The sequence below is a fragment of the Xenopus laevis genome, chromosome 5L (assembly GCF_017654675.1).
Source record: "Xenopus laevis strain J_2021 chromosome 5L, Xenopus_laevis_v10.1, whole genome shotgun sequence".
Taxonomy (NCBI): Eukaryota; Metazoa; Chordata; class Amphibia; order Anura; family Pipidae; genus Xenopus; species Xenopus laevis.
In genome coordinates this window covers 34,484,583-34,628,761 of record NC_054379.1, presented here as the reverse complement: position 1 = coordinate 34,628,761, position 144,179 = coordinate 34,484,583, and the positions used below count along the sequence as shown (strand labels likewise).

At 38.6% G+C, this 144,179-nt stretch overlaps 1 protein-coding gene across 1 annotated transcript; it reads right to left on the bottom strand.

Moving 5' to 3' along the window:
* Window positions 1–53,674: 53,674 nt before the first annotated feature.
* Window positions 53,675–108,375, bottom strand: efemp1.L (EGF containing fibulin extracellular matrix protein 1 L homeolog). Its single transcript, XM_018262850.2, has 13 exons — window positions 108,246–108,375; window positions 107,503–107,714; window positions 104,777–104,940; window positions 98,093–98,171; window positions 93,775–93,823; window positions 93,363–93,647; window positions 75,193–75,315; window positions 72,484–72,603; window positions 69,767–69,883; window positions 63,062–63,181; window positions 59,416–59,542; window positions 57,146–57,341; window positions 53,675–54,559 (listed from the first exon to the last, which is right to left on the bottom strand). The coding sequence occupies exons 4-13, from the start codon at window positions 98,168–98,170 to the stop codon at window positions 54,398–54,400; spliced, it is 1,377 nt and encodes a 458-aa protein (XP_018118339.1). The 5' UTR covers window position 98,171; window positions 104,777–104,940; window positions 107,503–107,714; window positions 108,246–108,375; the 3' UTR covers window positions 53,675–54,397.
* Between the last annotated feature and the right edge of the window lie 35,804 nt (window positions 108,376–144,179).

Here is a 144,179-nt window from a genome sequence, read left to right as displayed (position 1 = left end):
AGAAGTTTACATTCTCACAGCTGCTTTACACAACAGAAACACATATGAACCACTCATGAAGTTACAGGAGCCGGCGCTGAAAATAGAATGGCTATAACATATAGCATATAATGATCAAGCAATAGAACACAGGGCAAGTAAGTAGTAGAACATTAGCTGCAGGGTTGATGGTTAGTCCTCCTGCTACTGTTGTATTAAGACCCCCTGACATCTGACGCAAGCCTGCTGTATCTACCTGTACCTCAATCTCTTTAGAATATAATTATCAACTGGCAAATGCATGCGTGTGTGCTTTTGACTATATAAAGATATTTATATAAATCAGTCTTTTGCTTGCAGCCAGTGTAAGGGAAAGCCACAACTTCTACTTGTGGCAATTGTGACTCTGCACAAGGGGGTTAAAAAGTACTGCTACTCTGTACACCAAATAGAGATCACTAGACCCTGTCCTCTTTTTCTCTAACACATAAAATAGATTTTTTTTTTGGATTTAACATTAAGGGGAAACACCAGTTCAAGAAAAATTGAATCTGAAATTTTCCGGAAACCCACAGCGGGTAATACCATACTCAGGGCAAACAGTTGCACAGTATACCCTACAGCCAATTCATTCGATACCGCAGGAATTGTGGCTCTGACAGGTCTTTCTCTGACAGTCTGGAGATTTGTCTAATAGGCTTTACAGAAGGGGCTATTCGATGAACCTAATTAGGAGTTCATCTGATAGGGCGAGACTTGCTAGGACATGCACTGTTGATCATCAAGCCCAAAAGTAAGTCGACTAATCCAGTTAATGACAATGGAAAGATTTTCTTTGTGACAGAATATAGTGAAGAATTCACTTCAGTTTGTAAAACAATAAGAAAGTATCTTCCCATCCTATAAAATGACAGCTAGCTAAAGGGGATTGTTTCCCCCAAGGATGTCAAATTTGTATCAAAGAAAGCACCTACTTTGGGTAGAATTTTAGCTCCAAGTGTGGTCTCTTCCTCAACACCAGCCACTGCGGGCGAACTGGCACTCTGTTAAGGGCACCTATAGACAGGGCCGCCATTAGAAATCACAGGGCCCCATACAACAAAATCTTCGGGCCCCCTGTGTAAGGATTCGCCTTCGCGTTCCTTCCGGCACAGGCGCAGGCGCGCTCATCGGGGAACCGATGCGCGTCGGCGCGCGGTGTTGGACGCCGGCGACGGTCGCCGACGCGATAGCGCCGGCGACGGTCGCGGACGCATGGGCGCCGGCGACGGACGCCAATGACGGACGCACTGACGTCAGCTGTGCGACGCCAGCGTAATGACGCTAGTTTGGCGCCAAATAGCTCTATTTAGTCTCAATCTGAACTCTGACTCCTTGCCTGGTTATTAGGTTATTTGACTGAACCCCTAGCATTGTATACTATTGATTCTCTGTGTTTGACCTCAGCCTGTTTCCGGATTGTCTTATTGCCGCCTGCCCTGACCTTCTTGCCTGACTACGATTACGACTCTTCGCTGCCTGCCCACGACTTCGGCCTGTTGACTTCGCTTCTGCCTGAACCCTCTGTACTTCGCTTGGTCAGTCTCATTGGCTACTCGCCACTTCACTTCTCCCTGTTCCACTCCAGGTGGGTTAGTGTTGTGCGAGGCGCTTGTGGGTTCGCATTCTGCTAATCCTGCTCCTTCTTCGCTGGATCAGACGGTAAGCCTGACAGTATAACCAGGCCATGGATCCAACTGAAGGGGCTTCCCCATTTTCTGTCCTGACGCAACAGCTGTCGTCCTTGACCCAAGCCGTCCGAGAGCTTCAGAGCGGTTACGCTCAGATACAGGAGCACATCAGAGTACATCCCCCGGCTGTTAATCCTTCCTCCGCTACAGCATCTTCTTCCTCCGCTCCAGCCGAAGTACAAGTAATTACTTCTGAGATTTCGGAGCCGAAAGTTGCTTTCCCTGAGAAGTTTGCTGGTGACCGGAAATTATTTCGCAACTTTAGAAGCAGCTGCAAACTACTATTTTCTCTTAAGCCTCACACCTATCCGAATGAACAGACACGAGTGGGGGTTGTTATCTCCTTCCTGACCGGTGAGCCTCAGACTTGGGCCTTTCGTCTGTTGGATCGGCAAAGTCCTGTTTTGGCCACTGTGGACTCGTTCTTTGATGCCATGGCCGTAGTCTATGATGATCCACACAGAACCTCCACTGCCGAAGCCGCCCTGCATGCCTTGAGACAAGGTTCTCGTCCTGTCGAGGACTATACTCTGGAGTTTCGTCAGTGGGCAGAGGATACTGAGTGGAATCCCGCAGCTCTGAAGAACCGCTACCGCCTGGGTCTTTCGGCTGAGCTGAAAAATGAGTTGGCCCGTACAGGCATCCCTGACACCTTGGAGGAACTTATCCATACCTCCATTCAGCTGGATCAAAGACTCAGAGAACGTAGGGAGGAGGAAAAGGCTGAAAAGGCTGGTTTTGTATCTCCTACTTGGCTCTTACCTTCTGCTCCACCTCCTATCCGTATGCCTCCTATGATGACATCTACAGTTCCTACTGCTACTATCAGTACTGCCCCAGAGCCGATGCAGATTGGGGCCATTAAGTCGGCATTAACCCCTGAAGAGCGCCTCAGACGTCGCAGGCTTAATCTTTGCTTGTACTGTGGGCAAGCGGGTCATCTTCTTCGGAATTGTCCAACCCGTCCTTTGGGTAAGGAGACTTTTGGAAGAGACTTTAATGGTTGCAACTTTTCTGTGTCCTTACTGACAATCTCTCTATCCTTGCAGTGGGGAGACAAGGTGGTGGAACTACAAGCAATACTTGACTCCGGGGCAAGTGGGTGCTTCTTGGACCGCGAAGTTGCCCTTCAGTTCCAAATCCCTCTTCAATCAAAGAAGAACCCCATAGCACTTCGTGTGGCGGATGGTTCCCTAATCACTTCGGGTCCTGTGGTTCAAGAGACTGTTGCACTGTTTGTGGTGATTAATAAAATTCATTCAGAAGTAATGAATTTTGATGTTGTTTCGTCTCCTTTATTCCCTATCATTTTGGGGTTACCCTGGTTACAGAGACATAATCCTTCTATCAATTGGGCCACTGGTGGTGTAACATTTTCTTCGAAATTTTGCCTTTCTAAATGTTTACTTGAGAATTCGTCTTCTTCAATTAAAGTATGTTCCCTTTCTCCTTCTCCTGAAAGTCTTGATCTTCTCCCTCTGGCGTATTGGGAATTTGCTGATGTTTTCAACAAGAAAGGAGCCGATAGGCTACCTCCCCATCGAATCTATGATTGTCCCATTAATCTTCTCCCAGGAGCTCAAATTCCTTTCGGACGCATTTATCCTTTAACAGAGCCTGAACTCCTGGAGTTACGCACTTATTTGGATGAAAACCTTGCCAAGGGATTTATCCGACAATCTTCTTCTCCTGCCGGAGCCGGGATTTTCTTCGTTGAAAAAAAAGACCATTCCTTGAGACCTTGTATTGATTATAGAGACTTAAATAAGATCACGGTCAAAAATCGTTACCCTCTTCCTCTCATTCCGGAGCTGTTCCAACGATTTAAGGAGGCCAAGATTTTCTCTAAACTTGATCTACGAGGGGCTTATAACTTGGTTCGAATTCGGGAAGGGGATGAATGGAAGACGGCATTCCGTACCCGTTATGGTCATTTTGAATATCTCGTCATGCCATTCGGACTTTGTAATGCTCCCGCTACGTTTCAGCATTTTGTCAACGATGTTTTTCGAGACTTTCTTGATATTTTCGTCATCATTTATTTGGACGATATTTTAATTTTCTCTAGTTCTTTGGAAGAGCATAGAATGCATGTTAAGAAGGTTCTTGCCCGGCTCCGTACTCATCAGCTCTATGCCAAGGTGGAGAAGTGCGTATTTGAACAGACATCTGTAGACTTTTTGGGGTTTTTCATTTCTCCTGTAGGAATTCAAATGGATTCCAAGAAGATCTCCGCAATTATTGATTGGCCTGTTCCCTCTTCTAAGAAAGCGGTTCAACGTTTCATTGGATTCGCAAATTTCTATAGGAAATTTATAAAGAATTTCTCTCAAATTATTTTACCGATTACTGAACTCACACGCTGTAATCAAAAATTTTCTTGGTCATCACAGGCTCAGATAGCTTTTGAGAAGTTGAAGAAACTCTTTACGTCGGCTCCAATTCTTCGCCATCCAGACTTGGCTCTCCCTTTTACGTTAGAGGTCGACGCATCAGAAAATGCTGTGGGCGCTGTTTTATCACAAAGGTCTGGAATTCAAGAAGAACTCCATCCAGTCGCCTTCTTTTCACGTAAATTGGCCAAGTGCGAATGCAACTACGACGTGGCGGATCGCGAACTACTTGCTATTAAATTAGCATTAGAAGAGTGGAGGTATCTCCTCGAAGGTTCCAAACACCCAATTCTCATTTTCACTGATCATAGGAATTTGGAATACCTACGTTCCGCCAAGAGATTAAGACCTAGACAAGCAAGATGGGCCCTTTTCTTCATGCGATTTAATTTTCACCTGACTTACCGGCCCGGGTCCAAGAATGTCAAGGCGGATGCCCTATCCCGCATGTTTTCTTCTGAGGATGAGACTCTCTCTTCTCCCGAGACAATTCTTAATTCAAATAACTTTCTTTTGTTGCAGTCTGTTCTGGTGAATCAAATTAAGGATGCATCTAAAACCGTTTGTGAACCTTCTTTAGTGCCCAAAGAAGGGTTTCTTCTGCATGAGGGGAAAATCTTTGTTCCTGAACAAATGCGTTTGGAAGTTCTCAAAAACATTCATGACGCTAAACTGGCGGGTCATCCAGGTATTAAGAAAACTATTGTTTCTGCTAAAAGGCTATTTTGGTGGCCTGGGATGACTAAGGACTGTTTAAAATTTGTCTCTTCGTGTGAAGTTTGTACCAGATTCAAGGATTCTCATGTTCGTCCTATTGGCCTTCTCCAACCCCTTCCAGTTCCTTCTCGTCCTTGGGGTTCGGTGTCTATGGACTTCATTTCGGACTTACCACTCTCCTGTGATTGCTCCACTATTGTTGTCTTCATTGACCGCTTGACCAAGATGGCTCATTTTAAATCTTTGCCTGGACTTCCTTCTGCTTCTGAGACAGCGGACTGTTTCATCAAGGAAGTAGTAAGACTTCACGGTCTTCCCGATGAGGTTGTATCCGATCGTGGTCCACAGTTTACATCTCAGTTCTGGAAAGCCTTATGTGGTGCTCTTAAGATTTCTGTGTCGCTCTCATCAGCTTTTCATCCTCAAACCAATGGCCAGACGGAGCGAATTAATCAGACCCTTGAGCAGTATTTGAGATGTTACTCCTCTTATCTCCAGGATGATTGGGTTAATCTCCTTCCTCTAGCGGAGTTCGCTTATAATAACGCCCAACATTCTTCTATTAACCAGTCTCCCTTCTTTGCAAATTATGGCCTACATCCTGTAACCTTCCCTTCCTCCATTGTTTCTGATATTCTTGTTCCTGCAGTCAAGGACCGGTTAACCTTTTTGGCTGATAATTTTCTGAAACTCCAGAAGAACATGAGAAAAGCACAACAGAACTTTAAAATATATGCTGACAAGAAACGAAGAAGCGATCCAGAGTTTAAGGTGGGGGACCGCGTTTGGTTATCCACTGCTAACCTCAAATTGTCCTGTCCCAGTAAGAAGTTGGGTCAACGGTTCCTGGGTCCTTTTCTTATTACTCGGCAGATTAATCCTGTGGCTTTCCAACTTAAGCTTCCGGATTCCTGGCGTATTCATCCTGTGTTTCATGCTGCTCTACTGAAACCAGCCTCCGCATTTCATTTTCCTGGCCGTACAGCTTCTCCTCCACCTCCTGTTGTAGTAAGACGGGCAAGAAGAGTTCGAGGTTGAGAAGATCCTGGATTCCCGTGTTAGAGGCAGCATCTCCAATATCTGGTCAGCTGGAAAGGCTTTGGTCCGGAAGAGGATTCTTGGGAGCCTGTTTCTAATATCCATGCCGCGGAGCTGTTGAAGGATTTTCACAAGAGCTACCCTGATAAACCTTCTGCCAGTTGCGTCCTGAGGCCGCTCCTTGATGGGGGGCAATGTAAGGATTCGCCTTCGCGTTCCTTCCGGCACAGGCGCAGGCGCGCTCATCGGGGAACCGATGCGCGTCGGCGCGCGGTGTTGGACGCCGGCGACGGTCGCCGACGCGATAGCGCCGGCGACGGTCGCGGACGCATGGGCGCCGGCGACGGACGCCAATGACGGACGCACTGACGTCAGCTGTGCGACGCCAGCGTAATGACGCTAGTTTGGCGCCAAATAGCTCTATTTAGTCTCAATCTGAACTCTGACTCCTTGCCTGGTTATTAGGTTATTTGACTGAACCCCTAGCATTGTATACTATTGATTCTCTGTGTTTGACCTCAGCCTGTTTCCGGATTGTCTTATTGCCGCCTGCCCTGACCTTCTTGCCTGACTACGATTACGACTCTTCGCTGCCTGCCCACGACTTCGGCCTGTTGACTTCGCTTCTGCCTGAACCCTCTGTACTTCGCTTGGTCAGTCTCATTGGCTACTCGCCACTTCACTTCTCCCTGTTCCACTCCAGGTGGGTTAGTGTTGTGCGAGGCGCTTGTGGGTTCGCATTCTGCTAATCCTGCTCCTTCTTCGCTGGATCAGACGGTAAGCCTGACACCCTGGGCCCCGCCCACACTGGCGCCCAAGCCCCACCCCAGATTCCGACCACTCCACATCACAGTTCAAAGACCACACAGACATCAGCGCTAAAAAAGTAACCCCCCACACAAAAGTTTTGAACAAAAAACATTGGTGGCAGGGGCCTATAGAACATTAAAATAATACATTCAGTAGAATTGAACTCACGGCTTCAGGACTTCAACTTCGCTTCCTTTCGTGACTTTGGGTATTTTCTCCGCTTCAGGACTTAAATTTTGACTGTTTTCGTGACTTTGGGTCTTTTCACCGCTTCAGGACTTCGGCTATCTTCGTGGCTTCAGGTCCTTCGGCTGTTTGGCACTTCTGCATTTTGGCTAGGGTTGCCACCTTTTAAAAAAACAATTACCGGTCAGTTGTGTGAGTTGGGAATTAAGGGGCGGGGCGTGATGCAAAAAGGGGCAGAGTTGGCGGGCGTGATGCAAAAAAAGGGGCAGAGCCACAAGGTAGTGCCACAAAAGGGGTGGGCCACATCGCCCGAAGCTGAAGAAAATGTAAGTTTTCACCGGCGGGCAAAGGCTTTTGTTAATGGTATTATAAATTACCGGCAGCTACATTGCCGGTAAATTTGTAATACCGGCCACGGCCCTGGCAGTTGTTTTACCAGCTAGGCCGGTAAAATACCGGCTGGGTGGCAACACTAATTGTGGCTGTTCAGGACTTCAAAAATGGCGGCACGTCTTTGGCGCTCTCAAGGAGGACTTGGCTCTTTCAAAAGTGCAGCACTGCTGGGCCCCCCTTCATGCCCGGGACACTTGTTCCCCCCTGATGGCGGCCCTGCGTATAGATGTGGAGCCACTACATGCAAAACAATTACTGTCAGTCAGGACTTCAAATCAAATGTAACAGGCCAGATCTGTTGCTTGAAGGATAGAATACGGGAACATATAAGGGCCATAGAGAAGAAGGCCGATAAATCCCCTACCCACAGGGGTATCTATGATTTGGGAGTAAAGGTAATTGAGCAAGTGAAGATTCCTCTTAGGCTAAGGGCACACTAGGCGATAGCGCCGCGATTTGACTCGCGTCGACTTTTCGCCGCGACTTTTAATCCGCAATCGCTGGGGAAACTTTGGCGCTGGCGTCTATGGGGAATCGCGACAAATCGCCAGCGTAAAAACACACGCGGCGATCTTTTTTCTATTGTCTGTTTCGAGCGACAATAGAAAAAAGATCGCCGCGTGTGTTTTTACGCTCGCGATTCCCCATAGACGCCAGCGCAAAAGTTTCCACAGCGATTGCGGATTAAAAGTCAAAAGAGTCAAATCGCGGCGCTATCGCCTAGTGTGCCCTTAGCCTTAGAGGTGGAGATATTTTACGTCCCCTTAATTTAAGAGAGGCCTACTGGATTTTTAACCTGGATACCAGACATGATCTTACATGTTTATACTAATTTCAGGCATGTATGTATGTACACATATACCTCACTCTTCATGTTAAGTTTGGATCTTTGGCTATTTATACTGTTTTATGGGCCCATATATTATTATATGTTTTTTGCCATTTACTTATGGTTTGAGTTGGTGGGGGCTCTTTGTATAGTACAGAGATTTAACATGAGCCTCCTTTCCTAAATCCAAAGGGAAATTTACAATTGGTTTCTTTCTTTTAATCAGGAATAATGGAACCTATATGGCCCGGCTTCATACATTTTTCTTCCTCAGCTTTTTGCATACTGACCAATCCCCATATGGGTAACAAATCGATAAATGCAAATTATAAGCCCTTTCTCAATTTTATGTATACTTTCATTTAGGTTTTAACATATCAATAAAGGATGTTTTTAATACATCTTATCAATGTTACAATAATTGTATCACTGTGGGCCCAGTAGAGGTCACTGTGAGTTCAACTATTTAAGGAAGTGATGAATATCCCATTGTGTGTCTATGATTAAGGGAATGCTTTCCCAAAATGTGTAAGGCGAGATTGTTACCCTAATGTTGCAATAAACCTCCTCAAATTCATCTGGAGTGCCATCTATTGCCTATTTGGACCTGTCCTCACACAGTTTACAATCTAAGGTCCCTATCAAATTCTCACACACAAGGGGCAATTTTATCAGGATCCATTAACCTGTCTGTACATTTATGGAGAATGAGTGGAAAGTCTGGGGTTATACACCTGTATATGTACCTGTACAACGCACAAGAATCATGAATATCCTGTAAATGATATCCTTATAAACGGTGTTTAGTGATGTCATCAGTTATAATCTGAGCTTAGTGATGTCATTTCTGTCACATGACTCACTGAAACTTGTGTATAATAATGAATAAAGTACTCCATGTTGTAAAATATGAGGATCTTAGACGTCATATCGGAGTTCCATGACCTGTATTTTTACATGGTCATGGAACTCCTCAGTAACTTATCCTGATATCATACCTCCCAACTGTCCCATTTTGAGCAGAACAGTCCCTCGTTTGACAGCTCAACATGAAGTCCCGGCTTCTTACTGATGTGTCCAGAGTTTCTCTTTCATCTCCTGCACCGAACAGCCAGAAAAAGATACAATGTTTCTAACTTAATTGGTTCTTGGCAGAGAGCCCAGAATAGATACTTAAAGGGATACTGTCATGGGAAAAAACATTTTTTTAAAAATTAATCAGTTAATAGTGCTGCTCCAGCAGAATTCTGCACTGAAATCCATTTCTCAAAAGAGCAAACAGATTTTTTTATATTCAATTTTAAAATCTGACATGGGGCTAGACATATTGACAATTTCCCAGCTGCCCCAAGTCATGTGACTTGTGTTCTGAATAAACTTCAATCACTCTTTACTGCTGTACTGCAAGTTGGAGTGATATCACCCCCTCCCTTTTCCCCCAGCAGCCAAACAAAAGAACAATGGGAAGGTAACCAGATAACAGCTCCCTAATACAAGATAACAGCTGCCTGGTAGATCTAAGAACAACACTCTAGTAAAAACCCATGTCTCAATAAGACACATTCAATTCCATTGAGAATGAAAAACAGCAGCCTGCCAGAAAGCATTTCTCTCCTAAAGTGCAGACACAAGTCACATGACCAGGGGCATCTGGGAAATTGACAAAATGTGTAGCCCCATGTCAGATTTCAAAATTGGATATAAAAAAATCTGTTTGCTCTTTTGAAAAATGGATTTCAGTGCAGAATTCTGCTGGAGTAGCACTATTAACTGATGTATTTTAAAAAAAACATGTTTTCCGATGACAGGATCCCTTTAAGATAGTTTTGTAACAGTTTTAGATAAGAACTAAGACTCACAGCTTAAAGGGCAATTCACCTTCATTAGCTAAACTGTAATAATACATAAAAACCACAGAAATTTTCATACACTTGCCAAATTTTGTAAAATGGACACGGTAATTAGGGGGTGTGGTCACAAAACGGGCGTGATCAAAAAAATCTTTTTGTCCCTCTTTCTGTTTCCAAAATGTTGGGAGGTATGTTATATTTTACATGATGGGATACTTTATTCACTATATACACAGCGCATAGGGTTGCCACCTGTCCGGTATTTGCCCTGTATTTTGAAGGGCTGCCCGGGTCAAAACTTCCTGCCTGGTTTTCCAAATAAGGAAAACAGGGCAGGATTCCCTTAACTGACACGGCGATCGGCCAATCGCCGACTCATAGCCCCGCCCCTGACACGCCCACCTACTTCACGGTCCCCCTGCCCGGTCTCAGCTGCTTCAAAAGGTGGCAACCCTAACAGCGTACCCAGCAGTGTCTTTTTGCAAATGGTGGAAAACTACCTTTCATATATCAAACAATAACATTTGAAATGATAACTTGGGGAATACTGGGATATCCTTTTCCACTCATGGATAAAATGGCCAACTTTCCCAGCAGGCCCCTTGGTTGTTAGTTCCCTGGATCACTATTAGATAGTTACACCCCCTCGGCCCGTCCATCTACCCTTGTGTGACACGTGACACTTTCAGTCACCTAGCTCCCAAATCCACTGTCACAGCTCCATTCGCTCTCCTGCTGCTCGCTGTTAGTGGGAGCTGACAAGACAGCAGCCCATGGCGCGTCACTCCTGGCCTACGGAACACATTTTAGGACATCCTCTGGAAAATTCCTGTCCTCCATGCGATGTCCTACGACTTAGGAATGCCACATTGGGTGCTTTTACCGTCACTCATCCTCCAAATCTGCAGTCATACCTCCGTCCTCTTTCCTCCCTTCTCAGCCGTCAGCCATACGAACTCTGCCCTCAGCTCTCCGTCTTCCTCCCTCAGTCCTTCGCCCTCTTCCCTCTGCCCTCAGCCTTCCGTCCTCTTTCTCAGCACTCAGCCTTCCCCTTTACCTGTTCATCCTTCCGCACTTCGCCCTCCCCCCTCATCTGTCAGTCTTCTCTCTAAGCTTTCAGTCCGAGAAAGCGGAAATGTGTTTAAAACATCTCTATAATAATACTGGCGAAGTATGGAGGGATGAAGAGGTAAAGCGGAAGGCTGAGTGCTGAGCAGGGAGGGAAGAGGGCGGAGGACTGAGGGCGGAAGGCGGAGGACTAAGGGCGGAGTTCTTATGGCTGACAGCTGAGAAGGGAGGGTAGAGGACGGAGGCATGACTGCAGATTTGGAGGATGAGTGATGGTAAAAACACCCTATGCAGCATTCCTAAGCCGTAGGACATCGCATGGAGGACAGGTATTTCGCCGGAAGCTGTTGCCTCCAGCTCTGTACAGAAATCGCTTCATCGCGTCACACCGGGGGGCTGCTATGACTTTTCCTTTAGCCCTTTCGCCATACTGAAGCAACACGGCTGCTCATTTATTACCGTGCCATAAAGCCATGCCTTCCAGTTACTGTCTCTCTAGTTTCTATTCCTCTGGTCGAGCGTGCGTGCCATTCTTGCATTTGGCCGCTAGATGGGGAACTTGTGGCACTGTTCAGTTGGAAGAATGGGACGTGTGGTATTCTAAGCAGTTACAGAAATATATTGCTGCTTAGCTACAGAGTATAAACCAGTTACCAGAAACTAGTGATTTGATTGCAAATGTACGAGCATTTTGCGATTTAATTAAATAAAAAAGCCTGGAAACTCTGGAATTGGGCTAATGGCATATTAAAGTGAGAGTTATGACGTATGAGAGACATCTGACATTTCCCCTGTCTCCTATCAGGCCCGGACTGGCAATCTGTGGGTTCTGGCAAATGCCAGAGGGGCTGCTATAAGGTTTCATAGAAAGTCAGTATTTAGTGGGCTGGTGGGGACTGTTTGGGCCTCTGTGTCGGCTGATTGGGCCTCTGTATACCTGAAATGCCAGGGCCTATTTTAATTCTCAGTCCGGACCTGTCTCCTATAACTTACTGTTTGGATCTCTTTATCATCTCATGTGCTCCTATGTGTAGGGTGGGGGTCGAGGGTTAAACCTGTACTAATATAAAATGTATTACTGACCGTTATGTCGTTAATAGGGCTGCGACTTCTAGCTAATTTTTACAGGCCAGTGGTGGGGGAGGGAACAAAAGGGGGTGGACTGTGATGTAATGGGGCTGGTGTGATGCAAAAGAGGTGGAGCCGCAGGGGTTCATGATGCAAAAGGAGGCGGGGCCACATCGTGCAATGGCCAGAAGACGGAGAAAAGGTACGTTTCCAGCAGAGGGCCAAGGGCTTTTATTAAGGGTATTACAAATTTACCGGCAACCCTTGTTGTTGAATGCTGGAAAATGTAAGAATAGTATTCTAAAGATATGTGGTCATTTAAAGGGTGCTTCACCTTTTAGTATGTTATAGAAGGGCTAATGCTAAGCAACTTTTCAATTGTCCTTCATAACAACAAACACCCTGTAAGGCTACAAAACGTATTGTTATTGATAATTTGTATTATTCATTTTCTATTCAAGGTCTCTCCTATTCATATTCCAGTCTTTTATTCAAATGAGTGAGTGCATGGTTGCTAGGGGAATTTGGACTCTAGCAATCAGATTGCTGAAATCACAAACTAAAAAACCTCGAATAATAAAAAGAAAACCAATTGCAAATTGTCTCAGAATATCACTCTCTACATTATAAACAACCCCTTTAACCCTTTCGCTGCCAGAGGATTTACAGGGGTGCTGTGTCAATGACGCAAGTTGAGAAACTCGCCTCAGGCGTCAGAGCCCCACTAGATACCAGGGATGGCAAAAATGCCGTTCCTGGTACTTTAAGGGCCGAATTTCAATCTTTCAAACTGGAAATTCGGCTCCTCAAGCGCAGAGAGCGTAATTATGCTCTCTGCGCTAGCGTTCTAGCTCTCTCCACCGCCTTCGTGGACCCCCCGAACCCCCTCCAGCGTGAAAAAGGTGAGTGCACGGGGGAGGGGCGGCAGCAACAGCAAGCTGCCTCAGGTGCTGGAAGGGCCAGGATCGCCCCTGCTGATTTGGTGCTTTTATTGCCAGACCATTTTTGAACATTTTTAACTCTTTTAATTTAAGGGCCTTTCCTGGGGGGGTCTTTTAGTTTACCCAGGAAAACAATACATTTTTTTTTTCCAGGACAGGGCTTTCAAAATATGCTAGAAGTTTGGTGTAATTCCACTTCTGTCAAAAAGATATAGGCTTCTAAATGTCTAATAAAATGAAAAAAAAAAATCATGTTTCACATAGTACAATCACATATATCAGAAACCTAATTTATTTTATTCGAGAACACAGCAGATTTGGAAAGTTTTATGTCTCCTGAACACGCCAATATCAAATGTATATAGTTTTATGGAGCACTTGTATAGATCAAAATCTCCAAGCAGTACACTACCAAATTTCCAAAGCATCGCTCCACAAAACGGCACACTTCAGATTTCAAGGCCAAACATTCCACTAATAGTAGGTTTACCCTAGAAAACGACATGTTATTAAATTAATTTGTTATTAAACATATTCTCTTCTTTTTTGTTTCCTATAATTTGCTTAAATATAAAACTAACATCATAAAACTTCCTTTAGGAGCATGGCGTTAAACAGCAGTACAAAATATTTTTCCTACAACGTCTGTATAAGAAGAATTTGTTAAAATTAAGAACTAACAAGCTGCACAAAGATTATTTGTAGGCGAGATTGGCCAATTGCCACTTCAATCATAGGAAATCCTGCCTGTTTTTTTTTACCTGGACAGTCGTTCAAACTGCCATGCGGGAGGTTTAAAGGGGAACTAAAGTCTAAAATAGAATAATGATAGAAATGCTGTATTTTGAATACTAAACATAAACCACAACCATAAGCCTAACAAAACAAATGATTTATGCTTTCAAAATTGGCCAGAGGGGGTCACTATGTTAAACATCTTTGCAAGGCCAAGACCATGCACATGCTCAGTGTGGTCTGGGATGCTGTTGGAAGGCTAAGCGTAGGGATCGTCATAAATTATCAAAACAGGGGATTAAAGAAAAACCCGTTGTGATGCGACTGGTTGGCATGATACCCCTAAAATTCTACCACCATAGGCCTGGTCCTTCGTGACCTTTCCACAAATCTGTTGTTAAAGGAGAATTCTACCCCCCCAACTAATAAAACCCCCTACTCTACATAGTCCCCCCCTACATAGTCTTCAGGAGTGCCGTATTGGCGCATGCGCAGTTGTAACAGTCCTTCGGTTCTTGACTGCACGTGCTCTGAAAGTGACGGAAATTGCAGAGGGGAAGAAGACCCGAAGAATACAGAAGAGACAGGAGATGGCACCCGTGAGCTCTGCTGCGCTGACTCTGCAACAAGAGGTAATTAAAGGAGTAGAGGCACTTACAGGTGTTATCACTTGTTTGGGGGAGAGCAGGGAGGGTAGGGGGTTTTATTAGTGGAGGTGGGGGTTGAATTCTCCTTTAAAGTCAGTGTTAACTTAATAACTTTACTTTTGCTCATCCTGATATTTGCCATATTCACCATATTCAGTTGAAGGTATTGTAACTGAACAGGCAAACAAATGTGTTTCAGTTGTGTGTGTGTGTAGGTATATTTTTATATAGTATAGTGCTAATTGCTTGCATGCACATTGTACAGTAAAACAATACATTAATCAAACCTTTAATAAAGTAATAATAAAATACAATTACATTCAAATTTTAGTGCTAAATGTTAAAGAGACAAAAGGGAAGCAAGCCCCTGTCCCATAGAGCTTACAATCTAAGCTTGAATCAGATATGTTTCTACTCAGATGGACTAAGTAAGTTTTACTTGCTTTTGGGAAAAGCTTCTCCTATAGAATTTTATTTCTTCAAGCATATTGCATTGGCAGTGGAAATCTATATTGACTCATCTTTGAGGTGCGAGAGGAGCATATTTTGGCCCATTCTTTGTTCTATCATATTTTAGTTTGTAATTGTTTAATTGCACATCTTAAACAGAAATGAATATTTTGCACCTCCTTTTTTGAAAGTTATGTTTGTATGCATAACTACGTGAGCTTTAACCTGTGCTGCCTGTAGTTTATGTCCTCTATTAAATAATTTCATTCTTCCCCATGGCAAAAATATATTAGTTCTAGTGATGGGCGAATTTATTCGCCAGGCGCGAATTCGCGGCGAATTTGCGCGATTCGCCGCCAGCGAATAAATTCACGAAACGCCCGCAAAAATTTGCGAAAAAAACAGGCGCCGGCGTCAAAAACGGGCGCCGTTTCGTGAATTTTTCACCGTTTCGCGAATTTCGCGCGAAATTCATGAATTTTTCGGCGAAGTGAAGCAGCACAAATTCGCCCATCACTAATTAGTTCTTGGTAAAATGGTTTTGTCCTGGAACACCGACTTCCACATTCTAATAATACCTGAGAGAGTGCTAATGTCAGTCTGCCACCATTTTTCCAATTCAACTGCATTGAAAGGTTGTTAGCAGACAGGTTCACATGTATGAAAATGTGTTTAAACATGCATTTGGCTTCTACAGGCATGGGATCTGTTATCCGGAAACCAGTTATCCAGAAATAATGGGTTTCCAGTGCTCCGAATGACAGAAACTGTATAATTAAATGTAGTATTTTTGTAGGCAAGTTCTATGTCAAAATCCATATTTGTTTTATTCTTATAAAAAGTAAAGCAATGAGGCAGCAAACCATTTCTGTGTATATTCATCTTCATGTATCATACTACAGTTATATGTTAATGTGTCTTTATAGGAAGGAACTTTTTGAGAACAAATGGGGTTATGAAATAAAAGGCACTAAGTTTGCCTGTGGACAGTAAACTATAGCAACCAATCAGCAGGTAGAATTCACTAGTCATCGGTTTAAATGCAAGCATCTAATTGGTTGCCATGGGCTACTGCTCTGGAGCAAACTCAGTGCCTTATATCACATATAGGGGTAAATCTTATAATTATGCAAAATCTATGGGAATGGGAAAGTGGAATGTTATTAATGTTTCAATCCGTGATCTACAATGATCAAATACATTTGTCAACATGCATGACTGTAAGGGGGGATTTACTAAAACTCAAAACATGTTCTCATTTTTATTTTTTAATCGTGAATAAACTTATTTTCACGGTTGTTTGCCAGTCATTTATCAAAAGATCCCAATTAAAAAAGCAGGAAGTCGTTGTGAGTTTGTGTTTGTATGGGCGTTGGGTTTCCTTTGGTGGGGTTGAACTTGAAGGACTTTGGCCTTTTGTCAGCCCGATTTAATTATGTAACTATGTCCATTTAAGTAATTTAGCCAATTTTATTGAGCCGTAGACTGTCTTGTGATAATGCTGAAAGTTGTAGTGGGATACGTCTACCTTAATCCTTTGACTATAAGCCAGCTCTAAAACCTGCAGACTGTGTATTTCAGCAGTCATACAGCACCAGGGTTGGACCGGTCAGCTGGGGTGCCAGGTGAAAACTCGGTGGGCCCCAGCTTTGGTGGGTCCTAGGACCTCTGGTTACATTGGTGGGAGATGCAGGAAGAATGAAGGAGGTCAGAGAGAGGAGCTGTAGCAGCCAGCCACCAGGTCCACCCACCCACTGCCAGACTGTACTTACTAAGGATCTGAGGCAGTGGAGCAGAGCGATGTGGACATGAAATGCGTCACCTCTATTTGACTCTAATTGCTGGCTGGTGTGCTGAGCAGGTCCATCTAACCCGTCCCCTCCAGTGTGGTGTGCATGGTACGACTGGGCTTTGGCCCTCGGGGGCCCTACAGGTGCAGACTAGAGCCACACAGTGCCCGAGGTACTCAGTGACCTCCCTAAGGTCTCCCTCCCTAAGGTACGTGCTGGCAGGGGAGGTAAAGAGCTGGAGTGGGGTTGCAGGGGGGCGGGGGTAAAGGGCTGGAGGAAGTTGTGGGGGTGGGGGGCCCCTGACATTGCAGCTCCCTCCCCCCCAGTCTGACACTGTGCTCTGGCCTTTTCAAAACTTTTTAGGGACTATTAGATATCATGACATAGTTTCCAGCAAATGGAGATGTCATGAAACAATGACTTATTTTAAAGATATCAGTGGGTTTTATACAATCTCAAAACAAAGGCTCTATCCAGTCATCTTACAATGTGTTGACTTGAATACCTCTATTCCCTAGGCAGTTTAGTATAATATTCTCACATTGCTATATTCATCTTAATTATTTTACTTCGAGGCACACAAAGCACAGAGCATGCGACTTACAGTTTTCAAACTAATAGCCTGTATGACATTTTTGTTTTCAAGTACGTCTGACTAAAGAGATACAGAAGAACGGCTTGTCAAAGAGCCTCTCTTATAGAACAGTGCTTTTTAGTGCTTTTTATCTTGTCTGGGAAGTAATGAAAATTGATGAATAAAGATTAGATAAACATTTTCTTTAAAACATGTGAGTAGAAATAATTTACTCACATGCATCATCGCGAACGAGACCAGTTCTCCAAATCTTCTTTTTCTTCTTCCTCTTTCTTCCGTTCCCTTTCTTCTTCTTCAAATTGCTGTAAATTCAAAAACTGTTAATAAAAAAAAAAAAAAAAAAAACATGTGAGTAGAAGAAAACAGTTTCCTTGATATACTTAAAATGTTTTTGCGAAGTAAAAAAAATATATAGCGAATGAAATGCAATGAAAAGCTTCAGATGTGCTTACTGTTGGGGATTGCTCACTATGATTTGTGTAGCCCTTTTGTTAGGTTTTGAATAATGCTTATTCCTTTGTATAAAGTCTACTAGTAAGGGCAGAGACACACGTGAAGATTTGGAGAGATTTAGTCACCCGATGGCAAATCACCTCTTCTTCAGGCGACTCTGGCTTTTCGGGGAGATTAGTCGCCCAAAGAAGAGGCGGTTTGTTGTCAGCGACTAAATCTCCCCTTATCTTTGCGTGTGTCTCTGCCTTTAGTGGTGTCATGATGAGGAGGAGGAGACCCTGTGGAGAGAGGTAATAATAAACTCTCATTCCCTTGCTGTAAGGAGCCAAGAAGGTGGCATCCATACTAGTGAGGCCATGTAGTGATTTGGTGCAAAGTTTTGAAACAAAGAGGTGCCAAAAACCTGGGTTCAATTCCCAAATATAGATTCTTCCTGAGTGAGTTTCTGGGTGCACTATTATTGTTGTTTTGCATGATCCTTGGTTCTTGACTCTTTTGCTTCAATCTTGACCACGCTGATTGCTGTCTGCCTCTGATTATTTGCCTGGATTGCAACTTTGAGCCTCTTAAACACTTGTGTACCGCAACCTGGATTTTTTCTGCCTCTCTGTATTGCAGCTTCCTCCTTGGTCCTAACATTGTAACTGCCATTAAGCCTTGACACTTTGCCTGCACTACAACTGCTAGATATATAGGGGGCCTGCACTGCAGTTGAGTGACCAAGTGAGGGCCTCCATAAGGAAATTTAAACCCTTATATTTAAACTGATTTGCAACTGGTAAGATAGTACATCTTCATAACACAAGACAATTTCATAATTTGTATAATGCCACAAGAAACGATATCAAGGGTTGTCCTCCACTACGGTAGGGATTTGTATATTCCTGGGCACCCTAAGCAATTTCATTTCAGACTCATACCCTCTATACATTTATACATAGTAGAAAAAGTCAAAAAAGATACAAGTTCGTCAAGTTCAACTTTATATTCTGCCTATCTTCTACCTATCTTCTAGCTGATCCAGAAGGCTAAAAGCAAACTATTTTCAGCAAGCTAAAGAGTGGGGAAAATTTCATCCTGAGTGTATCTTTAGCTATCACTAGCTATCCACCATATTACACACCTCAATTACTGAGTTGCTTCCACTTCAGCTCCCAGGAGCCTGCCATGATGTTTAGCTAAAGCCATTTTAATCAAAGTACTATTATAGATTTGGAGGTGATACCGTTGCAGTCTGAAATGTTCTGGAAAATAATTTCATGTTCTGAACCTTTATGACAGACACAATAGATTTTTAACAAGGCTCTCAGATATCTGAAGGATAGTCAGGTAAAATAAGTGACCATAACAATGTACTCTGATAATACTGAAGACCATACTATTGCCCATGATTCTTCAAAGATCATGATAATGCAACATCCACCTCTACTTAATACCATCATATGAATCCTGAGTTTGAGCTCAAGATGCATACAATAAAATTAATGTCTCCATTGCTCATGTCACACGCTGCCAATTAGCATTTTTACATAATCCTCATCTTTTGAGAAGTTTATTTATACTATGGTGGTAACTAGTGATGGGTGAATCTGTCCCATTTTGCGTTGCACGTCAATTTTGGCACGAGTGTCAATCTTTATGCGTGGGACTATTTTGTCCAAATGCATTAAAGTCAAGGTCGTACAAATAATTTTGACATGCAACAATTTTTATGCACGCACCACTTTTGAGGCGCAACAAAAATTTATGGAGTGCGGCAGATTTTTCACCGGCGAATTTTCACTGCAGTTTTGTGAAATGTTGAAATTTGCCGCAAATCCATGCCTGGCTAATTTATTTGCCCATACTAGTAATAACCCTTACTGCTTAATTGGTGACTATGACAACCAGTCTGGGAACCCAATGACCCAGTACAATGCACAGGTAAGCAGGGTATGACAGGGGTTAGGAGGGCAGCCTGGTTCCCCCCTCTATTTGCTGTTTTTTGAAGGTTGGTTTGAGTGGCTGGTTTAAGGGTCTGGGAGGAGGAAAAGGGAGGCTTAGGTAGATGGACACATCCTTACCTTGCCAGTTGATTCCAGGACAGTGGGAGGAGCAGCAACTTGCAACATCCCAACCTTCCTCCCTATAAGGTGGGGCTCTAGTTGTAGTCCCAGTTAGTGGATGGTACCTTTACTCTGACATGAAAATGCAGCATTTGACATGGAGCAGGAGCAGCTCAGTAGGTCTGGGGTCCTGACGGAAACAAATTCAGCCTCTGTGTAGTGTTCAAAGTGCAATTTTGCTATGTTTTTCTTTCTCACTATGCAGTGCTTTTTCCAAGAATCCCAGCATAATTGTGGTTGCAAGGTGGCATTGCATCTGATGCAGTTGTGGCTGATGTGTAAATGTATGCAATTGTGCTTGCTCTTTAAAAACAAATCAGATGCAGTTGCGCTGAAAATGTCATCGTTGGGATTTTATCACTTCAGATGCTCTGGTGTCAAAATGATACCTGCATCAGATTCTTGTTTCTTAAATCTATTGACTTGGGCTGCTTGGGAACCCCATTGTGAAGGTAGCTGCAGGGTTCTACTGTATTATGAAGCACACTGTGTGTGACTCACATGAGGGATGGAGCAGATTGTGAGCAAATGAGTACCTTTAGTAAAGAATTTTTTTTTACAATTTTTAAACGTGGCAAACGTGTGCGCAACTGAGCCCTGTTATAGTCTTCAGTTCTGTCTAAAAAGTGCAATAAAAACAGGCAAACTTCAATTTCTTTGCATATTTGAAACACGAGAGAGACTAGCGAAACATTTCTACGTGTACAGATTCTAAAACCTCCAACAAAACCGTGCCACGTGGCTCGTTTTGCTTTGTGCGAAAAAAAAAAAGATCTATGGACATACTGTATATATATATATATATATATATATATATATATATATATATATATATATATATATATATATATATATATATATATATATATATATATATATATATATTCATTTTAATGAAGGATACAAAGCACCCAAATATTATTTGTTGGTGGTCAGGATTATTATTAGTTATGCCTGTTTTTGTAAGCTAGTAGTAATTTATATATATACTATAGATTGTACTTTTTTCTTAAACAGCAACATAGTGTAGCAGTAGATACTATTACTAGTAGACCAGAGGTAATGTCAAACATCACTGACCTGTTTTTAAGAAATTTGCAACATGGAAGCCTTTTTTTTTAATTGAAAAAGCAGTTTTAGCATAGTGGATAGGTGGTCCTCTAACAATGTAGAGCATGTGTGTAATAATATACTGAGCGAAAAATGCAAGTGATTTTGCCTTCCCATTGACTCCAATGAAATTCAGCAAATTTAAATGTCACTTTGTGAATTTTGACACAAAGCAAAAAATGGCAGATTGCTCAAAACAATCAGCAAGACTTGAAAGTAAGTTAAAAAAAATGTTTTATTGGTAGCCCAAAAGCAGAAACAAGGTGCCATAAAAAAAGTCTATACAGTCTTGCAACGAAAAAGTTTCAAAATTGTTTCGCTAAGTGAAACGGGACAGATTCGCTCATCACTACATATCTATAACTATGGCGCTAAATTGTTTATTGTTAGTATTATCCTTTATAAACACTGTAGCCTCTAAGTGTCACTATTTAGCTATCTCAGAAATGTTGCAGTACTGTGCAGCACATTGTTGTCACCTTGAAGGATTTTCTCATGAGTGAGAAGCACGGGAGGAGAATATTTAAGCATTGGGCAGATTAAAAAGATATTTTAAAAAAACAACAGCAAGGCCAGTTAGCCTCTAGAAGATTTTCCTTCGGAGTCTGTTAGCAGCACAATTTGTACTCTGGAAAGGTGGCCGTGCCTGTAATATTATAACTATGCTGCAGGGTGCAAAAGAGACTACATTTTTTTCTTTAATTCACTGTTAGGTACCTCATCTTGTCCTGTAACATGGCATGTGCCTTCCTGCTTCTCTTCATGTTCAAGCATATTGTGTTCTCTTGTAATTGGCAGCAGCCTGGTCTTGGTTTTCTTTCTTTTCTTGGCCTCTAACCACCGGCTTCTTGGCCTTGATTCATAGCCAACAGCCTTGAGCTTAGACTGCTTCATTATTTGGTTTATTAGCCTTCCCACTGCTCTCACTGTACTTTAGCTGCCTTCCTTCATCTCAGCAATAATGCAAGGAAGCTCTGTGTTGTATATCCAGCACACAGCACTTTATAAATGTTCTAAGAAATAGTTAATTTTATATTCTCATAGTGACCAGATATAGATATGTAATATGTGTGCAGGTGTCCTATAGGACTCATAGTTTTAGCAATACTTCTATTGCATGAAAGCAAAGATCTGATTGGTTGCTTTGGCCAACTGCACGTCGCAATTTAGCATGTAAATATACCTCCCGACTGTCATGTTTTCTGCAGGACAGTCCCGATTTTGACAGCTCACTGAAAAGTTTCTCTTTGGTCTGCTGCATCAAAGCTAGTAACAGATATAAAGTTTCTGAAACTTAATTAAATAAGAGACTTTTGGCACAAACATTGACGGAAAACTCATCACCTGCACCTTGATACATTTGTAACTACTAAGATAAGCAGAGAACTGAGACTTGCAGCTTAAAAGGCAATTTTACCTTCATTTATGAAACTGTAATGTAACACACATGGCCCTTAAACCTGCAGAAATGTGTTCAAACTTTCCATAACCTGCCAAATTTTGTAAAATGGAAATGGTGTTTAGGGGTTGTGGCCATAAAATGAGCATGGCCAAACATTAGCTTTTTCACTCATTCCATCTTTCAAATAGTAGGAGTAAATAATATATATATATATATATATATATATTTTTATATATATATATATATATATATATATATATATATATATATATATATATATATATATGATTCAGTGGGGCTCATTTAAAAAATTCGGGCAACATAGAATGATTCACACAGTGAAAATATTTGCCCTGTGCATGGTTATATTTATAAACCTGGATAAGAGTGGTGTGTTTAACACGCAAACAAAATTATGAATTTTTATTCGCACTGCAAATGTCTATAGGGGCTTTTTAAATATGGTATAATCGCAAAATGCGGATATTTATGCTCACGCCCTGCGTTTTAGTTATGTCAGAACTTTGGTTGCGAGAATATATTCGCAAAATAGGTTTCGCAAATTGCGACTTTAAATTACGGTCAACGCTATTTTCGCACACAACGACCTCGCACAGACGCAAACACCCATCTCATTTGCGGAAAATTTGTGAGCAATGTGAATTTTCAAGAAACAGAAAGACGGGCACAGCAGTGCAATATTTCTGTTTTCAGGAAAAAACATGGAGAATTCCACCATTTGCAAATAATTATGCACTGCGCAAACTTTATAAATGACCTCCAGTGTTTATTAGAAAAACAAAGGGAAAGGTCCACAAAACTACTTGTCTGAACAAATTGCAAAATCTTTTATTAAACAAGCAAAGGGTGTGAGAGAAGTAGTAGAAAGAAAAGGGCAGAAGAGAAGGGGATATAGAGGTAGCACATCATAGAGTGGGTAGATAAAAAAATAGAAGATCACGGGGGAAAGAAGGAGAGAGCATAAGGGATGTGAGAAGAGAAGAAGAAGAAGAAGAAAGCAGAAAAGAAAGGTGAGGGTGGTAGACATATTTTATAAAGTGGAGTTGTTGTGATAGTAAAATAGAAATAGGATGGGTAGCGAACCGTAAAAGGGGGAGGGAAGAGTGGAGCATAGTGGCAGGGAGAGAAGGGGAGACAAGAGCAGAAAAGGACATTAGTAATGTACATAACCCCTGAGTGTTATCAGGGCTGGAACTAGGGGTAGGCAGAAGCAGCATGTACCTCTTATGTCTGCTTAACCCTAGTCTGGGCCCTGTCCACCACCCACTCGTCAATTAAACTAATTTAATTTAACTGTGCACATGCGGGGTGGGGGGTGCTGAGGAGGCAAGACGAGCTGTTTAGGGCATCCAGCCTCGTAGGCTTGGCACTGAGTGTTATAAACCATGATATGCGCCATTTCTTATGTAAACATAAATCTTTACGGTGTCCAGTATGCCTTGCTGATTCTGACTGTTATCCAAATGCTAGGGATAATAATAGGAATCTGTAATAGTTAATATTGTCAAAGAGGAAGTAGCTATTTTTTCAGTTACTACTAAAAAGCAAAAATATTTCAGTTTTATGAATGCCCCCCCCCCCCATGTCAGGAAGGGCCCAGTATAACAATTATGAGTGTAATTGCAGAACAGGGAGAAAACTTGATTGCAAACCTTTTTTCGATTCAATTTCAATTTTTCAAGTATAAAGATCTGACTGTTTTAAAAATCTTGAAAGTGGAAAATACACAAACCACTGACTTCTACGGAATCTCAACATGAGAGTCATTTTTTATTAACAACCCTGAAAATAACATATGCTTGAATTTCAATAAATTTGTCCCATAGGGTGAGAAAGAGAAGACATTTAAAAAAAAAAAAACAGCAATGCCCTTTAAATGAAAATATCAGGGAAATGAGCAGCCCTGGAAATGTTTTAATATAAATGATTTTTCTAACAGTACGTATTACCATGTACAGTGGAACCTCAATTTTACATGCCCTGATTTTAAGTTTTCCCTCATTTTACCTTGTTGTTTTGTGGTCCCATCTATATATTGTGCATAATACATTTCCCTGATTTTACATTTTCCTGGATTTTTCAAAATTTTTTTCTGGTCCCCTGAAAAACGTAAAATGGGGGTTCTACCTTACTGCGATTTTCAACACGAGGACATTTGTATGGGCATTGTGTATTGGCTCTAGTGATGGACGAATTTCTCCCAAAAGATTAGCAAAACGTGAATTTTGACGCCGGTATCAAAATAGTTTTGACGTCAGATTCAATTCTGGCGCCGGCGAAAATTCCGGCTCCACGACAATTCTGACGTCCATTATAGTCAATGGGCGTGTAGAATTGTCGCCAGCGGCAAAATTATTTTGACGCCGGCAAAAATTTTACTGCAAATTTTCACTGCAATTTAGCAAATGTATTCGCCGGTGGCGAAACGTGGAATTTCGCAGCGAGTTTGCGCCTGGTGAATAAATCTGCCCATCATTTATCAGCTCATTGATCTTACAATACAGCTTGTGAATTCTCTTCCATTTTGTTTTCTTTAACATTACAGGAACTGGAGTTCCATGAAGCTGATTTGCAACTGGCCTATTAAACTTATTCTCTGTAGGTGTGACCTATTTATGCGTGGGGTTGTTCTTGCTATGTAATTTACTGATTATTAGCAATTGAAAGGGAATACAATTGGACTACATGTAACAGGACTATTGTTTGATGGTAGACAAGAACAAACCTATAAGCCCTGAAAAAGATGTTCAAGGAAAACATTCAGGTGAAATAAGGGCTCTTTACATAAATTATATGATGTTTCTAAGGCCTCAAAGTTATTCACTGCAAGTTTTACTCAAATCACTCTAAGGGGCTCATAAACTAAAGGTCCATCATTGTCAAAAAACAGAAAAAGTTCAAGTTTTAGAAACCTTTTCTCCTCTTCCTACTCAGACCTAGAATAATTCCATTATAGACAAGAGAATAAATATTTTGAATTGTTTTTATTTTTGTATCAAGTTGTCACGTTCGGAGAACTTGCTATTTTCACATTTTCCATTACTTTTTTTCCAAATTTCTTTGATAAGGAATACTTCTTCAGGCCACAGTAAAGAGAAATAAAATGAAACAATCCAAATCAAGCAAATCCAAATGGAGGACCAATTGGAGGACCTTGTTTTTGTTTTACAGAATCCAAATGCAAGACTTGGACAGTATGAAGCAACCAAGACACATTGTTTTGGCAACCTATCCATTGACACCACAGCCTTATTGCCTGACATCATCGTGTTAATAGAGTCTGACCTTCAGGCTGAGCTTTCAGATGCACCTGTGAGAGCAGATATATATTCTGTAAAGGAACAAAAAGTAAATGGACACTTAGGGGCAAATTGATCAAAAATACAGTTGGCATTTTTTTTTTAAAAAAAACAGCCAATATATACAGAAGACCTGAATAGATATGAAAAGTCACCAGACTCAGCAGGGAAAAGCTGGCAATTTTCTAGAGAAGTAGAAATGGAATTGCCTATGAAAACATTCAAGATTTTTAGCCTCATTAAAATAAATGGAACAACGTGAGTTTTGCCTGAGACCGACCTCCAAAATTAGTAAATTGGCCTCTTAGGAATCCACAAAGGCCACATTTATGTTGTCGAGTTCATCATCCCCGAGGCCGTGTGTGTTTTGCACCCATTAGGGGCTGAATCATAGGCTGATAGATATTCTACCTAGATCTCATCCTATTTAGCCTTCAGTCTAGGCTCCAAGGTGCTTCTCCAGCCTCCATTTAGTATGATATAGGAGGTGGGGCATAACAGTGGCAGGGCAACGTAGATTAAATATCTCCAAGTGGAGATAACTTGCTCCTTTGGTGCCAGAAGTGAGGCTGCACTTAAAAATAGACTACTTAAAGTAACACTGACACATATTCTGATCTCTGCTGGCAGAAATAGAACGATAGGACAGATGTATTGACAGAATTATGATCATAATGCCTATCTATCTAAGGACAATAATCAATTTTCATTTTACTAGAAATGGTATCAAAAGCTGATCCTCTCTCATCTTATATGGTATGTTATATAGTCAGTTACTATTTCCAAAAATGCTACTTTCTTCTTCTTTAATACAGGTACAGGACCTGTTATCCAGAATACCTGGGTTTTCCCTATAAGGGATCTTTCCAAAATTTGGATCACTATACCTTAAATCGACTAAAAGATAATTTGAACATTAATTAAACCCAGTTAGATTGTTTTGCCTCCTATAAGTTTATTTTTATCTTAGTTTGGATGAAGTACAAGGTACTGTTTTATTATTACAGAGAAAAAGGAAACCATTTTTAAAAATTTAGATTTTTTTTTGGATACAATGGAATCAATGGGAGATGACCTTGCCTTAATTTGGAGCTTTCAGGTTAATGGGTTTCCGGATAATGGATCCCATACCATTATTATTAATAATAATAAAGCTGTACAACAAGAGTTTGAAAACATCAAACATACAGATAACATACAAATACAGAAATGCACAGAAGGTAACGAGAGACCTGCTCATTAGAGCCTAAAATAAAATATGAGAAGGGTTATGGGCCTCAAGGTGTGGCACTGGGCAATGCCAACAAAGTTAGACATGGCGTTGAGGAATTCAGTTAGCGGGTGGCAGTAGCATATAGGGGGTTATTTTTCAAAGTTTGAATTTTAGAACTATGTAAGCTTTTTAAAACTTTGAATGAACTCACAACTCGAATGGTTTAATATTTAAGAAAAAACTTGAATTTAAAATACTTGAATCAGCGAGTTAACAACACGAAAACTCAATTTAATTGTGCTTTTCCAGGGTCAGACTGGACCTCCGACTCCCCCACCCCCCTACCTTCGTGAGGGCGCCGCTCGGCGATCCTGCGTGAATGGCGCTGCGCGGCGCCTAAAGATAACATTTTTGTTTGAACAATCTGATCGGGAGAGGGGTCTGGCCCGGCGGGGGCCCATTAAAGGTCAGGGCCCACCGGGTTTTTCCCGATATCCTGCCGGGCCAGTCCAACGCTTTGCTTTCCGCAGGAAAAAAATAGAATTGCTTGAATTGATCGAGTTTTTCAGTGAAACGCTCTGATAAAACTCAAACATCATGAAGGCTATTAACATCTTCAAATGGTTCAAGGGACCTCTGCCATTGACTTCTACATGACCTCGACAGGTTTTTGATTGTATTTTTTTGGATTTGAGCTATTTGCATGGTCATCGGTATAATACATCTCAAAACATTCACGTTTTTGAAAGAAAAACTAAAATTTTTCACGTTTTTATTAACCCGAAAAATCGATTTTTAACTGAAAAATTACCTCGAAAACTCAAACACAACTTGACAACTTAATAAATCTGTCCCATAGTGTATCATGATTCTGCTAGCACAGTGTTAGTCATAACAAGACAATACTTAATTGTTATAAATTTCCACTAACATAAGGCAATGTTATGTAAGAATGCTAAATGCATAGTAAAGCTGAGGTGAAACTGTTGTCCCTGAAGTTATATCGAAGAACTGCCATGGAAATCAGCCATCAGCTAATACAAAGAAATAATTTATAGCTTTCCCAAAATAAACTCATGCTACAGTGTGCAATCCTATCATATTTGCCTAGTATAAAATATGAAGTACAATGTGTTGATTTAACTATTGGTCCTGGGAAAATCAAGTTGGTTATAGTTGGTGATAACCTCTAATGGGCCGATTTATTACACATTTATTTTTAAATTGGATCACAGCATATCTTGGCAGACATTACCATAGCGAGTGTTATTTGAAGTTTCCCAGGGCTCTGCAAGCAGCAGAGGGGATAAAATTAAGACTCTCGTTATAGAAAATGTGGATTTAAAAAAATATATTTTCTCGAAGAAATGAAGAGCTGGGTAAAATGCCAGAGATGCACAATCTGTAAGTAATATTTAGCGCATTCCTAGATGTAAAAGTGTTTCAGATAAAATTGTTATGAGATCCACTAGGGAACTCAACCACAATCTTATCTTGTCCATGACAGCAATTCAAAGTGAAAGACAACTCTATTCAGGTATAATAATTCATGTTTATAGTCTTGTATGGAATCAATATAAAGCACCACACTCTGTAATAAGGCAAACAATGAGGATTGTATAAATAAGCCTCCTTCTTTTGAAGGTGTAACAAGTTACACTTATGTATATTTATAGTTATTTATACTATTCAATCTAATTAACCTTTAATTCGCCCACAGAGTAAATTCCCTTCTGGCCCAATCTGCATTCCTTTACAGATGGATGAGTTTCATTTCTGTAAAAAATGCTCTGCCTAGAGATGTTATAATTGTACAGATGCAGACAGTGCGTGTGTTTGTATTTTACACAAGGATGTTTTGTAGATTATGGTTGCACCCCAGCTGTCAGCCTGGAAGCATTGTGGGCCCAACTGCCTATAATGAAGAAATAACACACAAAACAGCAAGTCAGACTTGCTGGTCTATGGTTACCAGATTATTTGACATGGCTAATAAATGCAAAATATTGGGCTAAAATCATTTAATTTAAATCCAAGCAGCACAGTCCTGCTTGCTGGTTTTTCATATAATTTGTAGCCTAAGGCAAGTCACACCCCTACCTGCAAATATATTCTTTGATGATCCCTTGCATAATAAATCACAAACCCCAATTATTCTATGTAAATGATTTCTATGTGAATAAGGGGTACATTGACTATGGGTCGAATATCGAGGGTTAATTAACCCTCGATATTCGACCATCGTAGTTAAATTTACCGCAATTTGTTCGATCGATTCAAAGGATTTTAATCCATTGATCGAACGATTTTCCTTCGATCAGAAATTGCTAGGAAAGCCTACGGGGACCCTCCCCATAGGCTAACATTGGTGCTCGGTAGGTTTTAGGTGGCGAAGTAGGTGGTCGAAGTTTTTTTTAAAGAGACAGTACTTCGACTGGTCGAACGATTTTTAGTTCGAATCGTTCGATTCGAAGTCGAAAGTCGTAGTCGAAAGTCGAAGTAGCCAATTTGATGGTCAAAGTAGCCAAAAAAATACTTCGAAGTATTTTTCATTCTAATCCTTCACTCGAGCTAAGTAAATGTGCCCCTAAATCTTGTAATACACTGAGATGTGTTTCTTTCTTTGAGCCATGAACCTGACCATCCTCCATAATGTGATTTAAGCTGGCTATATGTGTACAAATACAAATATTTGCTCTTTGCTAGTAAGCAGAAAATAAACATTAGTATGTTTTATTTCTGATGATATTGACATAGTCAAGAGGCCATAGGGCACTGGTTCATGCCATTAAGATGTAATTGGCTCTTCTAAAAAGCACCTGAGCAATGAATGTCTATCTTTTTTTTGGACTATTTCAACACCTCTACCAGTTTATAGTGACCCCGGCTGTATGCTATGGTTTGCCTTGAAGGGTACTTCATGATTATGAGCTGCAGTATTTCTGGTCAAGTGATCTATCAGGGAGCACACAGACCTCCAAAAATGGTGGCTCAAGGTAAAATATGTAAAAGGGCAATATTAACTGATATCTACATTATAGTTTGATTCTTTAATAGACCGCTTATGATAAAACTATCTTTTAGTTAAGTTCATCCTGGGGGTATAGTTTACCTTTAATATGTGATTGACAACATTAGCACACGCTAGGGATTGCTGCATGTTGCTTCCTACTGACAGCAATGGGGCAAGAATACTAAAGTTCTAGAGCAATAATTATATTAGTGATGTGCAGGTATATTCAATACCTATGGGACTCCTGTGTGATGGGTGGGTTTAGGTTACAAAGTAGGGTTGTTGGCTTCCACTAAGCCCCCCCTGTTATTGGTTACAGGCCCCACCCGTTCTGTCACATCAATGGCTGTTTCAAGCTCACTTGAAAATAAGGGTCCGTGGGCTCAGATGGGTTTGGGCCCCCTAAGGGAGAGTTAGGGTCCAGTGATTTAAAATAAAAATAATGTTTTTGAAAACATGGCATCCAGTGATTTAAAATAAAAATAATGTTTTTGAAAACATGGCAGAATTTTTTAAAAAAATTAGCTGACTTTGTTTAAATGACAATGCTGCACAACATACTCAATTTACTTTTATTGGCATTTGCAGTATTTTTAGAGACTTTTGTGCAGATAGGCTCTTTTACAGTTATGGCCTTATAATAAAATGATAAAATGCAAAAGAAGTCATTTAAAGTTAGTTTGGTTACCCCACATACTGTATCTGAAATAGGATTGCCACATTTTCCCATCCCGCTTTCTGGACGGGCTGGGGAGCTTATGTCACAGGGGGAGTGGTTGTGACATCACAGGATGATAGCTTTGAGGGGCAGGGCAATGTCGCAGGGCGGGGTGATGAAGTGGTGATTGGCGATTGGCCTATCTCTGTGTCAATATAGAGGAATCCTGCCCAGTTTTCTGAATTTGGCCCAGTCAGCCCTATTGAAAACCGTCCGGGTCAAAATCGGACAGGTGGCAGCCCTAATCTGAATCTGCATGGCCATTTAAGGCTTTAATGGTGCCATAAGTTCTGCATTGTGCATTGTTGCCCACTATTAAACAACAATTGTTGTCAGTGCTCTATGGTACTCATGATACCCAAATGCACACCTGATATATTATTATAGTTATTATTATAATAGTTACTGCACCCCAAATGTACAAAATGAAATGAGACCTCTGGACCCATAACACCAAAAACGTTCTTGCTTGAAGCAAAAGCCTGAGTTGTTATTGCCATGAATTAAAGCTCTGCTTGTGTTCCACCATGTACAAAGAAGCCCGTGTGAATGTGAAGGTTCCCATAGCTACATGCACAATTGTCCTTTAGTTTAGAATTCTTCCTCCATTTCTTTCTAAAACAGTCAGATGCGGGTTCAGTGCAATGGCATTTCAACAGCTACAATATATTTATAATGTGAAGCATGATATCATATCCAAACTAGTCACTGTATGACTAACCACCAACTATCAAGTGTCACAGCTTATTATTTTGGGCTAGAATCAGCAGTTGCACTTTATTGGATCTCATTGTAAAGAATTTTTTTGTGTTCCAAACCTCTAACAAAAGGGTATTATGTAGTAGGTATCCCGTCGGGGTGAAACGTTGATTACAAATCCTGGAAGCTGGCAAGCATTTAAGAGTGTTTTCTAACTGCTAAGTATTTTATGAACACTCGTAGAATAATGATTATGTTATAAGCTATTTCGTCTACTCTGGCTGGACCGGTACTTTTGCTAAAACTGAAATACCTCTTGACAAAAATATGCAAAGGACTACGTTCATTTTAGTAGTAAAATAACAGAATGAACAACTAAGAAAAATACACAATTAAAGGAACAGTAAAATTGCCTGAAGAAGAAAAGATTATTAGCATAATAGTTATTTGCAATATGAATACTATGCTACTTTGCAAATAAGTTTGGGCATTGGTTAAAGGGGTGGTTCACTTTTAAGTGAACTTTTAGTATGTTATAGAATGGCCCGTTCTAAGCAACTTTTCAATTAGTCTTCGTTGTTTGTTTTTTTACAGATTTTTAATGATTTGCCTTTCCAGCGTTGAAATTGGGGTCTCTGAAAAAAACACAGGCTCCGTACAGCTACAAATGTATCGTTTTTGTGACTTTTTATTACTCATCTTTCTATTCAGGCCCTTTCCTATTCATATTTCAGTCTCTTATTTAAATAATTTTGAACCCTAGCAACCAGATTGCTGAAACTGCTAACTGGAGAGACGCTGAATAAAAAGCTAAGTAACTCAAAAACCACAAATATTAAAAAATCGAAACCAATTACAAATTGTCTCAGAATATCACTCTCTACATCATACTATAAGTCATCTCAACCTATTTAAGTTTGTTCTGCATTGTGGGAACACCAGCACAAGTCACTTCTGGGTGTCATGTAAAATAATAAACACAAGTAGTTTCACTTTCACTGTAGGTGCACTCCCAAGATGTTTGTTGGCGTCTTTCCAGTCTTTAACACCTGTCATTATGTGTGAAATCAGCAATTCAAGCCCTGAGACTGAATGGATAATTGTTTAAAGGAAAACTATACCCCTCAAACAATATAGGAATATAAACATATATTTCATAAAACAGCTCATGTGTAAAACCCTGCTTCATGTAAATAAACCATTTTCATAATAATATACTTTTTAAGTAGTATGTGCTTAAAAATAAGGGCTGCAACCCTGGGATTGTATGATTTATGGTGCACAAAAACAAAATATACTTGTTAGGTCACATGAGCCAATTAACAGACAGATTTGTGTCTTTTGCTTCCACTCTTCTTCCTGGTACAGTTAGAGCTGTAGTATTTCTGGTCAGGTGATCTCTGAGGCAGCACACAGACCATCACGAAATGGTGGTTCAAGGCAAGAGATGTAAAAGGGCAAGATTTACTTAAATATGTATTCCAGATTGATAAGATTCTTTAATATGCGACTAAATATGTTACTCAAGTATTCATTTTGGGGGTATTAATGAACCAGAGTGCAGATATGCACAAGTGTGCACCTATGTATACAACTTTACTTTGCCTTTATTATAATCTCTTCATTATCACATTTTTTTTTAAAAAAATGGGCGTTGGTTTGGCAGTCTCCCTTTTAAAAGCCGCATATGCAGGTGGCGGGGGAGGATCTAATCCACAGATTGAAACCAAGCTTCAGGAGATTTTTACTCCAAGTAATGCTGTTAAGCAGAGAGGTATATGACCTTTTATATTTTGATCACAGGTAAACAAGTTAGGGGCCGCGTACGGGGTTTACCTTGACGTGGTATGGTGTCTTATCAATTTTATGATCATAACTTTGTAAAACCCTGTTTTTCTTTTTTTTTTTAAATACATGCACTTGCATATTCATTGAATCATTTAGACAAGGGATTATTGGTCCCCACCCAGTATCCGGGCTTGGAGGCAAGTTTTGGTTAGTTTAGTAAAACTAGCTATACTGCCAAAAAGAGCCTCAATGTAGGTTGACAATACACATAGGGGCTACCAAATGGCCAATCGCAGCCCCTATTTGGCACCCCAAGAACATTTTTCATGCTAGTGTTGCTCCCCAACTCCTTTTACTTCTGAATGTTGCTCACGGGTTCAAAAGGTTGGGATCCCTGATGTAGAGAGTGATATTCTGAGACAAGTTGCAATTGGTTTTTAATGATAGTTTTTGAGTTATTTTTCTTTTTATTTAGCAGCTCTCCAGTTTGAAATTTTGGCAGTCTGGTTGCTAGGGTCCAAATTACCCTAGCAACCATTTGAATAAGAACCTGGAATATGAATAGGAGAGGGCCTGTATAGGAAGATGAGTAATAATAAAATAAAAAGTATCAATTATAATACATTTGTATTATCTTACAGAGCATTTGTTTTAAAATGACCCCCATATGAAAGCTGGAAAGAGTCAAGAGCAGAAGGCAAATAATTCAAAAACTATGAAAAATAAGTAATGAAGACCAATTGAAAAGTTGCCTAGAATTGGCCATTTTATAATATACTCAGGGGCACATTTACTTCGACCGTCGACTATGACTTTGACTAAAAATCGTTCGACTATTCGACCATTCGATAGTCGAAGTACTGTCTCTTTAAAAAAAACTTTGACCACCTACTTCGCCACCTAAAACCTACCGAGCATCAATGTTAGCCTTTGGGGAAGGTCCCATAGGCTTTCTAGCCAATTTGGGATCGAAGGAAAATCGTTCGATCGATGGATTAAAATCCTTCGATCGTTCAATCGTATTAAATGCGGTAAATCCTTCGACTTCGGATTTTACTTCGACGGTTGAATATCGAGGGTTAATTAACCCTCGATATTCGACCCTAAGTAAATGTGCCCCTAAAAGTGGACATTTATGGTAAACCACGCCTTTATGGAGTGAAAACTGCAAAATGCAAAAATATTACACAATTTAGCATGTTTTTTTTTTTAACCCAAAACACAAAATTCCTTCCCAGAATTCATCACAATAACAAACAATTATAAGTCCAATACCATAGAGCCATGATTTGTGCTGGTTAGTGCACATTTTCAACCTTGCAATCGTAAATGACCCCTTAGGTTTTCTGATATTTCTGGGTCCTAGCATTTCATTCTTACTTGTGGTCGAAGGCAATAGCTATTTGCAGATGTTGGGATTTAACAGATAATGTTTATTTATGGACCCAATGGGAACATTCTAGTGTTAACCTCTCATAATAGGTTCTCTGCTTCACTACTTGGCGTCAAAACTATAAACTCTAATGTCACAAGCAATGAACAAATTCAAGTTATATTGTTTGGATTCAGCTATCAGTGCTAGTCTTACCAGCGGGTTAACTCACAGGTGTGCAGTTATTACATGACTTAGCATGTGTATATAATTATAAAAATACTACCAAGCTGAAAGTTCTCTGTGATTAAACAGCCTGTGGAATCCAATGGAATGGAATCCTGCAAGACGGCTGTTCTAACATGTTTGTGAATTTGCTGAACGGTTTCCCGTTGTATCTTTGACCTTTCTTTTTTGCATTTATAAAACCTGATCTCAAATTATTTCATTCAGTTCAGTAATAAGATTTGTATAAACATTTCTGATTCCTCTCAAGAAGTTTTTTGTTTTTTTTTAAATTCCCAGCTGGACAAAAATATTTTCCAAGTAGTGATCAATTGGCAATGCTAGTGGAAATTATTAATCAGATACTTATGATTTAGTGTTGTGAACTGATTAATAGTAGAAGTATTCCTCTTTCTAAATGTCAAGTAAAATATTGGGGGAGTTTTCCTGTTCTAGTGAAAAAAAAAAAAACTGTAAATGAAATGACTGTCATCTGTACTTTGTTCTGAAAGGATACAGATCACCCCAAAACATGCAACAGCTGCATTGTTCTATTTTTACCAACAAGTCCTGGAAATGAAGCACACAGTATTTGTGTTTTTCATCTTTGATAAGAAACAGGAGACATAGAAATTGAACTATAAATAAAAACATAATACACAGATTAAGTTGTTTGTGTGTTTTCTGTTATAATGATGGAGATGCTCAGTGTTGTTCTTAAGGCTATATACACCTTTGGAATGCACCACATTTTTGAGTGTAGGGGGCTTAACCATTCACATAACATCTACCCTGATGCAATGCCCTGCTGTAGTACAACATGGCAACATGCTAGGTACATGAGCTTGGAGACCATTTAATTTTAAAGAATATATATTGTTCATAAGAGTTTTCAGATGCCAGGAATGATAAGATAGTTAATAAGGATGAAAATCTAAAGTATGAAGATAGAGTTGTATTTGGCCTTAAAAAGCTGGATGTCAAGACAATACCCTGTAGGTGCCTAGGTACAGATGAAGCTTATTTGGGTTTTGTTTTTGACACAGAATAATTAAACCCAGATATCCCACTTATCCCATTTAACACAGAAAATTGCATCACGGCATCCCATCAAATTAATGCGTTCGCACAATGGTGCTTTGGAATGCTAATGAAAAGGTTAAATACATTAAATGAGTTAAGATGATTTTAGATAACACAGTTTCTTCAGTTAATCCCGGTCATGACCCATTTAACACACAAATCCAAGTGTCTTCATCTATGGAATCCGTTATCTGGAAATGCGTTATGCAGAAAGCTACTACATTTTATCCAAATAATTCAAGTTTTTAAATATTATTTCCTTTTTCTCTGTAATAATAAAACAGTACTTTGTTCTTGATCCAAACGAAGATGTAATTAATCCATATGGGAAGGAAAATCAGCCCATTGGGTTTATTTAATGTTTACATGATTTTGTAGTAGACTTAAGGTATGAAGATCCACATTTTGGAAAAACTCAGTTATCTGAAAAATCCCAGGTCTGGAGCATTCTGGATAACAGGTGAAAATGAGCATTCATTATTGATTTGAAACAGAGCATTTACTTGAATACTTCATTGAATACTTGAATGATTTCGGTATAGACATGATATACAAAGGCTATAGTTGTATAGGGCTAGTGCTTAACCAAATGGTAGTTTTCATGAAATGTCTAACTTAAGCACAATGAGTAAATCAACAATTCTGTACCATCAAAGCTGAAACTGGAAGTTGTTTTATGTTCTTTTGTGCAAAACAGACTAAAAAAAGGGCAAAACTGCACAGGGATATTTTAATCAGAATTTGTGGGTCAAATTTTACCTGACCCACAAAATCTTGTCACGCAACAGCACACAATAGCACAAGATTTTGTAGGATCCTAAAAATATGATCCCCATAGCTGTAATGTTAAGTCAGATCAGATGAAGTTGGATGGTGTGTTTTGTTCATGCATCTACGTCTGAAATGCAGTATCAATCAGAAGAAATGGTCTGTCAGACACCATCAGATTTTATCCATGTCCATGTACTTTACAAATCTCTCTTTTGTATCAGTTCCATTATATTGTGACCCATGCAATGACATCTGACTTGTAGGATGTGATCTGTTGATCCGACATCATCCTACAAAATCTCCAGCGTAGTTTCACCCTAAATTGGAGAAATGGCAATTAATTTGACAAATGAGGTTAAATACTGATAAATGCACTTGGATAGAACTAACTAAATTCTAGTTATACACAAATGGTAGTATTTTGAGAGCCTCTTTAATTGAGGAGTTTTTGTGTCCAACAGACTGTGAAACTCTAGGCAGTGTCAGTCGGTGGCTACTAAAGCAAATCAAGAACTCTCTTGCTTAAAGGAGAAGGAAACCCTGTAGAAAAAAACCCTGTACCCCCAACCCCACGTAGACCCTCCTCCCTCCCCCCAGGCTAACTGCCTCCCCTCATAAATGCCCCATACTTTATACTTACCCCTTGTCGTGAATTCTGGCAGCGGACTTCACGGCATCCATCTTCCGGGTCCTCAATAAGCTAACTGGGAGATCGGTATGTCGAGGCATGTGCAGTTGGAGCAATTTACCGGTTTTCCACAAAATTGATGGAGATTGCTGATCTCCCAGTCAGCTTACCGAGGACCCGGAAGATGGATGCCGTGAAGTCAGCTGCCAGAATCTGCAACAAGGGGCAAGTATAAAGTATGGGGCATTCCCCCGGGGGGGAAGTTAGTCTGGGGGGAGGCGGGTCTACATGGAGAGGGGGGTACAGGGTTTTTTCTACAGGGTTTAAAAATGCATTGACTTAAAAGATGAAAACAAAATCTTGCCTCTGTGCTGATCCCTAGTATGACCATACCTTGAGTATGGTGTGAAGTTTTGGGTATGCAGATATCAAGAAGAAGACACCTTTAAACTGAATCTAGTTTTGTAAAATATATAGTGCAGGTATATTCTTAAAATGAGCTAGGAACCTCGTTCTCCTTCATTTCACTCCCTTCTTTTCTTAAAAATTGGGCTAGATAAACATGATTATGTTTGGAAACCCAGAACTATGTAGATTAGTAAAGTAAACACATTACAGCAATAGAGCACAAACATTTCAAGCACATGCTCCTTACTGGCTGTTCCTTGGGGACCTTAAGACAACGATGGCTTTAGCAAATTATAAATTCAATAGCATGACATGTTAGTGTTATGCAATTTGCTTTGGCTTTGATTCAAATCAAACAAATTACAAAATTGCCATTTAAAACAAATTTTAAAGGCACACCAAATGGTTAAGCACCTAAAATATTATTATTTTGAAAATTATCTTCATTATAAAGCACCAAGACCTTCTGATTCAATATGATAGGTCTGGATGTATCATTGTCTTTCAGTACTTCTGGTTCAACAAGATCTGGAGGCACATTAGGGTTAGTTGACTGCGTTTCATGTAATGAAAGGCTTTCACTGTTCAATAACTGAATCTACCTCATGTGAGACCTGGATGGACACAGATCCATTACTAACGGGATACTGTCATGATTTGTATGGTGTATGGTGTTTTTACTTTAATATACACTGCAAACTCTACATATAAAATGTTATTCCTGAACCAATGTGCATCTCATTTAGTTGTAATATTGGTGCGTAGGCAGCCATCTAAGGTAATTTTTTCTGCTTTCAGAAAGAGCCAGCACTTCATGATGGTACGGCTTTCAAATAAGCTATTGTTTCTCCTACTCAATGTAGCTGAAAGTCTGCAACTGATATATATGCCAACTGGGCACTGAACCTGTGTCTCTGGCATCCTTTTATCTTGAATTTGGTGGTGAAAATGCGTCATGATGATCTGTGTCATGAGTCATGATTGATGTCATTGCTCTTGAAATGCCAAAACCTGTACAGGTATGGAGTCTTATCATCCAGAAATATCCAAATTACATGTAGGCCATCTCCCATAGACTCCATTTTAATCAAGTAATTCAGATTTTTAAAAATAATTTTCTTTTTCACTGTAATAAAACAGTACATTGTACTTGATCCCAACTAAGATATAATTAATCCTTATTGGAGACAATCCTATTGGGTTTAATTAATTAATTAATTAAATGATTTTTTAGTAGACTTAAGAGATGAAGATCCAAATTATAAAAAAGATCCCTTATCCGGAAAATCCCAGGTCCTGGGCATTCTGGATAACAGGTCTCATACCTGTACTATAGCAATAATGCATCTGTAGGCTGTGTGAAGCAAACAACATGATAAAATGAAAATCTTACTTCTAAATATATCTAGATTCAATATGAAATTTCTTCAAACATCACAATGTAACATGTTACAACTACAGGCTTTCATTTGGCCCAGTCAGACCACTGGGCATTAAATTCGGGTCACTGGAATGTCATTATTATTCTTACGTTATCAAAACTAACTACACTAAGGAGGTTATTTATTAAACCTTGATTTTTTCTGGTCGAGGTATTTTTGGGCAAAAACTTGAATTTTTAGAGAAAAAATTTATTAGAGATTTATTATACCCTGAAGCTGAATTTGAAAATTCACCAGCTCAAACCTGCCGAGGTCATGTAGAAGTCAATGGCAGATGTCCCTTTTACAACCAGAAGATATCGTGATCCGTGCTGGGTTTTAGTCAGATAATCCAAAAAAACTGGGGGTTTCAGGTGATAACCCAAACAAATAGAATGATTTGGGAGTCAAATCCGAAAAATTTGTATGATTCGAATTTTCGCTTGATTGAGTCTTTTCCCAATCCGACTTTTTCGAGTTATTTTATTGATAAATAAGATAAAATCATAGATGAGAGTTTGGTCGAGCTTGGTTTAATAATAATATGAGATAAATTCAAGTTTTAATAAATAATCCCCCATATGTATCTAGATTTATTTATATACTGTAATTGCTTCAAAGTGCAAGAACACAATAGGACGGTATTTCCAGTTACAACCCATGGCTAAGTACCATCATAAAACAAACACAAATCCTGAGACAGCATGGAATAAACTTTATTTCTGGATTTTGGTTAAATTACTAAAATGGGATAAAATCCTCTATTAATGATTGAAGAGCACTAGCATACTTGACATATAACCAGTAGTGTGCTCATAGACTTTAGCTCCGCAGAATGATAACACCACCTTGATCCATGATGTGAAGGCTCTAAATAAAAAAACAAATACACTTGCAATTAAAATAAAATGTGTTAGTAATAAGATTCCATTTCAAAGGACATATATGCAAATAAACCACAAAAAATGAGGCATAAGATAAAACCCCAGGTACCAAGCATTCTGCATAACAGGTCAGTCGGTATCCCAATAGCATACCTTCTAAATGCCCCTATTTAGTCCGGAATCAAAGACCCCAAAGAATCAGGGATTACGATGTGGGTGTGGGGGCATGTATTTGTACAAATATGCCTGAATTTTTCTGAATTGTTCTGATGTTTAATTATAAAATATTTTTAGGAATGCAATATTTTTAGTTTATTTACTGTATGCTGTGCCTGTATTATACTGCATACCCAGTAATGATCAGGGGTATAATATATAGGGCCATCACTACGGTATTTACAAAAGAAAAAATGGAGAATGATTTACATGCCTAGTAACAAAACCTCAACATACCAAGTGGTATCCTGTATTTATACTACACCAAATACCGTGCACTATTGATAATTTGAATATTACAAGGGAAAGTTGTGCTCACCACTAATTTTTAAAACCATTAGGCGGGGGTGCAATGAGTCTGTGACCACAAAATACATATAGACGAATACAAGAGTCCTCTGCACTCAACCCATTATCTATATATTTAAGACAGAGACATTTTGTGCATACTGCTACTGAAAAATGCCTTACCCTTTAAGCAATACAGGGATTGTTTGTCTATATATTGCAATTTATTTAAGATGGCCAACTACGTCAAAGTCATCCCTTGTATTTGTCTATATATATATATATATATATATATATATATATATATATCCAAAATTCCTCCTGAAGACGGCTTAAGTTGGGAGCCGAAACGTTGAAAATAAAATAATTTTTGCTTTTTCATACCTTATGGAAGTCCTGGAAGTGCGGTTTATTCACCATTTTGATTATATATATATATATATATATATATATATATATATATATATACCTTTTTAATATGTAATTTATCTGGACTGTGCTTCTAGTGAAGCGTAAACAGGGCTAATTCTGTAACCATGATAGTCATCTGAGGAAATATTATGTTTTGTTAAGTGCTATGAATAAGTCCCCGGGCTTTGTGTGTGGCTTCAATAAACCAGATCATCTTCTTGTGCAATGACTCACACTTTCCTTTGGTTCTGCTGTAGCCATAGAGCTTTGTATCTGATTCTGCATAGAAAGCAATTCTAGTGGCAGATCAAGCAGATAATACAAAATGCCCACCTATTGGTAACTTTTTTAACAAACAAATGAACTGTTTTCACCTACATAAACTATGCCTATTGTCACATAGGAATATTTGTCCATATTTTGTTGCAACTAATTTCTAGATAATTTCACAGTAAAAAATGTGTGCAATTGTCACCTCTAAGCGATTACAGTTTTTATTCCCTTAACACTTAAAGGGGACCAGTCACCCTAAGAAATAATTCCAAATGCTATTTTATGATGTTATTCAAGCAAAGTGCTGAATGAAAAGTGAAAGTAATTGCCTATGCTATGGCATAGAGGAGGGGCAGGCAATATATGATTGACAGCTGAGAATTTCTGACAAGTTTAAAACCAATATGGATGGTTTCATAAAAAAAAGAAGTTCTATTTTAAAAGGACTTTTATTATACAGCCTTTTATGTCTGGGTGATAAAGGTTTCCTTTAAGCATTTTATAGCTGTTCCTTTTCCATGAAATGATAACTGCATCATGACAATAGACTGTCTTGCTGTAAAATAATTTCTGAGACTTGGAAATAAGGTGGATGTCCACCCAAAAGAAAATTATTTGCATAACGAAAGAAAATATAATTCTAATATATATCATTTAATTCTAAGCAACTTCTCAATATACGTAAATATATACATATATATAATTTCATAGTAAAATAATTGCAATTTATGCATTTCTGTCTCTATTACTATTCCCTCTTTCTCTTCTTTCCCTGACTACTGGGGCCAATGAAACGTTGTATTGGTAGTCATCTCTCCTGCTCCCATAATGCATGGCATGTTCATTAACACACCTGAAACAGAGAGTTTTTGCTATGAGGAAAGGTTAGAACCCGTTATGTAAAAATATGCAAGCCACTTATACCCTTAATGGGACTGCACCAGGCAAATCCATAATGGAAGAAGGACCTTGAGTCCTTGTAGATAATAAACTTGGCTGTAGCACGCAATGCCAGTCTGTAGCTTCAAGGGCAAACAAGTTCTTCACTTGTATTAAAATGCGCATAAATTAGTCAGATAAGGGGGTTATCCCTCCTCTGTACAGAGCTCTCAAATGAGACATTATTGAATTAAAGAGGGTTCAGAGAAGGACAACTAAGCTTATAAAGGTATGGAAAGGTTTGTTGTGGAAGAGTTGTGAATAAAGGCTGGCCCAATTGGGGATATGTTCGCACTGGAGAAGAGATGCTGAAGGGGGGATATGATAACTATGTATAGATATATAAGGGGATCATATATTAATCTCTTTAAGGCTGTATGTACCAGTAGGTCCGTCCAAGGGCACACATTCCGATCGGAAGAAAGGAGGTTCTGTTGAATATTCAGAAACTTCTTTTTAAAGTGAGAACTGTGGAATTCATTCTCTGAATCAGTTGTACTGGCTGATACATTAGATAGCTTTAAGAAGGGGTTGGATGGCCTTTTAGCAAGTGAAGGAACATAGGGTTATGGAAGATATCTGATAATACAAATTGATCCAGGGACTGGTCCGATTGCCGTCTTGGAATCAGGAATGATTTTTTACCCCCTTTGAAGTAAATTGAAGAGGCTTTTTCTTCTTCCTTTGTATCAACTAGCACTTTAGGCAGGCTACCCTGTATATATAGACTTGAAGTAACCGTGTCACCAAAAAATTAAAGTGTTTTAAGGGAATGATAAAATAATGCACTATTGCCCTGTACTGGTAAAACTGGTGTGTTTGCTTCAGAAACACAACTATAGTTTATATAAACAAGCTGCTGTGTAGCCATGGGGGCAGTCATTCAAGCACAGGATACTAAGTAGATAACAGATAAGCTCTGAAGAATCCTGTTGTAAATTACGGAGCTTATCTGTTATCTGCAGTGTATCTTGTGCCTTTTCTCCTTTTTCAGCTTTGAATGACTGCCCCCATGGCTATACAGCAGCTTCTTTACATAAACTATAGTAAAGTTTATGAAGCAAACACACCAGTTTTACCAGTGCAGAGCAACAGTACATTATATTGTCGTTTCTTTAAAACACTTTCATTTTTTGGTGTTATTGTTCCTTTAAAAGGCTGAACTTGATGGACTTAAAACCTACTTACTATGTTTGTATGTTACTTACCACCAATAGCACTTTACCAGCAGTGGCGAATTGGTACGATTACATAAGTACTAAATGTTAACTAATAACTTGCCACTTTTAGTGCTGAGGAAAGTGACAACTGGAGTTGGCATTAGACCTGTTGCCCCAGCAGACAGGACTAGCAAAGAACGGAAAAAGACAGGTTTTAATTTAAATTTTATTTAGAAACAAATTTAAAATCATTAAAATTGTTCAATGTAGGTTAGATAATTGCATACAAATAACTGTGTCCTTATTGTGCAAAAACACCCCTATTATTTGGGTAAACATTCCTGTTAAGACCTAGATGGGTAAAAAACTATTGTCATTTTTTTTCCCATACTACAACCCTGGTGGGGACTGATAACAAAATCCTTCTGGCTGGAGCATTAGCAGTGAAATTAAATCTTATCTGAAATCTGATTTTTCTGCATATTAGGTACGTAACTAATCCTTACCATCTCCACAGAACTTTAAAGTGTGCTTTAAGCAGGTGTTACTCCAGCTGGTAACTGTGGAAAGTCACCGTGGAGCAGGAATGATGCTGGAGGTTAGCAATGTGAGGGCGTAAATATGATTTCAAGTGTTAATAGTGGATTTAGTCCCCGGTGGGCTGTGTAGAAAAATCATGTCATCAGTTCAACAGCTGTTCTGTATTTTTACGATAGTTTGAGAGCAATAAACATCCATAACTAGCGAAAAGTGAGCTCTGTTTGTTGTTAGAGTGAACGTTATTCTCTTATGAACTTCTATTTTTAAACCTCTTCTTGTTAAATTATCCCTCTATGACACGCTGAATCCTTGCACTTTATCAAACTCTGGCTGAGCAAGGCTACATGCTGCTATTTTGTTTACTTCTTGTAAATCCCATTTTCCAGAGTAGAAAGGAATCCATATGCAGTCTTAAGGGACGCTCAGCTTTATCACGAAAATGACCTCCAAGCAGATCTGCATCATTTCTCTGTCATTTAAAAAAGGAATTTATAACATCAGTAAATGATTCCGTTTGCCTTGTTGGAGGATTCTCCCTAAAGAACAGATTAAACTTGTTTACATCAAAGAAATGTGTCACTTAGAAATGATCGTGGCAGAGATTACATAGTCACATTTTTATAGAAGATCATTCTTTCACATACAACCGCCAAACGCCTAATAAATCAAATGGTTCTCGAACTTTGGAAGTAATTCCAAATGTTGGGTAACCTCGGATCTGTATCAGAGCTGAATGAAATTTATCATTTACTATGTACAAAATCATGATTGCTGACACCTAGATTTAAAAGTTCTATGGTATGTACTATGATACTACAGCTGGTATAGCAAAGGTTGCTTTTCCCTTCATGAGAAAGTAGGGTAATGCCGTCAGCTATGCCTTTTGTATATATGTTTTGGAGAAAAGAGATGCTGCTGGCTTTAACTTCAAAATGGACAATTATAGCTTCACTGATGATAAAAACATAATGACAGAAAGGAATAAAGGCTTCCATGGTCACATTTTGTTTATTGCTGGGAAAATAAACCTTCATTTTACCCCTGCCCTATTATAACCTTTGATGTACCTCTACTTCATCTTTTACACCTTTAACTCTATAGTTAAAGCGATACTGTCATGGGAAAAAAACATTTTTTTCAAAATGAATCGGTTAATAGTGCTGCTCCAGCAGAATTCTGTGCTGAAATCCATTTCTCAAAAGAACAGATTTTTTTTATAGTCAATTTTAAAATCTGACATGGGGCTAGACATATTGTCAATTTCCCAGCTGCCCCAAGTCATGTGACTTGTGCTCTGATAAACTTCAATCGCTCTTTACTGCTGTGCTGCAAGTTGGAGTGATATCACCCCTCCCTTTTCCCCCCCCAGCAGCCAAACAAAAGAACAATGGGAAGGTAGATCTAAGAACAGCACTCAATAGTAAAAACCCATGTCTCACTGAGACACATTCAGTTACATTGAGAAGGAAAAACAGCAGCCTGCCTGACAGCATTTCTCTCCTAAAGTGCAGGCACAAGTCACAATTTCCCAGGGGCAGCTGGGAAACTGACAAAATGTTTAGCCCCATGTCAGATTTCAAAATTGAATATAAAAAAATCTGTTTGCTCTTTTGAGAAATGGATTTCAATGCAGAATTCTGTGGAGAAGCACTATTAACTGATGAGTTTTGAAAAAATGATGACAGTATCCCTTTAAGCAGATAGAGCATCGGTTACATTAGAGTCTAAAACACAGGAATGGGCCTTCACTATGTGGAAGGTATGAAGGGGAGGTGAAGTTAAATTACAACTCATTTAAGCTACTGTGTTTAAGAATAAAATAAGGATGCCAGGAGGTTCTTGCAACAAACATGCAGAACTGGTTTGTTGTCCAAGACAATAATAAATCCACAAAGGCACTGCATCACAAGATGTACATGTTAGGAAAGTTGCAGAACTGCGTCAGCGTGATGTGGCACCAAGTGGCACCATGTGAAGACAGCTAAGGAAGTTTAAGGTATATCCCTAGGGTTTCAATACCCCATGTGGTCCGGATTGTATACAGCAGAAATAGATCAGGGAGAATTATATGCCTGAATCCCTCTCCAACACTGTGGTCCCTTCACTTAAGCTCCCCATAGACGCAAAGTTGAAAATGGTCTTTTTAGTTGATTGACACATTGTACATTTAAACGATTGTTTAGAAATATTCGTGGTCTCACGATAATGATTGGATCTTTTAAAAATCTTTACATCTATTGCCAGCTTTAGGCAAAGTAGAACCTATGGGAGACCTATTCCCGGCTATCAATTCTTGCTGGAGCACAGGCTGCTATATCTATATATCTAATCTCTCTCTCACTTTCCTAGAAAGTGCTATGACAATAATTAACCTGTCACTGATTAAGACTTGTTCACAGGGCCCCTTTCACTATAGGGGTTGTCTCTTTAGGGCAGAACAGCTTTACTAGGGCTTCGTGGATTCCAGGCTCCCTGAAACAAATCCAGCTGGGTCAGCAACTGAAGACCCATAACCAAACACTATATTAAAGTATGGCCTAAGGGTCAAAGATAGAGATATTTAAATGAATAATAAGTGTAGGGATTTAGGACCGGGCCTTTGTGGCCTCGCCACAAATCCGGGCCTGCCCCCAGCCCAGCGTCACTGAATCAGCACAAAAGATTATTTAGCAGCGTTGGAGGTTCGGGTTAACGTAGGTTTGGGGGCTGGGGGCAGCACTATTCCTAGTGCAGCACTTACTTGATACTGACACGATCATCTTTTGAAGTTTGAGATATAGGTGGCTGATAGGTGGGTGATATAGGTGACTGTACATGGTATTCCTGGGGCATAAGCAAATTTTCATTGTTATGCTGGAATATTCGCACTCTGGTGGTGTGTGTGGCTCTATGTAGTGATGAGCGAATTTATTTGGCAGGCGCAAATTCGTGGCGAATTTGCCCATTTTGCCGCCAGCAAATAATTATTACGCCGGCGACGGTTTCGACACCGGCGGCAGAGTTTTTTCAACGACAGCAACGGTTCCGGCACTAGTGCTCATTTAGATGTTGAGATGTTTAGAATTGTCACCAGCATCAAAATCGCACTTCGTGAATTTTTCACCAGTTTCAATTTCATGGCGAAGCAAAACGGGACAAATTCGCCATTACTAGCTCTATGCTGTACTTCTGGGATTTATGGCACTCTGTGTCATAACACTGGATTATATGGGGCTCTGCATTATTATGAAATAAGAGCCACTTTAATAGTGCAACAAGAGTTAATTTACCGTACTAACACAAGGCTTATAGTGCAGTTGCGAGTCAACAAAAATCTCGGAATAGTCTACTATAAATTAGGAAGTGCACGCTGTGATTGGTTGCTATAGGTAACTGCCACTGGTGCAATTTTCACCTGTGTTTATTAATCAGCCCTCATGTATTTATAGGGATTTTTACTTCAATAAATGCTTATAAAATCTAATTCAGTTCTGTATCTAAAATAACAAAGACCGTTCCAATTTGGTACAGAAAATGCTGAATCATCTGATGTCCATCAGAGAGTGAGGAATTGAAACAGAGAAATAAAAAGCACACACTGAAGATGAAAAGAAAGAAAGAATGTTAAACACTTGCATGGAACATGTCCAGAATATTGGATTTAAAAAACCTGTGGATTGAAATAGAGGGGAAATGAAAAGCAGCAACACATTTTTAATTTTTTTTTTGTCTTATTTGTTGCCATAGTTGTTGAAGTTAATCAATCTTCAAATGGTTTCTTTTAAATATAATATAAAACTTGGATGATACTGAGTGGCTATTCATGTGAACTGTCTCTGGCCAGTTTATATCATTGTGTACATTTCTTAGGGGGTTTGCAGAAACAGATTAATAACAAGGTGGTTCTTATTAATATTTTAAATTGAATTATTTTTCTTTTACAGGTATTGGGACATGTCATCCAGTAATATACAGGTAAGGAATCCGTTATCTGGAAACTCGTCCAGGAAGCTCTGAATTATGGAAAGACCGTCTCCCATAGATTCCATTTTATCCAAATAATCCAGATTTTTAAATATGATTTCCTTTTTCTCTGTAATAACAAAACAGTTACTTGTACTTGATCCAAACAAAGATTAATTCTTATTGGAGGCAAAAGCAGCCTATTGGGTTTATTTTATTTGATATTTACATGACTTTCTAGTAGACAAAGTATGAAGATCCCAATCATGGAAAGATTTGTTATCCGGAAAACCCCAGGTCCAGATGACAATGCTTCCCTAAAGCCTTAGGAGAAGGAAAGGCCTATTTAATTGGGGTGCCAAAAGTTAGGCACCCCCTGGTGATTATATATACTCACCTCACAAAATTGCACCGGTCCGGGGGTCCTTCCAGTGAGCACCATGGAGCGATCGGCTTCCTTCTTCTTTCTTCAAATTTCCTGCAGACGCATGCACAGTAGAACAAAATAGCCAACTTCTTTGTTAAAGTTCAGCTTTTAACAATACTGTGCGTGGGCACTTGCACGAAGAAAGAAGAAGAAGGAAGCCTCTCATTCAATGGTGCTCACTGGAAGAACCTTGGGCCGGTGCAGTTTTCTGCTGATAGGAGCACCTGCCCGGGGTATGAAGTAAGTAAATACAATCTCTTGGGGGTGCCTAACTTTTGGCACCCCCAAGTAAAAAGAGGTTGAATTTCAGAGTGTCAGTGACCCTAACTTTTTGTGCACTTCTCTGGGTTGAGCTAAATACCTGATATTATTCCTGGGTAGAGGTACAACTAGTTTACCGAGAGCTAACATTCCATTCTCTAAGCAAATTTCACCAGTGTGATTTTGGACTTTGTATGTTTAGGGCTGCATATGAAACTCTTTTTTTTCTTATTGCATTTAATGTGATCAAAAATGTTGGGAATGTGTTTCTCTGTGATCAGCAATGTTTTAATAATTATACTCTAACGCAATTGGCATCAGTGGGATTATCTGCTCCAGAGTTTCCTTTCAAACTCTATTATTGCTTTGTTGCTTGTTTGGATATTCCTGTTGGTCATTATCTCCTTTGGCTTCTATCTCTCTTTACTGATAACTGCACCCACGCAATACCATCATTTCTGTTAAAAGTCACTGATTTCTTTTCAACAGTTTGTAGTGAAAATAAATTCAAGATGAGGATTTAAAGGGATACTGTCATGGGAAAATTTTTTTTTTCAAAATGAATCAGTTAATAGTGCTGCTCCAGCAGAATTCTGCACTGAAATCCATTTCTCAAAAGAGCAAACAGATTTTTTTATATTCAATTTTGAAATCTGACATGGGGCTAGACATTTTGTCAATTTCCCAGCTGCCCCAAGTCATGTGACTTGTGCTCTGATAAACTTCAACACTCTTTACTGCTGTACTGCAAGTTGCAGTGATATAACCCCCTCCCTCCCCCCCCCCCAGCAGCCAAACAAAAGAACAATGGGAAGGTAACCAGATAGCAGCTCCCTAACACAAGATAACAGCTGCCTGGTAGGTCTAAGAACAACACTCAATAGTAAAAGCCCATGTCCCACTGAGACACATTCAGTTACATTGAGAAGGAAAAACAGCAGCCTGCCAGAAAGCATTTCTCTCCTAAAGTGCAGGCACAAGTCACATGACTGGAGGCAGCTGGGAAATTGACAAAATGTCTAGCCCCATGTCAGATTTCAAAATTGAATATAAAAAAAACTGTTTGCTCTTTTGAGAAATGGATTTCAGTGCAGAATTTTGCTGCAGTAGCACTATTAACTGATGCTTTTTGAAAAAAACATGTTTTCCCATGACAGGATCCCTTTAACATCCCCTCCTAAGGACATGCATTCAAATGCTTTGTTCATGAAACATATGCATACAGTACAATATACAACCTGTATGCATGTGTATAAAACCTATGCACTCATCAGAAATTGCTTAAACACATATAGGGATGTACACATATTATCTCAGCCATGGTCAGAAAGATGAATAAATTACAATTTAACATTTAGGGGCTTATTTACTAAACTTCGATTTTTTCTGTTTGAGGTTTTTTTGGACAAAAACTTTTTAGGGAAAAATAAAACCTTTCAGATTTATTATACCCGAATATGCAAAAAGTTTGAATCTGAAAATCCTCCATCTCAAACCTGCTGAGATCATGTAGAAGTTAATGGAGGATGTCCCTTTTACAATTGATTGTGATCTGCACTGGGTTTTGTCTGATAATCAGAAAAATTCAGGGGGGTTTCAGGTGATAACCCAAAATAAAATCTAGTGATTCTGGCGTCAAATCCGAAAAATTTGTACGATTCAGCGTTTCATTTGATTTTATCAAGTTTTTTCCTGACCTGACTTGAGTTATTTTATTTATAAAATCATGGATGGGAGTTTGGTCGGGCTTGGTTTAATAAAAATATAAGAGAAATTTGAGTTTTAGTAAATAACCCCCTTAATCTTGCATTGGGGGGGGTGGAGGAATGTGCCCAAAAAACTGAATTAGGTGAATGCACACAGCCCCCACACAATGGGGATTTTTTGAAAGAAGAGGAGTGCCAATATGGTGTACTTTACTTGTGACCTCTGTGCAGCCATTTTCTTTCATATACTAGGCATCCCATGCACCGATCAAATTTCGACGCATGCACAGTAAAGATGGTGATGCCTAGGACATATAAGTAAATGGTGTTTCTCGAGAGTTAAGTACTCTGGAACCAGTGCATTTTTTAAAGAAGAGGAGCGCTGACCTAGGGAAGGAGGTAAGAGGCTAGAATGGGGGTGACTCGACTTATTTAATGTTTTCAATATGGAGGGCTTCTCAATTTAAATGGATTTAGGGATTTGTTTGGATAACAAACTGTGCACTTCGGGATCCTTTCGGAAGAATCGTTCATTCTCAAATCGTATGTAAAAACCCCTTTTTTTTACATACAATTTGAGAATTTGCCGTCACAACGAATTAATTCCTCTTAGTGACGGACTCAGGGCGGCAGCACCTGGGTCACAATGCCGACCGGGTAAGATCTTTATGGTACTTGTGTGGGGAGATTTAACCGCTCCAAAGCAGAAGCGTTAGGTCCGGGACGGGATGCAAAATATCCATCAGTGGCTACTAAAACAAAAAAAAGTTTTGTCTTACATAAAAAGGGGATTAACTCAAGGAAAGGAAGCATAATTCACCTCTTTATGGATCCATGGTAAGTCCTCACCTTGAGTATGCAGAGCAGTTTTGGGTCCAGGTCCTTATAAAGGATATTATTGAGCTGGAAAGACTGCATAGATGTGCAGCTAAACTAGAGAAAGGTGCTTGTGAAGGGACATGATGGCTCATTAGAGGAGATGGTAGACAGATAGTGGAGAACTTTTATACATAGAAAATAACAAGAGGCCACCCCTCTAGACTTGAGGATCTGAACTTATTTAAAACAGAGAAAATAGTTCTTTATGTGAGGGTAGTGAGGTTGTGGAATGCCCTGTTGGGTGATGTTGTTAATGCTTTCAAAAAGTGGCTTGGATGACTTCTTTGATACTGTAAGGCTACAGTGATCTCAGGACATACAGCATGTGTAAGAAAAAACATTCTCTAGCCTGTAATTGTAAAGTATAATTGCCTGAAGCTAAATGCAATATTTACATTACCAGGCTGGCTTCCTTTTTATGCAGGGGAGATATTTTGGGTACCAAAGTTTAGATCTGCTTTCTCTTGCAGTGACATAAACTTGGAACATAAGTTACACATAAGGGCTGGTTAACAAACATATGTTGTAAATTGCACAAGTCCAGTTGGCAACAGTAGTGATGGGCAAATCAGTCCCATTTCGCCGAAGAATTGGCGAATTTCCTGCGAAATTCACGAAAATTCCCGAAACGCATTGAAGTCAATGGGCGTCATAATTGTTTTGACGCGTGTCAATGTCAACGCCCGTGACAACTTTTATACGCGTGACTATTTTGTTCAAATACATTAAAGTCAATGAGCGTCCAAATAATTTTGACATGTGACAATTTTTATGCGCGCGACTATTTCGACGCGGTGGATTTTATTCACCTTTCACTAGCCAACAGCAATTAGTTGAAAATAGAAAAATAGACAATAACACATAGGTTTCTGTTGTAAGCTGCACTTAGCACTGTGTTCCTAAATAAACCATACACAGTAGCCATTGCTCACAGCCTTCTCAAAAATTCATAAAGCTCATATATGACACTTTAACAAATTCACCTGCATGCAATAGCTAAAGTAAATAATTCCACATTTTACTTGAAATAAAAATGTTTTAATTAAACAGTATCGAACCATGTAAGAACTTTATAGTTTTACATTTATTTTGCTAAAAAAAAAACTTTGTACAATAAAGTAAAAACAGGAATGGATTTTACAATGCCCCACCAGTGCAAGAAAAAATGTACTTGCTTTTTATTCGCAAAATCAGTAACACTGTAAATAATACAAAGTAATGAAACAGAATCTATTTAGTTATAAAAAGAATAGTTTAGTGCTTAAGGTATTTTGCTTAATAATATGGTACTTGAATACTGAACATACTAAAATAAAAAATATTTTTTACATATAATATATATATTTTGACATTAACATCAAGAAAATATATTTTCTTCAGTAAGCATATTAAAACAAGGATACTAAGACCATGGTTAAATTATTATCCAATGGATATAACCTTTACAATAGTAATCAGATTGTATTATTTGATTTTTTTTTGTTCTTTTAGTCTTTATTTTTAAGAAAACTACTGATTTTATTAAAAAAAAAAACCACAAGTTAAAGAATTCTGTAATGATTTGTATGATGTATTTTTTATTTCTAAATTACGCTGTTCACATTGCAAATAATTCATTCTGCAATATAAAATTTAATTTCTGAACCAGCAAGTGTATTTTTTTCAAGTTGTAATATTGGTGTGTAGGCTCCATCTCAGGTCATTTTGCCTGGTCATGTGCTTTCAGAAAGAGCCAGCACTTTATGATTGAACTGCTTTCTGGCAGGCTGTTGTTTCTCTGTGTTAGGGAGCTGCTATTGTTACTTTCCCATTGTTCTGTTGTTAGGCTGCTGGGGGGGGAGGGTGATTTCACTCCAACTTGCAGTAAAGAGTGATTGAAGTTTATCAGAGCACAAGTCTCATGACTTGGGGCAACTGGGAAACTGACAGTATGTATGGCCCCATATCAGATTTCAAAATTCAAATATAAAAAAAATCTGTTTGCTCTTTTGAAAAGCACTGTTAACTGATGCAATTTGAAAAAAAAATTCTCATGACAATATCCCTTTAGAACAAGTAAAGGGAAGCTTAATAGAATATAAATTGGACAAAAAATGTGCGGTTTCCAAACGGATGACAGTCAATACATTGAAATCAATGTATGTAATAGAACAATATTAATAGCAATCAGAAGAGATAAACACAGCAAACGTGAAAAAAAGAAAGAAAACAAAGAAAGATGACTATGAAGAAATGTTTGATAACTAGTGTTAAGGAAATACCAAAAAGCTTTGCACATAAATAATAACTTAAACAGGTTAGCTAGGCAAAACAGAAAATAGCCTTAAAGAAAATGCTCATAGTATTTATACAAAACCCATTATCTTTGAAAAAAAAATGTAGTCAGAAAACTAGTGTTACAAAGCTGATATGATATAAGAATGATATCAAGAATACTTGGAACCTGGGGGTTTCCAGATAAAGGATCTTTCTGTAATTTGGAAATAAACCCAATAGGATTGTTTTGCCAATATGAATTTATGCAGCATAATTGACATCACCTAGAAAGTATTGTTTTATTATTACAGAGAAAAAAAAAATATTATAATAGAATTTTGAAGAAGAGTTATTTACTTAAAATGGATTCTACAGGTGATGGCTACAGGTATGGGATATCCCGTTATCCAGAAAGCTCCGAATAATGGGTAGGCCTTCTCCCGTAGACTTCATTTTATCCAAATAATCCGCATTTAAAAAATGATTTCTTTTTTCTCTGTAATAATAAAACAGTAGCTTGTACTTGATCCAAACTAAGATGTAATTAATCCATTTTGAAAGCCAAACCAGCCTATTGGGTTTATTTAATGTTTAATGATTTTCTAGTAGACTTAAGGTATGAAGATCCCAATTACAGAGACATACCTGTTATTCAAAGATTTTTTGGATAATGGGTTTTTGCACAAGCCTGTGACTAGATTCAGTTTGATGAAAGTTCCAGAATTTCTCATAGAGCCAGATGCAATTTAGTGAAATAAAAACGTATCTTACTGGTTATTCACTCTATTGAAGTCTATGGGAAAACTGGAACTGAATTAGAACAGATCTTTCTTCTCAAATTGAATCTCGCCCATAAGTTTTTCACATGACAAACCATAAAACAATGTTTTATCATTGAACTGAATCTGGCCCAATATGTGGAAAAAAAAGTAATCTGAAATCCTCATACGCAATAAAAAGAAATCAAATCAATGTAGTCCTACTGGCAAACTATTTACATAATAAAAATGTTTATAGTTATATTGTTTTCATGAATTTTATATTTTGGTAATAGGAACTCAATCATTATAATACTAAATGCAATCAAGTAGCCAAAAGCCAAAACAAGTATATTTTATATATTTTTGTACATTATAGCTATTATTGTTTTAATATCTTTTTAATCTGAACTTCGATTAATGAATTTCAATGAAATGTTTAAATAAAATAGTAGTGATGTACCATAGATGATCGTATTTGGCAATTCCCAGTGCTTAATCTCACATATTTAAAATGAATATGGTCCCACTACTATTGTTAACCTCAATATGGAGCTTGTCCGATAGTTCATTAAGCTGTTTACTGTCACCATTTCCAGATCAACAATATATTCTCTTGGTCCAGTCAACGACTTCATCATAACGAGCATTGCACTGATTCCACTTGTATGCTGCAAAACATGTACAAATGTATAGATTCATACATTCAGTAGGAATATTCTGGACTCTAAGGGGCCGATTCATCAATAGTCGAATATCGAGGGTTAATTAACCCTCGATATTCGACTGGGAACTAAAATCGTTCGACTTCGAATATCGAAGTCGAACGATTTTGCGCAAATCCTGCGATCGATCGAAGGATTTTTCGTTCGATCGAACGATTAAATCCTTCGAATCGAACGATTCGAAGGATTTGAATCCAACGATCGAAGGAAAATCCTTCGAACAAAAAATCACAGGCAAGCCTATGGGGACCTTCCCCATAGGCTAACATTGACTTCGGTAGGTTTTATCTACCGAAGTAGGTGGTCGAAGTATTTTTTAAAGAGACAGTACTATCGAGACAGTCGAATAGTCGAACGATTTTTACTTCGAATCATTCGAATCGTTCGAATTCGAACGAATTTAACCAATTCGATGGTCGAAGTACCGAAAAAATACTTCGAAATCCGAAGTTTTTTACATTCGAATTCTTCACTCGAATTTTGTAAATCTGCCCCTAAGGGTCGTACAGAATTTCTATATTGCCAGAGTTCAATACAAAATAAAATCTCTTATGCCCTACCAAAGCCTGGATGTGATGCTCAACTTGCAGTGCCTCCACTATCTCATGCGGTGGGTTGGATTTTATTACGTTTCATTGACGGCTACTAGAAGTAAATTTACACCCAATGGTAATCCGGTGAAGATTTCATATATGATTTAACTTGTGATGTGAACTCCCAATTTGTATTGTGTTGAGGATTAAGGGGCAGATTTATCAAGGTTCGAATTTCGCGTCTTTTTAAACTCCCATCAAATTGAAATTTGAATAAAAAAAACTAACCGAAATTCATAAAAAAAACCAAATTTTTTAACTTCAGGTGAATAGGCTGTATTCAATCTGGGTCGTATTCAATCGAATTCCAATCAAAGTATTTTCAAAAAAACCTTACATTTTTCAAACTGCACCAAATGATTCCATATAGGTTCTAGGAGGTCCCCCATAGGCTTAAACAGCAAGAGACAGTACATGATAAATTTCGATATTCTAATTTTTTTCAAATTTGATTTGAAATTGGACTATTCCCTAGTCGAAGTACATTAAAATTACCTCAAAATTCGAAAAAATTTGAATTTTCACTTCGACCCTTGATAAATCTGCCCCGAAGGGCAGCCTATTCATCTGAAGTTAAACATTTGATTTTTTAAATAAATATTGGTTGGTCTTTTTGTATTGGAATTTGGAGTTGATGGGATGCCCTGAGGGGCAGATTTATCAAGGGTCGAATTTCGAAGTAAAAAATACTTTGAAATTCGACCATCGAATTGAAATACTTCAAATTCAAATATCAAAGTCAAAGTATTTTTCACCGAATTTGACCATCGAACGATCAAAGTAAAATCGTTCGATCGAACGATTAAATTGTTCAATTCGAACAATTCTATCATACGATCGAATGATTTTACTTCGATGTGTGAAGACTTAGAAAAATGCATTAGAAGGTCCCATAGGCTAACATAGCACTTCGGCAGGTTTAATTTTGCGAACTATTGAAGTCGAAGTTTCTTTACAGAGACAGTACTTTGATTATCAAATATTCGAACTATTTTACTTTGAATCGAATTCGAAGTCGTAGTATCCTATTTGATGGTCGAAAAATCCAAAAAATTACTTTGAATATTGCATTTTTTTACTTTGAAAATTCCCTCTAATTCACTTCGACCCTTGTTAAATCTGCCCCTGAGTGTTTACCTATTGTGAACATTTTGTTGTCTGCTGCTGTCTATGCCTATAAACTAACATCACATTGTCATGAAATAGAGTATAATGGTCATTGAGGTCACTCTCATGAAGTAGACCCTGATAGAGGGAAAAGATGTGGGCAAACATAGTCCATGTTTTAATGTAGAGGTCCCCAACCTTTTCTACCAGTCAGGGGAGTAACACATGCATTAAAAAAGTTCCTGGGGTGTCAATTAAGTGCTGTGATTGGCTATTTGGTAGCACCTTTGTGCACTGGCAGACTAAAGAAGGCTCTGGTTGGCAATACATCTTGGTTTATGCAACCAAAACTTGCCTCCATATCAAGAATTCAAAAATAAGCACCTGCTTTGAGGTCACTGGGAGCAAATCCATGGGGTTTGTGAGCAACATGCTGTTCATGAGCCACTGGTGCGGGATCACTGTTTTAATGTGTGCTATAGAATATGTTGGCACTTTATAAACCATATTGTCACCATAATATTATAAATCATGTTGTTAAATATAAGTAGCTTGTTATTTTTGTGAGCATGGTAGCTGTTCACTTGGGGGTGGGGAGATTGATCAAATTTCAGGTTTGTGGAAAAGAAACAAAAAGCCTCAATTTTGAATTTTGAATTTTGAATTTGTGCCTCTAGGTAGTTATATTTATGTCATAAGTAACCTATTACTGTGTATTATTCTGTTTGAAAACTGGCACCAATCTTTTTGCTAATCTCATATTTCTAGGAAACTGTATCATCATCACTGTATTTCAGATCCATTTCTTAATAAGCAGGAACACTGGTCTTACCCGCAAGTAAAAATCTTGATTTTCATTTCCAGATTTGATCCTGAATGTGTTGATTGTATTAGAGTAAATCATGGTAGCCTGAATTTGAAAGATATCAGAAGGAACTGGCCTGCTTGAATGAATGCTCATGTATTTGTAGAGAATGCTGTATGGCTGGTCTCGGCAGAGGGGATTTGCAACAGGGCAGACACACCGACTGAAAAAGAAGAATATTCATTAATACTTGTTGCATACATCTTAAAATGATAAATTGCAGGTCCCAAGCATTCTGGATATCATACATGTATCATATCAGCTTTCATATCAGGCACCAATCCTGACAAAATAACATAATAACACAGCTTACATTATTCTAAAAGTTAATTTTAAGGTGAAGTACCATTTTAAAGGTCTCACTTAAAAGCCATGCTCTTCAAAAAAGAATGTTGCAAAAATGGTTTGCATAAGAACCCCCCCACGAAAAAAAATATTCCAAATGCTTCACAGACAATTATGTAATATAAGCACAGATACCATAACGTATACTTCTGTAAATATGGTTTTATTCATACATACTATATATAATGCAGACTGTGAAGTAAACCATGAATCTTCTAGACCAGTGCTGTCCAACTGGCAGTACGTAGGCTGCATCTGAAAGTCTGCCTGCAGTCATTTATCTTGTGTAAGATTTTAAAGGTATCAGTACTGAGATTAACTGGCCCTTGCACTGTTTACACCTTAATTTCATACTGTAATCCACTATAATGTTCATACCCCTAAAGTCCTGTACTGTTCACACCTCAGACCCAGACGAGAAGTGCCCACATTGTTCATCTGTTCACACCTCATACAAACTGCTGAATAGGCACCAGCATTGTGACACTGTATGTAGCACAGTACGAACTGTTTTAGAGTGGTCCTGATAGGTTTCCTTTTCTCCTGCTCTATTTTGCCCTCCCTATGCTCCCTGTGTGTGCCATACTATGTCTGCCCTATGCTCCCTGTGTGTGCCATACTCTGCCTGTCCTATGCTCCCTGTGTGTACCATACTATGCCTGCCCCATGCTCATTGTGTGTGCCATACTCTGCCTTCCCTATGCTCCATGTGTGTGCCATACTGTGCCTTCACTATGCTCCCTTTGTGTGCCATACTCTGCTTGCCCTATGCTCCCTGTGTGTGTCATACTCTGCTGTCACTATGCTCCCTGTGTGTGCCATACTCTGTCTGCCCTATGCTCCCCGTGTGCCAAACTCTGCCTTTCCTATGCTCCCTGTGTGTGCCATACTCTGCCTGCCCATGCTCCCTGTGTGTTCCATATTTTGCCTGCCCGGTGCTCCGTGTGTGCCAAAATCTGCCTTCCCTATGCTCCCTGTGTGTGCCATACTATGCCTGCCCTATGCTCCCTGTATGTGCCATATTCTGTCTGCCCTATGCTCCCTGTGTGTGCCATACTCTGCCTGTCCTACGCTCCCTGTGTGTGCCATACTCTGTCTGCCCTATGCTCCCCATTTGCAAAACTCTGCCTTTCCTATGCTCCCTGTGTGTTCCATACTATGTCTGCCCTGTGCTCCCTGTGTGTGCCAAAATCTGCCTTCCCTTTGCTCCCTGTGTGTTCCATACTCTGCTTGCCCTATGCTTGTTTTATGTTCCATGTGCTGGGGGTGGGGTACTGTGCTATTCACAAGGTAGGAGGAGGAATATGGAACAAAGGTTATGTTTTTTAATATGACTTAGATTTTTCACATATGAGTGATAAGTGATATCACTGCAGTAAGCACCAAATATATTTTTTTGGTGTGCTGACACTATTAATGGTCTTTAAAGTTATTGTGGTAACATGGGTATGGTTTAAAGTGGGTGTGGTTTACAAGACAGGGAGTGGTCAGCACTAGCTTCCATTTTCGGCCCTCTCCCATGTTGGCAAGAAAAAATCCGGCCCTCGGTATCACAGTTGGGCAGCACTGTTCTAGAGATTCAACCTTCTAACTGTATTTGGAACTAATTGTTTTTTTACTAAAAACTATGCAGTTGAAAAGAAAAGACCACCGAATCTGGTGTATTCCTGCTTAAACTCCCATATTCTAATGCAGGTTTACTTTGCTGGGGAATAGAATAGGCTCCAACTTATTCAGCAATTTATTTGTACACTGCATTTGAAAGTCTTCTTCTTAAAAATCATTATTTTGCTTTCATAATATGTAAATTGTCTTTCTGGGGGATATGGTAAAAAGTTTACCAATATATAACCATGAACTTGTATATGAACCTGTTTTAATAAAATGCTTACTTCTCAGACATGCGAACATATGGTTCTTGACAAGGGTTTCTTGGGTAACATCGGTATGCACCATAATAATTCCAACATGTGGTATCTTCTCCGCATTCATGAGCCTCAGTATCACATTCATTTATATCTGTTAATATTATGAATAAAACATATTTTAAAATAATGCTCATAGGAAATCATGAATTCACTAACAAGGCTACAAGCTCTTCTGTTCTTTAGGTCTTAAAAAACAGTCTGTGGCTTTATAACTGTTATTTAACTCTAACCATCCCCAACTTTTTCCCAACAATATCTGTGTGTTTACCAGTTTGTTTCTTCCATTTGTTTTACCATTTGTTTTTCCCCTGTTGCTTCATCATGATCAATCCTTACTTTGTACAGGTAGTAGATAAATGAAACTCTTTATAGAGTTGAAGCATGCTTCATTCTGTGCTTACAGCTTCATGCTCTGTTCCTCCTTCGCCATATTATCATAATCATCATTTATTCATGTAACAAAAAACACTTATGCAGACTGTAGGAATCTTACAACAAAGTCTGGATAACTGAAATAAGCATTGGAATTCCTCCAGATGTCAAACTGCAAATCTGATGTAGCGTTACTACCAAACAAGAAATAACAAGAGAGAAAAAGAAAACCTTGTGCTATGATTTACTAGGAACAGGATCCTTTAATGGTTAAGCATGCCAACTCTTAAAAAGCCTTTTAAAATGTAATCTTGTTAATTTTGCCAGTTTGTCTCAACAAGATGTTATACAAGCGAGGTGAAATGACGATTGAATCTAGTCCTTTGTGGAATCATAAAAGTGGTCAGGCCTTCTAAAGACATGTGTTTGGGAAAAATGAAGGTGATGCCGGATGAAGATGGGGATGGGCCAGATGAGGTCGGGGGTGGGCCGATCAGCCATGTCATTTACTTCCATGTCCTATCAGGATTTCTTAATTTGGAAATCCGGGCAGGCAATTTTTTTACCCAGGCAGACCTTCCAAAAACCGGGCTGTCTGGGTGAAATTCGGACAGGTGGCAACCCTGTGCTTCAAATAAGGATGAAGCACATGTATGTTATTATTTGTTTATTAGGGCAACACATTTATACAGCACTTTACAGAGATTATATATTACCAACATCACTTACTGCTCCCGTGAAGTTTACAGCTAGCGATGGGCGAATTTATTCGCCAGGCGTGAATTTGAGGCGAATTTGCGCGATTCGCCGCCAACGAATAAATTCGCGAAACGCCCGTGAAAATTCACGGCAAAAATTTGACGGCGTAGAAAAACGGGCGCCGGCATAAAAAACGGGCGCCGGCGTCAAAAACGAGACGCTGGCGCCGTTTTGTGAATTTTTCGCCGTTTCGCGAATTTCGCGCGAAATTCGCCCATCACTACTTACAGCCTAAGGTCCTCAAAGCTAACTAACCTGCCTGTAAGTTTTTGAAGTGTCAGAGAAAATCCATGCAGACATGGGGAGAGAAGTTAGAGGTCCATTTATCAACATTCACATTTTATTGGTTTTAGAGGTTTTTGAAACCACAAATAAACGAATTTTCTCTAAAACCATGAATGCCAAATAATTTATTAGAAGTTCTTAAAATAAAAAGCGCAAATGAAAAAAAATTGCTTAATTATAACTAGTGATGGGCGAATTTGCGCAAAATTTGCGAAATGGCGAATGGCGAAATGGCTGTTTTTGACGCCGGATAAATTCGCCCATCACTAATGATAACGATCCAAATAAAAATATGAAAAAAACTTCAAAACCTATAAATCTTGAAGTTTTAGAGAAATAAAAAAAAACATTTTTAGAGAGAACATTTTTTTCGAGATTTGTGAAAAAGAGTAGAAATTGGAATGTTAGTAAATAGGCCCCTTAGTGTCCAGGCCAGAAACAAATATAGGACTCCAGCTTTGCAAAGCAGAAGTGCTGCCAACTGAGCCACAGCAATTGTGTGTGTGTTTGGCATTGTGCGTGTTTGGTCCGGTAGTTTGATATTGAAGAAAACCACAAAAGACTACAAATGCAGGGTTTAAGGTTGCAATGTTTAACAAATGTATTGCAAGGATGAAATAAAAGAGACAATGCACCAATAGAAACCAATATAGCATTTATAGTTTTTCACTGGCCTCCTAACCTTATGATCCATAAACTGCACTCAGTAATGTAACAGCTCTCTCTAGTTGATGACCACATTAAAAAAAAAATCCCATTTTACTCTGAAATTAGTTTTGGTGTCTTAGCCACAGGAAGTCACTGGTGAACTTCTGATTCTATGGACAGGTATATTTTGCGAGCACAGCATTTTCTTTATTTTCGCTATTTGTTAAAACTCTCTTTTTTTGGGATTGTAAATCCTTGATTTATATCCTAATCCATCAATTTTTATTAGCTGGTTGCCACACTCCCCTAATTGATTTTCCCCACTAAATTGTATACATTTGGTGCAATAAATAACTGTTATAATGCAACATTATATGAAATAATTAGCTTGGTTTGAATAAATGCAAATTAAAATGAATTCCTTTTAAGAAATGCAAAGGAATCCTCACATAATTGCCTCAACAGAATAATTCTGTCTTAATGTTCTTTACTGGAGTGGGATGCTTAACACACAACAATATTTTCTTTCTGCATTTTCCCCTATTCCTTTTCTAATGCTGTTTGCTGCATTGATGGTGTTCAAGTGAATGGTAGGGATGTAGCGAACCGCCGATAATGTGTTCGCGAACGGCGTTCGCGAACACCGGCAAAAAATGCGAACAGTCCGCGAACAGTTCGCGAACTTCGAACATCCGAAAATCGTTCGATTCGAACGATCGAAGGATTTTAATCGTTCGATCAAAGGATTTTCGTTCGAATCGAACGAAAATCGTTCGATTTTAGCGACCGAATGGTCGAACGATTTCGACGCGAACGCCTATTGGCGAACGTCGCGCGACGTTCGCGAACTTGCGGCGGACGCGAACAGCCGATGTTCGCGCGAACAAGTTCGCCGCAGAACAGTCCGCGACATCCCTAGTGAATGGGAAACAGAAGGCCTGGACCAATTTGCATATTTAGAAGCATTGGTTTATTATACCTATTGGTCATTTTGTGTAGAGGATCCCTACACTACTAAAATATGACTCTCAATCTTAACAGCATACAACCTTTGGTTTCTACTATGCCCCAGATACATTATCTTCACATATTTCCTTATTCAACTTATTTATCTCTGGTTATCACATGAAAACTCGATTGACGTCTATGGGCTAAACGGGAACTGGATAAGGAAAAAAATTTTTTTCTCCTCAAATTGAATCTCGCCCATAAGTTTTCATGTGAAAAACCATAAAATAATGTTTTCTAATTGATTTGCATCTGGCCCAGTGTATGATATCTTTAGACAGAAGCAAGTACCAGTCTGAGCAGATGTATTATTAGGCATGTTTGCAGCCACTTCTTTGATGGGACCTGAAAATAAAGTCAAGTTATTTAAGGCTTCTCAGTCTTAGCATGGGCAAAATGTGTAACATGTCAGGAGTTTAAATTTATGGTCAATTAATTATTTACTCTTGAGTCAGGTAATGAATCAGTGCTGTAGTCAAATTTTAAATATTTCATCATCTGACCCAATGCTGCACCTCTATTGGGTAATCATACAAACCTTGACATGTTCTGCTTCCAACAAGTTGATAGCCTTCAGGACATACACAGGAAAACCTTCCTGGTTCATTGACACATTGGTATTGACACAAATAGCTGGATGTTCTGCATTCATCAATATCTGTAAAATAAGTCACAAAGATGTTAAGGGGGTCATTCACCTATGAGTTAACTTTTAGGGATTATTTATTAAAGGTCGAGTTGTTTTTTACCCCAAAAAATTGAGTTTTAGAGTGTAATACTCCAGCTAAAACCTGTCAAGTTCATGTAGAAGTCAATTGCAGAGGTCCCTTGAACCATTTGAAGATGTTTGTACTCTTCATGATGTTTTGGTTTTTTTCGATAGATTTTTCTTGAAAACTCGATCAATTAAAAAATTCAAGTTCTAACTTGATCAATTAAGGGCCGATTCACTAAGCTCGAGTGAAGGATTCGAATGAAAAATACTTCGAATTTCGAAGTATTTTTTGGGTACTTCGACCATCGAATTGGTTAAATTCGATCGAAATCGAACGATTCAAACGATTCGAAGTAAAAATCCTTCGACTATTCGACCATTCGATAGTCTAAGTACTTTCCCTTTAAAAAAAACTTCGACCCCCTACTTCGGCAGCTAAAAGCTACCGAAGTCAATGTTAGCCTATGGGGAAGGTCCCCATAGGCTTGCTAACCTTTTTTTGATCGAAGGATTTTCCTTAGATCGTTGGATTAAAATCCTTCGAATCGTTCGATTTGAAGGATTTAATCGTTCGATCGAATGAAAAATCCTTTGATCGATCGATCGCAGGATTCGCGCTAAATCCTTCGACTTCGATATTCGAAGTCGAAGGATTTCAATTCGAGGGTCGAATTTCGAAGTATTTTTAACTTCGAAATTCGACCCTTAGTGAATCTGCCCCTTAGAGTATTCAGGTTTTCACCTCAAATTCACTGATTCAAGTTTTTTCATAAATCAGAAAACATTTGAGTTGTTTGTTTACTCGAGGTATAAAAAAACCTCACAAACCTCTAAAACATGACCTTTGATAAATAACCCCCTACATATGATATAGAGTGAGATATTCTGAGACAATTTGCTATTGCTTTTCATTTTCTTATTATTTGTGGTTTTTGAGTTTTTTATCATTTTATTCAGCAGCTCTCCAGTTTGCAATTTCAGCAATCTGGTTGCTAGGGTCCAAATTACACTAGCAACCACACATTTATTTGAATAAGAGACTGGAATATGAATAGGAGAGGGACTGAATAGAAAGATGAGTAATAAAAAGTAGTAATAATAATTAAAGAGCATCTGTTTTTTTAGAGGGGGGCCAGTGACCCCAAGTTAATAGCTGGAAACAGCCAGACAAAGAAAGCAAATACTTACAAAACTATAAAAATAAATAAGTATAAATGGAAAGGTTTTTGGGCATTCTATAAGATAATGTATATTTATGTTAATCATCATATTTGATAAAGTAGACTTGATGATTTACAGTTAGTAAAAAGAAGAGTGGATTGAGGGAAACTGGAGATCAGGTTTTTGACAAAAGCAGAAACTTCAAAGAGGGGGGGGACAAAAATAAGAAAGAGACAAGCCTAATATCTATGTAAATTGACCCCTAGTTTTATATTCTGTCATATGTCATGGAAAATTCCTAGTCAACAATTTCCAGTGGTAAAACTCACATAGTAATTCAGGTAATAATATTGGGAAACATTTTCTATAATACAAATCCAGAATACCCCATGCATTCATGGTAATTGAGAACTTGTTTAAATAAAAAATAAATTTTATTGTACACCCATAATATCCAGTATAGTGTGATGATTATTCATTATATACCATGGAAAGCAGGAATGGGGTATTTTCCACCTTGTGGAATTCTGGTTCTTGAACTTATAGAACCCTCCTTATATAAACTATGGCATTATCATTCTCCTTTGAATAGAGGGTTATTCTGTTGTTTATTTAAAAAAATACTCAATTTACAGATGATTTATCCAGATAATAGTTGTTTGTAAGCTTCATAGAAATATAACACAATACTGAGAATATTATTTCTCATAAATAAATTGCAGTATATCAAACCTTTATTGATGTTAGATGTTTTGTAAGAAATGTGTTTTTTTTGCCAGATGAATGATGAAATATTGTTATTTTTTTTAGCCACCACAATTACTTTAAGCTTTTTAAATGTCATGTTGTCTCTAAATCAAATGTTGTTTATTCCCTGAACATATGCTCTGTATGCTGAAACGCCTCTTCAGTTGAACACTAAACGGAGTGATTTAGCAACATTTGCTGAAAAATATGAAAATATTTACACTTTAAATAAAATATCTAATTCTGTCAAATCCAATCTTTTCAGCCACAATAAGAATCGCATTTGTGCAAAGAAAAGTCACTTGCAATCGCACAACAGCAAATAAATCTTGCAGGACTAGCAAGCTTAACCTTCGTTTGATATTCCAAAAGCTTCCAAAAGTTTTGTACATGTGATTATGTGTGTTAAGTTAATAAACTTCCTTTTAGTTATGGCTGCATATGTAGAAAAGTTGGGATAGTTTACAGAGCCATTACTAGCCATTAATTCGATTTTTAAATACTGTAGATTTTAGAGTTATTAAATAGAAATACCAGGTACTAGATCTTGACCTAAAATGTAAACCAAAACAACATTATCTGAAGCCAGTTGTAAGTCAACTTTGTGATAAAGGCAACATTGCTTCAATTACAAATTATCTAGCCACAGCTGATATATCTACTTTCCTCTGATCATTACTAATGTTCCATTTCTTTCTTTCAATTTGTAAAAATATTTTTACATAATTAGTGGTGATATTTTAGGTTTTCGGCAGGGGAGGATTTAGCCAACATGTTGAAACCAATGCACAGGAGATATTTACTCCAAGTAATGCTCTTTAACAGAAAAAATAAAGAACTAAAATAAATAAAAGACCTTTTATACTATGACCAGAGGTAAACAAGTTACCTTGACGTGGTATGGCGGCTTATCAATTTTATGATCATAACTTTGTAACAAAAAAATCCTAATTTTAAAATACATGCACTTGCATATTTATTGAATTACTCAGACAGGGCATCAGGGAATGTGCATTGATTGACTGGCCGGATCGGTAGCACTTCCATTGTATTTAAATGCATTCAAATTTAGCCTTAGGTGTGTACCCACAACCCCTCTTTTTTGTATTAGATTTTTGGTTGGCCTTAATATATTTAAAAAAGTTGGGTTGAAAAAAGGCCAAGGTACATCAAGTTCAACCCCTCCAAATTAAACATATATATAACACACTCACATATATAACTATATATATATATACAAATATCTATACTAACTATCTGTAGATCTGAAAATCACAATAGCCTTGGATATTATGCTTGTTCAAGAAATCTTAAAGGCATTAATAGAATCCTTCATCACAACATCATCCAGCAGTGCATTCCACAACCTCACTGTCCTCATCGTGAAGAACCACCTACACTGCTTCAAATTAAAGTTCTGTTTGTCTAGTCTACAGGGGGGCCTCTGGTGCATTGATATTTTCTTCCCTGTTATATGTTTATAATGCCCTCTAATGTACTTGTAAAGAGTAAACATGTACCCTCACAAGACAAAACAATGTATATATTGGATTCATGGTTGCCATAGTTTGTTGATTTATTAATATGTGTATAGGTTGCAATGTTCTTACCAAATTAAGGCTAGGGCCACATGGGGGCAGAAATCAGCTAGCTGAAATACGCTGGCGGACTTCAGCCCTACTGCTGCCTAATCTCTTCGTATGTGATGAATAGGCTTTGGCGCGAACAGACTCAGTGGATTTTGGGGAAGAAACGTAAGAATCTGAATTTTGAGCCGGAATCCACCAAGTCTGTTATTGCCTAGCCGATTCAAAAATTCTGAATGAGGAAAAGAGAGACGGCTACTTCCTGGGATAAGGCTGTAATCAGCCATCGTATTTGAGAGAGCTGATTTTGGCCCCTGTGTGGCCAAGACACAGCTTCTTTATAACAAGGTTTATATTATATTCAAGCTAAGAAACCATCATCTAACTGTAACAGTTAGGGGAAAATTTACTTATGGTCAAATATCGAGGGTTAATTAACCCTCGATATTCGACTGCCAAATTGAAATCCTTCGACTTGAATATCGAACGATTAAATCCTTCGATTCGACCGAACGATTTTTCTTCGACCTAATAAAGATAGCAAAGCCTATGGGGACCTTTCCCATAGGCTAACATTGACTTCGGTAGGTTTTAGGTGGCAAACTAGGGGGTCGAACTTTTTTTTAAAGAGACAGTACTTTGACTATAGAATGGTTGAATAGTCGAACGATTTTTAGTTCAAAACGTTCGATTCGAAGTCGAAGTAGCCCATTTGATGGTCGAAGTAGCCAAAGAAAAACATTCGAAATTCGAAGTATTTTTTTATTCAATTTCTTCACTCGAACTAAGTAAATGGGCCCCTAAATAGTCAAACTGAAGTGTCATTGTGTGAACAGATTATTATATGTCTATACTATAATGACTGTATTTGCAAATGGGAATCACATTAGTAGATTTACCTTACAACATTTTTTAAATAATAGTTGCAGAGATCTACAAGTACAGTACATTTAATTATGGAGATTACATGTTGAGATTTGCTATCTGCTATGATAGCATTACATTTTTGTAATTCTTCTATTAGATGCTTTTCTTTACTCAGAGAACATTTACCTAAGAAACTCATCCTTATCCTCTTATATTAATAACCTGTATTAACCCCCAGTAACTCAGAGAATATTTACAGCTGAAACTCATCCTTATCCTCTTATATTAATAATGTGTATTAACCCCAGTAACCGTTGTCTTGGCAACAATAAGATGTTGGGTTATATTATAGAGAACTAGGTAGATGACACAGATGACCACTACAAGAAACTTTTAACAGAGTTAATTAGAGCTTACTGTGCCGCCTTCCTGCCACTAAAAGCATCGATACAAGTCTTTTCCTTGGTAACTACAAGGATTTAAATCCAAAACACTTCCCATATCATACGTTTTCATTCATAATGCAATTTTCTTTCTACCTGTATTCTTTAAGGTTCAGACTCTGATTCTCTAAGGATATGAATCCCTGTCAGAGATAGAATCTTTGTGATTATTATTATTATCAACATGTATTTATAGCGCCAACATATTTTGCAGTTCTGATTAAATCCCATAGAAGGCATCCAATATAAGACTACAGATAGAACAAGACTCTGCAGTGTGAATCTAATATAGAAGGGGTGCCCAAAATGTAGATTGGGATCTACCAGTAGACCTTTAGCTGGTGATCAGTAGATCTCAAGACACTTTCAACAAACAGCTTGTCTAAATCGCCCTTCATGCTTTTCATTTACATATTAATTACGTTAAAGTTACATAATAAATAGATGTCTAAATATAACAATATACATTTCTCCTAAATCAATATTTAAGTAATATTTTTTATGGAGTGCTAACAATGCTTTTATGGAGGTAGATCATAATGGGACAATATCACTAAAAGTAGACCTTGCATTAGTAAAGTATGGGCACTCCTGTAATATAGGGACAATACCATACAAGTTTAATTTGTCAATATTGTTTGTAAAAGAAGTAAGAGGAAAGAAGGCAATGTAATAAAAGGTGAAACATTTGCCACAGGTCTATATCAACCAATCAGAAAGTGCCATTTAATGGTCATGTGTTTAAAACCAGACACATCATTGGTTGCTATTTGGTACCTTAGGAAAACTTGACCTTAAAGGGGTTATTTTATCAGCAAATTCAGGGTTAACAACCGGGAAAACTCAAATGAATCAAGTTTTCAGCAGAAAAGAAATCGAATCACTCAAATTGATCGAGTTTTCGAGCAAAACCTACCGAAAAAAAATATTAACATCTTCAAGTGGTTCAAGGGACATCTGCCATTGACTTCCACAGTACATGACCTCGACAGGTTTTAGATGGTGCATTTTCAGATTCAAGCTATTTCCAGGTTTGGGGTATAATAAATGTCGAAACATTTTATTGGACCTTCCTATAGATGTTTTCTGGTCATTGTCTGTGTTTCAAATGAGGGGTGGGCGTGTCCTAGCAGTCCCTGCCAGAAGCACAGTAGGAGGGAGACAGCCAATCACAGCCCTGCAGTCACACAAGCACAGACAGGCTTCAGTTCCCTGTCAGGTCCTGCTAGCTGCTGATTGTTTCCTGTTCTACAGTGCAGTGAGCTGAGAGCCACCGGCTCCCCTGAACAGCCTGGGAATTCAAGGAGCAGGAAGTGAAAGGCAAGGGAGGGATTATTAGGGTTTTTGCAGAAATATTCAACAAACCAGCCTGAAACACTACTTTTTAAAGCACAATTCCTCTACATCTAAATGAGTATAATGCATTTGTACATTCTTATTTTTTACACAAAATGTCTCTTTAACATTATCATACTTGTTGTATTTTAAAATCTCAGCTGTCAACCATATATTGCCTGCCCTGCCTCTATGCCTCATAGACAAACACACTTGACAAACACACTAGAAAATAATTTGGGATTATTTCTCAGGGTGACAGGCCCCCCTATAAAGTTAAGTAAATTGCAGGTTAAACTTGCCTAGAATACATGAATGCTGATTTTAATAAATGTTAAACTTAACCTGAAACATTTTTTTTACTTCAGTTTAGTGCTTAATTATCTTACCTTCACAATTAACTCTATCTCGGCTCAACTCATAGCCGGCATTACATTGGCAGAAGTATGACCCAACCATGTTGTAACATTCCTGCGCACATGGACTACTAGCACACTCATCGATATCTGAAAGAAATATTAAATACCTAAGTGCATTTAGAGTTCCTGATAACATTTAGGAATTACTAAAGCCAGGTCTATAGTTTTCTTGTGTTTTTGAATTCTGTGCTTTCCGAGGTTCCTGATATACAGCATATACAGAATGCAGACAATAATAGAAAAAAGCAGTTGGATTCAAGTTCTTCAGCAAAGGTTGTGCTCATGTAGTTGGGTTTGCAATACTCACCTTGCAAAGATCATGGCCATATGGAACCAGTTCAGTGACTGACAATGTAATGTAGAAATAAAAGAATAGTAATAATGTATATGAATACAATAAATCGGAGCCCAAATCATTTGGTTTATTTTTACTTTTAAAATTAAATATCTTCTTAGCTTCTGAGCTTGGGAAACCTACTATAATGGTTCTACTGGAACAGAAAGTGAAAGTAAATGAATATAAGCAAAAATATTTGCAATCACTACTGTAGCTAAATGATGATGACTGTGAGCCCTTTTTAAGCCACTTAATATTCTAAATATACGATTTATTATGTTTTTAGAGTGAGCTTCATTTTATTGAGGCTTGTTACTGAAGAAATATCATTAAATATAAGCAGCCAGTGATTAATTATAAGAAGGATTGGTGTCTCAACAGCCTGGAGCCTAGAGTAACCAATATAGAAATTTACGGCCTGCAGTTTATTCAAAGAACTTTTCTGAATTAATGTAGCACATCACTATAAGCTACTGCTTTATTATTACAGAGAAAAAGGAAATAATTTTAAAAAAATTTGATTATTTGCATAAAATTGAGTCTATGGGAGACGGCCTTTCTGTGATTCTGAACTTTCTGGATAAAGGGTTTCCAGAACATTTTTGCTTACATTAAATTTCATAGTTATAATAATTGGCTCATTCAAACACTTCTAAGCATCTATAACTCTGAGTTAGGGGTCTGTTTACTAAAGAGCGGTAAAAATATTAGCACAAAATATAGACATATTTGTCGCCAAATACTGTATATACTCGAGTATAAGGCATCCGGAGTATAAGCCGAGGTACATAATTTTACCTCCAAAAACTGGGAAAGCTTATTGACTCGAGTATAAGCCGAGGGTGAGAAAAGCAGCAGCTTCTGGTAAGTTTCAATCTCGTTTTTGGTGCCGGCTACTATTCTAAGGCGCCGGCGAATATTCTTAGGCGCCGGCTACTATTCTACTATTTTGCGCTTGACCCGAGTATAAGCCGAGGTAGAGTTTTTCAGCATATTTTGGGGGCTGAAAAACTCGGCTTATACTCGAGTATATACGGTAGGTTTTTGCCAGTTTACCAACCTATAATCCGAGGTACCTAATTTTACCTCCAAAAAATGGGAAAGCTTATTGACTCGAGTATAAGCCTAGGGTGAGAAATGCAGCAGCTTCTGGTAAGTTTCAATCAAAAAATTAAGGGTTTCTGCTCCCATTGGAGGTTTTTGGATGCCGGCGACCATTCTTGGACGCCGGCGAATATTCTTGGAGACTATTATTGGATGCTGGCGACTATTCTTGGACGCCGGCGACTATTCTTAGGCCCCGGCGACTATTCTTAGACACCGGCGACCATTTTTGCGCTTGACCCGAGTATAAGCCGAGGTAGGGTTTTTCAGCATATTTTGGGGGCTGTATACTCGAGTATATACGGTAATTGTCACAGTAAAAAATTGCCATAATAACTGCCATAAAACAAGACTATTTTATAGCATAAATATTTGCAAAAACATAATTTGTTGCCAGAAAATTTGCAACTCGCTAAAATAACCACTAACGTAAGCTGGTTCGGTAGTTACTGATAATGATAACAATGACTTCTGAGTGCATCGCTGTTTAGTAAACGGAAAAATATTCTCCGCGATAATATGCGGAAACTTAAAGTCAGATTTACCATACTTTAGTAAACGGACCCCTATGTCAGCAACTTGAAGGGGGGCCACATGGGACATATCTGTTCAGTGAGTTTGCAATTGATCCTCAGCATTCAGCTCAGATTGAAAAGCAACAGATATGACCCATGTGCCCCCCGCTCAAGCCTCTGTTTGGTTACTGCCTGGTAACCAGGGTAACCAGTCAGTGTAAACCAAGAGAGCTGAAAAGCAGGAAGTAGTGTTCTGGCTATTATGTAACTCCAGCCTTTATACATTACATTTTTTTCTAACTAACTATATTAGAAACATGTTTTATTTTGCACAGCCTATCTATTTACCTATTATTTTTATACTGAACAATTCCTTTAAGAGATATGTGCATCCTTTAAAGAAGTTTTATACAAATAGAGTTGCCCTAAGATTCCCTTAAACATACAGCTCTACAAATTATATACTGGCTTTAGCAATAAATTCAGCAGCATATCGCATGGTTAACTTAAACCAACATGTAAAAAAGAGGAACTCTTAAGGGGGTATTATATTCCCTTTTTAACATGAGTTTGAATAATATTAAAAAAGACATGATTATCAAGTTTTATCACGTCTTTATATATTTAAAAAAATATATGATATGTAAACAGTGTGTTTTATATACGGTTGAACAGCTGACATTTCTTTGCAAACATTATGCATATTTAAGTTAAAATATATTCTTACTCACCTGTGCAGCTATAGTTGTTGGCTGAAAGCTGAAACCCAGGATTGCACTGGCAATAGTATGAACCAAATGTGTTAACACAATGATGATGACAAAATGACGACAATGCACACTCATCAATGTCTGTTTAAGCAGGAAAATAGAATCAAATGCAGTTGCTGTGCATAACAAGTCTACTATCATGGCAATCTTTGTAAAACATGATATGTAATTGCTATCATAACTTTTTTCAAACATCTCGTCAAAGGATTGAACTGAATGGCACTTTCACCATTAAACATTTTATTTCACCTAAAGGGGTGGTTTGCCTTTCAGTACACTAAAAGAGTATGTTATAGGATAGCTGATCCTAAGCAACTTTTCAACTGGCCTTCATTTTTATTTTTATTTTTTTATAGTTTTTGAATTATTTACCTTCTTTTTCTGAATATTTCAAGCTTCAAATGGGGGGTCACTGACTACATATTTATTGTTATTACTACTTTCTATTACTCATTTTTCTATTCCTGTCTTTTATGTAAATCAATGCATGGTTGCTAGTGTAATTTAGACCCTAGCAACCAGACAAATATATAACATGATATAACATAACATATATATATAACATGATTTTTATCTGGATAGAAAATGCGAGAGACAAGGAAGGGGACACTAAGGGGGTTATTCATCAAAGTCCGATTTTATATCAACATTTTCTGCTACAAACTCCGATCAAATCCGCTCGGGTTTTTTATGCTTATTTATAATTAAAATTTCCTGAAAATTTGCTTTGCAGGAAAAAAAATCAGATTTTCCCGATTGTTTCCGATTTTTCACCCAAAAACTCCGATTTTTTCGGATTTGTCACTTAAATTTCTTTTGCTTTTTAAATGCAAACTCGGAAAACCTCTGAGTATTGCACCCAGCAAACATCAAAAAATTATTGGGACTTCTCCCATTGACTTATATGCAACATTGACAGGTCTGAGATGCCGGATTTTCTGATTTGGACTTTTCCATCCTCAGGGTTTTATAAATTCTGAAAAATTCTTGATTTTTTAAAAGTCAGATTTTATTAAAAAAAAAATCAAAAAATTTTCAGGATTTTTGCATTCAGAGTTTAGTAAATAATCCCCTAAGAATCATGGGCACTACCAATTATAAAAACCAAATCAACTTGTGAAGGATTTGTACTTTTGCTGGAATCAAATATCACCCCAGGGCAACTTTGATATTTGAATGTAGCAGTGGATTTGTTAAAACAATTAAAATGATAAAATAAACTATTGGTATAAACAGCTTTAGATAGATTTGATGACTGTACAAGTAGTAATGACAAGTCATAAGAGCATATCATAAGATCAAGGAGGGATAGGTAAATAGAAAACAACAGAGGCTTTAGGTAACTTTGCTTATAGATGTAAGGAGAGGTAAAGATACTAAAGATGTTTAGGAACTTTAAGAAGTGGAATGGGAATTAAGGATGCCAAGCAGTAGCATTTTAAATGGGTCAGAGGGATTGTTTAATTTAAATCTGGTGAATAGCTGATCAATATTGTATAGCAATCTAAGAGTTTTATTAAGAAGAAATGTGCTTAGGATTCAAGCAGGAGAGGCTAATTGAGAATATCTTTAGAAATTGTTATGGCAGGGAATGAATAAAAAACAATTTGAAAAGAAGTGATTGATTAGATAAACAAGAACGTCAATTAGGAACTAAAGGTCAGTTGAGTAGAGGATATAAGAGGCAGTTGATGAGATGACATATGAACAGCTTAGCAATATTATCCGTGGATTAAATATCAATGGGAACGAGGGTTTAGTGTAGGAGCTAATGAAAATACATATTTTCTCTTTAAAAAATGAAGTGGTAAGCAAAATCTGGTACTGTAAAGGTAATTAAATCAATGAGCAGCTGAGAGTAAAACTACTGGCACACATGTATTTCAAACTGGCAGTTAAACCACCTCTATTTGCTGACAGCTGATTTAGCTGTGATAGATGGTGTTTCCCATCTAGAAGAATGGTAAGCAGCTGTTAGCGGACATGGCCATTATTGAGGTATCCTCCTATTGAGTGGGGCAGTTGAAGGAATCTTATTTAGGGAAATTGTACAGTGTGTGTGTAATTGTGTGTGAAGTTAGGTTATCTGGCCTTAAAACTAATTTAAAGACTGCTAAGTTTGAAATTAACAACAGAGAATGTTGGATCTGACTTTGGATTTGAAAAGAAAATGTCAATAGTGCTGGTCTGTCCTTGTTCTCAATATACTGTCCACCTTCTTACTATGCAGCAAAAAATATTCAAGTTTTAGCCTGCATGCTAAACCTGACAACATATATATTTTCTTGTAATTGAAATATTTCAGTTAATAAAGATTTAATAAATAGACTACAGGTATAGGATCTGTTATCCGGAAACCCAATATCCAGAAAGGCTGTCTCCCATAGACTCCATTTTATCCAAATAATCCAATTTTTTGAAAACGATTTCCTTTTTCTCTGTGATAGTAACTTGTACTTGATCCCAACTAAGATATAATTGATCCTTAATGGAAGCAAAACCAGCCTATTGGGTTTATTTCATTTTTACATGATTTTCTAGTACAAATTACAGAAAGATCTGTTATCTGGAAAACCTCAGGTCCCAAGCATTCTGGATAATAGGTCCCATACCTGTATTAGCTTCTGAACAAATTCATTATTACTAAGTATGCAGAGATGGGATACTCACCAATACATTGGTCCCCTCTTCTTTGAAGTCCTCTGGGGCACTGGCAACTGAAAGTACCTCTCAGATTGGAGCATATTTGATCAGGTCTGCAATTGTGGGTTCCTGCAGCACATTCATCTATGTCTGTCATGGAAAATATTATAACATTTATGAATTGTGGTCCATGGTAGAATATATATATATATAATACCCTCTCTTGTAAAATATAAGGATATTATAAGTTACTGCGGAGTTTCATGACCATATACATATACAGGTCATGGAACTCCGAGGTAACTTCTAATATCCTCATATTTTGCAACAGGGGGTACTTTATTTATTATAATACACAAGTTTCAGTGAGTCATGTGACAGAAATTACATCAGAACTCACCGTTTATAACTAATGACATCAGAACTCATCGTTTATAAGGATAAAATTTACAAGATATTCATGGCTATTATATGTATTATATATATATATATATATATATATATATATATATATATATATATCTATATCTATATCTATATCTATATATATATATGTATTTTATGTTATGGAATGGGCAATTCTAAGTTTTTACTTGGTCTTCATTTATTTTTTTATAGTATTTTAATTGTTTGCTTTCTTCTTCTGACAGAATGAGAAGCACATAGTGCAAAATGTAACATTCCCACCCAAAGGCATTACTGAACATAAAAAGAAATTTTATTACTTTTCTAAGTAATTTGTGGAAAATAAATTACTTTCATTATTTTGAGGGATTTTCCCCACAATCTTTTTTATTTTTTTTTCAGTTACCAAAATATCACAATTTTTTTCTTGCACCTCAGCAGTTTTTTATTTTCTAAAAAAGCTGCTCTCATGTGTAGGGTTATGCTCCCTGTATTTATGTAATGTTCAGCTGGATTCAGGTAACATGAGAAAAGGAAAGTATCAATAAAGTTTAGCACTTATGCTTATTACAAAGGGAAGAGGAAAGTCACACAAGTTGAAAACAAAACTAAAAAAAACTGTTGCCTTTAGTCAGTGTCGGACTGGCCCGACCGGATACCGGGAAAAAACCCGGTGGGCCCCGACCCTTGTGGGCCCCCGCCGGGCCAGAACCGTTCTCCCGATATTTCCAATCATAAAATATTTTTTTATTTCCGGCGATGCGCAGCGCCGCCTGCGCATGCACACCGAACGGCGTTGTTGCGCATGCGCGCCGAACGGCGTTGTTGCGCATGCGCGCCAAACGGCGTTGTTGCGCATGCGCGCCAAACGGCGTTGTTGCTGGGCCGACAGGTTTTAGTAGGGGGGCGGGGGGCGGCGGGAGGCCCCTGGACAGCAGTCCCGGTGGGCCCTGGGCCCCCCAGTCTGACCCTGCCTTTAGTACATTTAACTTAGGGAGTTATTTAAGTCCGAATTTATCTCAATGTTTTCTGGAAAAAAAACTCTGAACAAATCCGCACAGGTTTTTTCGGCTTATTGATTAATAGACTTCTTAGTAAAAAAAACGAAAAAAATCAGGAAAAATACGAATTTTACATATTTTTGGGAATTTCCACCCGAAAGTGCTGTAAAACAGCCATGGGGTTAGCACAAAACAGCAAAAGGTAACACACATCCAACATAGGAAACATGTGAAAATGTTTTTTTGCAGTTAGGGCTCTTACACATGAGCGTTCTGACCTGCGCTCCCCTGCGTTCCGTTTTTTGGCGTTCAGCCGCAGGGGAGCGCAGGAATAGACGCAAGTCATTATTTGAAATGGGGCTGTACTCACTCAGGCGCGTGTAGGCGCCGAACGCAGGAAAAATGCAGCATGTTGCGTCTGAACCTGCGTTCGGCGCCTACACGCGCCTGAGTGAGTACAGCCCCATTTTAAATAATGACTTGCGTCTATTCCTGCGCTCCCTTGCGGCTGAACGACAAAAAACGGAACGCAGGGGAGCGCAGGTCAGAACGCTCATGTGTAAGAGCCCTAAAAGAGCAAATTTTTCACATCTCCTTTCTGCAGATCCCAGATCTTTTTCTATCCATGTACACAGAATTAATCTTGAAAAAGGAAAAGATTGTGTATTGGGTTTGTTAACTGCAGCCAGGTGTGATTTTTACAACCATGTGCAACTGAATTAAATGGAAAATCGGGCTTTTATGTTGTCAGGTGCATGTTTTCTAAAAACATACCTTTCACTTTAACTTTCTTATCTAGGCAGCCTGACAAATAAGGGTCTGTCTTGGGGAGAGAAACCAGAGTATGCAATGAAAATGCTTGCTTTTATCTTGGCTTTATGAGCATTGACACAAGCAGCTGCTTTATACTGATATAACACTTTCATATTGAAAAATGTACCAAAATGTAAAACATTCCATCTAAAGGAACACCTTAGAACTCATTGTAATAACCAGTTAATGAATACAAAATAAGTATGTTTTGGGAAAATAATTATGCTTTGGGGATACTATTTTGCTGAATAAAACATTGGTACTCCTACACAGGTATGGCATCCGTTATCCAGAAACCTGTTATTCTGAAAGCTCTGAATTACAAAAAGGCCCTCTCCCGTAGATACTATTTTATCCAAATATTTCAGATTTTAAAAAATGTCCTTTTTCTCTGTAATAATAAAACAGTACCTTGTACTTAATCCCAACTAAGATATAATTAATCCTTATTGGAAGCAAAACCAGCCTATTGGGTTTACATGATTTTTTAGTAGACTTAAGAGATGAAGATCCTAATTAGAGAAAGATCCATTATCTGGAAAACCCCAGGTCCCGAACATTCTGGATAACAGGTGCCATACTTGTATATGAAAGATGCTTTGTTCCACAATTTTTCATAAACATTTGTGCAACAGAAAGGGCACATTCCAAAGGAATACGCAATCATGGCTGGTTCTATTTATATATAAACACAAATATGTCAATGTACAAAATAAGCAATGAATATAAACCCTACTATTAATTTGCTATAAAGTAGAAGGAAAGCCACCCTGCACTTAGGGTGCCAAATTTTAGGCACCCCCAAGTGATTGTATTGACTTAAATGATTGACTACCCGAAACCACGGTTATACTAGTGAGCACCACGGAGCGCATCTCTTCCGTCTTCTGCTTTCTTCGTGCGGCTGCTTTAACTAAAAAGTCGGCTATTTTGTTCAACTGCGCATGCATTAGCCCTGGGAAATTTGAAGCAAAAAAAAAGCCAGTAGAGGAGCGATCCGTGGTGCTCGCTGGAGTGCAGTTTTCTGCTGATAGGAGCACCAGCCCAGGGTTTCAGGTAAGTCAATACAATCACTTAGGGGTGCTTAACATTTGGTACCCCCAAGTGCAGGATGATTTTCCTTCTCCTTTAAGCACATTTTGGACCCTACACAAAACACCCCAGCACACAAGTAAAGAAAACTAAGAAGTAGGTGCATATGCAACAAATGTAGCTTATATTAAATTTTCATTTTCATGATAGTTCCGCTTAAACATTATATGATTTTCTAGTAGTACGAAGATTCAAATTACGGAAAGATCCATTATCAAACCAGCAGGTGGTTTTTCCTTTTCTCCCCTGCTTTCTTGCAAAAACTTTCATGGCTGTTCATTTAAGTCCGAATTTATCTCAATGTTTTCTGGAAAAAAAACTCCGAACAAATCCGCACAGGTTTTTTCGGCTTATTGATTAATAGACTTCTTAGTAAAAAAAACGAAAAAAAATCAGGAAAAATATGAATTTTACATATTTTTGGGAATTTCCACCCGAAAGTGCTGTAAAACAGCCATGGGGTTAGCACAAAACAGCAAAAGGTAACACACATCCAACATAGGAAACATGTGAAAATGTTTTTTGCAGTTAAAGAGCAAATTCCTGACATTTTTCACATCTCCTTTCTGCAGATCCCAGATCTTTTTCTATCCATGTACACAGAATTAATCTTGAAAAAGGAAAAGATTGTGTATTGGGTTTGTTAACTGCAGCCAGGTGTTCAGTTTTCTGCTGATAGGAGCACCAGCCCAGGGTTTCAGGTAAGTCAATACAATCACTTAGGGGTGCTTAACATTTGGTACCCCCAAGTGCAGGATGATTTTCCTTCTCCTTTAAGCACATTTTGTACCCTACACAAAACTCCCCAGCACACAAGTAAAGAAAACTAAGAAGTAGGTGCATTTGCAACAAATGTAGCTTATATTAAATTTTCTAGTAGTACGAAGATCCAAATTACGGAAAGATCCATTATCAAACCAGCAGGTGGTTTTTCCCTTTCTCTCCTGCTTTCTTGCAAAAACTTTCATGGCTGTTCTGGTCAAAAATTTTCTTGCGGGCAGGCCCGGATTTGTGGTGAAGCCACAAGGCCCGGGCCTAGCGCGGCAAGACTGCATTCTAAAAAGCGCTAATCGCCAGCGATCTAGCGCATGCATGCACACGTGAAAACTGGCGGGCACTAGGACCCTGTGGCGTGACTCTTCAGTGCAATGCGCCCTCAGGGCACCACAGAAAGGAATCCGGGCTTGCTTGCGGGTCCAACAATGTGCCTATAACTGTTATTTGTTATATTTTGCAAAATATTTTGCAAATCCCCAGAATTCTGCAGTTTTGGAGTAGAAAGGAAGTGAAAGAGAGGCTGTTCTAATTATAGATAACATTAATCATTCAGCATTCTGGATTATAACCAACCAGCTGCTTTATGCCACCTGTTTTACAGAGTTTCTAAAGAAGGAGAGCCTGAGTCTATTGCTGAGACTGCAGTGAAAACCAGAAGTTCTGCTCATAAATTTAAAGGGGACATAAAACTTCTATACAACTCGACTATCTATGCACTATATTTCTCCAGTAGGCATTACAAACATATTTACAAAACCAAAAAGGTTTTCTATTGAGAGTCATCCTTAACAAGAACACTATGGGGCAAATATACTAAAGGGCGAAGTGACTAACGCTGGCGAAAATTCATTTCGCCGATTTACTAATGGTCGCTGGCGTAACTTCGCTAGCGAAGGAGATAGACTCTAGCCTGGTGAATTTGCGCTCTGGCGATTGGACGTAACTACACAAATTCACTAAGATACGGATTTTACTAAACGTTACCTCTTTCGCCAGACTTGCCTTCGCCACCTCAGAGAAGCCGAAGTGCAATAAAGTAGATAGGACTTCCTCAAAAAATAGTTGAACATTTTTCTACAGTAAGTCCCAAAAAACGCTGGTGTCTTTTCCTTTTTCAGGGTGATAGGCTGGAAAATACCGTAAATTTTTTTTGGGGTAACCGGCTTCCCCTCCTAACATATGGCACATAAAATATACACTGGGCTCATGTGTAGGACAATATAACAACTTTATTTTATTTAATTAAGATTTCCCGGGCTTGTGTAGTGTAATGTATTTGCTGCAAAATATCCGTCCATTGAACTTTAACTTCCCGCCATATGCAAAACTTTGCTTTGCGCAGTACCGCTAGCGCAACTTTGCCAGCGTCCGGCGCCCTGGACCCAACTTCAGATTTTATGAATTAGCGTTGTCCTGACGATTCTACACCTGGCGAAGTGTTGCGCTGTGTGCGAAGCATTCGCTGGCAAATTTTCGGAGGTTAGTAAATTTGCCACTATGGCGGGGAAAGTGGGTGAATACTAGCGATGTGTGGGTTGGGTAAAACTCGACCTGCACCTGACCTCTCTCCACCCACACCCAGCTTCCGGGTTCTTTTTATAGAACTGAGCCGACCCACCAATGACATCACAAAGGGGGCGGGCGAGCCGGAACACGTCTGTAAAAGGAGAAGCCGGAAGCTGGCAGTGTAAGGTGGCAAGTGGGGAGAGCAGGAAGAAGAGCTCAATCCGGAACAGCCTACCACCAGCAATAAGGGTGCGAGGTCAGCTTGAACCCCGCCAAAATTTTTTTTCTGAAGGCACTTGAAAATATATGTTAAATTCCAATAGGGATGGTTGCTGGAGGAGAGCTGAGAAAACATTTATCATGTAGTATCACTGCAACAATTCTTCATCCAAGCTAAACTACAGCTTCCTGTCAACCCATGATAATATGTAGGTATATTTGGTTATAGTTGTAGTACAGCAACATTTGGATTGAACAACACTCATATGGAAGCTTTATGTACCCTTAATACATTTCAGTGGCAGATGATGGACTTCACTTAACAGTAAGTTACCCAGTAGCAGACATTTTTACAAATTCAAATTGGGTAAATATGCTTTTCTATTTCATGCTTTTCTATTTCAAACGACCTGCAACTGCAAATCTAAGCTAAGGTTAGTGATTTTAATGAATTTTCTGAAGGTGTCCCCAAAGCTTGCATTTTGCAGCATCTTATTTCCAATATGTCTTCGGTACATAGAAAAAAACATTCATTTATGTGAATGTTGGGGATATTCTGAACAGTTTAATACCCAATGTGCATAAGCATACAAAACTATGCTGCCTGCTGAGACCCCAAAATCTAATTTTGCACATGATTTTTTTAATGGGCAAAAACACGCAACCAAGAACAATGCAGAATGCCATAACACCACTAAAAAGCCAATAAAACCAAAGCAATAAAGTAAAATTATCACACTGAGGGATCATTGAGTAAAATTCCAGTTCTAGTAATCTTGCTGTGCAATTAGCATTTATCAAGCAATAAACACCAACGGGAAACTGAAAATGCAATCAAATTGCTAATAATTAAATAAAACCATTGCAATAAAATAAGCAAATACACAGTCTGCTTAACTCTGACATGATATTCACACTGGGCCATAACACTTTTTTATGGGCAAGATAAATCACTCAGTACAGTAGAGAAAATACATTTGTCTGTGTGTGCTCCCACTTAACAGATAGTGGCAGGATTAAAATCCCTCCATAAACCTTGCAGGATGAAGTTTCCTATATAATCCTAGAACACATGAGAAATCAATAACATGCGCATGCCCCAAAACACATGTTAATGTAAATACAATGCTGTATAATAACCCCAGAACGCATGGCAGGATAAATTCAATACCAACTCTTTCTATAAATTCTTTCATTCTGCGGTTGGCAATGCATTGGTGTTGGAGAGGCTAGGCTTTCTTAAAGGAAAACTTGCTTGCTGTTCCACCAATACAGCTGGTGCAATTATGCTGTAATAAGGAATGTCACATTGCAAGTAAAATATAGAGAATTGCACTCTAGTGATGGGCGAATTTGCGCCGTTTCGCTTCGCCGAAAAATTCACGAAACGGCGCTGGCGTCTCGTTTTTGACGCCGGCGTCCGGTATTTTTTTTTGACGCCGGCGAATTTTTGCTGCGAATTTTCACGGGCGTTTCGCAAATTTATTCGCTGGCGGCGAATCGCGCAAATGCGACGCAAATTCGCCCATCACTATTGCACTCCTTTCGGTAATTATCCCTAAATTTATGACTGGAGAAGGTACAGTGTTAGAGTAATATCCAAGGGGATCTACCAAACAGGAATAAAGTGTCATTGTTCAAGAGATACTGTAAATAAAGATTTATTGGGAATTCCTCACTTAGCAAATAAATTATTCAATTTCACACCCCCTGTGTTAAAAATGATCACATTCTAAGAATGGACACATTCACAATTTTATTAGCACGTGTGAGACAAGAACATTTGGAACGAGAGACGGTTTTGTAGCAGGATGAGAAACTTTATTTGAGGGGTAAAATTTACAGAAATCGGGGATTTCCAAACTTTGGTCCTTGATGAGCTGTCATTAAACTACAACTTCAACACCCCAATTACAGTCTCAAGCAGTTTGGTTGATGGGTTGCAGGATGCATATCTTTAAAGGGTATGATCACCGTAGAGGAATTTTACATCTGGATGTCTATTAGTGTAAAATTATTCTGGGATGGGCATCCCCTTTAATTCATATTCTGTATGTAGTGTAGAATGTAAAGTTAGTTAGTTAGTGCAGGAGTAGGCTATAAATATATTGTACATGATGCTTGCACACTTCCATTACTTGTTTCCTTTGGGGGAAGCATGCCTTTTAACTCCTGAAGTTTTTCTAAGCACACACTGATGTTTTGACCACTGGGGCTGACCAGCAGAGAACAGAGGTAGTCAGAAAGGCCCTGTCAACTGTTAGCAATTTTATGCTACTGACATGTGAAACACATTGAGCAGTGATAGATAGGCCTCCTTTAAAGCAGAACTAAACCCTAAAAATGAATATGGCTACAAATACCATATTTTAGATAATTAACTTATTGCACCAGCCTAATGTTTCAGCTTCTCAATAGCAGAAATAATCCAGGACTTTAAACTCGTCAAAGCGGGTCACCATCTTGGAAAGTGTTTGCGACACTCACATGCTCAGTGGGCTCTGAGCAGCTGTTGAGAAGCTAAGCTTAGGGGTCGTCGTAAATTATCAAGCAGAAAATGAGGTTGGCCTGTAATATAAGCTGAAGCTACAGGGCTGATTATTAAATTCTGATGGTAGTTGCACTGGTTTCTGTGCTGCCATGTAGTAATTATCTGTATTAATTAGTAAGCAGCTTTATATTGTGACATTTATATTCTATGTGTACTGTATATTGTGAGTTAGTCCCTAAGCTCAGTAAGTGACAGCAGCACAGAGCCTGTGCAGTGAATCAGCAGAAGATGGAGAATTACTGGGGCATCTTTGAGGGCACATATCTTCCCTGCTAAAAGGTTGTAGATGCCTTGGTCTGGTACAGAAGCCCAAAATATAATGTACAACATTTCTAGCTACTTCTTTAGTTAAGCTTTAGTTCTCCTTTAAGAAAACATAATCATTTTTTAATGGATGACCACCTGCCACTGATTTGTGTTCCTCTACACACAAAGCTTGTTATTCAGTGGCATTAGCAGTGGTTTAGATCGCCACTGAATGACAACAGCAGTCAAATTGCCCATGTATAGTGATGGGTTAATTTATTCGCCAGGCGTGAATTTGCGGTGAATTCCCGTGATTCGCAAAACCACAGCGAAAATTCGCCGGCGTAAAAAAAAAATGGACGCAGGCATCCGGCACCGTTTCGTGAATTTTGCTCGAAATGTGTGAATTTTTCAGCGAAACGCCCCAAATTCGCCCGTCACTACCCATGTACTATTAGCCTAAACAGTGACTGGTTCAACAGAGAAGCTGATATCAAGGATATACTAATCACTAGCAAGCCATACAACATTTCCTTCTTGCAGAAAAAGACACTGGTACCCCATTGATGAGGTTCATTGTTCAAACTTTAATTCTTAAAATAGCCAAAAAGGCACCATTTTTCAAATCATTCTGTCTGCTACATAATTCAATTACAGTTCTGTGAAGACTTCTCAAGTTATTTAAAATATTATTCTATTGAATATCAGATCCAGGACTAGTACTACTGTATGTGGGCAGTGATGTTTTTCTTTGTGTTTGTTGGTTAATGATGTATGTACCAGAAAGCAGGAAGGGCCAACTGGGAATTTTCCAGATATTTCAGCAGGTCAGTTTGAACATGAACATTTTTCTATTCACAGGGAACTTGCAGAATGCCTGAGCTCTCTCATGTGAAATTGTCAATACGTTTTGTATATAAAATTTCAACTTTGCTTCAGGAAAAACATGTCCTTCTACTCCATGAGCAAACATTGATCTAGACCAGCAGATGTAATCTGCTAAAAAAGAATGCTTGGAATGACATACATTGTATTTTTTACTTTTAACATAGCAGCTATCATTATCACTACTGCCAAACAATGTGTGAAATGTATTTTCCTCTATACAGACTGTAAAGTAAATAGATAGTGATGTAACCAGATGTTACTGGACCCCACTACAAACTTCAATTTACAGCAAATAGACAAAACTATTTAAGTAATCATATATGCAGCATACGTCTCTACTACTTTACAATGCCCTACTACCAAACAGCATGTTTTAGTTCTATACAGCACAGTACTGCTAATCACAACAATAGCATTCATAGGTTGAAAGAAGCTGCTAATGCACAAAGTCAGTTATCTGCACCCTCCACGCACAATTAAATGATAGAGAGAACAATAGATCCCGTGCAACATGTTAAATTATCCCAAAAAAAAAGAAAAGAAATGAAAATCTGAAAAATGTGCCCTGCACAAATTGCACTACCACCGATACAGTAATCAGGACAAGAATGCACATCACTTTTAATTAATTATAATCACTAAACCCCATAATAACCCATTAAAAATATCCATGGAAATTAAAAAGCGTGGAATGCGATAGCAAACTTGTGGGAAACTACATGTTATAGAAAGAGACATTTATTACTATAACTAGCGATACCTTCACTTCTCTCTTTCCCTCAAGTGAATTACTGCCAATTATCCCAAACTCGTTTGCCTTTATGCCCTTAGCTAAACCACAAATTCCCTTCCACTGCTGGAAATACACAAATCTAAGATTTTTGTTAGTTCTTGAGCTAAACAGGGCAAACCAAGAAATTGAAGCTACTCCATGTTTGGCCCTTGTGAGGTATATAACTAAATAAGCAGTGCATTGTGCAAGGGGATTATATGTGCATTGGTAACTATACACCTTGTGTACTGCCCTCACGACACTGTACTATGTGTGTACTAGGCAGTCAGCTAAACAATATCTAGAATCTTCAATAAACAGAAGAAGTTACTTTCTTGTAATATTTACTTGTGGATTCTAACTTTTTTAATTTTGGGAATCTGAAACACAGTACAAATAAAAACAAATGAATATATATATATATATATATATATATATATATATATATATAGAGTGACATGCCAGTGGCCTGCACATGCACTTTTAAGGGGAATTAGCGTGTGGTAGGCAGGTAGCGTAGGATTTTTGAGCTTAGAGACAGGGACACCAAGGCTTCCGACAAAAACACAGCTTTATTAAGCACTGGACATTCCCAACAAAAAGGCAACAGAAAAATGTTCAGGTAACAGTTCAACTTCACTGTAGAAAATGCAGGGTACAGTTCAGTAAATACACTGCCAAACATTCAGGGTTTTCCCCCCTCTGGTCGCTCACCATCAAGGGAAACTCTCACCCTCTTGCACCTTGAAGTATTTGGGCTTCACACTCAGCCTTGCTGGCTTACCCTCCTGGGACTCAGACTCACTAGCCTCTGCCAGTCCTTTTCTCTTTCTTTCCCCACAAGGGATTTAGGCTCCAAGCTCTGGAACTCTCTTGCTGGCAGAAAAGCTCCTTCTGCCCAGCTCTGTGTCTCACAGACCCTCACTTCCCTGGAGAGCCCTGAGTTGTGTTCACACAGCCCTTTTACATGGTCAGGTAGATCCTCTCTCAGCTGCCACTTAATTACCTGGCTGATAGGGAATATTAACCCTACCTGAGACAAATATTCCTTTGCAGCACATACAATGCAGTTTAAATGTACTCTTTTATATGCCTTTTCCTCTAAGACAGTGGTGTTTCCCAAACACCCTGTCACATAATATATATATATATATATATATATATATATATATATATATATCTATATATATCTATATATATATCTATATATCTATATATATATATATATATAAACAAGTATCAAGTATCTTGGTGTTACTGCATAATAAACTTACAGACAATCAATGTCCCAGGATTGAAGAAGAAACACCTAGGCACATGAGAAATAATATCCAAAATGAAAGCAACTCTAGAACTTCCTGTGACATAAGCTACTTCCTGCTTACTTTTTTAATTTTATTTAATACCTGTTTTTTTATACCTTAGAAAAAGCAGCCACTAGATGGCAATACATATATCAATAATTTTATTCTGCCAGAATAGCTAAGAGAGCAGCACACAATGGAAGAACCAAACATGGCACAGCTTCAATTTCCCTGGTTGCCCTGTTTAGTTCAAGAATAAACAAAAACCATAGATTTTGAATGATTAAAACAACAGACAAAAAGTATGTTTAGTGCAAGCCCTACTCATTGAACTCGTGTTCAAAATGGGTTATATTGCCCTTCTAAGTTCCTTGTATTTATTTTGTACATGTTAAAAAATAATAGACAGAATGTAGTGACCACAGTAGCATGTCATTCCCAAACAATATCATCAGCAGTTACATTTTTATTTTTAGTTTAAATGGCTGTTCAAGAGCACCTTCTTTTACAGCTTCTTGAATAAAGTTTCCAGGACTGGTATGTTACTGTATGCCTTGGTAATTTGGTACAGTAAATCCATAAGAGTCAATGCTATCACTAGAATCCCCAATGTCACATGAGCATTTTGGTCACCACTACTGAGTAGTAGAGGTCACAAACATATTCTGCCTTTCCCCAATTCACCAACTGTTCTCTCTCTTTCTCTCTCAGTCCACTAGAATTTCTCTCTCTTCTGTATTCACCAACCTCTTGTAAAGGCTACAGGACCTTCAGAACTAGGTAGTAGTGGCCCAAGAGTAGTGGGGAACAGGCAGAATTAGCAGGAATGGTAGTGAGGAACAGGCAAAGTCCATTAGTGTGGTAACAAAGGAGTTAAGAAGAATCCAAGTTCAAACAAAATTCAGGGCAGGAAGCATTAAGAATAATAAGAAAACAGGCCAGACGTCAATTGACAGTTGTTAGGAAAAACAAAATATGCTAATGGATCCAGGCAAAAGCATTGGTGTCAGTGGGGCCTTTAAATAAGAAAATAGATGTGTAACTTAACCATCCGGTGTCTCTGCACAAGCTTACACCTCTGCGATATCTCCCCATAATAAATATGCACCCGCAGCATCACTCTACTGAATGCATCATCATTGTCCTTTCATTATAATATATAAGAATCTGTGTACCTGCCCCTGTATTGCCCTTTATAAGCCAAAATAATGTGTTCCCAACTATAAATACAACAATACAGTCCTTCCCCACACCTGAAAACCCCAGGTCCCAAGAATTCTAAATAACATTATAACTGTACCAGGAACGAAAATACCCCTAACAGTAAGATGACCCCAGAAAAACCAAAGTACACATTCAGACTAAGGCCAGATTTGGGTGAATGTTTATTTGTTGGAATAAGTGGCGAATCTCCCAAGAAAATTCACCGGTGAAAATTCGCCAGCGTCAAGTTGCAATTTTCAAGATTTTTTCGTGAAACCGTTCAAATTGCTCGATTTTTTTGTGAAAAGGTTCGAATTGCTCGATTTTTTTGTGATAATGTTTGAAGCGCTTGATTTTTTTGTGAAAACGTTTGAATTGCTCAATTTTTTCATGAAAATTTTCGAATTTTTTTGTGAAAACTGTAGAATTTCATGATTCCAAGATTTTTCGCAAATTTTATGCCGTTTCGGGAATTTTGCGGGAAATGGGAGAGATTTGCCCATCACTAGATGGAAGTTATAGCAATTACCTGTACATTTCCATGCATCTGTACCTCCGTTATGCGCTAAATGGGGTGGCTTTGTGTATCCAAAATAAACTATTAAACTTCAGTAGCAACTGTACTTTTTATGGTGATGAAAATGAAGGCATTTTTCTTATTATATAGAGAATTTCTCAGCCAAGACAAACAGTAGTAGTTCATACTTCAGGGCATATATTCAAGTAGAAAAAGAGTTTAATTCACACAATACACTACTTCATACTGTCTATTTAAGGACAACAACTTACTATAAGTTGCAGCATTTGGTTTATATTGAAGCAAAGTACTGCTTGACCTAAGGAGAAAGCACTACAAAGCTTCTACAAAAATCACTTCAGTGTTTTAGAAAATGTATTTCCAAAATAAAAAGAAGGCATGAAGTGGTTTTAATACGATCCCTATGTAGATTTCCATTTATTTGCAGCCAAAGAAAATATGTAGTGTTTACATGGTCAGCTTTAAATGCTGCAGCGCTCAGAAGGGAGTGGACAACTGTACCAAAACAGAAGGCCCTTTACATTAGTGTTCAACATGATGTCAGTAAGAGTGCAAAGTTACAGCCCCCCTGAGTCAATTATTATTTTTAAAAGTAGGTCCTACAATATCATGTTGATTGTAAAAAAATAATTTAATGCCGCTGGAGTGGAAAAAACATGTCATACATCTGTGGGTAATTACTCGGCGAGCACATCATGTTTTGATTAGCTGTGTAATATAATAAACCCTAAGTGTGACTCTTGCTACATGCGTGCTTGCGTTTATTTCCCCAAATGTGCAACACCTTTATCAAATAAAATAATGAAATGCTGGGCTCAAAATAATGGGCTGAGCTGCTTTTCATAAACCTTCTTTGGTTCTTCCTAAGTGATTGGGAATACAATGTGCAACGTAAAGGGCAAGTGTCTCCTAATCTGACAAATAAATATGGTTTTATGACTGTTAGAGGGATTAGCCATTTCTTAGATGTGCTTATTTGTCTAATATCTAACACACTTAAAATACCAATTCTCACCAAGTTCTTTTAAGTTGCTGCCTGTAGGCTGCTATAGAACATTACCTCAGAAGCACAAAACATAATGTTCAACATTTCTATCCTACTTCTTTAATTTAATTTTCCTTGTCCTTTAAAGGCCAATGCCCAAACTTTTTTGCTCTCCTATTTGTACCTGTATGTTATTCACCTACAGGGGCGTTACTACAGAGAAAGCAGACCCTGCGACTGCAGGGGGGACTAGTAGGTATAAAGGGCACCATAAGGGCCTAATTAAAAGCTATTTCAACATATAGTGGTAAAACAGGACAACCTCTGGATCTGTTTAGGGCCAAGTAACATCTAGTTATGCCACTGTAGACCCACTTAGATTGGAAGCTCTGTGGGACAGGGACTGTCCGTTCTACTGTGTGAAATCAAATCTCCCTTTCAGACTGTTGGTATGGCACAAGCCAACTCGGTGTATGAATCATAGTATAATTGGTTGATAAATGGTGGCAGGGTTTCATTGTATGCAAAATATACAATATACTACTAAAAAAATATAACTTTATGTTCTAAGAATTCTTAGATGATGATTGCATGGAGCATTGCAGGTCTCATATAGATTGTACTGTGTTAAAAAATTCAAACAGTTGGTTAAACTAGTTTACTAGTTTGGCAAAACAAAGCTGTCCACTATACTCACAGTTTTCTCTGTAAATAAATATTTTTCAGGGTGTAATTAGGATCATATGGAAAGTGATGTCACCTGCTGTACATTGCTACACATGGAAACTCCAATCTGCTTGGCACATGAGGCTGTGCATGAGTGGAGCAAACTGTTGAATTGGTGTATTGTGAAAATGATTTGTAGTCTCATAAAGAGAAATGAATGTGAAGATTCTCATTCATCCAGGACAGGGTATATCTGTACAAATAAGTCAAATCAACTGGACTTGCTGTGTTTTTTCCTTGAAGACGTTTCACCAGTCATCCAACTGTCTTTCTCAATTCAGAATAACTTGTAAATAGGATCTTTTTGCGGGAATATATACTCTGGAATGTTGCTCCAATCAGCATAATCTGTTTATCATAATCCGCAAGGATGTCATGAAGTTAGGTGTTAGATTGTATTAGCATGATTGGAGCTTTGATGTGTTATTAAACCTTCCAGGGAGAGGTGCCAAAACATCACAAATATCACCATCCTGCCCACGGATAAAGGAAGATGCATAGTTGTACTTAATACATCAGACTACCATGCAAAGGTGACCACACTTCTAAGTGACAGCAATACGCATGAAGCCCTAAGAAGGGACCCAGCCAACAGCTACAAGAAAAATGTCTTAGACCTCTTAAAACAGTTGAAGGTAGACAAAGCTATTGATTGGGCACCATATCATCGAGTCTATCCTGGGGGAAAAAAACCTCCATGTATATATGGACTCCCTAAGATACACAAGGACAGGGCCACTCTCAGACATATTGTCAGCAGCATTAACTCAGCTACAACATTAATGTCAGCTACAATGTGGCAAAATACCTAGCCAACATCCTAGCCCCTTTGTTGGAAATACAGAGCATCACATCCAGAACTTCTAGGATTTTACTAATAAAATCCAAGGGTTGGTACAGGCACAGAAGAAACCATGGTATCCTATGATGTTACTTATCTTTTTATTTTTTACTTGGACTCCCATCGCAGAGGCAGTTGAAAGACAACACCCTTGACAACAGAACTAATTTTAACAGTATGTTGCTTACTGGACCTATGCCTAAGAGCCACCTATTTTAAGTACAAGGATAAGTTGTACAGGCAGAAGCATGGCTGCACCATGGGATCACCAGTTTCGCCCATTGTGGCAAACCTGTACATGGAGGAAGTGGAAAGAAATGCCCTGGATAGCTTCCAAGGAATCACTCCCAGTCATTGGTTTCCAATATGTGGATGACATCTGGGTTAAAATACACACACAGGAGGTACAGACTTTCACTGAACACATCAACTCAGTGGACCACAACATCAGGGTTACACAAGAAGATGCAAGATAACATACTGGCTGGCTGTTTGACTCCCACCATCCACTAGATCACAAACTGGGGTTATCAAAACTCTACATCACAGAGCAGACAAGATACCCACCAGCACAAAAGCTAAGTTGAAAAAAATGGAACATTTTAGAGGGGCCCTGAAGACATGTCCCAATCAACAGTTACACCAGTGTATGGTGCAGCACAGAAGAGTCAGCTCCTATGGTCAGGACTCAGCCATGTACCTACATCTAAAAGAAAAAGGACACACTTTTGAAGACTACCAAGTCCAAATTCTAGACTGGGAGAGTGACTGGTTCAAAAGAGGTGTTAAAGAAGCAATATATGTAAAAACTGGAAAAACCAAGTTTGAATAAAGGCACAGGGGGGGGGGGGGTGCGACATCTATCATGCTAATACAATCAACAACTAAATTCATGAAATACTTGCAGTTTATGATATACATATTATGCTGATTGGAGCAACATTACAGAAGATATATTCCCGAAAAAAAAATCATATTTACAAATTATTCTGAATTGAGAAAGCCAGTTGGATGACTGGTGAAACGTCTTCAAGGAAAAAAAAACACAGCAAGCCCAGTTGATTTGACTTATTTCTACAGATAAAGAGAAATGAACTGTGGAAACATTGCTAATTTGGATCAGTGCTTGGCACATATTGATAACATCCTCAGTATGGCAGCTACTTCTATATCCCAGGGATTACAAACTTGCACCGCAAATGCTCATTGGTGAACTTTAGCTTGCAATTAGTCCTGTTCCCTGTGTAATAAAATCATGTAAAAATATCTGCATTTGAAGATTTATCCATCCAGTGTTACTTGGATTTGTGTCTTCAACAACAAGCCATGACGACACGCCTTCACCTTTGGCATAAATATATACAGGTACGGGATCCGATGACCGGACGCTCATCTCCCATAGACTCCAATTTAAACAAATAATTAACATTTTTAAAAAATGATTTCCTTCTTGCTTTTTATAAAGAAAATAATGCTTTGTACTTGATGCCAACTAAGATATAACTAATCCTTATTGGAGGCAAAGCAATCCTGTTGGGTTTATTTAAAGGGGAACTATCGCAAAAATGAAAATTTAATATAAGCTTCCTCATACTTAAGTAAGAAACTATCTCAATACAATCAATTAAAAATGCTGCATTGTTCCTAAAATAATCAAGTTTATATTCTCTATTCCTGTCTTTGCATCTGTTTCTCTTAATTCTGTCTTCATGCAGCAGTTGGGTGTCAGATGAATGATACAATATATCTTATCGGGGGATCCCTTTCCTGCCAGATGTATTAGAGCTCACTCAAACAACTGATTCCAGTATAAACAAAATGTAACAAAATAACTGCCTTTTGCACAGAATTTGCATGTAGAGAGACAGGATTGCTGGTGATTTCTGAGTGAGTTCTAATATATCTTCTAGGCAAAAGGAGCCCCTATAAGATATATTGGATCATTCATCTGACACCCAACTCCTGAATTAAGACAGAATGAAGAGAAACAGATACTGAGAGAGGAATAGTGAAGATAAACTTGATTATTTCAGAAACGGTACAGAATTTTTAATTAGTTGTATTTAGAAAGTTTCTTATTTCAGTATGCTGAAGCTTAAATGTTCATTTTCGCAATGGTTCCCCTTTGATCTTAAAATGGTTGTATAGTAGTATAATCATCCAAATTACAGACAGACCCCTTATTCAGAAAACCCCAGGTCAGGATCATTCTGGATAACAGTTCCCTGTAAATGTGTTTGCAATGCAACACAAATATGTGCATACTATATATATATGCATTACCATTTTCTATTAATATTCCAGACCTAAATAAGAATATAATTGCTTACCTTGGCACATATTTTGTGCAGTTGGTTCATAGCCAGGTGCACATTGTATTCGCTGCGGGGAACTTGGAACCATGTGTTGAACATCAGGGGGGTTATAGACCTCTGCATTCTGCCCATTAGTTTGTTGGGAGCCAGCAGGCTCCTGTGGTGTGTGAGAGCTATCATCTTGTCCATTATTAACCAGTATTTGTGCAGTTCTCGGTAAGCAAAGATACCCTCCATAGTGGTTAACACATTTCATTCCACCCTTACATGCATCATGTACAATTTCACATTCATCAACATCTGTGATAAGAAATAATACTCATTAATTTAGTCTTTACTGCATAAAAAAAATGTCATTTAAGAAATCAGAAACACAATTTTGAGTACAAATAAAAAGCTCACGCCCCAAAGAGAGAAGATACATTACCTTTGCATTGTTGTCTTACTGGGTCCCACTCGTAACCATCAGTACATTGCTGGAAAGAAATTAAGTTCATTTCATGAGTAATTTATTGATGATGCAACAAGATAGATATATAGTTTCATTGGAAATATAGAGAACAGTGTACTGATTAATCCATTTTTTACATCAATAGTTTTTTCTAATATTTTTTTTATCTCCCATTTATGTGCTGAAAAATGTATAAGAAAATACACAGTAAATATTTGCACAAAGAGCATTATAGCAAAGTGTTGTGTTTCTGAAAAGGAATGCCTCTTGTATCTGGCATACAGATGTTGGACACTGCTAAGGTATGAGCTTATTGTACCTTAGGGAGAAGTTCAGTAAATCAACCATTTTATTACTGCATTTTCATGTGTATTTTGTATCATGTCTTGATTTATACAATCCTGCTGCACAGAAACAGAACCTACAAATAATGCATTATTCTAGCACATTATTTTTACAGCTTTGTATCTTCTCACAATGCATGAAGAACCAACAATTATGAGCATTTTAATTCTGCTTATTTAATAGTTTTATGGACACACAGGCACTACTTGGATTGCATGGATCTGGTTTAACCATTCATTTGCCATACTGTTTTATTTTAAGTGGGGCATCCCCTTCCCTCCATTTGCCCTCCTCTGCTTTCTCCCTCCATAGTACTGTAAGGACCCATAGGTTTTACTATGTTCCTATGGCTTTAAATCCCTACCCTTCTCCCTTACTTCCCAAATTACTAGGCAAACGTCTATGTATCTAATTTCTAGTTCTATTTGCATAACCAGTAGTTATTGGCCAAAGGGTGTAATGACCACTTCCTGCCACACTTCAATATAGTTTGTAGAAAGGGGTGGATCTTCCTCTTTGGCTCCTGGTGTCCTTCCAGCTGGGTTGTTCCCATCGAGCCTGTGTACACCCAGGTCCAGTAAAGCCCCCGCCCTAAAGGGACAGCACCTTAAGTGTTTAAGTTGGGGACCAGGAAACCCCGTTAATGAGGATTAGTAAGAACAGGATAGATTCTTTCATAGACTCTCTAGGAGAGTGGGATAGACAGGTTATATAGCAAGAGCAGTTGTGTGCTCCATCGAGGATCAGTAGCAGGGAGTAGCTTCCCAAAAGGCTTCCTTGTGTGAAGGGACCACAGTGGATAGGGTCTTAGGCTAGACTTCTTCTCCCTAACCACTCTACTGGGTGGGATCCGGACCACTTGGAGGTATATCTGCCTGAGGGAATTGATGTAAGCTTGACTACTATGCCTTATGGGAGTCACATCCTTCATTGCTGTATCATCCTCCTCTATCCACTTGAAACTGTGATATGCTAAGACCTCCTCATACGTGAGTAAACCTGTAGTTATTTGCTTGTGCTAAATAAACCATCCATCTTTTGTTCACCCTAAGAACCTCCTGGCGTCAAATCATTCACATTTTTATGTACAGTAGCCTGAGTGTTGTAGTTCCACTACACCCTTATAGGAAACTTCCACTTAGTGAAGGCCCTGATCCTGATGTGTGAGTCGCAATGTAACCCATGCTCATATCACTAGCTGGTCACTTAACTATTTTTGGTCTGGATAGCCCAGGTTAGCGTTACAGTACCTTAGCTGAAAAAGTGTCCCTGGCATTAACCATGGCATATTCACACAGAAAAACTCTTCACATAAAATGTCAAATAAAAATGTAATAAATAAAAAAAGAAAAGAAATAAAAACTCTTCAGCGACATCTGCAGAGCTTTTTCACACATGCATAGTTGGGGCCATTCTGGTATTCGTGCCTACTGCTCATGCACTGAAAAACTCAGAAGATTGTAGAAGAAAAAAAAAAGAATCCAAAGATACAGAAGATGGCGCAGAAGAGCTCCACTGTGATACTCTGCATGAATATACCATGATTAGTGCCTGGAACATTTTTTAACTAAGGTGCTATGGAAGGAGAAAGCAGGGAGGGGAGGTGCATTAGAGGGAAGGGGATGTGGATGTTTGATTAATGGGGGTTTAATTCTCCTTTAAATGTAAATAAGCCTAAACTAAATTTATTAACCTCATAGGTCAGACCCTTTATTTCTCATGTTGTTACTCTTCTTTGCCATTTCTCTAACTCTTAAAGTGATACTGACACTAAGGGGCAGATTTATCAAAGGTCAAGGTGAATTTTCGAATTTAAAAAGATTCAGATTTCGAGCTATTTTTGTGTACCTCTACTAGGGAATAGTCCAAATTTGATTCGAATTTGAAAAAAATTCGAAAATGTACTGTCTCTTAAAAATTTAACTTCGACCATTCGCCATCTAAAACCTGCCAAATTGCTGTTTTAGCCTATGGGGAACCTGTTTGGAGTCAATTGGTGGACTTTGAAAAATCTACGGATTTTTTGGGAAAAACTTTAATCGAATTCGAATCCACAATTACTTTGATTCGTACGATTCTAATCCGGATGAATCCGAGCTAATACGGACTATTCACCTGCAAAAAAAACGTTGATTTTTTTTTTCATATGTTTTGGTCAGTCTTTTTTAATTTGAATATCAAATTCGAAATTCGACCCTTGATAAATTTGCCCCTAAATGTTGATCGTTTTTCACTGATAGTTCTGCTTTTGTCACTTGAAGTTCCTAAACCTGACTGTTTTGCCAACCTGACTGTCCCTTCTTAACCTAATAAACCCTTTTTCAATGATCTAACAGAATATATAATGTGCCTTTCCAGCCTTTCATTTGTATTTTGCCTGACAAAGGGGCCTGTGTGCTCCGAAAGCTTGCAATTGTAACTTATTCAGTTGCCAATAAAAGGTATCACCAAATTTTACATTTTCTGCCTTTTTAACCTATCCTGTCACTTAAAGTTTCTAATGCTACCGAACTCCTGCTGCACATATATAGCAGCCCCCTCATAGAGGCACATGGGGGTAAGAAAGGTAATGTAAAAGCATCTGGCAAATACTTTTATGGCAAAATTATAAATAGCATTCAAAGACAATGTTATGATAGATAATAAAAAAGGTTATTTTCTGATCAGTGTCTCTTTAAATGTTGATTTAAAAAAACCTGAAACACAGAGTTTCTGTGCATTTTAAACATTTGGATTAACTCGATAACATATCATACGTGAATGTGTGCTTATGGATGAAAAAAATTTAATAAATATATATATACAGTATATATTCAACATTTTTAATGGGTCTTTTAAAATGCTCAAAAAAATACGAAAATTAAATCAAAAAAATGTAATTTAAAAAATTGCTTAGGGTTTTGTCTAGGACAACTCTCATTTGCTTTTACATGAACTTGACAGCTTTTAGATGCTTTATTTTAACATTCAAGGTTTTCAAAAGTTCAAGTTATTGAGACTCTAAAACAATTTTGTGTTTTTTGTGAAGCATTTGGCCAAATTCCAAGCTGAATCTGAATCCTAATTTGCATATGCAATACAGAGAAAGATATAAATACTGAAAACCACAAGTAAGGTTGTATTTCAACAACAGATTTGGGATTAAGTATCCTCTCAGTCTTCTATCCTTCTACATTTCATTGTAGTAAATTTGAGGTTACAAATGTAATGCGAATCATGTGCACTTCTTTTTTATTGATCATTGGATATGAAGCAAGATATATAGACCCTCTCTCCCTCCTTCCAAGTAGGGAAGATGTCCAATCTTCTCCACTGTATCTGGCTTCCCACTATCCATTGTGATTTAAGCCTTTACAAGGCATATTGTCACCATAAAATTGCCTCCTTTTATTGTATCACCATTACATTTTTTTTACAGTTGTAGGATACATATTTTAGAAATGTACAAGTCCATGCTTCCATTTATGCAGCCAACAGGTAAACTTTGTTATCTCTTTTGCTTTTATTGTTGAGCCAACCACAATACACAATGTCATGTTTAAAGTAACCCAAGAGAAGACCAAAACACCCCAATCATCCTTCTATGAGAATTGCCTGAGAACACTTGTTCAGAAATCGTCAGGTGTCTCTTATGCCTCAGAAGAATGGACAATTCTGTGGGCAAAATGTTTCCTAATTTGACCTGCATGTCATTGCCCCTAATAAGACTTTAAGATGATTACTATTTTGTCATGTTTTATTGATCATATTTCCAGAATACCTGCTATAAATCATGGACATTGTTTGCCAGACAAGATGTAAGTTCAGGTATGACTTGCATACCTGGAAATTAATCCTTAATCAGATGAAATGAAATAAAATAACCTTCTGCCTATTAATTAAAACACTTTAGCAGTTGCTTGTAAATGAAGAAACCAGGAAAACCCTGTAATCCCAACAGTCTACTTACAGTGTAGGTTATTGTATCTTCTGTGTCTTGTTCACAAGTTAAATGAATCAGAGTAGTGATAAGTAGAATCTTCAACATTCTGAAATATTAAACAGATTGACAATTGAAAGGTTTATAGGAATATATATATATTTATTTTTATTTTTTACAAGCTTTAAATATGATTATTAGTCTAATAAAGTTTGCTAGTCTATGCAATCATACATGATACTGTGCACAATTGATTTGCAAATCATATTAGCCACTTGTCAGTGAAACAGAAATATTATTTTTATTACACCAAATATTTAAACGTTGTTTTGAGACACACATGGTTCAGGCATTCTCCGTCTATATCACACCTCATTGCATGTGTTGCCCGCTGAGACAACCTTTACTCACACAAGATCATATAACAGTAGGGACTCTAGAGTATTTTATTATATGCATGAGACCATAACAAACACAGATTCATTTTATATTTATTGACTAATACTGTTGCACTGACAGTCTCTAAACGTAAGAGGCACGTTTTTTGAGGGTTTATTTTACTACATCTAATATAATTGGCTTCATATCAAAATGACATTTACTTTATGTTGAAGTGCTGGTTTTTTTTTCTCCTCCCTTGTCATATGTAGAAATTGTGAAGTGTAAATATGAGGTCTGTAACACTACATAGAGAGGCCGAATTCGAATTCATGTGAATTTTTTTTTACCCGAATAAAATCGAATATACTTGAAATTCAAATGGGAGGTTTTTAAAGAAAATTTAGAACAACTAAAACTTCAGCGAACATTACAGACTCGAATCACATTTGAATCGAATTAGACTTAACTCGAATCAAGTTTTTTCTCCAAAAAAAACTTGAATTTCAGGAAGGCTATTAACATCTTCAAATGACTTCTACATGAACTTGGCAGGCTTTAGGTGGCGAATAGTTGAATTTTAGTTCTTCCCAGGCTAAAGGTTTGATAAATCTCTAATTCAGATTCGAATCAAGTTTGGATTATTCCCAATTCGAATTTGTGAGCTTTGACCAAAAATACAATTCAAAAATTTGAATTCGAATTTACTATTCAACCCTTGATAAATCTAATACAGGTAAGCCAAAATGTGTTGGGTTTTAGATAGGATCTTTGGCTGCTCAAAGAATGGAAGGAGACTTAATTACACATCTCTATGCTGAACATATATGTAGACTTCTTTCTTTTATTATTAATATTATTACAAAATAACCTCAGCCTGGAAATATTGGGGGTAAAACGATTTGTTTTCTCTTTGCAGTTCTCTCTGTATAATGAATGAACCCTTTACCGAATATGTGGCTCATTATCATTGTTTATAATAGTAAGGAGAGTGGGACTGGATCATTATCTTCACTTGAAGAATATAAACAACCGTTTTTTGAAAGTTCTGTATGTTTGTTATTTTGTTGTTTTATATGAGGATCCAGAAAACTAGTTTCAGTATTTCGGTGGGACAGCACCAAATCTTGAACCCCAAAAGGGGTAGAGCTTACCAAAAAAATAGGGCGGAACATTGGATGGATCAAGGACTGAATGTCACATACGGCTCCCTAAATTCAGAACAAGTGCTAAGCTCCCTGGTCATGGCTCAATCTTCTGCAGCCACCTTTGGCCTCGGGAGGAGCCCTCTGCTACTCAGATGCCGCCAGGTCTTAAATTGAGAGGAGCGAAACAGATGTTCTGAACGAGCAAAGGAGCACGTTCGTTTTCAAGGTTTTGGATGGAAGGCAACAGTTCAAGGAGTAGGCGAAAAGCGTAGTCAGGCAGGCCTGGGTAAGTAAAGGTGGAGTTCAAACAGGGTCAGACAGGTAGTGGTTGGTACAGGTGGAGTTCAAGCAAGGTCAATCAGGCTGGGATCAGTACAGGCAGCGTTCAAAGAATAGTCGGGCAGGCAAGGGTCAGAACCGGAATCAAAACAAGACAGAATCATACCTAGATACTAACAAGTTAGACCTAACAACGGGCAATGCTAACAAATATAAAGAGACTACACTCTCCTGAGTTCTGATTGTGCCGTGGGCTGTTTTAACCCAGCAAACTGATCCCAGCTACCTAATCCCTGACAGTTCATATGTCATTATTTATAACTGATAAATCTGAACTATATTGTGAGTTAATACGAATAGTATTCAGAGATAGAATGCTAGAATATAATGCATAATGATCAATAGAGATCATCATGAAACAGGCGCGAAAATTTGCTGGCGAAAATTTGCCGGCATCTAAAAAAAAATGGATGCCGGTGCATTTTCACCAGCGAATGTGCGCTGGCGTCCAAAAAATGGATGGCGGTGTCAAAAACAGACGCTGCCGTCAAAAACGAGACGCCGGCACCGTTGGCGAAACGGTGCAAATTCGCCCATCACTAGTAGTTTTCTTAGTACAGGAGCAGATAGTATATTCAGTATACATATTGAATCCATTACACATCTTGTGGATATCTAGATCATTTTCACACTTATTTACTTTATACTTTGCTATTCATTTATTTAGTCACAATTACCACAATCAGAATGTACTTTATTTATTAAACTCCATATTTTGTATTTTGTTTGGTTCTGTAAAGTTATATCAGATTAGCGTTACATGATGATGAGCTATAGTGATCATTATGCATAATACATTTAGGAGATCATTTACTAAAACTTGAATTAATCTAATTTTTTTCATTAAAACAAAGTCGACCAAACTCCCTTCCATGAATTAAACCCATTCATCAATAATTTTCCTTGGAAAAGTCAGATCGAAAAAACGTAGTGTAAAAATCGACTATTGATTTGTATTGTACAATCGATGCTCCGCAAAAAACAGATTTTGTCTAATTGTCGCTGCAAAAACTTGATTCAATCGGTTATCGGACTAAAACGTTATCAGATTATCCAGTGCAGATCATGATGTCAAGAGGCAACTTCAGGGACATCTACCATTGACTCCTACGTGACCTCGACAGGTTTGAGATGGAGTATTTTTGAATTATGGTTTTTAGCAGCTTTGGGGTATAATACATCTATAAAAATTCAAGGTTTTTTTCTAAAAAATTAAGTTTCCCCCTTAAAAACCTCAACCAGATAAACTCAAGGTTTATTGGGCCCCTAAATATCTGCATTATTGAGATATATATACTTTATATCTGTAGACCTGCTGAATTATGAAATTGGCAACAACTCTCCCTGGTTAACAGAACAGGTCCAACAGCTGGACATCAAAGATTAGTTATACCAATGTTCACATTGTTTTCATTTCCCCAAAATATGTTTCTGCTATTTGCCAATATCCATTGCATAGTTATATCTGTTATACTGTATATAGATCACAGGAGGGGCTGAGAATCAACTCCATGTGAACCACGACTTTTATATACACTCATTTTTTTTGAAGAATTTATATATTTAATGCTCAACTACCAAGGTGCCTACATCTTTCAGTTCACCAGTAAGGTAATGGGCCACTCCTGGTTTTTACAAACCAATGCCCTGTAAACTGGTCTCTAAAAAGCACCAGGCCGCCATGTGCCCTAAGCAACCTGGCCGGTCGCAACGCCCAGTAGGCGCCAATGTTCATCAAAAAGGACGTGTGTGTGTGTAACCTTAAATGGAAAAGGTTTTCCTCAGTGACACTGCAAATGAATAGAATTTTAACGAAATAATTGAAAGTTTCCTGTAAGGTGGCTTTTATTTGCTACTGGATTCCCTTGAGTTATTACTCAGAACGCAAAAGAGGCAAACGACTTTTTTTTAATTCGTTATTTATGGCAGTCATAAACTTTGGGAGAGACATCAAAAAAAACTTCAATTTGTTTAAAAAAATTCCTGAATATTTAGCGGACAACCAATGAACCATGTGTAGCACACCCGTAGGTGGGCCTGAGAAGTGTATGATTATAGTATGACTTGCTGCCAGTGTATCCCGGATACAATTTCTTTGTTGGCCCAGCTCCTCAATAGTCCCTTTTCTTATCAGAAGGGTGCACGCCACATCATGTGTTCACTTTACATGCTTTTACAGAACAAATGTACGGAATTGGCATCACTCCCAATTGTAGTATAAAACCGCCTTTATTCTTTCATATATATATCATGGCAGCAGCAACGTTTCGGACCCACAATGGTCCTTTTTCAAGCTGACAAAGCATGTATCCCAGATACCCTGAAGCTGAGGGCAACTCCCAGCAGAATGTAGTGGCCCCTTTAAGCACCTTACCCTCAGAAGTATACTTTGTGTCCTGGTGCCCAGATCAACCAGGTTGGAAATAGCAGCAGTCTAGTGGGTGGCTTCAAACAAATAACTTGTTTATTGAACAAATGGCAGTAAATCTTGGGCACAGCATTCAGGCAGTATAGATCTTCATATACATTTAAGGCAAGCCATGGAAATCTTTCACACAATGAAATATTGCAAATAGATTCCTCTAAGGGGGTAGTATAGCCTGTTTTGTTGATTTCCAAAGCAGTAGGGATCCACCAGTGTATCTTGCTCCTTGGCACTTTCACTGCTCCTGAGCTCACCCACTTGTGTCCCTGTCTGGCAGCTTGATCACTGCAAGGGTGCTACCCCCAACTACTGTCCTTGTTGGAGCCAGAAAGCTGCTTGCTAAATACACTGCCTCTAACATTTGCTACTAGAGTGACTATTACACAAATTTCTACCAATAAATAAACATTCTCGAATCAGGGCCTGTCACCTGCTCAGACCCAGTCTTGTACCCACATCCCTGCCAGATGGGACACATCTCTCCCTTTTAATCTTTTGAACATTGCCATCTACTGGGCGGGCAATGAACTAGATCAAATTACAGTAGACCCAGGAAAAAGACAAAAGCTGCCTGGGTAAATCAAAGGATCCCTTAGGTATCCAAATATAGGGAAAACTGCATGAGCAAAACACTTAACCCTCAGGGTCTCTACACAATGTTGAGATTAAGGGACCATCTCTGACCCTTTACCACATTTTCAGATGGGTGACCTTCATCAGGGCGGAGAGTCTGTAAGGGGGTATCTAGCCTAGGTAGGGACTAGTGTTAGATTTTTTAGATTATTTGTTTCTTTTTTGTACAACCCAGGAAGGTTGTAAGAGGTTGTTGAAAATAATCTGTATATAACCCCCCTCAAGAATTGGTCAGGGCTGGCAATTCATAATCTCTCCAAAATGTCTTCCTCTGCCTCAGTGCCAGACTCAGTGCAAGTTGAATATGTAAATAAGTCTGGAATGAATTTATATGTCCGGATCCTTATGTACACTTACACTACTTTATGCATATTATTTCCTTCGAATCCTCTATAGATGGTGTTGGGACATAGAGAGCAAGGAGTTAGCAGTGCCATCCTTATATTTTTCTCCACCTCAGGAGGTAAAAGGCCCACGTGTTCTATTTTAATTACAGTAAAGATTTATGGAGTCCAAGGCCCATGTAAAATACTGATATATGCATGTGTGTTACAAAGTGTTCTCATAAATGTCAACAACTCGACCAAAGGAGACATTGCAAACTCAAATGGCAAAGGTTCATAATCCTTTCCTGTATCACTATGAAAACGAATATATACATACTGTTCCCATCCCGTATTTTTATGCTTTTCCTTTCCAAGCCTTGTCATATCTTTTTTCATACAGTCTTTGAAGACTGTATGACCCTTTTAATCTGTTAGCACTTAAAAGTGGGAACAGAAGCCAATTCAACCATAGATTACCCATTAGTGAAACAGAAGCAGAAATCGTAGTTTATTGCATGAATGGATTGCCATAACTTTCTAATAAAAAAAAAAAAATCTCACCATGAATAAATGTAATGTTTTCCAGAAATTGAAGACTCTCGTGTGCTGTATATGTACAGCTTTACTTGTTATCTGTTTAACTAAAATATCCAGTTTTATACTACGCAGTTAATCCACTACAAAAAAAAAATATAGTATAGGGCCCTGGACCCTGGAATGCAGAATACCAAGGGATGCAATATTGTACCCCTTACTACCCATGCACAGGGCACTTGCATTCAGGGCAATGGCTACCCCTGCACCTTATTTCAGATTACAAATTTGGCAGGCAAGGTGCAGAGCTCAACACTGTAAGACACAAGGCAATTTTATACTTAATTCCTGCTATAAGCAAGCAGTAAGGACAATTTTGCAGAGGGACATGCCAAGGGATGCCCATAACCCACCTTCTCTCAATGCCTGTTTTTGGCAATGCTATATTCAGAGTAGGATGAATGGAGTTCAAAGAGCTGCCCCCCAACTTCATAAATGAGGCTTGGGAAATAACAAACATTATCTCAATAACTGAGTGAATTGATTTAAAAAGCGAGACTGGCAAGCACAAGTAAATAACAACAATGAGGATGATGACATACAAGTTAAATTGCTGTAAATGCCACATGGAAATGTCATCTACAAACCACCCAGGGTTTTCCGAATAAAAGGAGAAGAAGAAATGATGTGTAAAAGAAAATGATTACAAAATGATCTTTTAAATCAGAAGCACACCACAGAAAAGAGAGAAAGTAAAAATCCAAGACCTTTCACAATAAGAAGCACTTTTCTATGCACGGTGAGACCATCAAACCCCATTTCCATTTCTCCCTCTCTGTAAATGTGTTTATTCAAGCTAAGGATTATGTAGTTAGCGGAACATTTAACTCACTGCTTGAGACCAACCTTTCAGTATTAATAGAAAATTTACCTTTCTCTGTATGCTTCCAAATGTTGAGAATCAGAGGAGGTTCTCTGTGCAGGTGACGGAGTCAGGAATGCGCTGCAGTATATGCAGGGAGCAGCAGTGTGTATAAATATTTGGGAAATCTCAGGGAGCTCAGTAAACGCTCTGCTGCTCCAGGCATGTGGATACTGTTTTGAAAAGAGGTATTCATTTCAGACAGGCTCCAAAGACACTCCTCTTTCTCTGTTGTGCACACTCCCACTATTTAAGCATATGCAATGTGTTAACTGATCCTGCCAACTCAAACGAAAACTGAATATTCCACATAAAATATCGTAGGCTAAATGTATAAAGAAAAAAAATTATGATTAGTCATAGTTGTTGATCATTTAAGTGCTGCACAGTGTAGAATGTGTTGCCGCTCTTAGCTCCAGGTATTTTTTAAGCTTCCAAAAAAAGTAGGTTTTGTTTTGGTTGACAAATAATTCACAATGATAATGTATTTTTTCAGCTTTTGGCAAAGCAAGGCACGTATTAGTGGTGGTTCACCATTAAGTTAACTTTTAGTATGTTACAGAATGACTAATTCTAAGCAGCCTTTCCATTGGTTTTAATTAAGACAGTTTTTGCATTATTTGCCTTCTTCTTCTTCTAACTCTTTCCAGCTTTCAAATAGGGATCACTGACCCCATCTTAAAAAACAAATGCTCTGTAAGGCTACAAATGTATTGTTATTGCTACTTTAAATTCAGGCTGTCTCCTATTCACATTCCAGTTTCTTGTGCAAATCAATGCATGGTTCCTAGGGTAATTTCGACCCTAGCAACCAGATTGATGAAATTGCAAACTGGATAGTTGGTGAATAAAAAGCTAAATAACCACAAATAATAAAAAATGAAAAAAAATCAATATAGGAAGAAAGCTTTGGTAGCCCAATGGGCTGGAGTTCTATATCATATTTCACTTATTTAGGAACAGAATTTAAAGGGATCCTGTCATCGGAAAACATGTTTTTTTACAAAACGCATCAATTAATAGTGCTACTCCAGCAGAATTCTGCACTGAAATCCTTTTCTCAAAAGAGCAAACAGATTTTTTTATATTCAATGATGTAACTGAATGTGTCTCAGTGAGACATGGGTTTTTACTATTGAGTGTTGTTCTTAGATCTACCAGGCAGCTGTTATCTTGTGCTAGGAAGCTGTTATCTGGTTACCTTCCCATTGTTTTTTTGTTTGGCTGCTGGGGGGGGGAAAGGGAGGGGGTAAAGAATGATTGAAGTTTATCAGAGCACAAGTCACATGACTTGGGGCAGCTGGGAAATTAACAATATGTCTAGCCCCATGTCAGATTTCAAAATTAAATATAAAAAAAATCAGTTTGCTCTTTTGAGAAATGGATTTCAGTGCAGAATTCTGCTGGAGCAGAACTATTAACTGATTCATTTTGAAAAAGATTTTTTTTCCCATGACAGTATCCCTTTAAGGTTCAGAGATTGGGAAGACATTCTACCCGCAGAGTGTGCAACTGAAAAGCAGTTTTCTTATAGCGTTTGTACTCTGAGTTCCTTTTATGTTTCATATCATAGACAGAAAAGGTATTTTACCAGACTATTCTACTGCTGCATCCCTTATATGATAATCTAAATAATATCATATATGTATCTATTATAAAAGAAACATTTTTACACTGAGAGGAGGGATGGTGATGCTGCTGTTTCATCCTCGAATTAACCATAATAACCAAAAATGTATGTATAAAAGACTCATATTTAAAACCTATAATTTAATTGCTTAAGGGAGAATGGGTTTGCCTTAGCAGCAGGCTATCCTTCTGTAAACACAGCAACAAGATCTCTCTTATCCTCACTCTTCTGTCATATAGGGATGTAGCGAACTGCCGTTTATGTGTTCGCGAACGCCGTTCGCGAACACCGGCAAAAAATGCGAACAGTTCGCGAACAGTTCGCGAACTTCGAACATCCGAAAATCGTTCGATTCGAACGATCGAAGGATTTTAATCGTTCGATCGAAGGATTTTCGTTCGAATCGAACGATCGAAGCCATTCGATCGAATGATTTCATTCAATCCAATGGCTTCGATCGTTCGATTCGAACGAAAATCCTTCGATTTTAGCGGTCGAAGGAATCGAATGGTCGAATGGTCGAACGATTTTTGACGCGAACGCCTATTGGCGAACGTCGCGCGACGTTCGCGAACATTCGGCGGACGCGAACAGTCGAAGTTCGCGCTAACTAGTTCGCCCGCGAACAGTTCGCTACATCCCTACTGTCATACACTCCTTCAGATCAGATTCTGACATTATTAACTTTATGGAGCATGGCCACATTCTAGACAAAGGTAAAAGAACTATGGGAGACACGGGACATTAGCTTTTCCTTCTTGAGCAATGCTAAATAAAATAGCTGTACTATTTATACCCCTGCCATAGATAGATGGGGATCTAGGGTCAGAAAAACTCCATACTTGCCAACAGCAGTTTCAATGATACTAGGATTTTAGTCATTACCAACTGTTTTGTTGTATATTCTACCTGGTTACAGCATGTTGATTCCATTCATATATGTATGTGAAAATACTCTTTGTTAAAGGGGACAAATAGCCTCATTTTAAAACTTCTATATTATGTCTATATTGAGTCCTAATCTTCAATAAAAAACTTATTACAAATAATCTTCTATAAAAACCTATTACAAATATACCTTTTCAAGAAAAAAGTGATCTCTGACCTAAATGATCTTCAGACTGTCCTTCTGCCAGCGCTCCTCTGCTCTCCTGCTTAGGCAGTGAACAAGAATGACCCATCACAGTCAAGCGAAAGAGAACCATTCCGGATCCTGCAGGCTTTTTATAGTCTTTTGGGCCCCTCCTTATTTCCTATAATCTTTCCAAGGATGCCCCCTTTCTCTAGCACCTGGTGGTGACTTGTAGTAATTACATCCTTTAATATTAACAACAAAACTCTATTGTCAAGTATTGGTGAAAAATATACATTACACACATTACATTTTAACTTGTCACCCCTTACAAGCACTGCACAATGTCTGATGCATGAACAGTAGTTTGGACCGAAATTTGAAACTTGCTTTTTAGGAAGGATGTGAGCCCATTGACCCGGGGTTCAGCTTCTTTGGAATGCAGGTTTGGGGTATGGGTGGATGTGCTGGAGGACGAAGTAGAAGCCAAGGCCCTAAGGTAAGCTGGGCAATTTACAGTGGCAGATAGCTCCTGCTATAATGAGGGTTATAGAGATGTGATAGTCAGTATGAGTTAGTAAGAGCAGTTATGTGCTCCACCAAGGAGACTGCAGAGTAGGGCAGTTCCTATCAGCTAAACCTGCCAGACTATAGGGAATCATTTTGAGACACACTGTGAGATCCTGGTATGCAGGGGACAGACACCTGTGGTATGAGTAAAACTCATGTGCAAATCTGTGATAGGATAATCTGCCATGGATTTTCTGTGTACGTACCCTCTCTTTGTTCTTCAGTAAATCTTCTGCTCCTCAATATTCTTTGTGATAGCGTTTGTGAAAGAGTTGAGCTTCAAACTTGAAGATTCCTTCCTTCATTTATCTTTGAGGGCCCAGCTGATTAGAGGAGTCAAGTGCCATTGTAACAAAAACTCACCCTGGTGGTCCAATGGGCCGGCGGAGACGTCCCCCGTGTGGTGTTGCTTCTTCGGTGGTTCGCGATGCGCTGCCTTAGGGCGCGCACAGCACGCACTTCTCTCTTTTCTCTGCGTATTGATGCTGGAGTGATTACATCAGCACTCAATGCCGCGAAATTCGAATGCTATTTAAAGGGACTTCAGTACTGTGATCATTGCCCGTTATTTGGTTCGTCCTAGTGAGTTCTTGTGTGCTATTTCTGTATTCCTGTTATCTGATTCCTGTTTGACCCCTGCCCGATTGACTATTCTGACTTCTGTGATCCTGACCCCTGCCTGGTAATCAACTATTCTGACTTCTGTAATCCATCCTGTGCCTGCTTGACTCTTCTGATTGATCTCCTGGTTTTGACCTTTGCCTGTCTAACTTTGCTTGAATCCTGCCTGCACCGACCTGGCCTGTTTGACTACGTCTTCATCAATTCCTTGTATAGTGACCTTCTGCCCAAAAGACTTTGCTAACGATAGTGCCCCTCTGCTTGTCCAGAACCCTCCCATGGCTCCTCTCTTATTAAGAGCTGGCGGCACCTGATTAGTCGAGGGCTCCTCCCAAGGTGAAAGGCAGCTGTTAAAGGCGGAAGCACGAGCCGAGACCAGGGAGCCTAGCATTGATTCTGGATTTTGGGTGCCGATTCGTGACAACCATGAAGAGATATAGGAAAGCAGTTCCCATGGGTCTATAGTGCTACAAATATATGGAATGGGTATTACTAATCATATAATTTTTTTAATATCTAGTAATTTAACAAATAAACAATATAGATCTTTAAAATATCATAGATTGTGTTTATCAGCTCTTAAAGTCTTTGGTTTCATTATCTTGTCTCAGAATAAAGTATTTATACAGCAGAACAAGCTTAAGTTATGGTGCTATTTATTCATAGATATGGTAGAAGGTTTCCTGCTAAATATAATTTTATAATCTTGCTTCTCAGCTAAATGTAGGCTCGCCACATGAAATCTTAGTGAAAATCTCGGCCCTTTACTTCAAGGTGGCTTATGGTGTCATTTTTATATTTTCATTAGGTATGTGACTTTACTGGGTGGGAACGTTTCTTGCAGGAGAGGCTTGGCCTTCTTCTTTAAACACTGTTATGAGAGTCTTTCTCTGTAGAGGTGTAATTATGTCATCTATGACCCAATCTGTTTTTCAGAAGGCATAGAGTAAACTATGGCCCTTGGCATGCAGGATTAGTTTCATAAATGTTAGATGTGTGTGGTGTGTGCATGCTCTGTTTATAAGGAGCCTGATAGTCTCTTTGTCCTTTTTCATTTAAATATGACTATATGTTCTGATGTTTGTCAGACGATGACTAAGTGCCTGTAAAGCATTTAACGCGTAAAGCTTTGCAGAGATTTTTTTTTGCTAAATAAACACTTTTTAACAGCATCAATTTAAGGAGTGTGGTCTGGTTTGTGCCAGCCCATTATTATTTACTAGCATATTATTTTCCTCCCCGAGCTGAAGGTCTGGGGCTTGAGCACCTGGACCCTCCATCGTCCTTGGTAAGATCCCCCTTCTCACTACACTCGACATTGAATGCTCTTCTATAAGTTGCCTGATAGTCTCTGCTTTATTTCTCTTATTAGCCAATCCGGTGCCTTTCTTTACATTTGTTTCTTTTCGCTAAGTAGTTGTTTTTTTTTTTGCATGGAACCCACCGGAGGCACCAGAAAAACCGGCTCATGGTAACATATGAAATTGTAGTCCTAGTCAATGGGGCACATTTACTAAAGAGCAAATTGTGTTTTTCCGACTAATTTTGGCTAAAATAAAATTTGCAGGGTCATCGACGAGTAACACACTTTGCTTGAGAATTACCTTGTCACTGGAGAACTTTCACTGCATTTTGCCAGGTGAATTTTCGGTCAGGTGATCGATCGTTAATCTCATAATTTGTAAAGTGTGAAAATTGAAATGAGTTACCCTTTTCACCAAAATCTATTTTACTTGGTTGTGAGTGTCAAATTAATAAAATCATGCAACATCCTCAACATTATTATGTCAGTGACATCATATCCTGTATTCCAAAAAAGTCATATTTATAAATATACTTTTCTGAACATTTTGTTTGCTTGACAAAACCCAAAAAAAATCTTGAAAATACCAATCGAACAAATTTTTTGGGTTTTCCACCTGAAAACTCGGATTTTTTCAGATTTTCACCCGAAAACCCAGAAATCTTCGGATTATTGCATGAAACCCAGTTATTTGTAAATTCTCCCATTGATTTATATGCAACCTTTGCAGGTCTGAGATGCTGGATTTCAGATTCAATATTTTACCATCCTCTGGGTATATTAAATCCTGAAAAATTCAGGAAAATTCAGATTTCATACTATAAAAAAAACACGAATTTGGCATTCTGAGTTTAGTAAATAACCCCCATATTGTTTATCCCTACCTAATTTTTTATAAGCAGCTTCTCTTGTGTGGGGTTACTACCCCTGTAATTATATAAGGTCCAACTGGATTAAGAATAACACTGGGAGATGAAAACACAAATAACGTGGGGAATAAAGTTAGACCGTTTTTGATTGATTACAGCAATCAGTTATGACCACAAGACCAAAGTACCATATCAGGGCTGTAGTTTCATTCAAAGCACACAGGCAGGATTGTGATTGGTTAGCTTACATGCATAGAGAAAGCAGAACCAGCGGTTGCAGAGAGACCCCAGGACCCAGGAGTGTGGGGGGTCCAATGAGACCCTAATTAATGAACATTTTCAATATATATCTTGGTAGTATAGGTAGCCAATGTTTTGGGGCCCTAAATTGAATTTGCTGTGGGGCCCAGCAAAATCTAATTACACCATTGCTTGCATGCATGCTCAAACTTGAATCGGCAGTGACTAGAGTGAGAGGGTAAATATATAAAAGGAAGTTTTAAAGAAATAAAATTAGGGGCTATTCATAACCCCTGGGGTGCAAGTGCAAAAGCAATAAGGGGTTGCAAGTGTGCACACTTATTTTTGTACTTTGTCCACTGCCTGGTGTTACAGATATATTTCATTTTGCTTACAATTTCAATTATAATTAAAAATATTTGTCATAACTATCAAGCCATGTTTATCATAACAGAAATTGCATGTGAAGCAATTTATTATTGTAAATGAATGCACAAATTCACATTTTGGCATACAATGCCTTGTAAGTGTCCTCGCTCTCTGTTAGATTCTCCCTTTACGATGCAGCCTCTCACTGTGATAGGCTTGCGGTTTCAATTTGTGTGGTCTCTTCTAGAGGATGTTTATAAGTATTTATTGCTATTCTTTTTCAGCAGTTGTTTCTATAAGGATTTAAAGAGGCCATGATTGGAATGGAAAGTGAAAGTGAACAAGGAATATCTAACCGTAAATATGAACACAGCTGTACACAGCTTTTATCAGCTCATAATAACCCTATAAGAAGTATACAGGATTGTGTTATATGCGCGATATACACCGCAAGTGTGGCAGCAGCCCTTGGACTGACAGTTCCTTGCTCGGCCAATCTGTTTTATCGCCAGTAAAGGGTAGGAGGTGCAGGGGCATCAAGCTTTACAAAACATGAGGCTTATACTTACTGATGGGCGAATTTATTTGGCGGGTACAAATTCGCTGCGAAATTTTCCGCGTTTTGCCGCCGGCAAATACATTTGCAAAATTGCTGCAAAAATGTGCTGGCAAAAGGTTTTTGATGCCGGCGACACCCGTTGACTTTAACGCCCATCAAATTGTCGTCGGGAATGTCGCCGGCGTTGATTTTGCCGCCCGCAAATTGGCGCCGGTGTTAAAATTTGAGTTTCACCCATCACTACTTATATTTAAATGCTGTGCGAATTTTAGCTAACATTATTTGCTTCTTTTTGGTGAAGAATATGATCGCACAATTGTTTTTCATGATTTCCATGATATAAAGGTATGAATTGTTAGAGAGTAACAAGAAATGCTGATGGCTTTTTCCTAAAACTAAGCAAAAGATAAAAAGGTTTCTCTGTGGTGCAATTTTACAGTATTTAATGATAAAAATGAGAATGAGAATGGAAAGTTTTTTTTCTTGTTTTAGTGAATTTTATTGGAAACTGTTACAATTAATGGTAAATATATGTCCCTTTTAAATTAAGCTTAGTCAACTCCATAGCTTTACAAGTTTACAGAATAATTACTCTGCACGTAACATAGATGAGAGGAAAGTTATCGTTGAAAGCACTTACAAAATAATATAAGAATGTGTATTTTTATTTAGACCATTGTAATTACTAGAGTGATTTGCTTCATGAATAAGCACATGAAGCATTCATCCATCAGTTCAATCTGATTTTTGAGTTAGAAAGCCTTTCAGGAAATATTTCACAAAATAACACATCAAATTCAATAACGGTGTCAGTTTGGCCTAATGTCTGAATGTTTTGTGCAGGCCAATGCCATTGTGTTCCATAGGGTTATGAATATGATGCTCATTGCTGCCAAGGAGCACTGCTGTGCATGACTGAATCCTGGCTTCTCTATTCCTATTATATGTAGTGGAAAGGTTACAAAACAATTATTTTGCATGCTGGAATAAATCTTTCCATAATGGAAAATAAGTTGTTTAATCACATATGTTAACTACTCATAAATAGATTATCATAGTTAGTGATGGGCGAATTTGGAGAGTTTCGATTCGGCGAAAAATGTGCGAATTTCCAGTGAAATTCGCAAAACGGCAAAAAATTTGCTAAACGGCACCAACATCTGTTTTTTTACGGCGAATTTTCGCGGCGGTATCGCAAATCCATTAGCCGGCGCCGAATCGCGGGAAGTCGCACCAGTCGAATAAATTCGCCCATCACTAATCATAGTTAATTTATCAACATATATTGTAATATCCTTAACTCTTTCTTGCAGCTGGAGTGCCCAGGTATGGGACCTGTTATCCAGAATGCTCGGGACCTGGGGTTTTTCGGATAAGGGATTCTTCTGTTATTTGGATCCCTATACCTTAAATCTGCTAATAATCATTTAAACATTAAGTAAACCCAATAGGCTAATTTTGCTTCCAATAAAGATTAATTATATCTTAATTGAGAACAAGCTACTGTTTTATTATTAAAGAGAAAATAGAAATCATTTTTAAAAAATTTTAAATTTTGATTATTTGGATAAAATGGATTAAAATTGCATCTATGGAAGTCAGCTTTTCTGTAATTTGGAGCTTTCTGGATAATGAGTTTCCGGATAATAGATCCCATACGTGTAGTAATTCAAATAAGGAAGATAAATATCTGGATAGGCCTTTGCAATGAGTTGAGGCTCTCTGTATGTGCAGTGCAAAACTGTCAGATTTACAAAAATTGAGCTTTGTCTCTATTTGACTGTAAATTTTCTTGCAACCACTATCAAGGGCACTTGTGTAACTTACACATAGGGGCACATTTATTAAGGGCTGCATTTCGAAGTGCTAAAACTTCGAAATTCGACCATCAAATTGAAAAATCCGATAGTCTAAGTATTTTTTAATTTACATTTAGCTGTTTTCGATCAAATTAAAATCGTTCGATTTATCATAGAAATCGTTCGAATCTAACGATTTAATCGATCGAAAAATCTTCTACTTCTAAAAACTTAGAAGGTAGTAAATGTGCCCCATAGTAGCCCCTCCTAAGTGACCACCCAACTTTCTCCACTGTGTTTGATGGAGTATCTATTTGTCTGTTTGCTTTTGTTTCCATAATGTCCTTGTCTTAGTCTTCACATTATAGGAAATATTCCTACATGGATTGTTGCAGCCAACTAGGCAATGCAAAGTTGAATCTGCAAATTTTTTTTCTTAAAAACATGAATCTTGCCCTGTATACCAAAATCCTACCTGTCCTATCTGTCCTATTTGGTGCTACATTTTATTAAATAAAGAGCTTAGCTAAACAATATTAATAATCCCATTATCCATTATCCAAATTAAAAGTTGTACTTCCTAAACTGGAGGTTATAACAGGAAACTCCTAGGGAAGGAATCATACCCAACACTGTTTTACTCTACAGTCAATTGTGATTCCTTTAGATAAATTTGCTACAAAGCTGCTTCTCTGCTGATGAACTGCTATGATCATGCATAGACAACTTCCCATCCTGGCAAGTGAATAATTTTACCTTTAGAAGGTCTACATCTTCTGTTCTCCTGCCTTTGTTTCTTTAAATGCTATATCATCATATATGGATGTCAACTCTCAACCATAATTAATAATAAAACTATACAAATTTGACGCTGAAGAACAGCTACTAATTGTATGGCAAAATATATAGCTATTCAGACAATGGTAAGATTGCCTTTCTTTTTGGGTAAATATCGATAACTCAACTTCATACAGTGGCTTCTAAATCAGTTACAGAGAAAAATAGACTAGCAAGAAGCAGTTAAAGACATGTAATCACAGTTGTCTTTGTTGAGTAACCATTGTGGAATGATTGGGAGACTGACTGAGTAATCCTACAGCCAATCCTTAGAGGAGACAAATGGAAAACATTACAGATGCTTGAGAATCTGCAAAATCAGTCTTCGCGTTGCTTTAATGTAGAATGAATCATAAGAAACTTGTAATTGACACATAAGCGAATGATGAAAAAGATAAAGATATTCCAAAATGCAGTTAACATTGGCAAACATTTGTAGGTGGTAGTGTGTTGTAATGAATAGCAGCTGGAAAGAGTGCAAATGTATCATTGGCTGGCTGCTTTGTTAGGCCTGTAAGCTTTAGCAAGACAACAATAAAACAATAAACTCATAAAGATAAAAAGGATAAAAATTACCTATAAAATACTTATTACAGTTAAGAATAAACACACACAGTTTATACAAATGCAACAGTATATGCAATGGTGATTTAATTTAAAACAAAATGGCAGAAGAAAAAATTATTTCATAACATTCTGATAGAAAGTCTCCCCTATGCCTCTCACAGGAGCTCAGATTGTGAGTTAGGAGCAGGAAGATACCAGATAAAGACTAACACGAGTGCCAGGTATAAACAATTCAAAGGCGCCTTAATAATAGGGTGAATAAATATCAAGTCCAAAGTCAGGTCAAGATCAACAAAAGATATCAATCAAATAGGAAACCCAGAGACTAGTCAAACAAGTAGTCAGATTAAACCAGTAGTCATAATCAAGCCTAAGAACGCTTAGGCCATGGCACATATTTACACGCATTGCAGACTTTTCCAGAATGCTAGAGGGTGCCAGGGATGTAAAATAATGTGAGTGTGCCAAGACCATGGCCGAGTACCCGCCCTGATGTGTATACACAAAACTGACACATGGCCCTAGATTGACTGACAATTTGGATAACTCAAGATATACTGGCAAGAGATATAGGACATTCTTAAAGTAAAGACTTTATTAGATACCGTAATAAGTTGCAACAATTAGGGGGTTAAAATCTTGAAAAATCCACTAGAAATTTCACTAGAATGCAAACATTTTTAGAGGGGAAAAAAATTTGAATTTTTCGAGAAACCCCAAATCCGAAAACCATCTCAGACCTGTCGAGGTCATCATCATCATTTATTTATTTATATAACAGTTTGTAACAAATGGGGAATAAATGGTGAATAAACAAACAATGGTTTACAAGGGAGTATAATAGGATTAGAGGGCCCTACACATGAGAGTTTACACACTAAAGGTTAGGGTACAATTGAAACATTAGGATTTTAGAAAAAAATGTGATTTATGATTGATTAATTAAGGTACACAAGAAGCTTCTTTAAACAGGTGGGTCTTTAAGGAGCGTTTCAAAGTTTGGAAAGAAGGAAAAAGTCAGAGAGTTCCAGAGAAAAGCCAGAGAGAAGTCTTGTAAGCGAGAATGGGCAGAAGTGATGAACAGAAAAACAAGGTGAAGGTCAGAAGCAGAGCAAAGGCTGCACAGAGGAGTGTATTTGGAGATCAGAGCTGAAATATAGGGAGGGGCTTCACTGTTGTAGGCTTTAAATGTAAGTGTGAGTAGTTTGAATTTTATTCTGGAGGCGATTGGGAGCCAGTAAGGGACATGCATATAGGAGCAGCTGATGTTGAGGAACATAGTAGGAACGTAGTATAAGTAGATTGCAGGGGGTCGAGAAGGGAGTTGTGAGTGAGATGCTGGATAAGGCGTTTGTGAACAAGCCTTTCCAGCAATTTGGATGGGAATGGAAGAAGGGAAACCGGACTATAGTTGGTGGGAGAGCTGGGATCAAGGGAAGGTTTTTTGAGGATAGGAGTGATTAGTGCTTGATTGTATAAAGGTGGAAAAGTACCAATCGAGAGCGAAAGGTTAAATAGGTGGGAAATTGCAGAAGAGAGGGTGTATCAGAGAATGGATAAAGAAGGTGAGAGGGTATGGGGTTTTAAGCAGGCTAGAAGTTTGTAACTTCATCTACTGTTGTGGGGGTGAAGGAGAGCAAAGTGGATGTGACTGGACTGCATTTTAGTCTTAGATTGTTATGATGATATGCTCAGTCTAATGAGATTTTTTCATTAAAGAATGAGCAAGATCATGGGCAATTAAATTAATGGGTGGAGGGTGTGGAGAGGGGCATAGGAGTGAGTTAAATGTGGCAAACAGTCACTGCAGTTTAGAGGACAGAGTGGAGATTAAAGAGGTACTGGTATTTAAATATTAATAGAGCTCTATAGTAGCAGGTGAGCATGAATTTGAAGTGGATAAAGTCAGGAACAGTTTGTGACTTTCTCCACTGTCGTTTAGCTGAGCTACTACATCTTGTAAGGTACCGCTTTAAACTAGTGTTCCAGGCTTGGGGTGTAGCTGTCGAATGTGAAGGGTGGTAGAAGGAGCAAGGAAGTCAAGAGCTGTTGTAAGAGCATCATTGTAGAGAGAAGCTGCCCTATTTGGACAGGAAAGATTGTTGATATGTGAGATGGGTTGTTCTTCTACTGTTGATAATTGTTGTGGATCGAATGCATTAAGGTTTCTGTATGTATGGGTGGAGAGAGAAAGTTGTGTAATCTGAAGTGTTATCTGAAAGGAGAGTAGGTGATGGTCAGATAGGGGTAGGGAGGGTTAGTAAAGTTGGATGGTTGGCATGAGTGGCATAATATAAGATCAAGAGCATGACCCTCAATGTGGGTAGGTGAGTCGGTCCACTGAGAGAGATCAAATGAAGTAGTTAGTGTGAGAAGTTTAGAGTGGCAGGAGAAGCAGAGTTGTCAATGGGAATGTTGAAGTCTTTCTCTCCAGCGAGAGCAGGTGTCTCGCTGGAGAGAAAGTATGGATGTCAAGCAGCAAAGTTATCCAAGAAAGTAGAGTAGGGACCGGGGGGGGGCGATATATGACAGGGACACGCAGAGAGATTGGAGACAATAAACGTACTGTAAGTACGGAAGTAAAGGGAAGAGAAGTTGGTGTGGTTAGCATTTTTAGCATACATTTGGGGGATAGAAGAAATCCAACCCTACAGCGGTGACGATTTCTTAGGGGTATGACTAAATGAGAAGCCTCCATAGGAGGGGGCAGCAGGTGAAGCAGTGTAGAAGTTCTGTATAAGTCAAAGGCAGAGGCACCAATCTCAATTTGACATTTTCATGGTCTGCGCTGGGTTTAGCCTAAAAATCCGACTTTTGGGCAAAAACTCGAAAAAATTTGTGATTTAGGAAAAAAGTCTTAAAAATTTGAGCAATTTGGGAAAAGCCAGAAAAATTTGAGCAATCCGGGCTTTCTCTCAATTTTATGGAGTATTTCTGCGATCCAAATAAATAGAGTTTTTATTAATAAAGAAGCTAAAATTGGGCATGGGAGTTTGGTTGTCACTTGCAGTTCCTAAACCTGTCTCTTCTTAAACTGAGTTTCTAACTCCTGCTGCACAAATATGGCAGCCCCCTTACAGAGGAACATGGGGGATTAGTTACAGGTAATGTAAAATCATCAGGCAAATACTTCTGTGGTAAAATTGTAGCATGCAAAGACAGTGTTATGATAGATGAAAAAAAAAGGCTTGATTTTTGGTGTCAGCGTCTCTTTAAGGCAGTCACAGAATAAACCAGAAAGGGAAGTCAAGACTCAGCACCTAAAAGTACTTAACAGAAGGAATCGCTTAATATGAGTCTTGCTAGGCAAGAAAAATCACCTTACACTGAGCAAAATTTCCCTTTAACGTTACGCTGTTACACCATGACAAATATAGATATAAGTATAAACCTGCAGCAAACAAGCAGACGACAATCCTGATCCTGAATGTATTTAAATAAAACACTCATGTTTGACATGCTGATCTTTCTCATTTGCATTACTTAAAGGGAATATTATTTAGACTTACACGACATGGAGAATTAAAGGTAACAAAATATTTGTGCATTCCTGTCATGGTAATCACCAATCACCCCTGGGATATACAAGGAAATGAAATCCATTTGCTGTTTCTAATTCACGTTTAAGATACTAATCAGGCCACTTTTTGGCAACGGACAGTGCTAACCCTTCCAACTCATTCACAAACACATTGAAAATACACACATGCTTTGACATCTGATATTCTTTATTTGCAACACAATTTCCAATGGAAATACAATTTTGGCATTATTTAATTATATAGTTTACTTTCAGCTGTTAATAGTTCTAAATGACTGCTGACTTCTATCAGAAATGTGTGGTAAATCCCCACATAGCTAATGATTCACTTTGTGCCACAGGGACACCAAGATTTATGTTTAATCAAGTCCCTGGAAACCAAATGATTAGCTTTTTGGATACCTTTCAGAATGACTAAGCTAACAAATGGCAATTGAGTAACATTGTTTTAGCTTATTTGCAAAAAAACCCCCAAATCCATAGATTTATTCCAGTTGCTGGTATCCTGGTGTAAATATATTGCGCTATAAATGAAGTGGAAAATCTAACAATGTACATGGACACATGCCTTTTTATTAGATTGACTAATCGCTGGACTTTCTCAATACTTCACTGCTGGTCAGGCCCGGGATTTGTGGAAAGGCCACCTAGGCCCGGGCCTAGGGCGGCAGGATTTTAGGGCAGCGGCATGCCTCCCAACCACACCCACATTGGTTCAAAAACTGAGGATGCGCTGGAGATACAATCATTTTTTAAATTCCCATGCACCAATCCTTATTGTTCCAGTCCAGATGATGAAAATTTGCATGAATAAAGGGGAGGGGACAGGGGCGATGAACGGCAGTGGGCGTAGGGGCGCCAACTACGTATATTCGGCCCTGCTGCTGTTAGGCATCAACATGGCTACAAACAAGTAAGGGAATATGTGAGTCATTGTAAATCTTAAAAAGCCATAAGGAGCAGGTGCTGAGCCTGGTTGGGTTTATTGTTTAAGACAGGGATCCCCAACCTTTTTTGCCCGTGAGCAACATTCAGATGTAAAAAGAGTTGGGGAGCAACACAAGCATTACAAATTATTCCTGGATGGAGCCAAATAAGGCTGTGATTGGCTATTGGTAGCTCCTATGTGGACTGGCAGTCTACAGGAGGCTGTTTAGTAGTACATCTGTTTTTTATGCAATCAAAACTTGCCTCCAAGCCAAGAATTAAAAAATGAGCACCTACATTTAGGCCACTGAGAGCAACATCCAAGGGTTTGGGGAGCAGCATGTTGCTCACGAGCTACTGGTTGGGGATCACTGGTTTAATATAAGGGGGAAGTTCACCACCTGTAAACAGTGAAAGTTCACCAGCTCTAAAAAGGAAATTGCTTAATGCTTTGCTCTTCAATTTGGTATAGAAAGTGGTTTACATAGTTACATAGTTAATTTGGGGACCAAAGTCCATATATGTCGGCCGCTTAAAATAAACCCAGTATATATGTATGTACTTAATGCACTCTCGTATGTATCAGAAATATTATAGGTCAGGTGCGTATCTCTTTAGAGGTGAGTCATTCCACAACAGTATCGGACTGGCCCGGCGGGACACCGGGAAAATACCCGGTGGGCCCCGACCCTCATGGGCCCCCCCAGGCCAGAACCCCTCTCTAAATTTTTTTATTTGAAAAAAGAAAAATTTCCCGGCTCTGTGCAGCGCCACCTGCGCATGCGAGCCAAGCGACGCTGTTGCGTATGTGCACCGAGCGGCTTCCTTGCTGAGCCGGCGCGTCACAGTGGGGGATGGGTGGCCGGGGGGGAGCCCTCGGCAGCAGTCCCAGTGGGCCCCGGTCCCCCCAGTCCGACCCTGTTCCACAACATAATATATAGTCCAGCACAATCATACTGCAAGGTGTAAATTCAAAGATAGCGTTTATTGTCTCATCGTAAAACAGTATCAGTAGAATAGACTTGTGAATACTCATCTGCACAGAGAACAAGCCACAACGTTTCGGAAGCCAACTGCGCCCTTTCTCAAATGTGTCTCCATCAAATTTTGCAAACAAACAGTCAAAAAAGAACTTTATGTAATATTTATTATATGTTTGTCCTTGTAGATGATAAACTTGGCTGTAGCAAGCAATGCCAGCCAGCAGCTTCAAAGTCAAATAAGGTCTTGAGCTGTATTAAAAGGGGCATACAGTAGATTAGTGGGAGGAGGAGGTTATTCTTCCACTGTATAGAGCTCTGCATCTAGAATATGCCAAACAGTTTTGTTCACCAGTGCTCAAATGGGATATTATGAAATTAGAGAAAGACCAAAGAAGAGCAACCAAGCTAGTTAAGTTTATGGAAATCTTAGTTATGAAGAAAGACTGGCCACGTTTGTGGTGTTTACACTGGAGAAATTATAACTATGTATAAAACCATAATATAATATATAATATTATAACTATCTAATGCTTTATTTACCATTAGGTCTTTCCAGCAGCCATGAGGGCACCAATTCTGATTACCGTATATACTCGAGTATAAGCCGAGTTTTTCAGCCCCCAAAATATGCTGAAAAACTCTACATCGGCTTATACACGGGTCAATCGCAAAAACGGTCGCCGGCGCCTAAGAATAGTCGCCAGCGTCCAAGAATAGTCGCCGACGTCCAAGAATAGTCTCCAAGAATATTCACCGGCGTCCAAGAATAGTCGCCGGCGTCCAAGAATAGTCTCCAAAAATATTCGCTGGCGCCCAAGAATGGTCGCCGGCATCCAAAAACGAGATGCCGGCACCTCCAATGGGAGCAGAAACCCTCAATTTTTTGATGGAAACTTACCAGAAGCTGCTGCATTTCTCACCCTAGGCTTATACTGGAGTCATTAAGCTTTCCCAGTTTTTGGAGGTAAAATTAGGTACCTCGGCTTATACTCGGGACGGCTTATACTCGAGTATATACGGTAGTAGAAAGGAGGTTCCATCTTTAGATGAGAAAAGGGTTGTTATAATGAAAGCTATGAAATTCCCTTCTTGAAGTGGTTGTACTGGCAGATACATTTGATTGCTTCAAGAAGGGGTTACATGGCTTTTTAGCAAGTGAGAAAATACAGGGTTATTGAAAATACTGTAGTTAGTATAAAGTTGATCCAAGAACTGGTCCACTTGCCATGTTGAAGTAAGGAATTCATTTTCTTTCTCCATCCGATGTAAATAGGAGAGGCTTCAGACATTTTTGCCTTCCTTTGGATCACGCCAGAAAATGTGTGGAATCAAACAATGGACTGTGTGCTGAACTGATTCTCCATTACTCTGCTGAGCCACTGGAGGGTTTTATTGAGTGTGAGTTGCAGCAGCGTAAGTTGGTTAAACATAAAGCACGTTAACCCAAAAAATATATTTTTTTGCCTAATAAAAGAAAACACATTATTATAAGCAACTTTCCACTATTAATTAATTGTTAGTGCTTCAAAAGTTCTTAGTAAATGTGATTGCTATAGAAAGCAGCATTAGATTAACTCCTGGTTGTTACTTTTTAATCAATGTTGCAAAAGCCAATCTCCTCCAGCAAGACAGGTCAATCCATTGGTTTGCGTTACATTGTATCAACAGTCTGAGCCATCAGGACAGAGAATCGAAAGGGACAGACACAGTGCTTTCAATAGCAATATATATACAAATGAACATTTATAATGAATGTATATTGCAAAATTGCTTAGAATTAGATTTTCTTTTATTAGGCAAAAAATAATGTTTTGGGTTTACATGTCCTTTAACAGTTTCAATTACATTCATAAATACTGCATTATACAACTTTTTTTACTTTGTTCTTCACCTTGACTTGGTCTGATAAAGATGTACTGAATGCACAATCTTTCTCCAGGCACCATATGACTTTACTCAGGTTATCAATTTCATTATAAGGGTTTTTTATCTGTAAAAGTATTTGTAATTTCAATACATAATGCTAATGGAGGTTATGTATTGTAATTATTTTAGCTCTTCCCAGATCAAAGTAAGATTAATTTCTCCAGATAAACCTTTTCCCATATATCAGATAAACATTCCTTACTTGTGTATGTGTATCCTCTTCTGACACAGCTTTACAAGCATTCTCTTATCATTCTCTTCTACCCCACAGCTCATAATTTACTTATTCCCTTAACCCTCATGAGCTTTTTATAACGTGTGTGTGTGTGGGGGGGGGGGTCCCTTTTTAGCACTGATGTCTGTGTGGTCTTTTAACTGTTGTGTGGAGTGGGCGGGATCTGAATTTTGTTGTACGGGGCCCTGTGATTTCTAATGGCGGCCCTGACACATTGTACACAACCGTTTTGCTGAAACTTCACTGCAGACTATTGTAACAGGTTATCTCAATAAATGTTTAGATCTTACTTTCAGATGCCACACTCTATAGTCTATTTTAATAATAGATTCCCATGTGTCCGTCTCCAGAGTAGAAGGACCTCACAGTTGTGTTCCCTTTTGGAATCTCTCTATCCTATGAATCCATACTCCGTTGGGTTATGCCTAAGCTACTAACCATAACACTGCCTTCTTTGATGGAAGTTCTAACATTCTACTAATTGGCCCAATCCTATATTTGACTCCTACAATAGGCTTCTGCATATCAGCTTGTTATAACTTCCATAGGTTAATTTTCTCTTGCTAAACCAATCTGCTTTAGGCTTTTCAGCACCATCTACCCCACCACTCCCACCCAGCCAGTGAAGCCCAAAGAAACTAAACCTTCTCGAAATCGATAAGGAAACTCACCAGACACTCCCAGCATTCCCCCAGAGCATGCCTTCGCAATCCCAAATCAGACCCAGCCCATAGCTGTTATTATCTTCCTCCAAAAAGGAAAAATTAAATCCTTACTATGCTAAACTATTGTGGACTTTAAGAAAAACAATAACAATGATACGTCAAATACACATGTGGTTACTGCATATTCATATTTATTGTGCCTCACAGATCTAGACAGTACAAAGGTGGTAAAAAAAGGTGAGTTTTCCCCAAGTTTCCTCCACCCCTTCATAAACAAGCTCTTTGCATACATTTTTATAAATGTGCTATTTACAATCATAAACTGCAATTAAGGAAGCAAAGGAAAAGGTTTAACATGTTTTATGGCAGTAGTGGACAGTTCTGAAACGCTGAAATATACAGTATACATAAAGGAGTGTACAAAAAACAAATTATTCAATAATTAACTACACGTTTATTAACTACACGTTGTACTCTTTCAGTGTTGGACTGGGATGCCAGGGGCCCACCAGAAAACCTTAGACTGAGGATCAACCTTCCAAATGATTATACCTCCTCTCCTCACTTAACCTCTTTATTCTCCCAGTCTCTTTTCTCTACATACTATGCTCTATTCTTCCATTATTAAACCTCTTTGTTCCCATAATGAAATAGGGAATGACCATGAAATAGGCCAAATAGTTAGAAGCAAGAGGCCCACTGACACCTGGGCCCACCTGCAGTTTTCCCGGTATCCCGGTGGGCCAGTCTGACACTGTACCCTTTATACTGTAAATTATAGTGATGGGTGAGTAAATTTGGCAGAAACAAGCAAATTAATATGCGGAACTGTGGCAACAATGACGCGCGTCATTGGCGTGCACATAAACTTTTCGCATGTCAAAACTATTTTGATGCCCATTGACTTCAATGCGTTTTGTGAATTTTTCACAGTTTCGTGACTTTCTCAGTAAATTCAAGAATTTACTGAGATTCGCCCATCACTAGTAAATTATGCTAAAATAAAACAAATACATCTGAAAATCCTTGATAATCAAATAAACATAGACTGAACATTTAAAATGACAGCAACAAGGAGGTACTGTATAAGCTGTAAGTTTGTCTATCCCTGTTTTCTATAGAGGCCATTATAACAACATATTTGACTTAGAATAGAATTTGATTAATCTTCATTTTATAAGATCTCTTTTTTCTGTGCAGTTCAGCCACTTTCCTAATTAGCCAAAAATTCATACTCTGTTTTAAAGCTAATTTCTAACCCAGTGTTTTCTCTAGTGGTGGAAAAGCTCCAGTGGAGAAGATGCAGATACCATCTGATTCCTTCTGGTGTCTCTTAGCAAATGGGATGGATTGAGCAGTATTGGGCCAAAATCTGCTAGTGTGTACAGTGATAGACTGGTGGGTTTCTGCCAGTGGAGAAAACTCTTGGTCTGATCAGTAATCTAAGTCATGAATGGCCTCCTCTCTTCCCAACATCAGATAAAGACCAGTGCATGATTCATCCAGATTGAAAGAACATTGTAAACATGTTTCTGAAATCTATAACCTCCTGGTTAACACACAATGCTTATAAAACAAGTTCACAATTTTCATGTTTACAGTGCAGGGTTATGAAAAATGTCTTGTATTACATTTTCAGTTACCTCTTTATCAAAGGGGTGGTTCACCTTTAATTTAACGTTTATAAATGTTATAGAATGGACAATTCTAAGCAACTTTCAGTTGGTCTTTATTATTTATTGTTTTTAATTATTTGCCTTCTTCTTCTGACTCTATCCAGCTTTCAAATGGGGGTCACTGACCCCATCTAAAAACAAATGCTCTGTAAGGCTTCAAATGTATTGCTCTTACTACTTTTTTATTACTTATCTTTTCATTTCTAGGCCCTGTCCTATTCATATTCTAGTATTATATTTAAATCAACCCTAGCAACCAGATTGCTGAAATTGCAAACTGGAGAGCTGCTGAAGAAGAATCTAAATAACTCAAAAATCAGAAATTATAAAAAATTAAAGCCTGTTGCAAATTGTCTCAGAATATCCGTTTCTACAGCACACTAAACGTTAATTTAAAGGTGAACGACCCCTTTAATTTTACATACGTGATTCAACAGTATTCTCAACCTTTCTCCACCAAGGCCTCACATGCTTATCATGATTAGTGATAGAATTTATTAGTCCGGTGCAAATTCACGGCAAATTTCCCTGTTTCCCCGCCGGAGAATAAATCGGAAATTGTCGCAGTCGTCAACATTTGATTTTTGCTAATTTTGCGATGTTTCAGGGGAAATTAGCAAATTTTTTTGCAAAATGGGAGAACTTCGCTCATCATGATTCATGTTTGACAACCAGGTTGCATTTTGAAAATAATTTCAGTATGGGCATAGGTCTCTGCCAAATTTACTGTTATATATTGTTTTGCATTACATCCTTTTGAAGGAGATGAGTGAACCCAAATAAACAGCCACTTCAGGTCTCGCCAGAATGGCAGAAGAACTTTAAAATGAGAGTGGTCACAATGATTAAGAAACAATGCCCTATTTGGTCTATATGCCCATATAGTTGGCTTCTTCGAGGAGCCATGGAGTTTTGGGATACCACTTCTTTTGCAAATTTATTTTTATAATTTAATTTATTTTTATATTTAATATATTTAATGCAAAAAAGTCATTTATTTCAATAAATTTTATTGAATATAGCAAAAAAGTTGTACATAACATTATTACCACAGAAGCATCTCTTATACACATTGGTAAACAGAGCATATCAAAGGTGACACAGAAAATCACAGTTGCTATTGAGATATAAACAGTAGAACAACTTAAATGTACCATAAAATACACAATAGTGAATATCCGTTAAAACAATAAGAAAATAAAATCAAATAAAAGAAATAATGGAAAAAAGAAATAAAACCATTTCTACACTAACATCAAAGTAAAACTCTTGTTACTATAGAGAAAAAAGGATGCTAGGAACACCAGGCCCAAATCTATACTCAATCCAGGGACTCCAGATCACTAAAAATTTCTGATGTGTGTCTAGTAGAATGCTAGTCATCTTCTCCTGTGACATAATCCAGTCGACTCTAACTTTTACAGGGTCAAATGGGATGCACCTCTGTTTCCAGGCATGAGCTAGGGTCTTTTTGGCCGCAGACATAATAAATGTAAACAGTCGGAATTGGGCATGGTTCAAACCCTCAGGCTTAACCCCTAATAACGCTAATGCAGGATCCCTAGGTAGGGAAATGTCAAATATAGAATAAACCATATTAAACACTCTGATCCAAAATCTACGTGCCATAGGGCAAGACCACCAAGTATGATACATCGAGCCTATTCCACCGCAAATTCTGAAGCAACCAGGGTCAGCTGAAGGAGAAAATTTTGCTATACGAGCTGGGACGAGATACCAACGAAAAAGCACTTTATAATTGAACGCCTGCAAAGACACATTATTGGATGATTTCCTAGCCGTAGTCCATGCTCGGTCTCAATCTTTAGGATCTAGGTCACGTGAAAGATCCTTATGCCAAGCCAACATATACGGTAACATCAAAGGCTGCGGGGAATCAAAAAAGAAGTCAGAAATATACGAAACCGCCTTGCGTAATCTAGGGGGGCGAATGCACCAGGTTTCGAAGGCTGTTGATGGAACATCCTTAGGCTCAACTCTAGACCATTGGGAATGTACAAAGTGAAGGATTTGTTGTAACTTAAACCTTTCCCCCAAGGGGATAGAATATTTATAAATCAATTGGTGCAGGGAAAGAGGACCAGAGGGCGAACACAGCCGACCCACCGTATATATATTGCGTTCGGTCCACCACTCAAATCGAGCAGTCTGAAGTCCCGGGTTAAATTGTGGATTCCTAAAGATGGGAGTTACAGGCCTGAAGGGAGAACATAAATGTAGTTTCTTATGGTGAGTATCCCAAAGTTTCAGAGTATGTTGAAAGCACCTACTAAGTATCTTGGGTCTTTTCCCCGGGGAACACCAAATTAAAGCAGTGGGTGAATATGGTTGTGTAAAGGAGGCCTCTATAGAGACCCAGTGTGGACAATCCTCTGTAGAATGGAGACTTAAAATCTGTGCCAATTGGGCAGCTCTATAGTAAAAGGAGAGCCCCAACCCTCCCCTGTTCTTAGGCTGAAACAAGGTTAGTTTACTAACTCTAGGGGATTTCCCAGCCCAAACCAACCTAACAATAGATGATTCAAACCTTTCTAGACTGCCGACAGGAATCGGAATAGGTAGCATCCTAAATAGGTATAAAAGCTTAGGGAGGAGGGTCATTTTAATAGAGTTAATACGACCTACCCAGGATATAGTTTGAGAGCTCCATTTCTTCAAGAGGGCATCCAAAGATTTAAACATTGGTGGATAATTATACTTGTAAAGGTTGTCAAAAGACCTGGTCAATTTAATCCCTAAAAGGGAAATATAGTGAGGTTGCCAGGCAAATTCAAAATTAAGCTGAAGCAATTTTTATACCTCATGTGTAAGATTGATATTAAGGGACTCGGTTTTTTGATGATTTATCTGCAATCCCGAAAGGGAACCAAATATATCTAAAAGTTTATCTAAATTTGGAAGTGAAGTCATTGGTTTAGAAATAATAAGGGTAAGATAGTCGGTGAATAAACTGATTTTATGATGTTCCGTATCTACATTAATGCCCATGATGTTGGGATTGGAACGAATCGCAATTGCTAAAGGCTCTATTGCTAAATTAAAAAGGGTAGGAGACAAGGGGCAACCCTGACGAGTCCCTCTACAAATCGGAAAAGGTTTAGATGTAAAGCCTAAGATATTGACCAAAGCGGACGGAAAGTTATGTAGTGCCCGAACCCACGTGAGTAGTTTAGATCCAAACCCCCATTTACCTAGAACAGGGGTCCCCAACCTTTTTTCACCCGTGAGCAACATTCAGATGTAAAAAGAGTTGGGGAGCAACACAAGCATGAAAAATGTTCCTAGGTGGTGCCATATAAGTGTTGTGATTGACTATTGGTAGCCCCTATGTGGACTGGCAACCTACAGAAGCCTCTGTTTGGCAGTACACCTGGTTTTTATGCAACTAAAACTTGCCTCCAAGCCTGGAATTCAAAAATAATCACCTGCTTTGAGGCCACTGAGAGCAACATCCAAGGGGTTGGGGAGCAACATGTTGCTCACGAGCTACTGGTTGGGGAACACTGACCTAGAACATAATATAGGAAGTCCCAGGATAGCGAATCGAAGGCCTTACGAATATCAAGTTTGAGGATCATAGACTTAACATCAGCTGCTTGGGCTCGCTGGATCAAAAGTATCAGACACCTAGTAGCATCAGAAGCCTTGCGCCCAGGAACAAACCCCATCTGGTCTTTATTTATAATTTTGGGGAGAAAGGTGTTAATGCGCGTGGCAATAATTTTACCTAAGATTTTAATATCCGTATTCAAAACTGAAATAGACCTTTAATTTTTACAATCAAAGAGATCCGAATCAGGTTTAGGTATGGCAGAAATTTTCGCTTGTAGTGATTCTGGATGAAGAGAACTGCTGTCCCTTAAGCCATTAAGCATATGGGTCAAATAGGGGGTCAGTTCCTTAGAGAATTTTTTGTAATAGAGGTTCGTAAGGCCATCGAGACCAGGGGCAGTATTAGATTTCAGTAGTTTAATGGCCGCAGAAACCTCCTCTGGTGTTATAACATCATCTACATAAAGGGCCTGATCCGGGGTAAATTTAGGTAGATCAAGATCCTTAAAAATACGATCAAATCTTTTATCCGAATTAATAGGGGGTTTGGCATATAATTTCTGATAGAAGGACGCAAAAGTTTCTGATATCTTTAAAGGTTTACCAGTTAATGAGCCTTGGGAGGTACGGATTCTATGGATGGAAATGGGTTTATCTCTCTCATTGAGTTTACGAGCCAACATTCTACCCGGTTTGTCAAGAGAACTGAATAGTTAATGTCTGGCCCAACGTAAGGTTTTCTCGGCATTAGTGGTTAAAAGCAAATCTAGATCCCTTTGGGTTCGTTGGAGCTGAGAAAGGTGGGACTCTGTAGGGAATCTTATATAAATATCAGATAATCTGTCTAATTCCTTAACCAAAATATCAATGGCCTTTTGTCTGGTTCTTTTCCGCTGGGACCCAATCTGGATAAAGATCCCTCTCAGAACGGGTTTATGGGCTTCCCACAATAAAGTCTGCGAAGTGACCGAGGGAAGATTTTCCTTGAAATAATTGTCAAGATCTCCCTTAACCTTGTGAACTATATCTGGATAGCTTAAAAGCGAATCATTAAGTCTCCAGAATCGTGACGGTGGACTTGTAGAAAGGTGAGATAGGGTGGCCAGGACCAGACAGTGATCAGACCAGCAGGTATTAACTATTTTAGAGGCTTGGAGTGATGCTACTAAGGTGGATGTGAGAAATATATGGTCAATTCTGGTAGATACCTTATGAGGGGCAGAATAGTGAGAAAATTGGCGGGTATCAGGATTCAGTTCCCTCCAAGCATCTACAAAACTATGGGAGCTTAGCAAATGTTTAAACCGTTGGGCATCTTTATTGGGGCCCTCAACCCCCTGTTTCGCAGGAACCGATAACCGATCCAGTCTCTGATTCCAAACCATATTCGAATCCCCACAAATAACCATTTGGCCCACCTGGTTTATCTTACAGAGATTAAACAGTGCTAACATAAAATCTAACTGGTGGACATTGGGAGCATAATAGGACACAATTGTCAAAGGGAAATCTCCAATAAGCGTATTAGCTATAATGAATTGTCCGTCCGGGTCAGAAACCACCTTATCAATGACTACTGGGAGATTAGCATGAAAGCATATAGCTACCCCCTTAGTTTTAGTTGGGCTAGTAGAACAAAAAAGTCATTTATGAGCATGTACAAATATATCCTTATACAAGTACCATCGCTTATACTAATGCTTAGTGATATAACATGAAAAATTGGCATTAAAGGGGTTGTTTACCTTCAAACAACTAGTTGTTTTCAGATAAATCACCAGAAATAACATTTTCCAATTACTTTCTATTTTCTATGTGTCACCGTTTTTCTAATATTAAAGCAGCTCTGGGAGGGGGGGGGGTCACAAAATCCATGAAAATCTTGTAAATTATATCCTTATAAACGATGAGTTCTGATGTCATCAGTTATAAATGGTGAGTTCTGATGTAGTTTCTGTCACATTACTCACTGAAACTTGTGTATTATAATAAATAAAGTGTTTTTATATGGTCATGAAACTCCTCGGTAACTTATAATATCCTTATATTTTACAAGAGGGGTACTTTATTCACTATATAAGGAAAAGGATGTTAAAAGTCATCTCAGACATTTATCTGTATAAAGTCACTGGGGCTGGGGCCATATGTCTTTATATATCACAGAACCACAATTATCCTCATAATGTAACATTACGCTCTTTATAAAGGCATCTACACACATTCATGATCAATTTATTCTATAGAATGAAAAACAATGTGCTCCCTAAATAGACTGATGTTTGTTTAGATGCCGAAGGCAATGCATTAGGAACTGATGGCTGCTCCCTGGGATCCAATCAGTTCCTGATGCAGTATCTACAACATCAAAATAATTTCATTCTGGCTACCTACAGTAAATGTATTTTAGAAACAAAACTAGATATAAAACACAGTCTGATATGTCTTAGATAAAGAGTAAAGAAAGCTGGGCAGGAAGCTCACAATGTTTTGACATTTCTTAACAAGCCATTTTTACTTTCAAATAAATGGATGGATAAAGCTGACCGATTACACAGGGACAGCCCTGATATGCACGGTATTTAGTCATTAATGACTGACACGCTGATTTAGTCGACGTATTGATCCATAAAGCAAAAGAATTGCTGTGTTTAGCATAATCCCAGAGACCACTGTGAGATAATTTATTAACCGCTCACAGTTGCCAGCTGAGATTAAGCCAATTCACAGCCATTTAGCTTAGCCGTGCAAGTGAGTTCTTGTCAGTTGCGTTCCTTTTCTAAATTCCTCCGTTAGTGGGAATGGCTCCATTCCACACATAGAAAAAAAAAAACACCTGGCAACTAAGAAGATATGCAAACCTTTTAAATCCTCGTTATTGATGGTCTTCATTTAAGAAATGTAATCAAGCAAAGTATTCCCAGCACCACCAGCCATTCATTTATTCATTTCAAGTAATCCGTCCTGTAAAATGAAAAGACAAATGCTACAAAACCTACTGAAAGCCTGGGATGAGGTAAATTCATATTATAGGCAGATATTGGGAAATAACTACAATTATTTTTCTACATTATTGCTAAACTGACTACATTGAGTGGGTATGAAATTATGATTGTTTTTATACTTAGAGGCGGGCCAGGAAAGGATTTTCAAGGGAAAAATTAAAATTTAATATAAGCTTCAGCATACTGAAATAAGGAGTTTTCTAAATATAATCAATTATAAATGCTGTACTATTTCTGAAATAATCAAGTTTATCTTCACTATCCCTCTCTCAGCATCTGTCTTCTTACAGCAGTTGGGTGTCAGATATTCATTGACAGTTAGATCCAATATATCTTATAGGGGGATTGGGGGCTCCTTTTGCCTAGAAGAAATATTAGAGCTCACTCTATTAAAATCACCAGACATAGTGTCTCTCTACATGCAGGATTTGTGCAAAAGGCAGTCATTTTGTTAGATTTTGTTTATACTAGAATTACTTTTTTGAATGAGGTCTAATTCATCTGCTAGAAAAGGAGCCCCCCCTATATAATATATATTGTATCTAAGAGCTCTTACACACGGGCGGTTTTTCCTGCGCTCCCCTGCGTTTCGTTTTCTTCCATTCAGCAGCAGGGGATTGCAGGAGTAGACACACTCAATTATTGTGAAGGGGGCTGTACTCACACAGACACATGTAAGCACCAAACGCAGGTGGGATGCAGCATGTTGCATTTCACCTGCGTTCGGCGCATACATGCGTCTGAGTACAGCCCCTTCACAATAATTGAGTGTGTCTACTCCTGCGCTCCCCCGCAGCTTAAAGTATGAAAGAGCAATGCAGGGGAGCGCAGGAAAAAACGTCCATGTGTAAGAGCCCTAACTGTCAATAAATATCTGACACCCAACTACTGCATGAAGACAGAATGAAGAGAAACAGATTCTGAGAGAGGAATAGTGAAGATAAACCTGATTATTTAAGAAACAATGTAGAATATTTAATTTATTGTATTTAGGAAGTTTCGGATTTCAGTATGATGAAGCTTAAATTAAATTTTCATTTTCGCGATAGTTCCCCTTTAATTTTTCAGTAGTCAGCCTACATATATAAGTCACTTAAAATGTTTATGCTTACAGATCATACTGTTCTAGGAGGACCAGGTACTTGTGCCCCAGCACCACCACCACAAATGGTCACAGTAAAGCTATACTTTCATATAATGCCTTCTCTACATTAGTAAGGGAATGCCAAGCTTACCTCCATTAAAGTATAAGATTCATTATTCGGAAAAAATTCATTATCCAGAAAACTCCGAATTACTGAAAGGCCGTCTCTCATAGACTCCATTTTATCCAAATAATCTAATTTTTTAAAACATTATTTCCCTTTTTCTCTGTAATAATAAAACAGTAGCTTGTACTTTATTCAAACTAAGATATAATTAATCCTTATTGGAAGCAAAACCAGCCTATTGGGTTTATTTAGCTTTTACAAGATTTTCTAGTAGACTGAGGGCTCTTACAGACGAGCGTTTTTACCTGCGCTCCCCTGCGTTCCGGTTTCATGCGTTCAGCCGCAGGGGAGGGCAGGAGTAGGTGCACTGTCTGTAAGAGCCCTGAAAGGGATTTTGTCATGATTTTTATGATGTCGTTTTTATTTCTAAATTACACAGTTTACACTGCAAATAATTCACTCTACAATATAAAAATTCCTTTTTGAACAAGCAAGTGTATTTTTTTTTTAGTTGTAATATTGGTGTGTAGGCGCCATCTCAGGATATTTTGCCTGGTCATGTGCTTTCAGAAAGAGCCAGCACTTTAGGATGGGACTGCTTTATGGCAGGCTGTTGTTTCTCCTACTCAATGTAACTGAATGTGTCTCAGTGGGACTTGGATTTTACTATTGAGTGTTGTTCTTAGATCTACCAGGCAGCTGTTATCTTGTGTTAGGGAGCTTTTATCTGGTTACCTTCCCATTGTTCTGTTGTTAGGCTGCTGGGGGAGGGAAGGGGGGTGATATCACTCGGACTTGCAGTACAGCAGTAAAGAGTGTCTGAAGTTTATCACAGCACAAGTCATATGACTGAGGACAGCTGGGAAATTGACAATATGTCTAGCCCCATTTCAGATTTCAAAATTAAATATAAAAAAATCAGTTTGCTCTTTTGAGAAGCAAGAATGACAAAAATAAAGGTTTAGAAGAAAAGAAAAGGTTTGTGAAGCCTGTGTTGTAATGTAAAATAAGAATAATGGGATTTAAAGCTATAGGCACACAGGACAGATTTCAATCTCCTGCCTCCTTCTATTGAGTAGAGTGAAATATGCCTGGAAGTCCCAGCAATGGTACTGTAACAGCCTGAAAACATGCACTAGAGCAAGAAAAAAACAAAAAGAGCAGGGAGCAATTGCAGATACTTTGGTACTGGCTAAAATCCACCCAACGTGCGATTAAAATTAAATGAACCCAACGTACACATAGTTTGCTAAGAAATAAAATTTTTTTTTTTTTTTTACAGTTAGTGCAAATGCCAAGAATCTGTGCAGGTATGTTGTCTGGAAGTATGCTAGCATTAGATTTCCCTTTTTTTTAAACATGTTGTGTTAAGGTTAATATGGTTAAGTGCCATACTTTAAATTCTTTAGAAATCTGCAATGAAAGTTCTATTGCCTGTCGCAACAAGTTCATAATAGAGATTAGTTTATAAAGCAACCATCTATTAGATCCCAAAGTCTGTGTTATGAAACCTTCTGATCTGATTATGCACGAATCAGACTGCAAAATCAAATTAAAACATTTAGATTTGTTTGATAAAACAGAAAAGAAGCAGGGCATAATTAGTCCTGGTGTCTGTGAAAATCGACAGTCAGTTATGTAAATTAAGCAGATTTCGTTAAAAACACAACATTATGTAGGGCGCTGTTGCTGCACTTTGACTGCTTCTGCACAACACTTATGTCTTGTAATTTAATCATTTAAGTCATTAAAATGTTTGTAGTTATCTAAAAACATAATTTTATTTGTACTATGTATTTTTCAGTGGGTGAGGCTGTAGCAGTGATTATGTTAAAGGGATACTGTCATGGGGGAAAAAAATCAGTTAATAGTGCTGCTCCAGCAGAATTCTGCACTGAAATCCATTTCTCAAAAGAGCAAACAGATTTTCTTATCTTCAATTTTGAAATCTGACATGGGGCTAGACATATTGTCAATTTCCCAGCTGCCCCAAGTGATGTGACTTGTGCTCTGATAAACTTCAATCACTCTTTACTGCTGTACTGCAAGTTGGAGTGATAGGACCCCCCTCCCTTACCCCCCCCCCAGCAGCCAAACAAAAGAACAATGGGAAGGTAACCAGATAGCAGCTCCCTAACACAAGATAACAGCTGCCTGGTAGATCTAAGAACAACACTCAATAGTAAAAACCCCATGTCTCACTGAGACACATTCAGTTACATTGAGAAGGAAAAACAGCAGCCTGCCAGAAAGTATTTCTCTCCTAAAGTGCAGGCACAAGTCACATGACCAGGGGCAGCTGGGAAATTGACAAAATGTATGGTCCCATGTCAGATTTCAAAATTGATTATAAAAAAAACTGTTTGTTCTTTTGAGGAATGGATTTCAGTGCAGAATTCTGCTGGAGTAGCACTATTAACTGATGCATTTTGAAAAAAAACATGTTTTCCGATGACAGGATCCCTTTAAGGTTTTTGGTTAAACAGCCATTGATGTGTACAGTGTAATAGTTAGGAGAGTGGATATCACCCTTGCAGGACAAACCTTTGTTCAGTGCCTCAATTAACTCAAGGGAACACATATACTGTAGGTAATATGAGCCATTGTAATATTATATATAGAGATATAGTATTTGTTCAGCCCAAATCTTACCGACAATCTTTCAGGTATATCTATTAAGACAAAAGAGCATTCTGACATTCTGCCCAAATCGCCCCCAACTGGGCATAAAGGGATCTCTGTTGGGGAGATTATCATGTTAGGGGAATGCATCAGTTAATATCACTCATGCAGCAGAATCCTGCATTTAAATCCATTTATTAAAAGACCAAACAAATCTTTTTATATTTGATTTTGAATATGACAAGGGGCTAGCTATGTTCTTAGTTTCCCAAGTGCCCTCAGTCATTTGACTTGTGCTCTGATAAATTCAGTCACTCTCTACTGCTTTGCTGCAAGTTGGAAGCTAATGGGAAGGTAACCAGATAGCTCTCTGATACCTGTATTGCTAAAAATGCTCCTGTGCCCCACCTACGTAGATATGAGGATAGCACATGACTCCTTCAGTTGCACTGACAAGGAGAAACAAGCTTATCTGAAAGCAGTTCCATTGGGAAGCGCTTGCTCTTTCTGAAAGCACATGACCAGACTGCCAACACACCAATATTATAAAAAAAATACACTTATTTGTTCAAGAATAACATTTAAAATAGTAGAATAAATAACTAACAATGTACATAATATAATTTAGTGATAAAAACAACGCAAAATCACGACAGAATCCCTTTAATGCATTGTTGTGCAAACATATAAAGCACACCTAATCTCATGGATGCACACTTGACAATATGCTATTGAAGAAAAAGGCAATACAAAGGTTTGTGAATGGACCTTCTTTATACCTACCTTGGTCAGTCCACTTTGCAAATGTTGCTGCCAACAAATTTAACCTGCCCTGGGGAGGTTGGTAGACTTGCAGATTTTAGCCTAACAAACTGGCACTGGCCAATCAGATAAAATGCATGAAGCACATGCACTGATCTCTACAGACCTCTTCATCTTTACTAAGCAGTTAATGTACAATATTGACTTCTTCCTCCAGTTCCCCATCCTCTTTCCACATTTTTCATTGGCTATCTGCCAGAAATTATGAAGAAACTGAACTGAGGTTTAGGATATACGACTGAATTAAAGCAAATCTGCAACAGCACAGCTAGAACAAATTGCTGAGACATGAATCATTAGTTTATATGCAGTTTTCATAGCTTAAAAGTTAAAATGAAAACAAATCTAAAACAAGTAGGTTGCCTTTCTCCACTGCCCAATTGCTAAATAAATTTGTTACAGGAACCACAAGTTGTTTTTCTTCAGGCACAATTTTCGTGAATGCTAGGTAATTAAAGTGAGTATATAATTTAGTTTTCGAAAGGATCAGAGATGTGGATTATTGTGGTTAGGGAGGCTTATTTTTAGACAACAGAACCTTGGTTTGCAAAGATTTAAAATGTACTATTCGCATGCCATTTTCATCAATGCATAAAGCACATGATACAAATGTCTGTATGCCTATAGAAGGACCACCATCAGAAATCTTGGGGCTAAATGGTTACCTCACTCTCCTGTGACAAGTGCAGCATATCCTTCGTAAGCATCATCATGGTCCAGTTGTTGCAAAACCTGGCAAGTAGTGGAAGAGCACCTTCCTCAACCTTACTGGGTTCCAGATAATGTGGCCCACCCTGGGTTTTGAGCAGAACCAACTGTCTACCACAAAGGTGGTAAAATCAGGTGAAAAAGCATTTGTTATATTTAGCTGGTGTGTTCTGCAATGTTTGTAGCTGAAATTGCAGCATTTATGATATCTGATTACATCCATGAATGACACAGAGTTATTGGACTGCAAAATACATTTTTTAGATTGCTATACTAATCTGTGATACCATGTACCATTTGGGGGTGGGAGGTAGGTTCATACGTTCTGTTTCAGCCTGTGTGGCTCCAGCTTTAAACTCATTCGGGGGAATGTAATAAAAGTCGGTAACAGAAAAAATATTCGCAATGTGAAAAAATTATGCCTCTTTGCAAACAAATTTTCCTTTACGTGAATTCAGCTTTTGCGAACCTGGAAACTATTTAGCGACCACTTCCCACAGGGGAAGAAGATTTGCAAATTTTTTAGTTTGCACCAGTGAGCAGTGAATGTAATAAAACTTCTTACTGAAAAAGTTGTTACGTTTGCTCCAAAAGATGAAGACCCCTTCCAACACTTCTTAAAAGTGGGGCAATGAAAATTCACAATGTTATACCAGTTTACATAAGAGAAATGCAAATTTTAATTCTTATTTGTGCAAATTGTTTTGCTCTTTGTGACTTTTATTACATTCTCCCAATTATCTGCTCCTCAGGAATGTGATTTTCAGACACACAAGGAGCAAAGCTGATGAGGCATTCTGGAGTTGGTTCAATGATGAACCCCCACTTCATGTGATAATTTACGAGCAATTAATCATGCTTCTGGCATTATGACCCATAAGCTTCATGCGCAATTTGACCTGCCTGAATCTGATAACCCGGCTAATTGTCTACTAAATAGGGCTAAAACTAAATCTACATTCTACGTGCCATTGATGATTTCTGTTCATACTTCCGTCTATAATTAATAATAGGGGAAAGAAACTCTATTTTTGACATTCTGACTTTGGTCTAATTATCCAACACATGTAACAGACAGTTTGACTGTTTCTTACACTTGGGGGGTTATTTATCAAAGTCCGAATTTATCTCAATATTTTCTGCAACAAACTCTGATCAAATCCGCTCAGGTTTTTTGCGCTTTTTTATTTTTACATCTTCCCAAAAATTTGCTTTGCAGGAAAATATCTGATTTTCAAGATTTTTTTGGGATTTTTCACTTGAAAACTCCGATTTTTGCCTGAAAACTTCAGGGTATTGCACAAAATCCAGCGGACATCAAAAAAATCAATTGGATTTTCAGATTTGTAATTTTCCATCCTCAGGATTTAATAATTAATTCGAAAATTCGTCTACAGTTCTAGACACAGAAGCTGAGACACTCAGGGGCAGATTTACATAGGGTCGAATATCGAGGGTTAATTAACCCTCGATATATGACTGCCGAAGGTAAATCCTTCGACTGCGAATATCGAAGATGAAGTTGGATCAAACGATCCATCGACCGAACGATTTTTCTACGGCCAAAAAAAGCTTAGAAAGCCTATGGGGACCTTCTCCATAGGCTAACATTGCACCTCGGTAGGTTTTACTTGCCGAAGTAGGGGGTCGAAGTTTTTTTTAAGGAGACAGTACTTTGACTATCGAATGGTCGAATAGTCGAACGATTTTTAGTTCGAATCGTTCGATTCGAAGTCGAAGGTCGAAGTAGCCAATTTGATGGTCGAAGTAGCCAAAAAAATCATTCGAAATTCGAAGTTTTTTTTATTCTGTTCCTTTACTCGAACTAAGTAAATGGTCCCCTCAATGTCTAGGAACTTCTTAGAGGCACAAAAGTGTCACTGCAGGCAGACATTGAACTATCATTTGCCAATTGGGATGATGAGTGATGGATTGTTGGTGATCTATTTATGACATGGCTTACCAGACATATCAGTCATTTATTTGCCAGACTGCCCATGCCAGCCTTCTGTCTCCCTCTGTTATATGTTAGACGGAGTATCTTTGTGGAAAATGGAATGTTTTGGTGGTTGAGTGATTGAAGTCTGATTTAGGGTGTTCTGAGTTAAATTCTTAAAATGAGGGTAAACTTCAACAACAATGTACAGGGCTTCCATTCACTGTTAATCCTATGTACTTAATATGTTATGATTAAAGATATTGCTAGTAACCTGATGATGTTGTTTGGGCTTTTTGTCTATATTTTGAACAGCCGCAGACTGTTCCAGGTATTGAGGCTTTCAAAAGTAATGTTTAAGAAAATACTGACAGCCACAGAAATATGGATTTAGACATACATATCACACCTATGCCATAGTAGATTCTCTTTAATAGTGATGGGCGAATTTATTCGCCAGACGCGAATTAGCGGTGAATTTGCGCAATTCACCGCCAGCGATTAAATTCGTGAAACGCCCATGAAAATTCGCCTGAAAAAAATTTCCGCCGTCAAAAAAACGGTGCCGGTGCAGTTTCGTGAATTTTTTAAACGCCGCAAATTCGCCCATCACTACTCTTTAACTATCAGCCAAGAACATAGTAAATAATATAAAATACATAAAACCTAAATAACATATGTAACCAATACAACATGCCTGTAGATCGTGCTTAACCTGCGTAACAATTACTTACAATTACCCTTGGTATACAGGTACGGGACCAGTTATTCAGAATGCCCGGGGCTTGGGGTTTTCTAGATATGGACCTTTGCTCGCCATACCTTAAATCTACTAAAAGATCATTTAAATATAAATTAAACACAATTTGATTGTGTCCAATTTGCAAGATCAATCGTAACATAAACTCTGGAGAACCACAGCAAATTCAGTGTGTTTTATTTTCCTCTTCACAACATGCTTCGGATAGATATAGCCTTCCACTAGCACCTGATGATGGATATATCTATCCGAAACATGTTGCGGGGAGAAAAATAAAACACACTGAATTTGCTCTGGTTCTCCAGAGTTTATTCCACAATGTTTACATTAGTTAAATAGATACATGATTTTTAGTGATTCCCGCTATTCGCCGTCGGCGAATAAATTAGCGAAACCGGTGCAAAAATTTGCTGGCAAAAATTCGCTGGCATCAAATAAAAATGGACACCAGCGCATTTTCGCCGGCATCAAAAAACACACATTTTTCACTGTTTTGTAAATTTTGCGGGAAATTCTCTAATTGTTCGGCGAAGCGAAACCCCACAGATTCGCCCATCACTATGATTTTGGTCTAGTTTATATCTGTAGTCAACAGGTATGGGATCCATTATCCGGAAACCCATTATTATTATTATTATTATTATTATTAAGCTCCGAAATACGGAATGGCCGTCTCCCATAGACCCAATTTTATCCAAATAATCCAGGTTTCTAAAAATGATTTCATTCTTCTCTGAAGTAATAAAACAGTACCTTCTACTTGATCCCAAATAAGATATAATTAATTCTTATTGGAAGCAAAACCAGCCTATTGGGTTTATTTAATATTTACATGATTTTCTAGTAGACTTGAGGTATGGAGATTCAAATTATGCAAAAATCTGTTTTCCGGAAACCCCAGTTCCTGAGCATTCTGGATAACAGATCCCATACCTGTATATGTATAACTCTATAGATATAGCAGTAGACATAAATGACATACTTACTCATCAACACTGAGATTTGAAAAAAAATCACTGAAATCAACACTGAGATTTACAAAAAAAAAAAGTAATAAATTAGAAATAACTTTCAAAAGATTAGAGCTGAGGAATGTGGGGAGATGCCACATATTCAACATTGTTTCTTAAGGGCAGAGATCAGTTTGTCAGGTTCAGATGAAAGCCAAGTTATCCACTTGTTAGAATTCAATCTTCAATTAAAGAAAATGAACATAGAAAATAAATTAGGAATTTAGCTCTATCAACAGTAGGGATGTCGCGGACTGTTCGCCGGCGAACTTGTTCGCGCGAACATCGACTGTTCGCGCTCGCCGAATGTTCGCGAACGTCGCGCGACGTTCGCCATTTTGGGTTCGCCTTACCTGGCGCTTTTTTTTGCCCTCTCACCCCAGACCAGCAGATACATGGCAGCCAATCAGGAAGCTCTCCCTCCTGGACCACCCCCACACCCCCTGGACCACTCCACTTCCATATATAAACTGAAGCCCTGCAGCGTTTTTTCATTCTGCCTGTGTGTGCTTGGAAGAGCTAGTGTAGGGAGAGAGCTGTTAGTGATTTGAGGGACAGTTGATAGTAAGTTTGCTGGCTAGTAATCTACTTGATACTGCTCTGTATTGGAGGGACAGAAGTCTGCAGGGATTTGAGGGACATTTTAGGTTAGGTAGCTTTGCTGGCTAGTAATCTACCTTCTACTGCAGTGCTCTGTATGTAGCTGCCTGCTGTGGGCACTGATCTCTTCTGATCTCATCTGCTGACTGCTGTAATAACCCAATAGTCCTTGTAAGGACTGCTTTTATTTTCTTTTTTGTTTTTTTACTTTGCTAGTTGCTACTATAAGAGCCCAGTGCTATTAGTCTAGCAGTGTTGGGGAGTGGGACTGGTGTGCTACTGTGCTGCTCCTAGTAGTTCAGCAGCACCAACCCGAGAATTTTTTTTTTTTTAATATACATATAATTTTTTTTTATTTTACTTATCTTACTGTTCTTTAACGTGTACAGTGCTGTTTGCTGTTCTTCATAGTAGTGCACCAATAGTAGTGCACTTGTAGGCATTATTTGCCCAGTGTGTTCTTCATTTTCAAACAACTGCCATCTAGCTGTGTAAGCTTGTTCACATTCTGTCTAAATATCAATAATAATACCGTCTCCAGAAACACCACCTGAGTGACGTTTTTCAAGCAGCAATAATATATTCCGTATCCACCACTGCTGTAGTGTATACGTTGACCTTGCAGACATTATTTGCCCAGTGTGTTCTTCAAACCACTGCCACTTAGCTGTGTGAGCTTGTTCACATTCTGTCTAAATATCAATAATAATACCATCTCCAGAAACACCACCTGAGTGACGTTTTTCAAGCAGCAATAATATATTCCGTATCCACCACTGCTGTAGTGTATACGTTGACCTTGCAGGCATTATTTGCCCAGTGTGTTCTTCAAACCACTGCCACTTAGCTGTGTGAGCTTGTTCACATTCTGTCTAAATATCAATAATAATACCGTCTCCAGAAACAGCACCTGAGTTGTTGTTGTTGTTTTTGTTTTAAAAATAATGCCAGGCAAAGGCAGGCCGCCACGCAGAGGCACTAGGGGCCGTGCTGCTATGCTATCCTGTGGCCCTAGGAAATTGCCCAGTTTTAAAAAGGCAATGACCCTGAACTCCCAAAATGCTGAAGAGGTAGTTGACTGGCTTACACAGCACACCCCATCCTCTACCGTTTCTAACTTTACCACAACATCCTCATCCTCCACTGCTATGGCCACCCCACGTAACACTTCCTCCACCACCAGCGCCCCTTCTTCACTGGAGTCAGAGGAGTTATTTTCACATGAGTTTCTTGAACTGAGTGATGCGCAACCATTATTGGCAGAAGAAGATGAAGGAGATGAGGACGTTACACCAGATTTAATTCTGGCAGAGAACACAACAGAGATGGACATAATGAGTGATGAGGAGGTCCCCGCTGCTGCTTCCTTCTGTGAGCTGTCAGAAGAAATTGATGCATCTGAGGAGAATGATGATGAGGAGATTGATGTTTTGTGGGTGCCCAGTAGAAGAGAGCAAGAGGAGGATAGTTCAGATGGAGAGACGGAGAGTCAGAGAGGCAGGAGGAGAATAAGACTTGGAAGAAGCAGGGAGGACAGCTCGCAGGGAACAGTAGGGCAACAACATGTATCGGCACCTGTGGTCAGCCGGCCAACGCACCCGCCATTGCCGGCCAACGCCGCCAACTTCTACTGTTACCGCCAGATTGCCAGCTTCAAAAGGTCAGCAGTGTGGGATTTTTTTAATGTGTGTGCCTCTGACAAAAGCGTTGTAATTTGCAATGAGTGCAGTCAGAAACTGAGTCTTGGGAAGCCCAACAGCCACATAGGTACAACTTCTATGCGAAGGCACATGAACGGCAAGCACAAAGCACTTTGGGAGCAACACCTCAAAGGCAACAGGCAAACTAAAAGCCACCCTCCTTCTGGTCCAGCATCTTACTGCTCTACCTCTGCTGTCCTTGACCCGTCTGAACCACCCTCCACTCCGCCTTCCACCTTGACCACCAGTTCCCATTGCCAGTCATCTGCCCCCAGCCAAGTTTCTGTGAGGGCCATGTTTGAGCGTAAGAAGCCAATATCTGCGAGTCACCCCCTTGCCCGGCGTCTGACAGCTGGCTTGTCTGCACTCTTAGCCCGCCAGCTTTTACCATACCAGCTGGTGGACTCTGAGGCCTTCCGCAAATTTGTAGCAATTGGGACACCGCAGTGGAAGGCACCCAGCCGCAATTTTTTTTCAAAAAAGGGAATACCCACACCTGTACCACCATGTGCAGAGCCAAGTCACCGCATCTCTGTCACTTAGTGTTGGGCCAAAGGTCCATATGACTACTGACGCATGGTCCTCCAAGCATGGTCAGGGCAGGTATGTCACCTACACTGCCCACTGGGTGAACTTGTTAATGGCTGGGAAGCAGGGAATGTGTGGCTCAACAACGACAGTGGAGTTGGTGTCACCGCCACGGATTGCACGCGGTTCTGCCACCACCTCTACTCCTCCTTCGCTCTCTACCTCGTCTTCTTCCTCTTCTTCCTCCTCTGCTGCTGGGTCCTCCTCCTCCACACCTGTGCACCCCCAGCTCCCCCTAGGCTATGCGACGTGCCAGGTACGCCGTTGTCATGCTGTCTTGGGGATGACGTGCCTGGAAAGCAGAAACCATACCGGATCTGTACTCCTGTCATCTCTGCAGTCACAGGCCGATCAGTGGCTGACCCCACACCAACTGAAGATCGGAAAAGTGGTGTGTGACAATGGAAGCAATCTGTTGGCAGCACTGAGACTGGGCAATTTAACACATGTGCCCTGCATGGCACATGTTCTGAATTTAATAGTCCAACGTT

What these genes read in the sequence shown, in the direction of transcription:
- efemp1.L (XM_018262850.2), bottom strand. Translation starts at nt 98,170, where the DNA reads ATGTTGAAGATTCTACTTATCACTACTCTGATTCATTTAACTTGTGAA. An exon ending in AGTAAGACAACAATGCAAAG is followed by an intron (nt 93,648 to 93,774) that starts GTAATGTATCTT and finishes TTCTTATCACAG; the next exon opens with ATGTTGATGAATGTGAAATT. An exon ending in CAACAACTATAGCTGCACAG is followed by an intron (nt 69,884 to 72,483) that starts GTGAGTAAGAAT and finishes TATTTCTTTCAG; the next exon opens with ATATCGATGAGTGTGCTAGT.